General features: G+C 41.9%; 1 protein-coding gene across 1 annotated transcript; it reads left to right on the top strand.

Moving 5' to 3' along the window:
* Positions 1-16,397: 16,397 nt before the first annotated feature.
* Positions 16,398-90,254, top strand: TPO (thyroid peroxidase). The gene is made up of 13 exons (XM_014577489.3): positions 16,398-16,546; positions 19,921-20,005; positions 40,569-40,726; positions 45,014-45,146; positions 53,160-53,289; positions 57,342-57,548; positions 67,260-67,775; positions 79,485-79,743; positions 80,202-80,372; positions 81,456-81,693; positions 87,081-87,289; positions 87,760-87,930; positions 90,097-90,254. Exons 1-13 carry the CDS (start codon positions 16,435-16,437, stop codon positions 90,252-90,254), a joined length of 2,547 nt encoding a protein of 848 aa, XP_014432975.3. The 5' UTR covers positions 16,398-16,434.
* Positions 90,255-137,294: the final 47,040 nt, after the last annotated feature.

The raw sequence follows: 137,294 nt of genomic DNA, 5'->3' as shown, positions 1-137,294 counted from the left end.
AGAATTATTTGGTTTTTACAATTAGAAAGAGTCAAGTATTCAGCTGGGGCTGATACTAATGTGTTAAGATTAAATATGTTTCCTTATATCCTATACATAATTATACATTTTTCACATCACTGTTTCATCAGCTGGTAGAGGAGAGGCTAACTTCTCTATCTTTAAACATAGAAGAAGCCACCCACATTGTGATAGCTTTTCTTCATTAAGACTATCTATTAAATAGCATTTAGTTTGGGGGCTCTATTCTCCAAACGGATAAAGGTTTTTTCTCCTAAGTAAAGGAAGGGTAAATGATACCATCAACATCAATTTAAATTTTACTCCTGTAATAAGCTGGGTATGGATGAACCCCTTAGCCAGCCTGAAACTCACAGCACAGTCTGGGTTGCAATCAGCATACTTCCTAATGGTATCCCTGTTTAGGGTCCTTTCCATCCTAACATTTTCTTCTGGAGCTTACCCACAGTAAGCATCTGAGCCTTTTGGTTTTACTGCATTATCCTGTCCAGATGCCTCATTGTCTGAGGTTGTAATCTGAGTTTCAGAAGTTGCTAAGCCCATTCCTTACCTAGGTGTGTAGCACTAAACATGGCAATCTGGTGTAGATTCCAAGCCCGAGGGCTGTGTCCAGACTCAGGGTTTTTTTCGAAAAAAGTAGCCTTTTTTCGAAAAAACCTCACCTGCGTCTAGACTGCAGCTGCGTTCTTTCGAAATTAAATCGAAAGAACGCGGCTTTTCTTTCGATGGCGGTAAACCTCATTTCATGAGGAAGAACGCCTTCTTTCGAAAGTTCCTCTTTCAAAAAAAGGCGTTCTTCAATGTAAATAGGGCTTCTTCGAAAGAGAGCATCCAGACTCACTGGATGCTTTCTTTCGAAAAAGCAAGCCGCTTTTTCGAAAGTTCAACGTGCAGTCTAGACGCTCTCTTTCGAAAGAGGCTCTTTCGAAAGTATCTTTCGAAAGAGCCTTGCAGTCTAGACATAGCCTAAGATAACTTTATGTGAATCTTCTCTGGGTATTGATTAGCTAGCCAGCTAGGGATAAAACCTTAAGCAGGCAGGCTGTCTTTGTGGCTTAAAGTTGAAAATGTCCTAGCTGAAAAGGCCCTCGCTGAAAAGTATAAAAATGATCTCTCATTTACATGCATGCTAAATTATATTTTTTAAAGACATATTTAACTTTTTCCCCTTCCCAGAAGTAGCAAGTTGTACTCTTCCAGTCAACAGGAATAATTGCTATACCCAAAATAAAATTAACTGAGATATTTCCATGTTTGGAATTGCAGGTCTGAAGCATTACCTATGAATCTAAATTCAAAAGGAAAGAAAAATCCCTACTGATTGTAAAAAAAAAAAAAAATGCTTTATGTTTTTTAATGCAGGAGGGTGCTTCAATAAGGATTGTTTCTGAAATGATAAAAATATGTGTTCTTATTCACTTTTATATTGGTTGCTATCAGTTGTAAATTTTTCTGACATTTACCTAGCAAAGGACCTTAATAAATGTCACAATTCATCTATAAGCAAATAAACTACACTCTCCTGTCATTGCAGTAACTCAGGATTGATAGTTTTTTAAATGAGAGAAGCATTTGCAAAGTTGGTTTTATGCTACTTTAAGGTAAAATGCAACCTCCCTTTTTGTTCACATGCAGCTAACATCAGAACACCATCCAAAGACATTTCTATAAGTATAAAGGTAAAAGCTGATCTTTCTCCTGAACTACTCAGGTATGTTCCTAAATCTGGGAGAAATTCCATCTTCATTTATGGCTGTGTAGTCCTATTTAAGCTTATGGAATTGCACTGCGGCACTAAAGAGAGGATTTTGCCTGGAGTAGATAAAAAGAGGTGAAATGCTTATGAAATGAGTGTGCAAAAATTCACACCTAAAAGGGGATGTCCACAAAAATGGTCAGACTAGTCAGAGAGATGGTCCTTCTAGTCCAGAGCCACTGGTGTTTTAGAAGCTTTAAAGATGTGGGAAGAAAGCTTTCACTCTAGACAGACAATGTTGACAACACTGACCCCTGGTCTACACTAGGGCATTATTTCAAAATAACCCCTCTTTGGTCGAAAATGGTTGCTTATTTTGAAATATGCACTCCTACTTTTCTTGGAGAATAATGCTAATTTCAAAATAGTTATTTTGAAATAGTGTTAGTGCAGACACTCAGGTGCTACTAATTTGAAATAATTGGCCTCTGGAGGCCTCTCGCAGCAGCAGCTCTGACTGCTGTGGCCACGCCTGGCATCTCTACTGCTCCCCTCCTCCAGTGGAGCTTAAAAGTCCTGGAAGCAGGAGAAGATCTTGTCCCACGTGGTGAAAGTCCCATGCAAAACAGTAGCACCTGAGGCAGCCACAAGCAACCCCAATGCTTCCTCAGACCCTCCCGTGGCTGCCAGCACTCCTGCTGCTCTCTCGGCTGCCATTGGCCAGGGGTGCAAGAGTGCTTTGGCCTGGTGCTGAGATCCTGGACCTCATCAAGGTCTGGGGTGAGGAGAGCAACCTCCAAGATCTTGGTACTAGGAAGAGGAAAGCTGAAGTCTATGGATGGATCGCCGACAAAGGGCACACCTGGACACTTGATCAGTGCTGGATGAAAATAAAAGAGTTCCAGCAGGCCTACCACAAACCAAGGAGCAGAGTAGAAGCTTCAGGGTGGCACCACACAGCTGCTAGTACTATGACCAACTGAATGCCATCCTGGGAAGGGGACCAGTCATGTCCCCCACCATCACTTGCAAGTCTGGACAGGACACACCCGGTGTGTCACTCTCCACGAGGGCAAGGTGGTGGAGGACATGGAGAAGTAGGAGGAGGCCAGCCAGGCAACCATGCCTGCCAGCCAGGACCTGTTCCTCACTTTGGAATCAGTCCCCCACGCCCAGGATGTCTCCCAGGCTTCAAAGGAACCTGAGAAGGGCACTTCAGGTGAGTTCTATAACTTTCTCTCGCTACACGCAGGGGCAGATGACTTGCTTGGGGGGGTCGCATAACACAACCAGTCCGGAGCACTCAGCCCATGATGCTCTTAAACAGGAACCCATCAGTCCTTCTCACAAGGTTCATGGAGAGGCAAGCTTTACTACAGACTCCATGATAGGACACCTTCCCGTGACAAGCCACCACTAAGGAGGCTGGGCTCATGGAAACACACAGGCATGCCACACATGGTGCAGATTCATGCCCACATTCAGGCAGCATTGGGTCCCAGTCAAGCACATTGATGCGGAGGAGACTCATCCCAGGCATGGGAACCTGCTGGGGGGAGGAAGAGGAGGGTAACCCAGCACGCAGCAGCACTCTGGCAAGCAGTGTCTGCTGCTCACACACACCTTCCCCAACACTATTGTACTTAAAAAAACTGCAGGGAGAGAAGGCAAAATGCCACATATATATATTTACTGTATCATATGCATATGATATTTTATACTCTTGCACACATACATACACACACACACCATCTTGTTGTTTAGTTACCAACTTGCAGGAGTAGGTGTAGGGGTGAAAAGAGAGGGATGGGCAAGATGGGGAGGGGGGGTTAGGGAGGATGGATGGGTGTAGGAATGGAGGGAGGGGTGAGCATAAAGATGGAAGGAGGGGAAGAGGTTAGGGAGGATGGTGGGTGTAGGAATGGAGGCGGGGAAGAGGGGTATAGGGGCGGAGGTGAGGGTAGAGATGGGAGGGGAGGAGTGAGCTGTGGGCCATGGAGCTACAAGCCCTGACTCTTCCCTCCATCCTTATCCTCCCCTCCCCACAGCAGCACATGCACTTCCCTGCAAGCCAAATCCAGTGTGGAGCCTTGGCTTTCCTCCTCTTCCCTCTCCCCAATAGGAAGTAAGTGAGAACAGGGGTCACTGCCCCAGTAAGAATATAAAAACATAATACAGTACTAAGTTTCTTTATTATGAAAAGACTTAATACAAAGTTAAAAAGATTTGAGACATCATAAAACAACTAATACAAAGTTTATCCACATAACACTCCCCTCCCCTCCCCCCACAGCAGGCAGGGATAGAAGCAGGATGCTGCCACTGTGGGACCAAGTATGTGGGAGACATAGTAGGAAGCCAAGCCACCCTCTCCTGCTCACAGGCTCCTGGCCTGCCCAGCACCTTTCCATGCCTGTTTGTTTCTGGGCCATGGGTGTTATGATGCTCCCCTTGGATGTCTGTGCTCATGCTGGAAAGTGTCTGCTGTATACGTAACAGATGGCTTTGCTCGAAGCACATTGCCATTGCCTAAACTCAGACTTTTGATGTTGGCTCAGGGATTAGGACTACGATTCATACACAGTTTCTCCTGTGATGACCGCCATTGTAACTTTTCTTCGCAGCTGGGCCAGCTGTGAGCTTGGCATGTCCCCCACCTCCCACGCCATCTACCTGTTACCATGGTTGGGCTATAACAATTACTGTATACAAAATGGAGTTTGGTTGGATTCCATTTTGTAGTTGTAGCTCACAAGATCCTTTCCCGCCAAAATCAGTTAGTCTCTACACGCCTCCCTACCAAAGGTACACACTATACTACCCTCTGCACTCAGCCCTCTTTGCTATCCATGAAGTCAATCTATGCACTCTGCCCTACCATCTACTGCACACGTCCCCAAATGTTGCTGTCATGATTTTCCTGCTTTGGAGAGCTTAAAACTCTTGTTCTGATGGGAGCTCGGGTTCATCACTGTCTGTCTGTAGTCTTGTCAGCATGTTTGTTTGTTTGTTTGTTGCCCCATAACATTTCATTCCCTTATATTCATGGATACTGGATTGGGATTAGAAAGCCCAGGCTTTGGTGTATCAACCATTGTGGATGTGGGAACACCTCATCCATTGGTTTATTGGCTGGCAACATATGGAGTAGGACTTTTTTATTCACCTTCCTCCTCACCTACTTTGGTGTCGCAGGACTGGTGAAAACCATATCCAGAAGGACCACTCCATGTGAGGTGAGACTCCATCCGCTCGAGGGTCTGTTACAGTTGGTTGGTTCATCTCTGCAAGGGATCTCCCTGCTGTCCTCCCCCAAGGCTTTCAATTAGCCAGAGGGTGGTAGGTCACAGGCCTCAATTGCCGCCGCCTCCCATTGTAAAGTATTACCTTTTGTATCAGGGATCTGTCTATCTTCTCTCTCTTCTAGGGATAGGATAGGATAGTTAATGTTGTTTGTTGCTGTTTTGCTTTTACCTTTCAAATATATGGTTTGGCCCTAAACCAGTGTATTTGTCTGATTTGTGACAATCAATCCAGCAGTGATAGAGATATGTAACACCAGGCTGGATTTGTTCTTCTGTGCAGGGACACCCTAATACCATTAAGTTCCCTAATTGGCTGTAAATTAATTGGATTATCTGAGTCTCTAAGGTAACATACCCAACTTCATGGGGTCTGCAGGAAGAAATGTACCCAGGAGGACTTAATGAGGGAGCAGATGGCCTGCCTGCAGCCCCTTGTCCTGAGGCTTGAAGAAAAGCACCAGAATCAGGCTGCCAATCGGGAGGAGTGCCAAAGCAACCAGGAGGAGCATCAGGCCAACCATGAGCAAAGGAAGGTTGCCTGGGACCAGCTGACATACCAGCACGATGCCATGTGTTCCTCCTTCACCTCAGTGATAGAGCGCATGGTGTTGTGCCTGGAGCAGGCCGCCAGCCACCTCCCCATGACTTTCCCTCTGATCTCTCCAGGCCCCAGAACACAGAGCAATGGGACTTCTCAGGCAGCCAAAGCCTCCCTACCACCCGGACTCAGGCATCACTCCCAGCCGCACCTCCGAGCTCCCCTCCCTCTTGATCACCCCTCCCCTTTTCTAAGTTCTTTGCCTAGTACCTCCCCTGTTCTATGTCCCACCAATAAACAGTCCTATTTGTGCAGCAAACATGTCTTTATAATTTACTCTGCAGGGGAGGGAGGAAGATGGGATGGGAGGGCAGGAGAAGATGGGGGTGCAGGAGGGAAGTCACACAGAGGGAATGCAGGGGCTCCTTGTGGAGAGGCACATGGGAGAGTTTCACATCTGGCCTTGCATGAAATTCTCCTCAAAGCCTTCCTGGTGAGCATAGTCCCTTGATGTGCTTTCCAGATGGGGCTGGTGTCCAGGTCCTTGAATTCCCTGGCCAGCCCTTCAGCCTCTGCCCCCCTTGCAAGAGGAATAATGGTAGTTCGAATTAGGAGCTTTAATTCGAACTACCTAGTCCATGCCGCGTGTAGCCTTGGGCAGGTAGTTCGAACTACAGGGCATTTAAAAATGGCAGCGCCCAGGAACATGCAAATGAAGCCCAGGATATTTAAATCCCGGGCTTCATTTGCAAATTTGTCTGCCTACATTAGCCACCCTAGTTTGAACTAAGGTGGCAGTGTAGACATACCCTCGCAGAGAAGTCTCCCTCTTGTTCTCACAAAAGTTGTGGAGCACACCACTGGATGCTACCAAAAAGGGGAAGCACATGGCAGCAAAGCCTTCCAATGATGTTCTCCATGTTCCTCAGAGTGACAACCATCAGTAGAAGCATGTGGATGATGGCCTTCGCTACTTGTATGAGCATGGCCCCAACTGTGAGTTTCCCCATGCTGAAATGGTTCCCTATGAAGTGATAGCTGTCCAGTGTGGTGAGCTTCTACAGGGTGATGGCCATGTGTTTCTTCAGGGGGATAACAGGTAGCAGTTGAGTGTCCTGTAACCTGAGGGCATGGGCAAGCCACTCACTGTCCTCAAGGAAGGTGGCCTTCTGCATGCTGAAGTTCTCCAACCACTACTGATCGTCCCATACCTGCAGGACGATGCAGTCCCATCAGTTTGAGCTCATCTCCTAGCATCAGAAGTGGAGTGCCGTGGTGCCTAGGGAATTGAGGGGCATGCACAGCAGCAGAAGTGTCATGAATAGGGCTTTCAGTCCATGCTGGGGTTTCTCCTGCAGGTCCTGGTCCTTGTCATGCTCGAGCAACATGCGGGCAGTCTGGGAGTACTGCGCCATGAGATGCAGCACGAGACCCGTGAGTGTGGCACTACCTTCCAGCTGCTCTGGCTCCATGCTGTGAGTGCTGTGGCATCCACAAGGGCAACCAGAGCACAAGAAGGTGCATGCCCACTCTTTTTCTTTTGTATCCCACAAGGGGGGAAGCAATGGAGGAGCGGCTTGTGAGACACAGCCGTAGAGCGGAGCCCCTGTAAACACGTGTTGCAGCTTGCCTGACCAAGCAGCCACAGGAAGTCCGTGCCCACCTGGTGCTCTCCCCAGAGTGCTTCCAGGGGACCTAAGTTTGAAGCAGGCTCCAATAAATATGGATGCACTATTTTGGAACAATTCTAACTAATTTTGATGCTTCCCTGTAGTGGGGACATGCAATTTCGATTTTGTTAAATCAGGAGTTACTAAATCAATTTTAGTAATTTCAAAATCATTTCCTAGTGTAGACATCCCCTGAAAGTGGTTCAGCATTAAAACAAAAATATCTGTGAAGGTGAGCTTGTCTGACATACGGTTAATTCCAAGGTTGTGGAACGTGTTGTGTATTTGTTACATAAAATTAAAGAATAATGAGTAAAAGTAGGTGTGAGGCTAGGAGGTTACTGATGAGATACTAGCCAAAAAAGGTGAACTTGTATCATGAAATTGAAGGACAGGAATGTGGAAGGACAGTGAAGGAGGCAGTACCGAGCATTAAAAAAAAAATCCAGAGATTAAAGGTTCTGCAAGTGATCTGAATATTCATAACTTGGAGCACATTTTAATTCAATCAAGATCCAGAAGTATGAAAAGGGAGAGGGAGGTGAAAACCAAGTTGTTGGAGTTGGTGGTACTTAGTGTTCAAAGCGAGACTAACGAATTCAAACTTTCCAAGGAACTAGACACTCAGGGTACGTCTACATTAGCCCCCTAGTTCGAACTAGGGAGGCTAACGAGGGCGACCAAAATTGCTAACGAAGCACGGGATTTAAATATCCCGCACTTGATTAGCGTATTCCTGGCCGGTTGCCATTTTGGAAACTGATGAAGTAACTGCCCACGTCTACATGGGGCAGAGAAGCGGGATTCCGAGATAAACCCCTTAATTTGAATTAACTGTTACTCCTCGTGGAATGAGGTTTAACAGTTAATTCGAACTAAGGGGTTTATCTCAGAATCCCGCTTCTCTGCCACGTGTAGACGTGGCAGTTACTTCTGGCTAGTCAGTTTCCAAAATGGTGACCAGCCGGGAATATGCTAATCAAGTGCAGGATATTTAAATCGGTCACCCTCATTAGCCTCCCTAGTTCAAACTAGGGGTTAGTGTAGATGTACCCAAAGAATCTATGGAGGGATTTAAGAATATAAGTGACATGTTCAGAATGGTAGAGGAACTTTACCTGCACTATAGTGAATGGACCAGAGCAGAAGATAGGCAATAGATGTGGAATCTGGAGACAATATATTGACTCATAAACAAGCTGTCATTGGAGAGGCGGAATGGGAAATTCATTTGCCCTGAGAGGAGATGCAGTATAGAAATCTTTAAACCAGAAAATTTCAGATGATGTATCCAGGGGAGCCATACATTCCTGAATGCCTGGAATTCAATCTCTTTAGTCTGAAGGAGCCCATAGATACCTAGTTTGATCATTCTGTAATGTTTGCTGCTAAGTCCACTGATTGGTGCAGCTCTAACCTTAATTCATCTTAAGCAGAGATCCTGTCATTGTACATACATATACGCCAGTATTGATTTCACCTCTGAAAATCTATGGCACTTTATTCACCAGGGGTTGTAAGCTCTTGAGTGCTCTGTGTCATTACACTCTCATCTGCCCCAGGCTCCCCCTTTTTCTTCCTGCACACTAAAACCCATGCCTGATTGCCAACTGGGCTTTTAGCAGCAACGATGAGCTCCTCTTTGGCCTGCAAATCCAGAAGAGAAGAGACTCCCTGCCGCCAAACAAAATGTCTGAGTGTGCTGATGGTAAAAGTGTGCTGCCTGCTCCAGACAGGAGGCTGCAGAGACCCTCGCAATAAAGTTACACTTACCACTCTCCTAACTACAGGGTCCGACTGAATCCTCCTTGCTGCTTCTATCAGGTAGGATGTCAGGGGCAGAGGGAAGTAATCTTTTTCAGTAAAGAATCAAATACAGGCCATTGCTGCTGAAACTGAGAAACACCTCACACATTTAAAACTAATTACACCTGAATTGAATGATTTGGAAGGCAGATCACATAGAAAAAAAAATCTTAGAATCACTAGAGTCCTGGGAGGTTGTTTTTTTTTTGGGGGGGGGGGGGGGGGGGGGATGGAATCTTTAGAATTTAACCTCAGACTGTTAATGGAAATACTTGATCTATCTAAGAACTTTCTAGCTGCTATTGGAAAAGGCCCACAGGCTTCTCCCTGGAGCTAAATCCAGAGCCTTGATCATGAGATTCTTTAGCCAAAGAAAATAATCTGTACAAGGTAAGAAAACAGGCTTTTGCTTGGGCAGTCACCCACATCAATTATTCAGTTTTCAAAACTTAGCTAGGGAGTTGTGGAGCAGGGGCTGGCTTTTGGCCAGCTGCCAAAGTGGAAGGGGATACAGTATCATAGGAGGTTTTCTCCACTATTTGGTGAAATGACCCATTCATTCCAGAAGTCTCAGAAGTGTCATCATTATCAATTACTTTTGATGTGTTTTGTTTCTGATTACTCCAGTTGGATATAGATAGCCCCCATTTTAGGGTGTGTCTAGACTATACCTCTCTGTTGACAGAGAGATGTAGATTATGCACATCAAAATTGCTAATAAAGCTGGGATTTAAATATCCCTGCCTCATTGGTTGAAAATAAAGCCTTTTTTGACAGATCCTGTAAACTTCAGTTTTTGAGGAATACAGAATCTGTTGAAAAAGGATTTATTTTCAACAGATCCGTGTCTAGACTGCTGTTTTTTTAAAAGCTTCATTTCGAAAAAGAGCGGCAGACATGTTTATGCTAATGAAGCACGGGATATTTCAATCCCCGTTTCATTAGCAATTTTGATGTGCCTAATCTCCATCTCTCTGTTGACAGAGGGATGCAGTCTAGACATTTTGGAATGTCCTCCTTTTAAATATCTGGGAATAGTTGCCACTGTATGACAATACTTTGAGGGCAATAGCAATCAAACTGAAAACAACCAATAAGAATATTTGCCTCTGAATTTTGGTTTCTTACCAACTCAGCATTTATAGCTTCTGAGGGCAGCCATGACCATAACATGAATGATTTCACAGAAGTGGAAAAGTAAACCAATGCATAGAACAGTAGTATTCTGTTCACTCTGATCCAGTGATCAAAGCAAAGGGATCAGCTACACAAATTTGAAGATATCTGGGCTCTATTTTTAGAAACAGTGAATTCAGGAAACATCAGATCTCAATAGCAATACAGATACCTCCCACCTTCTTCCCTTCACATTGAGCCTTGACTGGGATGTTCCTACAGTTAGTTGTAAAGTATTGAATTGTTTGATTTTATAGTTAAATATAAGGGTTGTTAAAATGTTATTGCATACATATGTTTACACTCAACTGTATGTTACAAATGGCCACTCTAAGATTTATTTTAATTTTTTATTGCAATTTGTGCATTGAAAACTAAGTTAATAAAAACAGGGGGGTTTTTTCAGTTTAAATAAGATCAGTGAAACACATAAATCTATGTAATCAGTAAAAAAATAAAAACTTCCCTCCATAAAGGATAAGTTACTTCTCCATATTGTATCATCAGGTATTTAATAATTTTTTAATGGAAAATTTAAGAACTTTTTTATGTTGCACCCAGCTGTATGCATTAAAAACATAAAAAATCCCTCTGTCTTGTTTCCTCATCTATTTCATATTCCCAGTTTAAACTTTTACTAAGTGTTTGTTCTCATGTATATTCCTTTACATATGAATTTGTTATTAATTATTGTTTTACTATTATTTTTGGCAATATTCTATTTAATGCTAATATTGGGCATAGATTGAAAAGCCATGAAACCCTGCCTTGTTCAGTTTGAGAACCTACTCAAAACCACTTTATACTAGCTAAAGAATACTTCAAACTCAGCAGAGCATTAAAATGGCAACTCTGTTTTTCAAGACTTTGATATGACGTCAAGTGTCTAAGATGTATTTATTTCTCTGCCAAAAGGTCTACTAGAATGTCAGATGTTCCAGAGATTGACTGAAATGTAACCTCTTAATATCTGTGCTTTTGAAGAACGTTGTATTTAATTTTAGTTGACATTTATTCTCCTGATTTCTGACCAACTAATAAAAATGTGGATACTATATTAATTCAAGAACACACACATTTGTGATTATAACTTTGCATGACTTTAGATCAATAGTATTCCCTTAGATCTGAAATGTGTTTTTTCAATTCACAAAATATGTTTATAATGTAAAAGTTTTAGTGTCTAATTGAATAGTTTCTCTAATTAATCTCTCGGGGTACGGCCGTTTTTCCGAAAAAGCTTCAGTTACGTCCACACTGCAATCACATTCTTTCAAAAAAAAAATTGAAAGAACAGAGGGTTTTTTCCGACATTGGTAAACTTCTTTCTACGAGGAAGAAGCCTTTTTCCAAAAGAGCTCTTTCAGAAAAAAGGTGTGTGTGGATGGGGAAGAGGGAGTTCTTTTGAAAGAAGAGGAAAAAGGAAAAAGCACAGGTCACTCCATCCATAGTAATCACAGCTTAAATGTGAGATAGCATCCATTCAGTGTGGACGCTATCTTTCGAAAAAGTAGATCGGTTTTTTGATGTGCTTTTGCTGCGTAGATGCTCTCTTTCGGAAGAGGTTTTTTTGAATGATATCTTCCGGAAAAGCTTCTTCTGAAAGAAGTCTGCAGTCTAGACATAACCTCAGTGTGTCTGCCAGGATGCCTTACTGGAGTTCATGGTCCATTGGCTTTTTTGCCTTATCTTCTATCTCAATGGTTCTCAAACTGTGTGTTGGGACCCAAAAGTGGATCACGACCCCATTAAAATGGGGTTGCCACTCCTAGGGCTTATGTTATAATTGATGGGGCCTGGGATTGAATCCTGAAGCCTGAGCTCTACCTTCATCCAGCCCTGGGTCCCTGGGCTCAGGCTTGGGCTTCAGATCTGGGCAGTGGGGCTAAAAGCCCTTGGGCTTTGCCTTTGCTCCCAATCTGAGGGTGATGGGGCTTGGGCTTGGGCTTTGATCCCTCTTTTGGGGTCATGGAGTAATTTTGATTGTCAGAAGAGGGTTGCAATGCAATGAAGTTTGAGAACCCCTATGCTATCTCTTTCTTTAGCAATGTTCAAAAACTTCAGCTATTTATTACTCACTATGCGAATATCTACTGCCATTGCTGTAATGTTTAAATTTACAGTACCCTTAATTGAATTTGAAAGAATAATTTGTAACGCAAACACATCTAATAAAATTCTGTTTAAGACAACACACAGCCTAATAATCAATTAAGTTAGAAGAATGGAATACATGTAAATATGTGTAAGAACACAGTCACTACCACACAATAAGTAGCTTTCAAAAATAACTTTTCATAATTGTATTACATTGTCATGTAGGGGTTTTTTTGTTTTCTTTCCTACCACTTCTAATTATAACAGGTCAAATCTTTTGGTCTTTTATCAGTTTCTGGTTAATTTTTACTAGATACATTTCCATTGCCTTCTGCAACAAGGCCAAGCCCTTAGTAGGCCAGGGACTTTCTTACTCTAAACATGGTTAATCTAGAAACATACCCTGGTATATGTTAGCAGTGCTGTGAGGAGATGCTTGCACTGCACTGCTCATGTATAACCTGGTCTATAGTGTGTTACTAAGCTGAGAGAGAATGTGTTTTTTTCTTCTCCCAATTTATAAGTATTTATTAGATTTTGTGATTGGTGAAAATGCACAATTCTGTGGATATAGCCTTATCATTGATTTCGTTAATCTCTTTACCCCAAATCTAAGTTCTCATTTTGGCCATGTCTTCACTAGGAAAATATTTCAAAATTCATAAATTTGACTTAATAACTCCTGATTTAAGGTGCCACAGGACTCCTCGTCGCTTTTCCTGAATAAAACAGTGTGTTATTACACCATGTTTACAGATAGGGTGGGAGGGTGATAACCCAGGCAGAGCATTGATGCACAAAGCACCAGAAGAAAGGGTATTTTCACCGTAACATCTTATCCAAAGGTTTATACACAGCTAACTTCTTAAATCCATCTCTTTAGCAAGTCTCTATTCATGCTGCCAAGATTTGAATCTGTTGACCCAGGAAGTCTATGTATTTTACAAGTCATTCTCAGGACACTAAATTTTGTTCAGTATAGGAGTCGTTAAAATAAAATATATTGCAAAACATTATTTGTGTAAATGATTCCCCAATAATCAATACATCCTATGGTTTGTAACTGAAACCTAGAGCTAAGCATTAATGGAGAGTTGTGTTTAAAATTAGCAAAGAAAAGCAGCAAAATAATAAATTAACCAGCATAGATTAATGGTACATTTAAGATCATTTGAGTTAATAAACAAAGGGTGCATTTACACAGCACCCTAAACTTGAAATAAGATACGCAATTTGTGCTATGCAAATTGCATATCCTATTTCAAATCTATTTCAAAATAGCTTATTATGAAAATTGGCATATCTACACAGTGCCAAATTTCAAATAATGTACTATTTCAAGACATCCTTTAGCTCTCATGGAACAAGGGTTTCAGGGATACTGAAATAGTGCACCCATTATTTCAAAACAGCTTGTTAAGATGTGGGATAGCTATTTCAGAGCCACACAGTGTAGACATACCCAAAGCGAATGAACTGCAGCTTTAAACAGCAAAAGAAGGTTGAGAGTGTTCTAAATGAAAATATTGACATAGGTACATTGTCCTTGAGTACTTAATGATACTATGAATGCAGGGGATTGTAGTAGAGGACCTCTCAAGTTTCCTTCCAGTCCTATGATTCAATTAATTTAATAGAAATGCTTTTATTTCTGCCTATAAGCTTACTGCATATTGAAGCTGTAAAAGTCCCCCATGCCTTTATTAGCTGAGTACAGACTGTACCTCCCTGGTATGGCACCCTTGAGTCCTGATGGATCCCAGAGAAGGGAGTTTGCTGGACCAGGGAAAATAAGAGGTCTTCCAGGATCCCTGGTCTTTCAGCTGGCTCCCCTTCTGGCTCCTGCAGTCTTCCAGCTGCTCCTGGCCTCCAGCGGCTGTCAGCTGGACTGTGCACCCAGCCCAGGGGCTGCAGGGCTGGCCATGCTGCACTCCCACCCTGGGCTGGCCATGCTGCACTCCCACCCTGGGCTGCCAATGTGGTACTCCTGATCCAGAACTGGCTGGATTCTGCTCCCAGTCCCCAGTGGCTGCCAGGCTGGCCATACTGCCCTCCCCTCTTAGTCCCCAGTGGTGCGTAGGCTGTCCTCCCCTCCAGTTGATGGCTGGGCTGTCCTCCCCTCCTGGCCGCAGGCGGGCTGTCCTCTCCTCCTGGCCCCCAGTGGTGGGTGAGCTTCCAGCCCCTAGTGGCTGCTGGCTGGGCTCCACTGGTGGCCCTTGAAGGACTTCCAGCCTGTGTCTAGAGTCAAAGTACATCCCTCTATCAACAGAAGGATGTAAATTAGACACTTCGAAATTGCAATTTAAATATCCTGTGCTTCATTTGCATAATTGCATCATGGTGCTCCTTTGAAAAAGCGCCATTTCAAAAGTAAAACTGTGGTCTAGATGTGGTTCTTTCGAAAATGGCAAGTTTTTTCGAAAGATCCTGTAAACCTCATTTTTTGAGGAGTACAGGATCTTTCAAAAAAGCCTGCCATTTTCGAAAGAACCACATCTAGACCACGGATTTACTTTTGAAATGGCACTTTTTCGAAACAGCACCATGATGCAATTGTTCAAATGAAGCGCAGGATAGTTAAATCCCCAATTCGTTTGCAATTTTGAAGTGTCTAATTTACATCTTCTGTTGACAGAGGAATTTAATCTAGATACAGCCCCATTGAACAGCTGCTCAGGTCCTGCTGGATACATGTTGTCAGACCAGAGAGGTTCAACCTGTAATATAAGATGAAATACTGGATATAAAGGAAACAGTAGAGCAAGGTTGTTATTATTAAAGAAAAAATGTAGCATCAAAAGGTAAGAATTAGTCAAGAGAAGAGGACAAAAACTAGCTCTCTGTGGACTGATGGACCACAATTCAGAAAGAATGGACAAGAATGCATTTCTGTGAGGTAGTGATGGTAAAACACATAGTGGTACATGATACAGAGGTGCTATCTCAGATTCAATTTGCTTGAGAACTTTTGAAACAAATCTCTGTTTAGCAAGGGAATGTCAACATTCTTATTTTAGCTGAATAGGTTGGTTTGCCCAACCCTAGTTTACATTATCTAAAAGATTGACATCTGCAACATAAAACCTACTAAACAGGTAGTACCTGGTGTCATGAGCATAACAGAAAGAAGCATATCTAACATTGAGGTGAATTACTACATTTATATAAACAAGTTTTGGTCAACACCACTTCATTTCTTAAAGCTTCAATGAGTATTGGCACATAGCTCCAGTTTATACTGTCTGCCTGTCTCTAGGAAGCACTTTACTTTCTCATTTCAGAAGAGTTACTGCCACGGATAGAGTACAAAAGTGTAGAAGATAATCTCAACAGGAAACAAAAGGTCAGATTTTAAAAGTATTGCTTTCAATTTTCTATCTGAAATTAATCATTTTAACTTCTGAAATGTAACACAAAGGGTGGATGTCAGGTTTATATGAGTAATATTATTTCCCTGATTTTTCACATCTGATTTGTTTATGATTTTAGGTTTATAAAATATAGAACTTATGTTTTTAAAGCCTTTCAACTTTTCAACTCAGGTCATTCCACAATATTTGAAAAATGACACCACTAGTGTAGTGTAAATGAATTTGCATTTCCGCAAAATCAGTAGAGAATTTAGTCCCCTTTGCTATATGAACTTCCGATACCAGGATGACACTTAACTCTATAGAAAGATCAGATAGACATGATTTCTGTAAGAACCTGATTCGTGACCTAGAGTGGAATAACAAGGACAGCAAAATTACAATCTCGGGAAACTGTGTTATTGGTGTGAGAAGTAGAAATGGGTGTAAAATATTAAATTTTTATTCTATTACCCCTAGGTCATCCGATTTCTGGGTTAAATGTGGATACTGTTACAATATCATATTGTACTGTCAAACAGGGGTATGCATTTCATTTTACTAGAAGTTTCCCAGGAGGTTTTCAGTGACACTATGAAAGAAAAAGTGAATAAATTAATGAAACAAGTTTTGTCAAAACTTTGAAGTAATATCCAAATGTGTGACAACATATTTAATGAAAAGAGATCAGACATTACTGGGCAAAGGAAATTATCTATCCAGTGTTCTGAATATTTCTTCTAAGAGTTGTGATCTCCTTTTTTCATGCACCATAATGTTTTTATTCTTTCAGATGAGAGTGTTCATTGTCTTGGGAATTTCCATAACAATGGCCTGCACGGCTCTTTTCTTTGCTTTTCTTCAGAAACGCAAAGATGTCTTCTTTGGTAAGAAACAAATAAAATGTTCTTTATTTCCTTTCTCAGCCTTTGTTTGTACTGTTGGTGAAACTGAAAACATACAGGCAGCGCTTGGTAGGTTAGCTTATAATACTTTTTATATGAAGCAAAGAAACTATTTTGACATCAATAAACATTTTCCCACCGTTATTTTCCTTTTAAAAAAATGAAGTTATGGATTTGCAAATTCACCACAGGGAATACTTTTTGCACCTGTGATGGATGCGTCTGATTCATATATCTTGTGATTAGAAATGATTGGTTGTATTTTCTTAGTTGCATTCACAAATCACATATAGTATTTACATGCTTAGCTCTGTCTTCTTTCCTAGAATCACAATCAGTAAATTTAGACTGAATTACTATGAACTTCAGAATTTACAGAGAATTTTAAGTGAATTCTGAGCCAGTAAGGTTTCTCCATGGGTGGAGAAACCAAGATCTCAATAATATAGTATGAAGAACACTTCTGCCATAGTGGAGACTAGGTGTTTTTTATATCTGTATTCTATTATTTTATATCTTATTCTGTAAGATTGTGATGAGAGCAATCTTACAAAGTTTTGTAATTCAAAGTAATAGATAAACATTTTTTCAAAAAAGTTTGCCAAATTGTTATATGGACTTTCAGTCTGATGACATTATATGAATTGTTCAGAATGTCTTGGCCTGGAACTGATTAATAAAACAGTTGGGTAGTTCATCCATTATAGCTTAACAATGTTAGCACTGCCGAAAAGCAGCTATTTATGGCAAAACATTGTATGGAAATTAAAACCACTAAAAAGTGACAGACAGAAATTCAGTTACATCATGTGTTTCAGAACAGAATCTTTTTTGGGGCTATGTGATTAACAATGTTCAAGAAAATGAGGCAGGGACAGTATTTTGGTGGAAAACACCCATAAAATGATTGAAAATAGTTGTACCAAAGCCACAAAAAGACACGCTGATGTGTGGCTTGAAAATTCAATCTTACTTTTATGTAGTCATTAAAATATTTTCAGATACTATTGCTAGAATTCATGAAGAGCTGTCCTTCCTCTGTTGATATACATTTATCAAACTTGTTTCATACAAAGTAGACATTTGAGTGTTAGCAATAGATCACTCATGGGGGTAGTTCACAATATGCAGAGGGGAAAAAAGGCTTCTCTATCCTTAGCCCCTAACATTTTTGATAACCTAGAATGGCATTTTCTCAAAACACTAGTATCAGAGATGGATTTTGGAGGCATTATGAAGACTTGGATATTTTACAGCTTTCCATCCGCTAACATAAAAAATTAACAGGGTATGTGCCACAGAATTTCAACTGCAAAGAGGAGCCAAAGTTATTCCTTCCCCCTTTGTGTTCCCAGTTTATTGAACACCTGACACTAAAAACCAAAGAAGAATAGCATAACAACACATACAATTAATGAAACAGAACATACAATTGCACTATTTGCAAATGTTATGATACTTATGATACCAATTCAGTACAATCAACGACTTCCATTCTGAAAAAAAAATCAATTCTGTGATATATCAGACCAGAAAATTAATTATACTATATCTGAAATATTCAGTATAAGGCTGAAATAAACTGTAATTAAAAAGCTGTAAGGTAAATTGAAGTTTGTATGTTCCAAACAAATATACTTAAGAATTAATATTTTTCTTAACTGCAAAATTATTTTTTCTCAGAACATTTCAAAATTGTTTTGTTGAATTGGAAAAAAATTACATTTGGCTTGGATTGGTTGTATAGCTTAAATAAAATTAAATAATTGCCAAAGCTTAATTTCCTATTCTAGGCCCTGCAAACGTATGTACCAAAAAGAACTCCAGAGCAAACCCAGACAAGAATTATTAAATTTGTATGGGACAAAAAGTTCCCATGAGTAAGTAAGAACTCCCTTTATGGACCACTGCAGATGGGGTATTGGCAGTACCAAATTTACTAAACTATTACTGGCTCATTCAATTAATATCACTAGCACACTGATACCATGGATTCTCAATAAACAAGAGTATAAATTTAACAACAGGGTTTCAAACATATATTTAGCATACTTTTCTTGTTATTTTAACCTACCTGTAGAATATTTAGATTAGTGCAGAAGATAATGTAGGGAATATTCAATATCACATCATCCTTTCACAAGGACACTTTGCCCTGGTCTACACTGGGGAGTTATTTCGAAATAACTCCTCTTATCTCAAAATAACAAGTAGAATATCCACATTACCAAACCCATTATTTAAAAATAAGGGACTGGTTATTTCAAAATAATAACACCTGCTTTTGTTGGGGAATAAGCTTATTTTGAAATAATTATTTCAGGAATTATTGTTAAAAAATAAGTTATTTTAAAATAATTTCTTAGTGTAGACATACCCTCAGGATATAAAATGTGATTATCCCTTTCCCATTGTCACGAGCTCATCAGAGACAATCCAGAATTTTAAATGGATTCATCTAATATAAAATGCATGTGAGGAAAACAGTGTACAACAATTTACCATTATATAAAATAATGAAAATTAATGCCATTTACTTATGGATAATATTAATGTGCCAGTTCTGGTTTATTGGCAACTAAAATAATACAGTATATCAAATCCCATTCAAGAAGCCCAATTTTTAGGAGACCATGAGCAATCATAGATACGGTAATTATAGGAAAGTCACGTCAAAGATTCTGATCTATGCATGATATAACCAACATCAGAGATTTGACCTTTATAAAAAAAAATAGAAAAAAAATTCTAAAAACAGCTATCCCTTTGCAAAAATGAGAAAAATATCTAGCTCTTGGTTGAAACAAGTTTTAAAATATTTGGAAGAAGGCTGCAACCTTGTCAGTTGTGTAACTAGTATTATTACAAACCACTTTATCAGTGTTACCACAGTCCATTTAAACTATACAAATATATAAAAAGGGATTCACATGCAGAAGAGAACATTGAGGAACAGGGATCTTTGAATATGTATGGCGGGACTGCCCTGAAATAATATTTTGGAGGAAAATAAACAGAATTTTCAAGATAACTAAGATTAAGATACCCATAATCCCAAGTTGGTTCTATTAAGTTACAGCCCAAAAGGAAGTTATTGACTCAGAGAAGGATCCGTTTATAACGTAATTACTACTAGACAGCTATTTGTGGTGATAGCTCCTTTTTCTGGAAAAGAATAACTCCTTCAACATTAGTCACATGAGAAAATATGGGAAATCCTTTCAATGGAAAAATTATGGACAGCCTTATATCAATATCAAGTGGATTTTATGAAGGAAAGTATATCAATAAATATATCAATGATATCTGTGGATAACTATTGCCACCAATTTAACTTTTAATTGTTTAATGTGTAGGAGAAATCGAAGATACCAATATTAACAGTGCTATCCAAGAATTGGCTAACATGGCAGATGATCCTACGTATCATTTTCTGAAAAGGTAAAAATCGTCTGTGTGTCTGTTTTTCCATAAGGATATCTCTTTAAGGGAGCATAGAATCATAGAACACTAGAACTGGAAAGGACCTTGAGAGGTCATGGATTCCAGTCCCCTGCACTCATGGCAGGACACAGTACCATCTGGACCATCCCTATTAGATGTCTGTCTAACCTGCTCTTAAATATCTCCAGAGATGGAGATTCCACAACCTCCCTAGGCAATTTATTCCAGTATTTAACTACCCTGACAGGAAGTTTTTCCAAATGTCCAACCTAAACCTCCCTTGCTGCAGTTTAAGCCCATTGCTTCTTCTCCTATCCTCAGAGGCTAAGGAGAACAATTTTTCTCCATTCTCCTTGTGACACCCTTTTAGATACCTGAAAAATGCTCTCTCTCAGTCTTCTCCTTTCCAAACTAAACAAGCCGAATTCTTTCAGTCTTCCTTCATAGGATATGTTCTCTGGACCTTTAATCATTCTTGTTCCTCTTTTCTGGACCTTCTCTAGTTTCTCCACATCTTTCTTGAAATATGGTGCCCAGAACTGGACACAATACTTCAACTGAGACCTGATCAGCAGAGAGTAGAGCAGAAGAATGACTTGTGTCTTGCTCACAACACTCCTGTTAATGCATCCCAGAATCATGTTTGCTTTTTGTGCAACAGTGTCACACTGTTGACTCGTATTTAGCTTGTGGTCCACTATGACCCATAGATTCCTTTCTACAGTATTCCTTCATAGACAGTCGCTTCTCAGTCTGTATGTGTGAAACAGATTGTTCCTTCCTAAGTGGAGTACTTAGCATTTGTCCTTATTAAACTTCATCCTATTTACCTCAGACCATTTCTCCAGTTAGTCCAGATCATTTTGAATTATGACCCTGTCCTCCAAAGCAGTTGCAACACCTCTCAGCTTGGCATCATCTGCAAACATAATAAACGTACTCTCTATACCAATATCTATATCGTTGATGAAGATATTGAACTGAACTGGTCCCAAAACAGACCCTTATGGAAAACCACTTGTTATGCCCTTCCAGCAGGATTGTGAACCATTAATAACTACTCTCTGAGAACGGTTATCCAGTCAGTTATGCACCCACCTTATAGTAGCCCCATCTAAGTTTTAATTGCCTAATTTATTGATAAGATCATGCAAGACCATATCAAATTCCTTACTAAAGTCTAGGTATACCGTGTCCATTGCTTCTCCCTTATCCACAAGACTCGTTACCCTATCAGAGAAAGCTATCAGATTGGTCTGACATGATGTGTTCTTTAAAAATTCATGCTGGCTGTTACATATCACCGTATTATTTTCTAGGTGTTTGCAGATGAATTTCTTAATTACTTTCTCCATTATCTTTCCTGGCACAGAAGTTAAACTGACTCATCGATAGTTTCCTGGGTTGTTCTTATTTCTCTTTTTATAGATGGGCACAATATTTGCCCTTTTCCAGTTGTCTGGAATCTCTCCATGATTTTTCAAAGATGATAGCTAAAGGCTCAGAAACCTCCTTTATCAGCTCTTTGAGTATTCTAGGAAACATTACATCAGGCCCTGGTAACTTGCAGACATCTAACTTTTCCAAGTGATTTTTAACTTGTTTTTTTTTTAGTTTATCTTCTAAACCTACCCCATTCCCACTAGTATTCACTGTATTAGGCATTCCTTCATCATCAGACTTCTTGATGAAGACCAAAACAAAGAAGTCATTAAGCACCTCTGCTATTTCCAAATGTCCAGTGACTGTTTCTCCCTCCCACTGAGTAATGGGCCTACCATGTCCTTGGTCTTCCTCTTGCTTCTAATATATTTATAGAAAGTCTTCTTGTTACCCTTTATGTCTGTAGCTAGTTTGAGCTCGTTTTGTGCCTTTGCCTTTCTAATCTTGCTCTTGCATACTTGTATAGTTTGCTTATATTCATCCTTTGTAATTTGTCCTAGTTTCCACTTTTTGTATGACTCCTTTTTTATTTTTAGACCATGCAAGATCTCCTGGTTAAGCCAAGGTGGTCTTTTTCCATACTTTCTCTCTTTCCTATGCAGCATAATAGCTTGGTTTTTCGCCCTTAATAATGTCCCTTTGAAAAATTGCCAACTCTCTTCAGTTGTTTTCCCCCTTAGTCTTGCTTCCCATGGGATCTTACCTACCAGCTGTCTGAGCTTACCAAAATCTGCCTTCCTGAAATCCATTGTCTCTATTTTTCTATTCTCCCTTCTACCATTCCCTAGAATCATGAACTCTATGATTTCATGATCACTTTCACCCAAGCTGCCTTCCACTTTCAAATTCTCAACCAGCTCCTCCCTATTTGTTAAGGTCAAATCTAGAATAGCTTTCCCCCTAGTAGCTTTTTCAACCCTCTGAAATAAAAAGTTGTCTTCAATGCAGTCCAAGAACTTATTGGATAGTCTGTGCACCGCTGTGTTATTTTCCGAACATATTTCTTGATAGTTGAAGTTTCCCAGCACCACCAGATCCTGCACTTTGGATGATTTTTTTAGTTGTTTAAAAAAAGCCTTATCTACCTCTTCTACTTGGGTAGGTGGTCTGTAGTAGACCCCTAGTATGACATCACTCTTGTTTTTTACCCCTTTTAACCTAATCCAGAGACTCTCAACACATCTGGTTCCCACGTCCGTCTCCACCTCAGTCCAAGTGTGTACATTTTTAATATTTACAGCAACACCTCTCCCTTTTTTTCCCCCACCTATCCTTCCTGAGTAAGCTGTACCCTTCTATACCAATATTCTAATCATATGTCTTATCTCACTAAGTCTCTGTGATACCAACAATGTCATAGTTGTGGTTTTTTATTAGCACTTCCAGTTCTTCCTGCTTATTACCCATGCTTCTTGCATTTGTATATAGGAATTTAAGATACTGATTTCACCTGGCCTCCCAGTTCTGCCTTGTCCCTCCTTTTTCTCTGCTATTATAGTCCATGCTCCCTCCCATTTCTGACCCATCTCCCATGTCTCCAAGTTCTTCACTTACCTGTGAGCTTCAGTCACCTGCCCCTGTTGAACCTAGTATAAATCCCTGCTCACTAGATAGCCAGTCTGCCTCCAAATACGGTATTCTCCTTCCTCAAAAGGTGAACTCCCTCCCTGCTTAGCAGTCCTTCCTGGAACAGCATTCCCTGGTCAAGGAAACCAAAGCCCTCCTAGTGACATCGTCTTTGCAGCCAGGCATTCACCTCCAGGATTCACTTGTCTCTGCCTGAGCCCCTACCTTTGACAGGAAGGACAGTGGACAAATAGCTCTACATATCTAAATGTTTGTATTACCCAAAATTTGTTTCTTTCTCATACCTTCTAATGATTTTATGTGTAGATATCTCTGAGGTCATTCTGTGAACAGGATTTATCTGGTGATAGTGACTTGAGCTTCTTAGATCCCTGGAAAGCTTCTTGCAGCTCTTTGAGTAGATTAAATATAATAGGAGGTCATTTGTATGCAGTTGCCTAAATATGGATTTTGTGGCCTACAGCTATGTTACCACATTTGAAAACACTGAGCTTAACGTATTGATGTCTCAATTTCTTCATGTATAAAATGGAGCTGATAATATTTACCACCCTCACAGGGATGTTCTGAAGGTTACTTGATTAACATTTGTGTAGTGCCTTACAGATGATAAATGTCAAGTATTATTAGTACTGCCAGTTGTTGCAATCCATTACAAACAACATTGAAATCCAGCTCACTTCAAATACAGCACCATGCTGTTTAAATTCCTTCAAAATGTTTACAAAGTAATAAATATACAAAATATAAAGTGTTCCAATAGTCTTAGTTCATTGTTCAATGGTTTTCTTAATAGAGATTTTTTTAGGGAATTTTAATAATGAATCATAGTGGGAAAAAACAATTAGTAGGTCCTATTTTCTGCACCATTATATGAAGAACATAGTGATTGAAAATCAGATGACAAATTGTATCAGATTAAATGAATATTTAGTTGACCCACAGAACCTTCTAAGGCCAGGTGTTATTGGTGAAAATAGCTTAGAGTAAAAATTTAGTAGGCATTTTACATGTCGGGCATGATCATGTAAGCTGCTGAGTCTCAAGCTATCACCTCTAAGCCCATGCTTAAGTGCTTTGCTATTTCAGAGTCAGACTGCTCAGTACCTGCCAGCCTTATAATAGTATTTGTCATTATATTAACAAGTATAAAATAGCAGGGCTGTGAATTGTCATGGTTCAGGGCATAGAATAATTATTATTTGAATTACATAAGCAATATGCCTTATCTTATGTATTGCATAATTTGGTGCATTAGAGGCCAATTCAGTAATGAGTCCCATGAAAGTTAAAATAGAAGATTTGTTATTGATTTAATTTGGCCCTGGGATGTTTCCTATATCTTTCTCTTAAACATCAGACCCTAGCCTTTGTCAGGCAGAGTATTGAACTGAGGGTCTGTTGGTCTGTTTGGATAGGCTGATGACACTATCTTTAAACATTTCTGTATTTTTAAGTAATTTAAAGGTATGTGTAATTTAATAACTAAAACTATTTTCTTTATATGTAAAACATATGGTGTCCTTCAATTAAAACTTTAGTGAGCACAAAGCCTAAAAACTTTGAGAAATGAATCTTCCTGCATATTTGAACTTCTGGAAATTATCGAGTTCACAGTACTGCAAACACTCAAATCATCTCATTGTAGCTCATAAATAACTGAAGGCCACAATACAATACAAATAAGTTCAACTCTTAAGAATGAAAATCATTTATAGAATGAAAGGTAGTTTCCTGTTCAGTTTGGGAGTGGGAAACTTTGGGAGTGGGAAACTCCATGTACATGATTATGTTTGTTGAATTCATAAATTAGGTTTCTAAACTGCAAGTTCACTGAGTGAACAAAACCAGATTTTATTTATTACTTCAACTTGAACTTGTACTGTGATAATAATGGACAACTGTATTTCCTCAGGTAGGTATTTAAAATCACCACTTGCACTTTTGTATGATTTTAGATCCTTCCCTTATACTTACAAATGTTGTAACTACTGAATAGCACCACTGACTACAGTTATCTATAATGCTGCTGGTGGTTGAACCTCTCTAATCTGGCCACATCCATGGTCTGGCATGATTTCAGTTAGCCTGATGTCCATTTATCATGAGCGTGGCCAAGTTTCCCATTCTCCCATAACATTTGTTTACAACCACCAGTCCTGCCTCTCAGCACAGTCTGTGCTGTAATTAAGCTCTAATTTGCCCTTAAATGATTTCTAAGAGCACAGCAAGCAATGGAAGTGTTTGTAATGCAAATTCTCTGATTCAGCACTGGTCAGATCCTTAGGGTGCCAGACCAGAGAGGTTCAACCTGTATTTGTGGCCTGCGGCTTAAATCTTCCTTGTATCTGTCCTCATTCACATGAATATCCTGATCAATGAACTTCCTACAGATTTCAATAGTTTTTAGGGCCTGATAAAACTCCCACTCTTTGTATTGCAGTTTATAATTGTCTCATTAGTATTTAGTGCTCCACATGCCTGTTGGTTGTACCCAACTGTTGTGTCCCACCATGCACTTATATTGTCAGTTCTTTAAGGCAGCAGCTATTGTCAGTATCTGTCATGATCATAATTAAAAAAAAAGCAATTGAGGTCACTTTGGTTCTAAACAAAGACAATACAGGTTAGTGATCTAAGGGTCTCTGCACTTTGACCAAAATATGGTGTTCTCTAGTCAACATGTAAACCTAACTAGAGTATAATTCAGCAATAATTTCTGGCTGCATATCATAAAGGATTCTTGGAGTTCCTTACCTTTAAGTCATCTGGCTTTGAATGTGCATTTCTTGCAATAATAATGATATTTGTCACTTATGTATATATGAAAAATATATACAAATATATATTGAGGGCAATAAGGCTTACCTAAAACACAGATTTTTGTGGTGCTTGATGACTTAATGATTTCAAATGCTTTCAGCTATTTGGATATGCACCTTATTGCCCTCAATTTACAGATAGTATAAACTGAAGTGTAGTTAGTTTTAGTGTTTTTCTCTTAAATAGGACATTGGCATAACCAAGCCTAGAACGCCAAAATCCAGGCTCTCAAATCCAAACATTAACCACTAGAATGTATTACATACCCAGTGAAAATACAAAGTCAGTCACAAAACATAATTTTATTTTAAATTTATTTTTCTAAAATATACACATGTATTTGATTAGCTTACTCTAATACACACTGCAATGTAGATTTAAAGAGTAATTAATGTACACAGATTATAGTGTAATTAATGTACACTATGGCCTGCAAAGGGAAACCATGAAGTTCCTCTGGACCTAACTGAAACATTAGAAATACAAGTTGTGGAACACACCATGTCTTTAATTAGAGCATTCCCAATCCACTTTCAGGGACATTGATACTATTCCCTTTCATGAGACAAGTATGCTTCCATAGTGAAGGGAAGGGAATTGTGACGTTTAACTAAAGGACCACCCAAAGTCAGCAAAAGCTAGCTCTGCTCAAGCCCAAAGAACTCTTCAGAGTGGCATGGTATCTGAGGATATGTCTTCACTTCAGAGTTTTTTTTGGAAAAAAATGGCAGTTTTTCCAAAAAACTTCAATTATGTCCACACTGAAATTGCGTTCTCTCAAAAGAAAAGTGAAAGAACAGAGGGGGGTTTTCAGCATTGGTAATCCTTTTTCTATGAGGAATAAGCCTTTTTCTAAAAGAGCTCTTTCAGAAAAAGGCATGTTTGGATGGGGAAGAGGGAGTTCTTTCGAAAGAAGAGGAAAGAAGAAAAAGCACAGGTGCCCTGGCGGCCACTCCATCCATAGTAATCAAAGTTTAAATGCAAGATAGGGTCCACACTGATTAGACACTATCTTTTGAAAAAGCAGATTGCTTTTTTGATGTGCTTTAGTAGCGTGGAAATGCTCTTTCGTGGAGAGGCATAAGGATCTTGCGCAAAAAGTGGGTTTTGTGCAAAAAGTAAATCTTCAAACTGCTTGTTTTTGCTCAAAAACCTCTTGCGCAAAAACGGACCGGAAGAGATTATGCAAATGAAATGTGAGAAAATGTTCATCTGTGCTTCATTTGCATTGCCTCTTCTGGCAAAAGCCATAGTGTAGATGTAGCCAATTATTTTACTGTATTTGCCATTGAAAGTAATCTTATCAATAAATTGGGTTTCAGAGATAATCATCAATAAGTTTGCATCAGAATAATCAAAAAAGAAGCATGTGTGGTTTCCATTTAATTAGTGAATACAACGACATGTTCAAAAGTTAAGCCAAATAGTATTTTTGGTGTAAAGAGAAACTAATGATTAGGTGTAATGGCCAAAGAGACCTTAAAGTAGCCCTGTCAGAAATCTTCTTCCCATGAGATTTCCAGACCCATTTGCTATAAACTCCAGAGCTGTGTCTAGACTGGCCAGTTTTTCCAGAAAATCAGCCGCTTTTCTGGAAAAACTTGCCAGCTGTCTACACTGGCCGCTTGAATTTCTGCAAAAGCACTGACTTCCTACTGTAAGAAATCAATGCTTCTTGCAGAAATGCTATTCTGCTTCCGTTCAGGCAAAAGTCCCTTTTGCGCAAAACTTTTGCGCAAAAGGGCCAGTGTAGACAGCAGAGAGTTGTTTTCCGAAAAAAAGCCCCGATCGCGAAAATGGCGATCAGGGCTTTTTTCTGGAAAAGCACGTCTAGATTGGCACAAACGCTTTTCCGCAAAAAGTGCTTTTGCGGAAAAGCATCCGTGCCAATCTAGATGCTCTGTACTGAAAATGCTTTTAACGGAAAACTTTTCCGTTAAAAGCATTTCCGGAAAATCATGCCAATCTAGATTCAGCCCAGATGTTTAGCTTGGAAAAACTTTAGACGAGCCCTAAACTCCATCATGCTTATCTAAACTGAACTTAAATGCTGAAAATTTTGAGGCTGGCCTATTTCTACTGAAATTAGAGATAGAAATGACTAAAACTAGGCCTTTCAAGCTGAAGCTATATCTCAAGGAAGCAGAGTAAATTTTATCTATGGAAAAAAAAGACAAATGACCACTCTGGAAGTATTTGAGTTTTAATGACACATTAAAGATTGCTCAGAGTCCTTGGTCAGAAATAAATACTCCTATGTGCTGCACCGAAGCTATACCAGTTTCATAGTTCTAACCAAGTGGGAAAATAACTCCTTTTCAAAGCCTATACCAAGTACCACCACTTCAGATGCTGTCTGCTGCTGGTACCTCTCTATACCCCGATGAGTGAACAAAAGGGACCATCTGTATATGCTGGGAACTGGAAAATCAATTTCTATGACCCAATTAGGAAACTACTGTTGTGGAAGATCACTAAATATTACAGGTTATTCACTGACACTCAAGTCCTAATGAGGTTGTCCAAAAGTAAAATGAGTTTAATTTAATATTCTGTAAAACTTCACTGATCTGGTATATCTCTTGAGGTATGTCAAGGTAACTCAGGCTTAAAAAGCAGGTTTGGAATTTCTGAACACTGCTTTCAATAAATATTAGTTCAAAGCAAAAGGAAGATACAATATCTAAAGTTGAAGGAATATAGGCAATACAGATGAGAATTTTTTTTTTAAAAAATTTGTCCATCTGTACCTAAATATTACCTTATAAGAAGATTAAGGTTATTGGAAACTGATATTTGAGAATTAGAAAAAGAAGTATAACCTGTGTGAGTTGCTGGCTTTCCATATACCTCTTACACTTTAGTATTTAGTCAACTATGTTCACATCTACACACGTGAAGCCTGAATTTTTTTCTCTGGTACAACTGGTTTTTATACTTATGTAATTCTTTTTACTCATGTGGTGGTGTCCCTGCATTACACAGTGGGAAGTGAGAATGTTGACTTCATGCTCAGACTAGAACTTGTCAAATAGCTGTTTTTGGTAAATTGGTCATTTTTAAAAATCAGGAAATCTAGAAGCCTCTGTAAATTGGCTGAGCTTCAGTCAGGGGGAGGGGCTACCAGAGCTATATAAGCCTGTGACTCAGCGACCAGGAACAGCTAACAGGAGAGTTTGGAGAGGGAGTTTGGAGGGCACTAGTGACTTCTGACCTTCTTTAAAACATAACTCTTAGAATAATCTATACTCCAGCTGTGTCTACACTGGGTCACTTATTCCGGAAAATCAGCCGCTTTTCCGGAATAAGCTGCTAGCTGTCTACACTGGCCCCTTGAATTTCCAGAAAAGCAACGACGCTCTACTGTACAAAATCAGCTGCTATTCCGGAAACCCTACGCTGTTCCCGCTTGGGCATAAGTCCTTATTCCGGAAAAGGGCCAGTGTAGACAGCTTTTCCGGAAAAGCAGAAGACACGGAAAAAAGCGCTTTGGACGCCGCGAGACCCCGTAGGAGCCATGGACTTCCTGGTAACCCAAGCTCTTAAAGAGCTCGGAGGCTGTTGGGCGCCCGTGGCAGGAGCCTGCCGGAGAGTGTGCAGCTTGAGCTCTGCCACATAGTGCTGTGCTGCCCAACAGCCACCTCTGAGCCCAGCATGGCAGCTCCGGGTGGTGAACCACCTGCACCCGCAAGGGAGGAAGCCCCCAGGGGCCGAAAATGCCGGGCCCCATCCTGGACCCCCAGGGAGCTGGAGACCCTCCTGGACCTCTGGCAAGAGGAGGAGGGTCTCCACGACCTGCAGTCCCGCCACCGCAATACAGACCTCTATACGCGGCTGGCACAGAACCTGGCGCAGCAGGGACACCCCGGCCGCAACTGCGAGCAGGTGCTGTCCAAAGTCAAAGAGCTGCGGCTGGGGTATGTGCGGGCCACCGACGGAAGGGGGGCAGGACCCGATGCCTGCCCCTATTACGACCGGCTCCATGCATTTCTGGGCCTGCCAGCCCCGGACGCCCCAGCTGTCCCTGTGGACATCTGCCAGCGCCCCCCCATCAACCGTCCCACCGAGCCAGGGGAGGGAGAAGACAGAACCAGCGCGTCTGGCGGTGAGGAGGCCAGCGTTGCCACCGCCCAGCAGGCCCCCTCCAGCAGCTCCTCCGAGGCCGAGGCCGGGGAGGAACCCACTGGTGAGTCTTTGCAGTTTGCACTCCCAACAGGCGGGGGGCGGAGGATGGGGGGGGCCAGGTACCCAGAGGCAGGAGGGGGAGAGCATGTCACTCAGGCCACGTGAGCTGCACGCTGCATAGCATGAGGCAGCAAGCAGCACATGCAACCACGTGCAGCCTGGTGACCGAGCAGCACGTGGCCGTGGCAGGCAGCTGCAGGGCACGCCTGGGACCGTGCTGCTCACACACATTCGGCAGGACCAGGGGAAAGGGTGGATGCTGGCTGGAACCGGCCAGGGCCCCAGGGACTCAGCCCAGAGCCCGCAGCTCCGCCAAGGGTGCAGCATGGAGAACGGCACACTGTCCCATGCCTCGCTGTGAGGCACAGCCAGCTGCTATTGGGTACACCGCAGCGTCATGGTCCTGTGACCGTGGACCCCCACCGAGCCCCTCGCCTGCTCCCGGTGCCTTGGCTGCCTCCCCGAGGGAAGTCCCCACTGTGGCCACACATGTCCCTGGGCTACCAGGCTTGCGGGAGGGATAGTGGGAGGGGGAAGGGCCCCTGACTGTTGCTGCAAGGATGGAACATCCCCCCACCCAGTCACCCTTCTGGTTCCATCCAGGAGATATCCCACGCGAGGGGATCTGAGAGCCCAGACCGCCTCTGCCAGATGTGCTCCCAGGCACTGCGTGGGGATGCATCTCGCTCCCTGTCTAACACCAGTGATTATCCCAAAGCTTTTCACAGTCTCCACCGGCAGGGAGTTCCACAAGTGAACGCAGCACATGCACCCTCCCGCCCTCCACGGGGCCAGGATACAGACCGGTGCTTACAGTACTGGAGGGGGGACCCTACTCCAGGGGCGGTCGTCCTTGCAAACATACAACACGGGGGCAGGAGGGAAACCAAGTGGGCCCAAGCCACACAACTGTGGGGTCACCTGGGCTCAGGGGTGGAGGGCATGCGGTGTGGGGCCAGTGGATGGCCTGCCTGACTGACCCATCCTTTCTTCTCTTCCCTGCAGCGGGACCCAGTACCAGACCCTCCACTGCGGCAGCAGCGGCACCCCTAGCAGGCCTACCCCGGAGGCACAGGCTCCGGCAGAGGGACCAGCTGCTTCGCCGGCACGTCAACGCCGTGGAGGCAATCCAGGCCTCCATCGCGGAGCGGGTGCAGGGGGACCGGCAGTGGCGGCAGGATGGCTGGGCTGCCTTCCTGGACGAATGCCGAGGGATGCGCACCACAATGGACACGCTGACGGCACATATTGTACATGCGATTCACTATGGCATGGGCAGAGCCCAGGCCCTCGCCATCCCTCCCGTAGCACAGCTCATGCCCCCTCCCATCCCAGCTCCTGCCCCTGTTCCTGCCCCTCCTCCTATCCCAGCTCCTGCCCCTGCCCCTGCCCCTGTTCCTGTTCCTGCTCCTGCCCCTGCCCCTGCCCCTGGCCACCTCCGCGTGCAGCCTGCCCCGACACGGTCTGCCCAGTGTGGGCAGGCTGGCCCCCGGAGGAGCGCTCGCAGGGGCCGCCCGTCCCAGTAACTGCCCCCCCTTCCTGTCCCAGTTGAAGGTCTCCCCCCCCCCCCTTGTAAATAAACAGTTCTCTATTTTGCTGTTCATTCCTGTGTTGGGTATTGTGTAACTCTAGGTAGTGTACGAAATGATATGAGATGCCAAGTAGCCACTTAAATTTAACGTGGTGGCAAACTGTGGAGAACGAAATCTGTACTCTATCACTGGGGGGCCCTTCGTAAGTGGTCAGTGGTTTGTAGTGCAGAAATAAATGCTGACACTTTTCAGTTTCCACAAACTATATTTACATAGATAACAAACTAGCAAGAACGGTTACAAGATGCACACAACAGATAATTAAACATAGTCTAGGCGCAGGGAGGACGATTGGTGGTGTTGCTGGCCACCTCAATCCTTAGGTCCTTCCGGGCCTCAGGAGAGGAACAGCCAGGAGATCCCTCAACGGAAGATGACTGGAATCAGGTACTCTGACTTCAGCCTTCTTCACGAACCTTGCATCCTCGTGGCTGTTCTTCGGGACAGGCGATGGTGGCCTAAACCCTAACCTAGGCTAAAAAGAAAAACCCTAACTAAGCCCGACACACCCAACAAACAGACTTGATGACGGCCGACGTGCTTTGACCCGGCGCTTTACAATTGGTAGGGAGGTAAGGGGAGGTGCTGGGGAAGGGTAGGGGACGGGCGGGAGTAGTCTGGGGAGACCCAGGCGACCCTACTATGGGGCTTGGGCAAACATGTCCACCAGGGCCTCTCTGATGCGCACCGCATCCTGGCGCGCCTGGCGGACGGCAGCTGTGTCAGGCTGTTCCAAGGTCTGTGCCTCGGCTGCTATCCATGCAGGGAGGAAGGCCTCCCCACTGCGCTCCACAATGTTGTGGAGCACGCAGCACGCGTCCAGGACCTCCGTTGCATTCTGCTCACCCATCTCGAGATGGGTGAGCAAGCAATGGAAGAGGGCCTTTAAATGTCCAAAGGCCAGCTCCACTGGGTTTCGGGCCCGGTTGAGGCGGTCGTTGAACCGGGCCCAGTTCTGGTCTGGCTGCCCTGTGTAGGGCCGCATTAGCCAGGGCATCAGGGGGTAGGCCACGTCCCCGACGATGCAGATGGGCATGGGCACATCTCCGACAGTCAAGTCCCGCCGGGGGAAGTAGGTGCCTGCCTCCAACCTGCGATACAGTCCAGAGTTCCGGAGGATGCTGGCGTCGTGTGCCCGGCTGGACCAGCCCCTGTAAATGTCCACAAAGCGGCCCCAGTGGTCCACGAGGGTCTGCAGAACGATGGAGCAGTACCCCTTTCGGTTCATGAAATGGCCCACTCGATGCTCCAGGGCCTGGATGGGGATGTGGGTGGCGTCCAGGGCTCCCCCGCAGTTGGGGAATCTGAGGGCAGCAAAGCCGGCCATGATATCATCCACGTCACACAGGCGGATGATTCGCGGGAGCAGGACGTCGTTGATGGCGTGGACGACCTGCAGAAGGGTGCAGAGAAACACAAGGGAACACATCACATATGGCAGAGATGAGTGTGCGCTCCCTTGGGCCCCCCCCCTTGATTCCCTCTGTCCTCTCTCACACACACACACACACACACACACACACACACACACACCCCAGAGCCCCCCTCGCCACATGCCCCCTCCACCGGGCCTGTGCAAGGGAGGGGCAGCCCAAACCCCTGGATGACTCAGCCGGGAGTCTTGGCTGTCCCTGGGCCTGGAGTGCAGCACCCTCCCCCCATTCCACTCCCCCTGGGACTTACCTCCACAACGATCACTCCGACGGTTGATCTTCCCACCCCGAACTGCTGGGCCACCGAGCGGTAGCTGTCTGGTGTGGCCAGCTTCCAGAGTGCGATGGTGACCTTCTTCTTCACGGGGATGAGTGCCCGCAGCTGGGTGGTGGCTCTCTGCAGAGCGGGGGTGATCCAGGTGCACAGCTGCAGGAAGGTCTGCTTTCTCATTCGGAAATTCCAGATCCACTGGTGGTCGTTCCATCGTCTGAGGACCACCCGGTCCCACCAGTCGGTGCTGCTCTCCAAACTCCAGACGAGCCGGTCTACGGTCAGGTGCTGATGCCACACGGTTGCCATGGCCTCTCTGGTGAGGGAGTCCAAGGCGATCTCTGCCTCCTGGTCCATGAACAGCATGGCACCGGCCTGCAGCACAAGCTGCAGCCACCTGAACAGCCCCAACAGGGGCCCGACCAGGCACATGGCCACCCGTGGCTCCATAGCAGACAGAGCAGGGCAGAAAAAAAACCCTGCAGGCAAAAGCAGTTGGGGGCCAAAGGGTGGTGTCCCCAAAAGTCAGAGGGCAACCACAGACCCTGTGAAGGGTGTCAGTCTCTGGCAGAGGCCTAAAGGCACGGGAGCAGGAGACCAACGGCTGCCCGGCGAGACCCCCTTAAGCATGTGTCTGAACGGCGCTCTGGCCCTGCCCCCAGAAAGGTCTGGTGGCCTTTGCCCTCTTCAAAATGGCTCCGGGCTTCTGCTTTTCCGGAAAATCGCGCCGCCAATGTAGATGCGCTTTTCCGGAAAAGCGCTTCGTTACAACAATAACTCCGGGGCCAATGTAGACGCTCTTTTTCCGGAAAAACTTATAACAAAAACTATTCCGTTTTAAGCATTTCCGGAAAAAGGTGCCAGTGTAGACGTAGCCTAGAGGTTTAAAAACAATTCCAGTTTATACTTAAACTTATTCATTAGAAAAATGGAGGCAGAAGCCCAGCAGCAGAGTGGGGGCTATCCTGTTTATTGTGTCAAGTGTAACATGTATGATTACCTGCCCTGTGGGCGGGTGGCATATGTGTGCACCCGTTGCAAGGAGCTCCTGACCCTCAGAGACCGAGTTCGGGTTTTGGAGGCCAGGGTGGCTGAACTGGAGGAGCTAAGGGAGGTAGAGAGCTACGTTGATGAGACTTTCTGGGACACTGTAGTACAGTCTCACCTCCAGGCTGAGAGCCCTAGTGCTCTTAAGGAGGATGAAACTCTCAAGGGTACAGAGCATTCAATGGGAGCAGAGGGAAACCATCCCGTAGTTGGGACCCTCCTCCCAGAGGATGTTGCGGTATTCTCTCGCACTGAGGATACCTCTGAGGGGGAGGGAATGCCAGTTAGGAGGAGGCAGGTGTTAGTAGTGGGTGATTCGATCGTTAGAAACATAGATAGTTGGGTTTGTGATGACCGGGAGAACCGTATGGTCACTTGCCTGCCTGGTGCGAAGGTTGCGGATCTCTCGAGACATCTAGATAGACTTATGTGTAGTGCTGGGGAGGAGCCGGTGGTCGTGGTACATGTAGGTACCAATGACGTAGGGAAGGGTAGGAGAGATGTCTTGGAGGCCAAATTTAGGCTGCTAGGAAAGAGACTGAAATCCAGGACCTCAATGGTGGCATTCTTGGAAATGCTTCCAGTTCCACGCGCAGGGCCAGGTAGGCAGGCAGAGCTTCAGAGTCTCAATGCGTGGATGAGACGATGGTGTAGGGAAGAGGGGTTTAGATTTATTAGGAACTGGAGACACTTTTGGGAGAGGGGGAGCCTATACAGGAAGGATGGGCTCCACCTAAACCACGGTGGAACCAGACTGCTGGCACTAAACATTAAAAGGGCCATAGAGCAGTTTTTAAACTAAGAGATGGGGGAAAGCCGATTGGTGCGGAGATGCACGTAAATCGGAGGGAGACTTCTCTTAGAGGAGAATCCACTGATAGAGATTCTCTAAGCTGTAGTCAGAAAGAGAGGAGGGAAGAGGGTGAACCATAGGCCAGGGCAGACAAACAACCGCATACAAAGGAATCCAATGCATCAGGGAAGGGCAGACAAATAAGCAGTGGCAAATTTTTAAAGTGCTTGTACACAAATGCTAGGAGTCTGACTAATAAGATGGGTGAACTAGAGTACCTCGTATTAAATGAGGAGACTGACATAATAGGCATCACTGAAACCTGGTGGAATGAGGAAAATCTGTGGGACACAATCATACCGGGATATAAAATATATAGAAAGGATAGAGCAGGCTGGCTGGGTGGCGGAGTGGCACTGTATGTGAAAGATAATGTAGAATCAAATGAAATAAAAATATTAAGTGAATCAACATGTTCAATAGAATCGCTATGGATAGTAATTCCATGCTCCAATAATAAGAAATTAGCAGTCGGGATATATTACCGACCACCTGACCAGGACAGCGATACTGACATTGAAATGCTAACGGAGATTAGAGAGGCTACCAAAATAAAGAACTCTATAATAATGGGGGATTTTAATTACCCCCATATTGACTGGATACATGTCACCTCAGGAAGAGAAGCAGAGATAAAATTTCTCAATGGCTTAAATGACTGCGTCTTGGAGCAGCTGGTGCAGGAACCCACAAGGAGAGAGGCAATTCTCGATTTAGTCCTGAGTAGAGTGCAGGATCAGGTCCAGGATATAACCGTTACAGGACCACTTGGGAATAGTGACCATAATATAATAACATTCAACATTCCTGTGGTGGGAAGAACACCTCAGCAGTCCAGCACCCTGGCATTTAATTTCAAAAAGGGGAATTACACAAAAATGAGGAGGTTAGTTAAACGGAAATTAAAAGGCACAGAGACTAGAGCCAAATACCTGAAAGCTGCATGGAAACTTTTTAAAGACACCATAATAGAGGCCCAACTTAAATGTATACCCCAAATTTAAAAACCTAGCAAGAGACCTAAAAAAGAGTCACCGTGGCTTAACCCCATGTTAAAGAAGCAGTGAGGGACAAAAAGGTATCTTTTAAGAAGTGGAAGTCCAATCCTAGTGAGATAAATAGAAGAGAACATAAACACTGTCAAATCAAGTGTAAAAATGTAATAAGAAAAGCGAAAAAAGATTTTGAGGAACAGCTAGCCAAAAACTCAAAAAGAAATAACAAAATGTTTTTTAAGTACATTAGAAGCAGGATGCCTGCTAAAAAACCTGTGGGTCCCCTAGATCATTGAGCTATAAAAGGACCAATCAATGATGATAAAGCCATTGCAGAGAAACTAAATGATTTCTTTGCTTCAGTCTTCATGGCTGAGGACGTTGGGGAGATTCCCAAATCTGCACCGTCCTTTGTGGGTGATGAATTTGAGGAACTGTCCCGGATTGAAGTGTCATTAGAGGAGGTTTTGGAACAAATAGAAAAATTTAATGTTAACAAATCTCTGGGACCGGGTGTCATTCATCCAAGGGTTCTAAAAGAACTCAAATGGGAAATTGCTGAGCTATTATCTGTGGTTTGTAACCTATCCTTTAAATCGGCTTCCATACCTAATGACTGGAAGGTAGCCAACGTGACACCAATATTTAAAAAGGAATCTAGAGGCGATCCTGGCAATTACAGACCGGTAAGTCTAACTTCAGTACCGGGCAAGTTAGTAGAAACAATAGTAAAGAATAAAATTGTGAAGCATGTAGAAGAACATAATTTGTTGGATAAAAGTCAACATGGCTTCTGTAAAGGGAAATCCTGTCTTACTAATCTGTTCGAGTTCTTTGAAGGGGTTAACAAACATGCGGACAAGGGTGATCCAGTAGATATAGTATACTTGGATTTTCAGAAAGCCTTTGACAAGGTCCCTCACCAAAGGCTCTTGTGTAAATTACATGGCCATGGGATAAGAGGGAAGGTCCTTTCTTGGATTGAGAACTGGTTAAAAGGAATAAATGGTAAATTTTCAGATTGGAGAGGGGTAACTAGTGGTGTACCCCAAGGGTCAGTCCTGGGACCAATCCTTTTCAACTTATTCATAAATGATCTGGAGAAAGGGATAAGCAGTGAGGTAGTAAAGTTTGCAGATGATACAAAACTGTTTAGGATAGTCAAGACAGAAGCAGACTGTGAGGGACTCCAAGAAGATCTCACCAAACTGAGTGATTGGGCAACAAAATGGCAAATGAAATTTAATGTGGATAAGTGTAAAGTAATGCACATCGGGAGAAATAACCCCAACTATACGTACAGTAAGATGGGGGTTAATTTGGCTACGACAAATCAGGAAAGAGATCTTGGAGTTATCGTGGACAGTTCTCTGAAAACTTCCACGCAGTGTGCAGCGGCGGTCAAAAAGGCAAATAGGATGCTAGGAATTATTAGGAAAAGGATAGAAAATAAGACCCAGAATATCTTACTGCCCCTGTATACAACTATGGTACGCCCACATCTTGAATACTGTGTACAGATGTGGTCTTCTCTCCTCAAAAAAGATATTTTGGCCTAGGAAAGGGTTCAGAAAAGGGCAACTAAAATGATTAGGGATTTGGAACAGGTCCCATATGAGGAGAGGTTAAAGCGACTGGGACTTTTCAGTTTAGAAAAGAGGAGACTGAGGGGGGATATGATGGAGGTATATAAAATCATGAGAGGTGTGGAGAGGGCCGATAAAGAAAAGTTATTTATTAGTTCCCTAAATAGAAGAACTAGAGGACACCAAATGAAATTAAAACTAATAAAAGAAAGTTCTTCTTCACACAGCATGTAGTCAACCTGTGGAACTCCTTGCCAGAGGAGGCTGTGAAGGCTAGGACTATAATAGAGTTTAAAGAGAAGCTAGATAATTTCATGGAGGTTAGGTCCATAAAAGGCTATTAGCCAGGGGTAAAATGGTGTCCTTGGCCTCTGTCTGTCAGAGGCTGGAGAGGGATGGCAGGAGACAAATCACTTGATCATTGGCTTCAGTCCACCTTCTCTGGGGCACCTGGTGCTGGCCACTGTTGGTAGACAGGATACTGGACTAGATGGACCTTTGGTCTGACCCAGTATGGCCATTCTTATGTTCTTATGTTATGTAGGAAAATAATTTTGGATCAGACCAAAACCAATTTTTTTTAATCTGTTGTTAAAAGAAAAGTTTGTGAAAACTGTTTGTAATTGAATATATTCCATTTTTATTTTAAGCAATTCTCCATGTTTTGTAATTTTAAAATAAAATTAAAGGAAATTTTAAAATGAAAAGTTGTTTTGAACCATAAAAAACCAAATCATTTAATTTTTAAAATGTAAATACAAAACATTTTGATTTTTTCCAGATTGCTCATGTTTGGTTGGTACTGCTTTTTTGTTGTTTGTTTGTTTGTTTGTTTCTTGAAACAAACAATTCATGAAACACATTGATGTTACCAATTCTACATTTTTCACCAAAAAATTTTTATTAACATTTTTTGCCTGTTTGCAGTCAGGACCCAATTCTCCTAACCATTCACATGCAGAGCCCAGCTGCCGTGGAGCTCAAGGAATATAAGGTTGTGAAGACTAGGCATTTTTCTCTGTGTGAAATAAAGATTTCCATCCAAATGATATATAAAGCATGAGCCTATAGAACACATCTCCAAACTGAACTTGGCATGCCTGGGTGGGTTTTTCACATTCTAGGTATCTGATTCTGGATGCATGGAAGTCATTGGGAACCTATTCAGGTGGCTTTGGAACAAATTCTAAATGGCTGAATATTTGTGGGAGCTCCTGTAATAGCATTTGCTGCATTTCACTGATAGAATATGGGCATGTGCACAGTGCATTGGAACTCAGACAGCTGCATGTTCTGTGGAGCTTTTTTTCTTACTGTAGATACTTGTCTGGGGTCACAAGCTTGACTGAGTGATCTGTTTCTTGACTGAGCACTCAACTATGTATTTTATTCTTACGTTGTCTGTGATGGTAATTGTGACCTTTAAAACAAACCTACTGTTTGGATACACTGTTCAGTTAATGCTACATTACAACTGTTCCCTCTAATTTTTACATCCATGCGTGGAAGGAATTTTGTTATGTGCACCAATATGTAGTTGAAGTGTGGCAGGGGTGGGGCAAAAGGATACAGGAGAGGGCTCAGGGCTGGTACAGAGACTTGATATGCTGGGGTATGAGTGCTCCAAGTGGGAGTAAAGGCTCTGAGGTTGGACTGGACTGCAGGAGGAGGCTAAAGCCTGGGGAAGAGGTTTGGGTGAGGGAGTGTGAGGGCTCCAGCTGGAGGTGTGAGCTCTGGGATAGGGCCAGGTATAAGGAGTTTGGAGCAGGCCGCCTCAGGCCATGTCAGGGAGAGAGGACTCCCTCTAGCCCTCTCTCACCACAGCAGCTCTGGACCAGATGAAGGTGCCCCTCTCTCGGCCCAGCACCACCAGACCTGACTTTCATTAGTATTTAGTCCACAAGGTATCCCTTTCTATCTCTCATACAAATTTTGCTTCCGGGCATCATCAGCTCACCACAAACATATATTTCTTCTGTCCTTGGTAACTATTTACCACTTGAATGCTAAATGTCCTCTGGCCGTCAGCATTATTTCTGATGCAGCCATAGAAAGGTCAGAATATTATTGCAGTGGTATTTTCCACTAAATATCTTAAGCATTTTCTTCAATCCCAAGTGATGGTGTTTCCAACTAAGATGAAAAAATGAGTCATAGACCTGAATGCAATAGTTAGAATGCAGTTTTACCAGAGGGATTTGCACCTTCTTGTTACAATTTAGCACCTTTGAAATTTCATGGGCCTGCTTTGTTGTCATATGGCTTTGTAAAGTCATATTTAATTTGTTGTCTGTTAGCAAACTAAAGTCTCTTTTGCCATGATAATTTTCCTTGTTTCTCCCATTCATGGAGGAACTCCACAACTACATAGATATTTGGAAAACTTCTGTCAGGCTTCAAGGAACCTTAGCATATATGTTGGATTCTTTCCTAAAATATAGTATTTCTAAGTCTAATCTTTAACTATTAACCATATGTGTACTCTCATTATTATTAGTTGTATTGTAGTTTCCGACCATGAGTATTTTCCTTTTTGTCTAGGCAGACTTCTAGATATAATTATTAATATTTCACACAAAGGGGACACTGAAGAGAATCAATTTTCCCTTGTTAATATGAACACACAAGTTTGAAAATATCAAAAGATGATAAAAAGGTTCAATCTTTCCCACTTACTCCCTATTTACAAATGTCAGGATATTTAAATGCTACACTTTAAAAATACCTGTTTTATCTGTGTTATAGACATCTCCGAACAAGGGGAATAATAGCTCCTGACCTGCTGCTGGCTTTCTCAATATTTCCTGAACAAGAAATTCAAGCAGTTGAAAGAAGGGGAAATTCAACACAAGTTCTGAGAAAAAATGTTCATCAGAAGCAGAAACGCTCACTGCATCCAAGAGGTAAATACAACACGCAGGCAGAAATCCCTGTTGATTGCTTGAGGGTTATCTCTTAGATTGAAGCTCTGTTGACTTCATATTTATTTTATTCTACTGCAGGCAGGAGCACTATTCATGCCCATACCTTAGAGATAGTGTGCATGTTGTTCAGTTCTTAAAAGCATCTTACAAAATAATTACACTCTATTGTGTTTTCCTTCTAACTACTGCTATGGTGCTTGAGGATGTAAACAGCAGTTTTAGCCATTTAGCCATTAGCATTCTATGCAATCATAGAATGCACTTGTATTATCTACAAATCTCAAAAATATACTGAATATCCTATGCATTTTGTTGGGCTGCTTCTTTTTCGGTCTTTCTGGAGCCTGAGGTTGGCAGAGACAGAAGACTATATTCTGTATCTTTTCCTCTGGGTCACTGGGTTCCTGAAATATATTTCCTCCAGAAATGGAAGGAATTCTTACTTTCCCCTTTCATTAAAATACTTTTTCACTTCCAAAAGTCATCTTCATGGTGCATTGATTTTATGCATTGTATGCTATTATCCTTGTTGCTATTTTTACTGTTTTATGGAAAGGTCAAAGTTGGATAGTTAAATATTTATTTTATTTTATTTTATTTTAAGATACACCAAACCAAACCCCTTGCCTTTTGGGATGTTTGAAATTCACATCTACATCCAAATGTCATGGTTTAATACCACATCTACATCAAAATGTCATAGTTTAATACAATACCGAGATGTTGCTTAATCTCAGTATGATTGCCAATATCTATAAATAATAACATTATAATAATATCTATTTTCTTTCTTAGTGTTGGAAAGGCGCCATTTTTTAATGTTCAAGAGATGGAAGCCATGAATTATTGAAAACAAATATCAAACACTGCAGTTATTTCTCACAGCATTTTCTTAGGAAATTCATGCCTTCCACATAAATTAAGGGCTTATCTATGATGTCAGACATTGGGGGTGTGAATAGCTGTGGAGTGCGAAGTTCTGTGCTATAATGCCTTCTTATGGACACTGTTGCTTATGCACAAGCCCACCTGCTGACTTGTTTGGCTTTGAGATTTGGCTGGAAGTTCATGATCTCAATGTCCACATTTGAGGCATTCTAGCTAAAGTCCTGCTAGTTTGAGTCTATATGGCTATGTCTACACTACAGCGCTAATTCGAACTAACTTAGTTTGAATTAGTTAATTCGAACTAACGGATCCAGACTAAAAAACTAGTTCGAATTAGCATTTTGCTAATTCGAACTAGCATGTCCACACAGAGTGGACCCTGAACCGGGGTTAAGGATGGCCGGAAGCAGTGCCGGCAGGGCATCAGATGAGGACTTAGAGCATGGAGCTGCTGCCTCAGGCTAGCCGAGGGCTGTGCTTAAAGGAACCCGACCCCCACCCCGGACAGACAGTTCTCAGGGGTGCCCCGCTTGCAAAGCATTCCTGGCTTGGAGTGCCCTGAGTGCCCACACTGGGCGCATCACAGCACTCGGCCATCAGACCGGCTGCACTTGCTGCAGGCTGCCATCTGGAGAGAGGGGGCAATTGGGGGGCTGCAGGAGAGCTTCCATCCCCAGAAGCCCGCAGAGCCAGCCCAGTCCTCCCCATCGGGGGCTTGTACCCCATTCCTCCCTCACCTCCTTCCACTTACCCTTCCCTAGCCCCCCTTCCTGATGTACAAAATAAAGAAAACGTGTGTTCAAAAATAGAATCTCTCTTTATTGAACAAAACTGGGGGAGACTGGGAAAAGGAGGTGGGAGAGGGGAAGAGAGAGGGTGGGAGAGGGGAGGGCAACTACAATGATCAGAGGTTTGGAACAGGTCCCATATGAAGAGAGGCTAAAGAGACTGGGACTTTTCAGTTTAGAAAAGAGGAGACTGAGGGGGGATAGGATAGAGGTCTATAAAAGCATGAGTGGGGTGGAGAGGGTGCATCAAGAAAAGTTCTTAATTAGTTCCCATAATAGAAGGCCTAGAGGAAACCAAAGGAAAGGAATGGGTTGCAGGCTTCAAACTAGTAACAGAAAGTTGTTCTTCACAAAACAAAGAGTCAACCTGTGGAACTCCTTGCTGCAGGAGGCTGTGAAGGCTAGAACTGGAACAGAGTTTAAAGAGAAGTGAGATCAAGTCATGGACGTTGGGTCCATGGAGTGGTATTAGCCAGGGGGTAGGAGTGGTGTCCCTGCCCAAAGTTTGTGGAAGGCTGGAGAGGGATGGCACGAGACAAATGGCTTGGTCACTGTCTTCGGTCCATCCCCTCCAGGGTCCCTAGGGTTGGCCGCTGTCGGCAGACAGGCTACTGGGCTAGATGGACCTTTGGTCTGACTCAGTACGGCCATTGTAAGCTCAGGGCTCAGGTTCGGGGGTCTCAGTGGATCACCTTGATTTTCATGGACACCTGCTCCTGGGTGGCCAGGCTGGCAGCTCTCCTGCCCTAGACGGCCACTTTCCTGTGCCTAGTGTGGAGGTCGTGGACACGGTCCACGATGTCCGCACTAGACCAGGCGGGTGCCCGCCTTTTGCGGTCCCGGGCAAGCTCCCGGGAGCCGCCAGCCTGGTCCCGGGAAGAGGGGGAGGGCTGGGGGCCATCGGGTGGCTGGCTCTAGCCGTGCCAGATGCAGGGTCTGCTAGCTGGGTGCTGGCAGGCTTGCACCTGGCACGGGCATCGTAGCCAGCCCGTGCCCCTTTAAGGGGTCCGGGGCCGGGAGTGGGGCAATAGAATTTCCCTCGTGTTGACCAGAGTGGCCACCAGGGAAAGCTGGGGAGGGCTAGCCTCCCACTAGTTCGAATTAAGGGGCTACACACCCCTTAATTCGAACTAGTAAGTTCGAACTAGGCTTAGTCTTCGTAGAATGAGGTTTACCTAGTTCGAACTAAGCGCTCCGCTAGTTCGAATTAAGTTCGAACTAGCGGAGCGCTAGTGTAGCGCCTATCAAAGTTAATTCGAACCAACATCCGTTAGTTCGAATTAACTTTGTAGTGTAGACATAGCCTATCTGTCTATGCTGAGAGGCTCCTGAATGCAGTGCACACATACTCACTCAGGCTCCGACAAGGAGGGCTGTGAAGAACCCAAACTTGTAGGAAGAGTTTACAGGCCAGGGAGGCCAGGACTGAGAAGCAGACAACTGCTTCCTATAGCAGCTCTGATTGGCTGCCTTCTCTTTCCCCACCTCTTATGGAAGAGTAGCCAGTCTTCAGCATGTCTGAAATTAGTATGAAGGCTGGATTGTCTTGCTTTACTGAGGGCTTGAATTTTCTTGTGGAGGCTGGCTGCAGCAGGGTCTGAAATCATGTGACTCACAGTGAACAATGAAGCTCCCTGGTCTCCATCTACTGTCTGTAGCTCCCTGAGTGCAGAGGACTGGTTCTAGTGACATATGAATGTGGGTGTGGCTGCAGAGACCACATGTCATCCTCCACCTGAGAGGGTGAGGCTCTAGGATTAGGGACCTGCAGGCTGAAGACAACACCAGGCTGAAGTCAATGTTGTGTTGGGATGGTTGTTATGTTTCAGAAAAGGAACACAGTTGTTAATGACAAGCTTTCTGTGCCTTCATAAAGAGAGTAATGAACCCTAAAAGTACAATGTTAGCTCCTTTCTGTAGTCAGGTCACCTTGGCCCTAATTTTACACCAACTTTTTGGATCTCTTCCCTTTTGCTGTATATTTTATTCCTTAGATCCTGGAAACTGCTGAAAATTTTAATGAATTCAATTAATAATTTAACCAGTTCTAATAAAAAGTATTAGGGATAGTGTCTAATAAATTCTATATATCCTTTGGAGCTAGCCAGAAAGTAGAAATAATTCTATGTATCTTAAGGTCCATCTAGACTGCGGCGCTATTTTGGGATACCAGAAATATACCAAAATATCAATGCCGCATCTTTAAATGGTCCTGCTATTTCCCAAAATAGTGGGCATGCTATTCCAGGTTCCCTGGTTAAGGGATTTGTAGGAATAGTGCCTTATTTTGAAATTTGGCTCTGTCTACACAGCGCCAAATTTCAAAATAAGCTCTTTCCCAGCTTAGTCAGACCGAAGGGTGCTGTCTAGATGCACCCACAGATGTTCAGGGATGTATTAGGGAGGATGAAAAGCTAACATGACCTTGTTCTCATAAACTATGTGATGAAATGCTCGTGAATAATGAATACATTAGCAGAAATAACATAGGTAACAGCTGACTAATGCTGAAGTTTGTTATGATAAAACATTATTACATAATAAATATAATACACAAACTGGTCATATTGGGTGGACTTTTATTTTTCAGATCTCTTAACCACTGATCTTCTCAGTATGATTGCCAATATTTCTGGATGCCTGTCTTACATGCTGCCACCAAAATGTCCAAATAATTGCCTAGCCAATAAATACCGCCTCATCACTGGTGCTTGCAATAACAGGTATGTAACTTGTGCTGTTTTAGGACACAGTTCTCTTCCTATCAGAAGGGTAGCTCTGTTAGTCTGGATCTGCAAAAGCGACAAGGAGTCCTGTGGCACCTTATCGACTAACCGATGTATTGGAGCATAAGCTTTCGTGGGCCAAAGACCCACTTCATCAGATGCATGCAGTGAAAATTTCCAGAGGCAAGTATAAATATGCAGGCCAGAATAAGACTAGAGATAACGAGGTTAATTCAGTTTGGGAGGGTGAGGCCCGCTTCTAGCAGCTGATGTGGAGGTATGACCACCAAGAGAGGAGAAACTGCTTTATAGTTGGCTAGCCATTCACAGTCTTTGTTTAATCTTAAACTGATGGTGTCAAATTTGCAGATGAACTGTATGTAGCTCAGCAGTTTCTCTTTGAAGTCGACGTTTTTTGCAGCAGGATGGCTACTATTAAATCTGCTACTGTGTGTTCAGGGAGATTGAAGTGTTCTCCTACAGGTTTTTGTATATTGCCATTCCTAATATATGATTTGTGTCCATTTATTCTTTTACGTAGGGACTATGCAGTTTGGCCAATGTATATAGCAGAGGAGCATTGCTGGCACATGATGGTGTAACTGCCACCAAGGCAGATTTGAACCTGGAACCTCGGGAGCTGACTATAGGAGCCTCTACCCTCTGAGCTAAAAGCCAGCTGGCTCCCAACCCCTGTTGTAGAGGTCTCTTGATCTTAACTGTTGCAGTGGTCTAGATGCCACTTGCATTACTCAGTAACCACACTAGGTGTGTGGGTTACAATGGCTCATATTATATTGGTAGATGTGCAGGTGAATGAACCAGTGATGGTATGGCTGCTCTGGTTAGGTCCTGAGATGGTGTCACTGGTGTAGATATGTGGGCAGAATTGGCACCGAGGTTTGCTGCATGGATTGGTTCCTGAGTTAGAGTTACTACGGTGTGGTGTATAGTTTCTAGTGAGAATTTGCTTCAGGTTGGCGGGTTGTCTGCAGGTGAGAACTGGCCTGCCTCCCAAGGCCTGTGAAAGTGAGGGATCATTGTCCAGGATGGGTTGTAGATCACTGATGATGCATTGTCTAGAAGCATTACCAACACTTCCACTGCTTACTGGGCTCTTAAAAGACAGCTATGGGTAAATAAGAGTTACAGAACAGCACAGAACTCCGAGAGCCAAAACTAGTAGCTCAAATTTTATGAGACTGTAAGAAACTTGGTGACACTCAGGACATCTGGCTAACTAAAATCATGACAGACCACAGAAGTTGCTGAACCAGATAGTTCTGATCTAGAGAGGTTCAACCTAAACAATGATGTAAGACAGTGGCGAGTAAGACCTTTAAAATCATTGGGTGTCATGAGGTGTAAGTCAGTGTGTCTACACTGAAATATGTTGTGTTAAGTTCATGTATGGCAGCTGAGGATCAAGTCCATAGCATTACTATGTAAACCAGCTTTGAAAGTCTCAACACAGAAGTTAAAATAAAAAAATGTGACTTTTATACAGATATCAGCAATTTTTTCTAGAACCACGGCTTCCACTTTTAGGTTGATGAAGTAGCAAACTCCATGTCAGTCAAGTCAATCCAATCATCCATTAATAGAATCCAATTCAGTTTAGGTCAGTAAGTCAGAACAGCATTGCATGGATATTATTTAAAGCTAATGGCACAGCTGTTTACTAAGAGGAATCTAGTTAAGATGTACTTAAGTAATCAGCACATTTCTTTGATTTAGCTGTGCTTTTGATTAATTAGTCTGAAATATGTATGCATATTTGGGGCAAGTAACTTGATTTATGGATTGATTACTGAGCAGCATTGAAATAATTTTACTTCACTATGAAATCCTTCAAGCAAATGCATCATGTAATAGGATTGAATGTAAGCTTGTGTAGAGAATGGCTTTGGCCATTCACAGTTGTAGAATTTTCCACTTAAATAGAGATTAACAGATGTACTGTCCTTGACTTTGGTGACCCAGGCCAGTGTATGTGATGGTGTAACATTCAAAAGCATGTGCAGACTTATTTTTTAATGTATGGGGTTTGGTGGGTAGGCATGTCCAAGCAAAAGCTTTATCTTGGTCCTAAGGTATGTGGCACTGATCTGAGTACTTTGTATTGTTTAGGGAAATGGAAGGGATTTTGAAGATTAAGGAGTTCTAGTCATATGAAAGATAGGAAGGATGGATTTGTTAAGGCTTCATGGGACAGATCTGCACCTTTATAATAGTTTAGCTCTGTTAATTTTAGTGGAGCTACATCTATCTTAGAATTTGACTTCTGTTCTGAAAGCCCTGTACTCCATGAGCTCTTGATTCAAAACATATCGCACTGTGTTTAGCTCTTTCCTTGTCTAGAGCAGACACACAAATACTGTACCAGGGAGTTTACCCTCTTGAATGAGATCTCATATTCCATGCTTTCACTGGATTCTTCAGAGATCCTTTGCACTTTTTATATGAACAGTGTTTTGCCAAAGTGCTTTTGGCTTGCACCTCCACTTTTCCCACTTTTATGCAGTGCGCTGGTTGGTAACAGAGAGTGTTGCATCATGGGAAGAAGTCACGTGAAAGAAATGGTTTTTAAAAGAGATATTAGAATTTTCAGAGGCATCTAAGAGTTATAAGCTCTAGTCAAAGTCGAATCTCAATTGGGTGAATAATGCAAATAAACTGTTTAGAAAACTATTCTTTTTGAGCACCTTAAGATCCCTAATGCTTTTATTTCCTAGCTGAAAAGATGTCTTTAACTCCCCTGTATGTGTTGGGAAATGCGAGAATATCTCAGTCACATTTTTATTCTGCTTTAAGGAGATTTTTAACTTTTTACTCACGTGTAACTAAAACAGGAAATTCAGAATTTTTGTTTCAAATGTTTAAAAATATCAGCTGTGGAATTGTATTGGCAGTGGATGCATGTGGAGTGAAAAGGCTGGGCACTCTCAAGTGCATCCTGAGTAAATTTGATAAAATAATCTGTTTTCAATCTCTAAAATCTAGTTATTACAAAAAATTAATTTTCCAGTTAGTTAGGTTATTCTCTTTAGCTAATGAAGGACTTTCATTGTATTATTCTCATTTTTTAATTTTTCTGGCCATTTGTTCAAGTGCCTTTCATGTGAGATCTTAAGTGTAATCCCAAAGGATCTATGCTTGCTTCTATTTCTTTATTCATTCTCCTGAGCTGAGTCTCTGACAGCTCAGAAAGATATAAAACATTGTGTCCTCCAGTTTAAATTATTATAGAGTCATAGGTCATACCATGTTAATTCATATATTCCAAAATCAGGCAGGCACATTTAATGGGTATAAATTAAAGGGGTATAAATCCATGTAATAAACTGCTTCTTAAAACTTGGCACAACAAAGCAAACTTTGAGCTTTCCAAAAATATGTAATGCCAGCATAAGTGAGTGAAAAATCCCCACTTGTAATGGAAGGAATCGTATTTGATTATATCACAGGGATCTGTGAAACAATAATCCTCTATTTCAACTGCCTGGGCTAAGATGTGCTCACTTGATTCATGCAAAACTCCACTGACTCTGAGAGAGTTTTGTTTGAATAATATAAACTAGATTAATCTCTGGATCTTTTTCAGTCCTTTCTTTCTACAGTTAGAGTAGACCATACATTGCCTTATAGGGAACTTTTTAAAGTGCTCAGTTTATACTATTAAAATAAGTATAATATGTGAATACAGAGAACAGAGGAGGAATCCATAAATACAGAATCAAGTATATTTGTTAAACTGTGCAGGTTTGAAATATTGTTTAATATGACATTAATTCCATCTTTACATAATAATAAAAAGCAACTGAAAGGGATTTTACTTCTGTAACATTATAGTGAACTGCTATAATATAAAGGGTAATCAGGAGAAAAATCACTGGTTAAGCAGTTAAATTAACATTTCATTATTTTTAATTGAGTGGAATAGCACTACACTATGTGCAATATTTTATGCAATTTCAATAAAGACAAATCAACTGTAACTAATTTGAATGCTTTATTAAGGCACATTTCAACCTTCCAATGTGAATTATTATGGTTAATTAAGTGTATTACTGTCCCATATAGCTTTGCAAATTGAGCTACTTTGGTATGCTGAAGATCAGTGAAGTATTAACAAAATAATTGTTCCCTGTTTATTGTCACCATGGTCATATAAATGTATGTGTAGCACCCTGTAATTCCATTTTCTGTGTCTGAACATTCCTTGTTCTTTCTGGCTCAGCCTTAGAATATCAGAGTAAGCCTAATATGCATATAGTATTTTATCTCTGCTTTTGAGTGTTTTGTGTGTGTTTAGCAAATTAGGAGATGTTCTAGATTGAGCATCCAAGAGACCTACTTTCATACTGCCTTTGGTTACAGAACTACACCAACTTTCTCACAGTGCCCCACCAGTTTGCCTCAACCCTCTGAGATTACCAGATGGTAATACAGAACCAGGCAAATTCATTTTTAATGCCTGTTTTAGGATGCCAGTGCTTATTATCTGAATTGACAGTGTTCAGCTAATTTAATAGGGGTCATTACAGCATCATGAGGTGGTCTGATGCTGCAAAATGTGAATCTGAATTTTAAACATCATAGATACGGGGTATGGGGAGATGAGAGGATTTTAGTTTGGTTTATTATAAAAATAGGGAATTAACATCCAAAACTTCAGACTCTTTGGTTGGGGTCTCTCTGTACTTCTGATCTACTTGTTTTGAGCTCAGTTGCCAATTTATTGATCCCCCCAGTATCACATCCTTCTCCAATGTAAAGTACAGGCAGTCCCCGAGTTACGTGGACTTACGTCTTTACGTCCGACTTACGACTTACGACTTTAGCTATGATCTTTGAAAAATCATGGCAGACGGGAGATTCCAGAAGACTGGAAAAGGGCAAATATTGTGCCCATCTATAAAAAGGGGAATAAGAAGAACCCAGGAAACTACAGACCGGTCAGTTTAACGTCTGTCCCAGGGAAGATAATGGAGCAGGTAATTAAGGAAATCATATGCAAACACTTGGAAGGTAATAAAGTGATAGGGAATAGCCAGCATGGGTTTGTGAAGAACAAGTCATGCCAAACTAATCTGATAGCTTTCTTTGATAAGATAACGAGCCTTGTGGATAAGGGAGAAGCGGTGGATGTCATATACCTAGACTTTAGTAAGGCATTTGATACGGTCTCGCATGATATTCTTATTGATAAACTAGGCAAATATAACTTAGATAGGGCCACGATAAGGTGGGTGCATAATTGGCTGGATAACCGTAGTCAGAGAGTTGTTGTTAACGGTTCTAAATCCTGCTGGAAAGGGATAACAAGTGGAGTTCCTCAAGGGTCTGTTTTGGGACCCGTACTGTTCAATATCTTCACCAATGATGTAGATATTGGGATAGAGAGTACGCTTATTAAGTTTGCAGATGATACCAAACTGGGTGGGGTTGCAACTTCTTTGGAGGATAGGGACATAATTCAAAATGACCTAAGCAAATTAGAGAAATGTTCAGAGGTAAACAGGATGAGGTTTAATAAAGAGAAATGCAAAGTGCTCCACTTAGGAAGGATCAATCAGTTCCATACATACAAGATGGGAAGCGACTGTCTAGGAAGGAGCATGGCGGAAAGAGATCTAGGGGTCATAGTGGACCACAAGTTGAATATGAGTCAACAGTGTGATGCTGTTGCAAAAAAAGCAAATATGATTCTAGGTTGTATCAACAGGTGTGTTGTAAGCAAAACTCGTGAAGTCATTCTGCCGCTCTACTCTGCACTAGTTAGGCCTCAGCTGGAGTACTGTGTCCAGTTCTGGGCACCACATTTCAAGAAAGAAATTGGAAAGGGTACAGAGAAGAGCGACAAGAATGATTAAAGGTCTAGAGAACATGACCTATGAAGCCAGGCTTCATGAACTGGGCTTGTTTAGTTTGGAAAAAAGAAGATTAAGGGGGGACATGATAGCAGTTTTCAAATATCTAAAAGAGTGTCACAAGGAGGAAGGAGAAAATTTGTTCCTCTTGGTTTCTGAGGACAGGACAAGGAGTAATGGGCTTAAAGTGCAGCAGGGGAGGTTTAGATTGGACATTAGGAAAAAATTCCTAACTGTCAGGGTGGTCAAATATTGGAATAAATTGCCAAGAGGGGTGGTGGAATCTCCCTCTCTGGAGATATTTAAGAACAGGTTAGATAGACATCTGTCAGTGATGGTGTAGATGGAGCTTGATCCTGCCTTGTGGGCGGGGGGCTGGACTCGATGACCTCTCGAGGTCCCTTCCAGTCCTATTATTCTATGATTCTATGGATCCGCAGTTACAAACGGGGCCCTTCCTCTCCCTGGTCTCCAGCAGAGCAGGGAAAGGAAGCAAAGCGGCGGAACACGCGGCCAGCTGACAGCCCAGACGCGTCTGGGCTGTCAGCTGGCCGCGCGTTCCGCTGCTCTGCTCTGCTCTGCTCTGCTCTGCTCTGCTCTGCTCTGCTCTGCTCCCCCTCCCCCTGGTCTGCAGACCAGGGGGAGGGGGAGCAGAGCAGAGCAAAGCCGCGGAGCCCGAGGGCAGCAGGATTGCCACGGTGCGTCTGGGCTGTCCCGCTGCCCGCGTGTTCCGCCGCTTTGCTCCGGACGCCTGTGGTACAGCAGCTGGGGCACTGCCGGTTGGTCCCGTAGCGCTGCTCTGGGCGCCACTGGACCAACCCAGCAGCACCCCAGCTGCTCTGCCCCAGGTGTCCCCAAGTCAGCAGCTGCTGAAAATGACCAGTGGCTGACTACAGGAAGCCCCTACCCTGGGCTTCCTGGAATCAGCCGCTGATCAGTTTCAGCAGCAGCTGACTTGGGGATGCCTGGGGTTCTTAAGTTGAATCTGTATGTAAGTCAGAACTGGCGTCCAGATTCAGCCACTGTTGAAACTGATCAGTTTCAGCAGCGGCTGAATCTGGACGCCAGTTCCGACTTACATACAGATTCAACTTAAGAACAAACCTACAGTCCCTATCTTGTACGTAACCCGGGGACTGCCTGTATTTTAAAAGGTATGTAGATCTGTTCATGTTAGAAGGATAATTACCTGGGGCTGGACCAGGCCCCACTGGGAGTTCTGTCATTGACTTGGTTGGTGCCAGAATTTCACCTAAGGTTTTTTCACTCCTAGTCAATATCTATACTAGGAAACTATTTTGAAATTCCTAAAGTGGACTTAAGAATTCCTGATTTAACAAATTTTGAACTAATGTGTCCTCACTATGGGGAAGCATCAAAATTAGTCAGAGGCAGGCTCCATTAATTTGTATGGAGTACCTCGGACTTATAACCCCTGGAAGCACTCTTGGGAGCTGTGGGAGGCCTCCTGGAAGCCAATAAGTTTGAATTAGCAGCACCAGAGCACCCACACTTCCATTATTTCAAAATTACTATTTCAGAATTAGTGTTACTCTTTGTGAAAAGCAGGAGTACAGAATCCAGATTCCATGGTCCATTATTTCGAAATAACGGATTTGGTAGCGTGGATGCACTGCTTATACATTCAAAGTGGAGGGAGGGGTTATTTCAGAATAAGAGCCTAGTGTAGACCAGGGTCAAATGATGTTGCCTCTCTACTTCCTCACAAATCCACTGATTATTCCTTTTTTCCTCCAGCCTTACTCTTCCCTGTTCTATCTCCCAATTTCCAGCTCTAAGTAAGAGCATGTGAGAAAGGGTGGCAGGAGTTTTAATGTTTATTTCCCTTTTTTTCTAAGGAATGAGTCTCAAAACATTTACGTGGGCAAAGCACCCATACTTTTTAAAAGGATAGTAGACTAATTAGGAACAAAAGTTCAGACCCTAAAAATATTTATTTTAGCAAATAATGATTTTTTAGTCCTTCCTTTGGGTCCAGTTGGCTTTGGGGTACCTTGGTATCTTTGCAGAGATCCTTTTAATAAGTAGCCCAATATGGGGAAATGCACCCATATCTGATGAATAATTTAAAATCAAAACTGTTGCAAAAACATATTCTTGTCTTTTATTTCCCCAGGGAAAATCCTAGATGGGGAGCTTCCAACACTGCTCTGGCTAGATGGCTTCCTCCAGTATATGAAGATGGAATCAGCCAGCCCAAAGGATGGAATTCCAGCTTCTTTTTTAATGGATTTCAACTGCCATTGGTAAAAACACCAACAGATCATTTGAAACACTTGCACTGGGTTACATTTTGAAACACTTGCATGCCTGGGATTGTACAATCCCTTTTAAATCAGTGAAGTCAAACTGCAGATGAATATCAGAATGGTAGCCGTGTTAGTCTGAGTCTGAATCTGCAAAAGCAGCGAGGAGTTCTGTGGCACCTTATAGACTAACTGAAGTGTAGGGGCATAAGCTTTCGTGGGCAAAGACCCACTTCGTCAGATGCATGTAGTGGACATTTCCAGAGGCAGGTATAAATATGCAGGCCAGAATCAGGCTGGAGATGACGAGGTGGATCCAATCAAGGAGGATGAGGCCCACTTCTAGTAGCTGATCTGGAGGTGTGAAATCCAAGAGAGGAGAAACTGCTTTTGTAGTTAGCAAGCCATTCACAGTCTTTGTTTAATCCAGAGTTGATTGTGTCAAACTTGAAGATGAACTGTAGCTCAGACTTCAAAGAGAAACTGCTGAGCTACTGTTCATCTTCAAGTTTGACACAATCAACTCTGGATTAAACAAAGACTGTGAATGGCTTGCTAACTACAAAAGCAGCTTCTCCTCTCTTGGAATTCACACCTCCAGATCAGCTACTAGAAGTGGGCCTCATCCTCCCTGATGGGATCCACCTCGTCATCTTTAGCCTGATTCTGGCCTGCATATTTATACCTGCCTCTGGAAATTTCCACTACATGCATCTGACGAAGTGGGTCTTTGCCCATGAAAGCTTATGCCCCTACACTTCAGTTAGTCTATAAGGTGCCACAGGATTCCTCGCCGCTTTTGCAGATGAATATGGTTCCTTAGCACTTATACTGACAAAATCTTTCTGAACCCCCTCCCCCTCTCCCCTGATGGATATAAGGCTTGCTGGCAAGATCACTCATGTGCACAGTTACATGTCAGTGGAAGACACTCTCCTGCCAACATAGCTACCCACCATTCATTGAGCTGGCAGTATTATGTTGGCAGGAGAGCTTGTTCCTATTATCAGCATAACATGGGCATATGAATGTTCTTACAGTGGTGCTATTGTAAGCTTGCCAGTGTAGACATGGCCTAAGTTTTGGATTGCTGTGTTTTAATTAAGTATCTATTTAGGGGTCCAACCACTGAGATCCTCACTTTTTACTCAAACCTTACTGAGACATGACTTCAGTTGAAGTTTCTCTGAGGAAGGATTTAGGCCATTATTAGATATTTAAGTAGTACCTGAATTATAGGCATGGATTTGACATTTAAGAAAGAAGGCAAAACCTTACCAATGAAAACTTTAATACATATTCTTATAGCTGCATCACAGTAGTGCATTCAGTGGTTTATAACACCAACACTTTGTCTGAAAATAGATTGGTAATGGTCCAAATTGACTAACTACTGAGTTGAAATTTGCTCTGAGGGATTAGCAAATCAGATATTCATACCAAGCTTGCTTTATAAAAGTATTTTCTAGAGAGTTGTGGAGAGAGTTATACCCATAAAGTGGCCAATGGAAAATCCTGCTTTATGTACATTGACAATTATGTGGTCTTTTAATGAACTTATTGGCTGAGGTAACCAAGAACCATTACTCTGTAACTGTGATAGGAACCTTTGAAAAAGAAATCATTAGTTCACCATAAGAATATTATTATATGCACAATAGTTACATAGGATAGCTTCTAAGTGGCAACATAAATGGGAAATGTACTGCAAAATATATTGTTAATTCACACATCAGTACAATGTCTTTAAACACGAATAAAACATAATTGCACAAATATTACCAATATAACAAAATTGTATCTCTCATGTAATTCAAAGCGGTATAGCAAGGAACCACTGTGTAGCCGGCCAGAGTAAGTCTAAGGTCCAACACTGGGTTCCCAAAGTACAAAATACACCACGCAAGTATCTGTCAAACACAAGTAGTTTATTTCCTGACAGCTAACAGCTGTGCCCCATAACTGGAAGATCAACATAACAAAGAAGCGGCATATCTTACGTCCCTTTCTGCAAGCCTGGGCCCCTGGGTAGGCTATGGACGAAGTGGGTTGTCTCAGCTTCCGAGGCACCGGTACCCAAAGCCCATGGGTGAAGTCTGATTTGCTAGGCTCTGAGGCAGCCTTAAATACAGTTTTCCCTGCCTTGTTTGGCAGTTTGGAAATTTTCAGAGATTACTCATTACATGCTGATGTAGAACTTAGCTGTTAGTTATCAATCTGGTTCTGATCTGGATCTTCTTGTTCTTTGGCCCTGTTTACGTGATCAGTACATTAGGGTAAACAGAATTGTTTATGCGTTCTTGCCCTTTACCCTTATCTTATACTTGTTCTTGCTATACTGGCAACAATGCTTATCTTAAGTGGTGTATGTTCCCAAAGACTTGCTTCTGGCTCATCAGATAGAGGGAAAAGGGAAAGGGGGGAAAGAATGGAGGCCTCACCATCCCTAAACTAACATGTACAAAGTTCTTCTGCAACTGACCACTACACACTGCAATAGCATGTGATGGCTTTTGGCACAGCAAATTGTTATAATACCGCAGAGATGGCAATATTGAGGTCTGAACTGAAGCATTTATGTCTGAAATGGAAACAAACTTCCCCATGTTCAGTGAAGAAGGTTGTATCTGGTGTTTCTAGTTTAGCCCATATCAAATGTTCAGGTTTATTCTTTACTGCATTGAATCAGAAAACATAGTCTTTTGTTGTATTCACACTGTCTTGTCATGTTACCCTTCACATATTTAATAACGATGGGAGACAGAATGTAGTGTTAATGTCACTTTCAACTCCTTTTATAAAATAAATTACATCATAATTTTAAACAGTACAGTGTGGGGCTTATAAATGAAAAACTGACATTTGAATGAAAAATTTTACAGTAGATGTTATCAATTACTCATATTTTCAGTTTCGTTAAGTCTTAAGCTAATGGAGTAAAACACATTAAAACAAAGCTAGTACTATTGCTAGTATATAGCTGATCATACATTTAGCATAACACCAACAAACTACCCCTCCTCCTTATGTTAAGCTACACTTTAAAATACCATTCAGTATTCAAAAATGAAATGAGTGCCTTAATGTCATGTGTGTGTGAGAGTGTGTGTGTGTGTACACACACACACACACACACACACACACACGGCATTGTATATATTTTGATGCTGTTTTTCCCCTCTGTTGCAGATTTCATTAATTTGTGATCTTTACCTCTGCTAACATAGCACTTCATTAAACAAACTAGAGAACAGAACAAGTAGAATGAAAACTTTAAGCACTGAAAAAGAAAACTTGTAAGATTCAGAAAAGAATCTGAGCAGAGATGTGCTACTCATTTGGTAACTACACTTAGGGTATGTCTACACTACCCTCCCAGTTGGAACTAGGAGGGTAATGTAGGCATACCGCACTTGCAAATAAAGCCCGGGATTTGAATTTCCTGGGCTTCATTTGCATAAGCGGGGTGCCGCCATTTTTAAAACCCCGCTGGTTCGAACCCCGTGCAGCGCGGCTACACGGGGCACGAACTAGGTAGTTCGAACTAGGCTTCCTAGTTCGAACTACCGTTACTCCTCGTGGAATGAGGAGTAACAGTAGTTTGAACTAGGAAGCCTAGTTCGAACTACCTAGTTCGTGCCCCGTGTAGCCGTGCTGCACGGGGTTCGAACCAGCGGGGTTTTAAAAATGGCAGCGCCCTGCTCATGCAAATGAAGCCCGGGAAATTCAAATCCCGGGCTTCATTTGCAAGTGCGGTATGCCTACATTACCCCGCTAGTTCGAACTAGCGGGGTAGTGTAGACATACCCAGAGAAACTCAACTGAAATATCTTTGAACCCGCTTTGTGATACTGACATCTCAGGTTCTGAACAGAAATGCCAGCCTGTCAGTGTCTTTTTAAAACAAGCCATTAGACGTACTCCACAACATAAAATATCCTAGAAAAAGTGATAGCTTTTATCACTACTTCCTCTGCTTTTTAGTGTTTTATTTATATGTGAAAAGTAAATAATATTTGGCATACCAGGTAAATTAGCTCTTTCTTTCCTAGGTTCGTGAAGTGACAAGAAGAATTATTCATGCATCTAATCAGGCTGTTACGGAAGATAATCTATATTCTGATGCTATTATGGTGTGGGGACAATACATAAGTCATGACATGTCATTCACCCCTCAGAGCACAAATGGAGCTGCTTTTCTAAAAGGAGTAGAATGCCAACTGACATGTGAAAACCAAAAACAATGTTTTCCAATAAAGGTATTGTGCTAAATGTATTTGTTCAATAGAAGCATAGTTGGCAAAGAGGTAAAGTAGATTGTGAGACTAACTAAGGGACTTGATAGCTCATTCAGAAATAACAAAACAAAAAGTAATGTTTTTGTTCCATCCAACTTAATTCATTTATAATATAGGAAGGCAGATATATAAATAAATAGAGAGAGAGAGAGAGAGAGCCTGTCTTCTCTTCCACATATAAATAGGGAGATAAAATTAGGGTGGCAAAGATATTTAGTACAAACATAATGATTTTTGGCATTTGGGGTACATGATTCAGAGAGCTCTTCTTATTAGACAAGAAAAATGTTACTGTTCTCATGTATCAAGGTTTGAATTCCAGAGAGGAAGGTAGGAAAATAGCCATAAATAATTCTCTTTTTAAATTGTCACTCAGATAAAGTGCAGTAACTTTAGCCTGTAAAGGGAAGGGTATTTCAACCAGCTAATACAAACTTTTGAAAGGAGATGTGGCTAAAATGATCTTCAGAGTTTTTCAGAAACATACAGTCATTGGATCATTACTTTTGAGAAAATGGAAAAAGTTGGAATTCAGTAGCTAGTTATTTCCTAGTAGGAAAAGAAATGAGTTGGCATTGATTCAAGATTCTGTACCATGTCTGATTAATTTATCAGTGAGATCATTCTTTCACACAGATGCTTGGTGGCAAACTCAAAATACAGTTTAAAACTCACAGATGTATTGTCACGGAGCCTTACAATTCAACATGCTGTCCTGAAAGATTGTTTCTATTCCCACCCACCCTATGTTCAGAATAATGCTGAGTTGTCCCTCCCACACACCAGAGCTTCAGTGAAGAATTTCATGTTCAAAATCATAAAAATGGACTTCAGTCCCGTGACTGTCTCTACTCTGAAGGCACTGATTCCGCTCCTGTATAGAGCTTTCCAGAGAACAATTATGGATTCCCCTAACATACAAGACTTGATTCTCTATTTCCCTGCACCTTATGCAGTTGTTATGCTATTGAGCAGTGAGTGCACAATAGGCGTAAATTCCTAGTAATTCAGACTAGTAGCCCACTTTTCATTCATCTTGCAACTTGTATAAATGACTGTACATGGGCAAGGCGATGGAGGATCAGGTCCATAACTTCTGAGTAGCAAGTGAGACTGTTGGGGAAATCATGGAGAAAGTTTCAAACTGTTTAGATGTTTAAAATAAGCTTTGGATGAATAGCCTAACTTTTGGATCCTTTTCTCATCTAAGCTGTCATCTGAACCTTGAAATATGTTGAGGTTTGCCCACCTCTATTGTTTATTGTTTCTTTGATGATTCCAAGCCAAAGAAAGTGACATTTATTGTGCTGATATCTGGAAGAAGTTGGAATATTTTACTCATTCATTTCGCTAGTTAAGCCTCTTAATTATGATATGCTTCTTGTCTGGCAGTTCCTTTCCGATAGCATGATGTAGTTACAGAAGAGTCTCCTAGCACACTCCCCCCTCCCCCAATTTTCTTCTTTTAATTTCTCAGGTAAGAGGCTCCTAAGAGATGTGTCCTTATCTTCTTGCATCTGTTTCTTCTTGTTAATCATACTCCTCATCATTACTTGACATTTTTACCTGCCAAGACATATCAAACATGCCATGATATGTGCATTTTGAGAATATCAAATGAAGATGGTTCATTTTTCTAATGGGCCCTGTTACGTGCAGAGTGTTTTTAATCTGAGTTTTACTTTCTTACAAAGTTTTAGAGACTTTGAGGACAGTAGCTGACATTTCCTTGGAACAAAAAAGCACATTAATTAAGCAATTTTGGAGTGTTCCTTTTGTAACAAATGGTATTACATTGAATATTTGTTAAATTGTGAAAAATACTTTTAGCATGCTGTACATCCATATCCATTAGAGTTCTTAAATCTAATACTAGTTTAAGTAGGTGCAGATGAAGATGGATGTACTTCTACTTCTTCTGAGTTATATGCCAAGCACTTCACATGCACTTTTAGAAAGGCAATGGGAAACATTACATGAATCAGTTCTTTATTGTGAAGCATTTTTTCTAACTTTGAAATAAGGAGCTAATAAAATTTTCCTCAACTACAGTAGTTTCTTTTTTCATTTTTAAAAACAAAAAAGTCCATATTACAAACCTTCAGTTTCAGAGGTGCAATCCAGACCAGTGGTGGTTTGTGTGTCTGTCTGTTCAATACTTGGATACTTCATAATGCTTCACTGTTGTAACACCCACCCTGGGCTGCTCACAATGAGCCTAACAGCATGTATGTCACACCCTCATTTTCTAGGCACCAGACATCCCTGGCTCAGCAGCTCTGACCCCAGCCACTGGTCTGCAGCTCCACCACCCCGTGGGTTTCTGGCAGCTTTTGTTACTAAGGGCAGTGAGCCCAACATGCCAAAATTTTTCCAAACTCTGTGTTCTGCAATGTCCAGCCCTCTCCTAAACAGTTCTGGGAATTAGCATGGTTTGTTTGTTCCTTTAAAGACCCAAACCACATCCCAGTTTCTTAATTTAACTGAAGATAAATATAAAATACAGCACTGAGTTGGTTAATGGTAAAATTGAATACATTTATTAACAAATACAATATACATAGGATGAATGAAATGAAAACAGATGGGCTACATCTAAACTGGCATCTTATTGCGCAAGAACTGTTTTGTGGAAGAGCTCTTGTGCAAAAAGTCTTCCACAAGAGCGTCTACACTGGCATGTGCTTTTGTTCAAGAGATGTGCTTTTGCCCAAGAGCGTCTATGGCAGTGTGGACACTCTCTTGAGCAAGAAAGCTCTGATGGCCACATTAGCCATAAGGGATTCTTGCGCAAGAAATTCATGTTGCCTGTCTACACTGCCCTCTTGCACAAACGCTCTTGTGCAAGAGGGCTTATTCCTCGTGGGGAGAGGAATAACTCTTCTGGAAGAAGCCATATTTTCCGACACTAGACTGTAAATTTACTTGTGCAAGAACGAGCGTGCAGTGTAGACACCCGGCAAGTTTTTGCTCAAGAACAGCTGTTCTTGTGCAAGAAGCCACTAGTATAGATGTAGCCAAACCAAAATGCAGTTCTAAGGGTCTAAAAATGAATGTAGTAAGATACAGGCTTTGTTCAAGATGTTTCTCTCATATGTCATTTTTCTTCCCAGCCATGGCTAACTTCCCCTCAATTGGGACTTTCCAAAAGTACAAAGTTCTGGTTTCCTTTCTCATCCTAGGTGGCAGATAATAATAGGTATAAGAAGGTATTATACCCCCTTAACTGAAGGACCATCTTTCTCAGCTTGCAAGGGCTCTGTTCTCTAGTGAGGGATGCCAAGGATGCGTTTTCTCCTCACCTCTGTCTTCCACAGTTCAATAAACTTGTTCCAGGAGGCAGGTTGACTTCATACTGTTTCTCCTTTCCTGTGGGCTTCCCATTATCCATCCATTTTTATGTAAATAGGTTTTCCATGGTTTCTGATTCCAAAATAGTTAATTAATGTGGGAGATAGGAAAGTACCTGTGACATCTGCTCTTGTCTAAGGAGATTGTACAACTTAATATCATTGAGTATTCCTAATTCCTTACAGAATGTTAATATGTAAAGTTCACAGTGATATTAATAACCAGTGTTTCTTTAGCTTTCATTAGAGAGTTCACTCTATAGGCTTTTATTCTACAGTAATATTACACACAATTGATTCAATTTCTTATCACTTGAGGTTCAGCCATACACAGAGACACACACAGAGTCTTTATAGACCAGTAAACCTTTGCAGTACATTTTTCTGAAAAATAAAATCCAGACCAAGCTTCTGTCTCCTGGTGGGTGCAGATGGCATGCTATCCTCTCTCCCACATTAATTAACTATTAGACTATGCAACATATAGACTATGCAAGAATATTAATGATCAGTAAGTTATTAGTTTTCAAGTGAGACCCTTAAAAGGCATACTTAGTCATAGCAATCCTAGCCCTTCTGAGTCCTATCTAGGCTTTATGTCTCATTTCTTTTAATTAATCTCTTCTGATCTGAGGGCAAGGTATATGGAATCTTTTTTAAAGCACTAGAATGCTTCAAAACAGAGGAAACCTGTTCAGTATGACCCCTTCATGGGGCCCCTTCACAATAAATGACAAAACTCACCAGCATGATTTATATCTATAAAATAGCTGTATAATACTTAAATAGATGAGGAGATAGAGATGCTTTTTCACCCTACAGTGGTCACTTCAGGTCAGAGTCAAGGCACAAAGAAGCATTGGAAGGGTTCCTGTAGTGTACTGGTTCTACCCTGACTTACTATTTATTGTATTACTGTCATTTCTAGCGCTTCCAACTGATATCGGTGTCCCCCTGTACAGACACATAGAAAGGAGACAGTCCTGAAAAACTTACAACCAAAACTGATAAGACACAAAAGACGCAACAGGAAACTGAGTTGCACACTGAGGTGAGATGACTGAAATCTAGAATACCTAGCCCCTCTGAATCTCCTATACAGAAACAGAGGTTTGGCATTCACTTGCTATCAAGATAGCAAACATCCACAAAACCTGAATTCCTTAAAAAATCTCCAACAAGCCCCTCTTAGGCTACGTCTATACTGCAAGCCTCTTTCGAAAGAGGCTTTTACGAAAGATATATTCAAAAAAGCCTCTTTCGAAAAAGAGCATCTAGACTGCAACCAGTACTTTCGAAAAAGCAAGCCGCTTTTTCGAAAGAGAGAACCCAGGCAGTCTGGATGCTCTCTTTCGAAAAAGCAGTTTGCATTACATAGTGCCTTTTTTTGAAAGAGCACTTTCGAAAAAAGGCGTTATTCCTCGTGAAATGAGGAGTACCACCATTGAAAGAAAAGCCGCGTTCTTTCGATTTAATTTAGAAAGAACGCGGCTGGAGTCTAGACGCAGGTGAAGTTTTTTCAAAAAAAGGCTACTTTTTTCGAAAAAATCCTGCAGTCTAGACACAGCCTTACTGTGTGGTCATTTCCCACAGAACCAATTTGCTATTGGCATTAGTTCACTGATGGGAAAGCTAGGCTAGTGAATGGGCTACATAAGTGGCCCTCCTTCATTTGAGTGGGCTGCAAAATTATTGCAACCAAGATGGTCTCCCTGGGTAGGATAGTTTTGCTAATTGCACTTGCATACCTAGAATTTGTTGTGTGTGCCAACTGAACCATAGCAGCGCTTTGCTTGAGTGCAGCGCTTTGGTTGAGTGCATTGCTCCTGCAGTCAGTATTGTGTACAATCAGCATGCACCTCATTTAGCATGCCCTTGCTTTACATGCGTGTCACTTTAATAATACCAATAGGAAAAAAATTATATGGCCAGAAACCAGAGGAATCTGGCAACTCTGTGCATGGGCAACAGTAAACAAAATATCTTGAAGGGCAAACAGAATCTAGATGAGATGCATGTTGCCCATCATTGTGTCAGACAATGCAGTACATTGAAACAATTAGTGACTTTCATTCTGCTGCACTTCAATGGAATTTCACCATCAGCAAGTTCCTTTGTGCATTTATAATACTGGTTGGACCTCCCTGATCTGGAATCCTTGGGACCAGGAGGGAGTTTGCTGGACCAGGGAAAGCCAATTCTCCTGTTAGCAGACCCAGTAGAGCTCCCCTGTACCCAGACTACCAGCTCCTGTCTCCGCTGACCAGTCCTGGCTGTCATTGATCTGCTGCCCCAATGTCACTAGGACTGATTGGCTCTGCTCCCTGGAGCACTGGGGCTGCTGCAGCTTGATTGCCATGGGACCACCGGGATTCCACTGTTCTGGGGCCACTGTGGCTTTTCAATGGCGGGCTTCTGGGGCTGGCATGGCTCTGAGGTTACGAGGCACCACTCCCCAGGGCCACTGGAGCTTCCCAGGTCCAGGGCCACTGAGGGTGCCCTTCTTGGGGCATCAGGACTACCAAAGCTCTGCAGGTCCAAGGCTGCTGGGACTGCTGCAAATCCACTGCCCCAGGGCTGCTGGGAGTCCACTGTCCTGGGGCTGCATGATCTGCTGTGGCTTTGCTGCCCCAGAGCCATTGGAGTCCATTACCAAGAGCTAATGGGGCAGCTATGGCTCTAGTCCCCGGGGCTGCTTTGACTCTGTTGTCCTGAGGCCACTGGGACTTCTGGGGCTCTGCTGCTAGCCCCATGGCCACCCATCTCTCTAGTCCAGAGGCATTCTGGTCTAGCAATATCCCTGGACCTTTCAGACCATGGATATTGCTAGCCCAGAGAGTCCTGGATGAGATAGGTTCAACCTCTATAAACAAGGAAGGCTAGAATAGCCATGATGGATTTTTTTTACCTTCTACGTTATTATTTGCAAAGAAATGCCTTCATAGGAATATTCATTGATTTTAGAGAGAAGTGCAATGTTATATTGACTTCAATAAAAGAAATATTTTTTTTGCAGGTCATATTTGATGTCTTTGAAAAACTAACTTAGGAAATGTTCATTTGCACATTCAACTAGGACTGCACACTACTTAGGCCATGAAAAAGAAAAGGGCTTCATTATGCAGTTCTGCCAGTCCCTTAATGTTCATTAATGCTGCTTTTCTCCACTGGGTTACAGTATGATCTGAATTAAAATTGCAGAGGCAGTTAATCATAGAATATTCACTGTGAACTCCATAAACTCTTGGTCTGTTTTGTTGCAGACCTCTCCATTTATTAAGCTAAAGGCCAAACATACATTTCTTTCAATTATAGCCAAACTCTTCGAACCCTTTTCTGATAACTAGAAGCAAGAGGCAGTCAAATCCACACAAAACTCTGTTGCTGTCAGTCTAAGGAGCAGAGGCTGACAGACTTGCAGGGAAAGGAGGGCTGGCTCTGCACGCTTGGAAGGGATGGGGACTCAGGTGGAAGGAGCAGAGGTGGGGCGGCCAGTCTTTAGCACTGCCCAGAGCACACTGCACTGCACTCTAGCAGTACTTTAAAAGGTCTTGTGTTTCAGCTGCTGCTGCTGCTGCAGTAGTGGTGGCAGCTAGGAACCCCAGGCCCTTATGACTCGCAGGGCAGTGGGGTAACTGCCCCCTTTACCACTTTTTCCACTCCCATCAGTGGGGCTGCTAGGAAGAAACTGTGACTATGTCTAGACTACAGACTTTTTGTGTAAGAAGCTTTCGTTGGAAGAGATCTTCTGCAAAAACTTCTTGTGCAAGAGCATGTCCACACTGCAAAAGCGCATCAAAAAAGTGATGCGTTTTTGCAAAAGAGAGTGTCCAGACTGCATGGACTCTCTCGAAAGTAAGCACTGATTGGTATGCACAGAATGGCCACCAAGGCACCTGTGCTTTTTCCTCTTTCTTCTTTTTGTGCAAAAACACCCTCTTCCCTGTCCACACATACCTTTTTGCAAAATAACTCTTTCGCAAAAAGGCATTCTTCCTTGTAGAATGAGGATTACTAATTGCGCAAAAACCCCTCTGTTTTTTCCATTCTCTTGCACAAAAATGCTCGAGGTATGGACGCTCTGCAAGTTTTTGTGGAAAAATGGCTGTTTTTCCTCAAAAACTCTGTATTGTAGACACAGTCTGTATCTGGAATAGCATCCCAACCTTTTGCCCACTCTACCAGCTGAAGGGAAGTAGAGACCACCATAGTATCAAGAGACTTAATAATGGGGAGAAACTCTAGACAAGAAACCCTAGGGAAAATAAATAATTGATTTTAATAATTGAAGGAACAAACAGCAAAACAAACAAAATATATGTGTTTACTCACAAAATATAACAACATGCCATTGAAATTATCCTTCTTAGCTAATAGGGAAAGAAGTGAGATGATTTCTTAAGCAAACTTTTAATAAGCTTAGAAAATAAACAAGTATTGCTTTAACATGATGATAGCATTCCCTACAGTGATGAGCTTTCACTAGTTAGAAAAACCCTTTCACAAATGAGATAAAAATATCACCATGTAAAGTTAAGCTCCATTCCAAAGTTCCCTTTAGCCTTTTTCATTCCCCTATAACTCAGAATCTGTTTCCATACCCCCAAAGAAACTTCTATGCTGTTGCTCCAGGCCCTCCACACCTCTTTGATCTTTCCACAGGATATTCCAGTTGTCTCTATTTTGTGCCCATGTCAACACTGGGTTAGAAGTCTGCTAAACTAACTTGTTTAAATAACAAAAACCTAAACACAACAATGAAAAAAATTGAAAGTTAATTGTATCACCTTGTAGGATGTCTGCAACATTAATATATCTATTCATGCTTTTTTGCTGCTATAGTATTTGTAAAAAATGGAACAGCAAACAAATAGGAGGGAATAAAAGCAGATTAGGTCAGGTGTCTCCTCTAAGCCGATGTGTTTTACTTTATCAAATGTCTGCAGATGATTCCCCTCTGGGGAATATTTCAGTAAGCGGTACCTGTATTTGCTTAACAGTGCTAAAAAACTAGTGAGTAAAAAAGTATATATTTTCCTCAAAGTTCATAACTGAATATTCTTTAAAACTCAAAATCATGTTTTAATAGCATTTTTTCATTGAAGGTGTATCATTTTGGGTCTCCTAAAGTGGAAATAGATCCTGTGTTCCTTTGGCTGCTAATTTAAGGAGACAAGTCTCAGATGGGTAGCTGTATTCATCTGTATCTGCAAAAACAATGAGGAGTCCTATCTGATTAAGAGGTTTTGACCCATGAAAGCTTCTGCCCAAATAAATCTATGAGGGTATGTCTACACTGCCACCCTAGTTCGAACGAGGGTGGCTAATGTAGGCATTCGAACTTGCAAATGAAGCTTGGGATTTAAATATCCCGGGCTTTATTTGCATGTTCCTGGGCGCCGCCATTTTTAAATGCCTCGTAGTTCGAACTACCTGCCCACGGCTACATGCGGCACGAACTAGGTAGTTCGAATTAAAGCTCCTAATTCGAACTACCTAGTCCATGACGTGTGTAGCCATGGGCAGGTAGTTTGAGCTACGGGGCATTTAAAAATGGTGGTGCCCGGGAACATGCAAATAAAGCCCGGGATATTTAAATCCCGGGCTTCATTTGCAAGTTCAAATGCCTACATTAGCCTCCCTCGTTCGAACTAGGGTGTCAGTGTAGACATACCCTGAGTCTTTATGGTGCCAAAGGACTTCTTGTCGATTTAAGAACAGTTATAGGAGAGAAGCTCTGTAACTCCTCACCTTAAGAGGTTCAGAGGAGATGCCTCTATGGTGTGCACCTTCTAATCAAATGCCCACTTAGGGCACAATCCCAAACTCATTGAAGAAAATGGGATATTGATTTCCTTTGACATCACAGCTTCTCTATATATCTCATTGATTTCAATGGGCTTTGGATCAGATCTTTACTGAGGCAAAGTCTCTCTCCATCCATGTGCCTCTACAAAAAGCAATGGACCACTGGTACCTTTATTCCATATGGAACCTTGTTTCATATGAGTTTCATGAGTTCCATTCAGTCACAGAAGAGTTCAGAAAACATAGCAGCAACTTTGTGTTTTTAATGGAGAAACTGTATTTTTCACTCAGCCTTTTCTCAAAAACTATTTTTGCTCAGATCTCAAAAAGCAAGTGAATATTTAGATCAATAAATAACACAGATTTCAGTCTGGAAGACAGGTATTTTAAAAAGATATAAGCAACTGAAAAGTAGAACTTAAATTGGAAACTTTTATTGACCTCTTAGTTCAGTAGTCACTTCCAGTGCATTTACATTATTTTCATTGAAGAAAATATTTATTTTATTACCCAGGTATTTGCCAATGATACACTATCCACAGGAAGAGGGTGCATGCCTTTTCGTCGTTCATTTCCTGTATGTGGCACTGGAGACCACAGCATTCTCTTTGGAAATCTATCAACATTAAATCCAAGAGAACAGATCAATGGTTTAACCTCCTTTCTAGATGCTTCCACTGTCTATGGCAGCACACCTGCTGTGGAAAAGAAACTGAGAAATTTTACAAGCAAAGAAGGCCTCCTTGGAGTTAATGTGCAATATGATGACAATGGTCGGGAATACTTGCCTTTTGTAGACCAGGTGCCATCTTCCTGTGCACAAGACCCCAACTCAGATGAATCTGAGAGGATTGAATGCTTTATGGCTGGGGACAGCAGATCTAGTGAAGTAATCTCATTGACAGCTATGCACACCTTATGGCTGCGAGAACACAACCGCCTGGCTAAAACACTGAAAAAACTGAACATGCACTGGAGCTCAGAAACAGTTTACCAAGAAGCTCGCAAAATTGTTGGTGCTCAACATCAGGTTGGCTGACTACTTAATTGTCCATTCATTGCTGTGACTGTTAGGATTTAATTCAGGGAAAAATGAAAATGTGTTTTCATGACCTGAAGGACTTTTGGGAATCACGTTGTCTTCCTATTTTGCAACTTCAGATTTTGGGTGTCAGATTTTCAATCTTTTCTCAAACTTCTTAATATTTAGAGTCCTTCACTTGTTTAAATCCCATCCCATTTTTTTCTGGTGTCTTTTACTGTACTTTCTAGCTATATTTTCTATTAGACTTTTCTTTCTATTTATTTTATTGAAGTCTCTTCACTGTTTCTGGGTCCCATTTTATAGTACTTTTGAAAAAAGAAACAAATAAAAAGGTAAGTTTCCTGCATTTACACAGTGCACAAAAGTTTGTCTTGTTTCTAATGCAAAATCTATAAACAAATATTCTTCTTCCATAAAAAAAAAGACTATAAGCTTCACACTGCCAAACTGATACATAACCCCCAAAGGACATAAGCCTGGGGCACTAAAACTTGGATAGGAGAAATCAATATGGAAAATAACAAAGGAGATAAGAAAATAGAGACACATAGTTTCATATTAAATCAATGAGTAGAAACCTTCATTATTAAACCAAAAGTTTACTTTCAAATATAATGTCTCTCCCAACCATTCTATTGGGGTTTGAAAAGAATCTATCCTTAGATTACAGAATGTACTTATAGATTGAGAGGGAAGTAGGGCAAATATCCCATGCAGGTATCTAAATCAAGTTAACTTTCTTTACATTACCAGCTCACTCTAAACTATGAATTTGGACATGAAAATAATAGGTAGGTCATAAACAGGGCTCGACAAATAATACAATCTACTCACCCGTGGCGAGTAGATTGTTGTAACCTGGAAGAGCCGGGTTTGAGAGATCTGCGCGTGCGCAGACCGATCTGCGCATGCGCAGATTGCCAGACAGCGTGGCTGGCGAGTAGGGCTCACCACGGTTCGACGAGCCCTGGAAAACTATCTTATCTATAGTTGTTTTTTAATGGAGAAAATGGATATTTTTCCTTGTTCACACTGGTCCAGTCTCTGTGGGTATGTGTACACTGCAACACTATTTCAAAATAACTAGCATTACTCCAAAATAGCATAGTCCACATCTACACAGCAGGCAGTTATTTTGAAATAGTGTCAAAATACTGTCTACCTGGAGGACTTCTTACTCCGACTACAGTAACCCTCGTTGTACGAGGAATAAGAGAAGTCAGAGAAAGAGTGCTCTATTTCGAAATACGTACTGTATAGACAGTCCCAATTTCAAAATAAACTATTTCAAAATAAGATACGCAATTGATGTAGCTCAATTTCCGTAGCTTATTCCAACATAAGCCCTGCAGTGTAGATGCACGCTGTGTTATAACCCATAGCACTGGATCAGAAATATCAGGTTTAGAACACTTTGGAGACCACAGGCCTTTCATGTAATTGCTAGAAGTAGCTGAAATATTTGTGACATCAGTTTGGGTTTTTTTCTGAAGAGTACAGGCAGTCCCCGGGTTACGTACAAGATAGGGACTGTAGGTTTGTTCTTAAGTTGAATCTGTATGTAAGTTGGAACTGGCGTCAACCGCTGCTGAAACTGATCAGTTTCAACTGCGGCTGAATCCGGACGCCAGTTCTGACTTACATACAGATACAACTTAAGAAACCCAGGCGTCCCCAAGTCAGCTGCTGCTGAAACTGATCAGCGGCTGATTCCAGGAAGCCTGGGGCAGAGCAACTCTGCCTCGGGCTTCCTGTAGTCAGCCGCTGGTCAGTTTCAGCAGCAGCTGACTTGGGGACGCCTGGGGCAGAGCAGCTGCGGTGCTGCTGGGTTGCTCGAGTAGCGCGGCTCCTCGGCGCTACTGGAACAACCCAGCAGCACCCCAGCTGCTCTGCCCCAGGCGTCCTGATTCAGCCGCTGCTGAAACTGACCAGCAGCAGCTGAATCAGGACGCCTGAGCAGCTGGGGTGCTGCTGGGTTGGTCCGGAGCGGCGCTGTGGGACTAACCCGGCAGCCCCCAGCTGCTCTACCCCAGGGGTAGGCAAGAAAAGCCTGGTCTGCTGGGGGGGGCACTAGCTGCACCCCCCTCCCCAGCAGACCAGGGAGACGGGGGTGGCGGGGCCACCCAAGTCTTCCACGGCTTTGCTGTCTCCCTGGTCTGCTGACCTGGGAGACGCGGAGCAAAGCTGCAGAGCACACGGGCAGCGGGACAGTCCAGGCGCGCCACGGCTGTCCCACTGCGGGCGTGCGCCGAGGCTTTGCTCCCCGTCTCCCTTCAGACCAGGGAGATGGGAAGCAGCTTTTCTCGCCCCGGAGGACGGGGGCGGCGGACTACGGCGCATCTGGGCGTCCCGCCGCTCCCATCCTCCGGGGCGAGAAAAGCCCCGTTCATAACTGCGGATCCGACATAAGTCAGATCCGCGTAACTCGGGGACTGCCTGTAATTGGGAGGAAAACAGACTTTAATGATCATGAAAAAATATCACTCTTCTTCCACGTGATCTCCCTGTTTGCAGTTAGCATAGAATGAGTCTTTCAAGAAATCTGTGCATCTGATGTAGGACTATTGGTTTCTCTAAAAAAACTACATGTGGAAAAATGACCCCTTTGTTTAGAATCAGAATGTAATCAATCCAGCTTCTTTACATTAACCAAGTCAGTTCCTCTTTCTTAAGTGTGCTTTTTGTTTTAAAATGGTTATAGTAACAAGCTCGAATGGTTCTTGTTACTAGTTAGCAGAAAAGTGCAAATCAGAAATCCAAAACTAGGTCTCTGTGCACTCTGATTTTAGTGGATGGGAATATGAAAGATTATGCCCTTAAACATCATAGTTTGCACAGTGTTTTGCTCTATGTGATTCTGGGCTACTCATTAGCTCTACCAGTATCACAGATGAATGAGATCAGCCTGTGACATATGAGTAATATATTTAAGCTGATCTAGTCCATTTAGGGACACTAATTCAGTGGATGTAATTGTAGTATCTTTATTAGAGTATTATTGTAACTAGTGCACAGGTAAAAGCTGTGGTTGAAGTTGTCTGAAACTTCCATTCCAGGATTCTGTATTCAATTGCTATAACTTTCTAAGATTTTCATCTTTTGATCTGAGTATGTCCAGGTCCGGTATATGCCTGAAGATGAATATTTATGGGGAACCAGTTCATCCTTTAAAAATAATAGCTTTTTTTAAAAGCTCTATTACCATTCAATTTTTTTTATATTGCTTTTTAAACAGATCTACTGACAAGCAAACAGGAATAGAAACTTGATATTAACAGAACCCTTGGAAAAGAGTTGTGCCTTTCAAGTTTCTGGGAATTGATTTGGTTTAGTTATGGAGATTTAGCAAATACGTACCACACAATTGTAATGGATTGTTTAAATCATGGCAACACTTGAACTATGTTACAATGTTCTAAATGATGAGGACTGTGTGGTTCAAGCTTGTACAACTAATTCCATGTGGAAGTACAATGTATTGGGCCCAAACCATTCAGTGTGCCACCAAGTTCCTGCTCATTGAATGCAACAATTTCAATGTTGTGGCAGATTTATTTTGGGGTGTTTACTTTAAATCCCTTTTTTCTGCTCATAAAGATTAGTGTAACTCTTGACTTGTGCAAGGTTACTCTTTATTTGTCCTAGTGCAAAAACATGAGAGGAAAATTGGTCCTGCAGTCTAAGGAGACAGTGAAAGTACATTTATGTTCCTTTAATGTGATTAAAATTCTACAAAATTTCATGTACAGGTTAAATCTCTCTAGTCCAGCACTCTTAAGTTCAGCAACATTTGTGTTCCGACATGATTTTAGTTAGCCCGATATCCACTTATTATGGTTGTGGCCAAGTTTCCCATAGTCCCTTAAAATCTGTTTATAGCTGCCAGTCTTGGGTCTCAGTGTTCTGTGCTGTTATTTAGCTCTAATTTACTCTTACATGTATTCTAAGGGTATGTCTACACTACAGTGTTATTCAACATATCTCATTTCAAAATGGTTAATTGGAAATATGCTATTTTGAAATAAGGCGTCTACACACAAAATGCATTTTGAAATAGTGTTTTGCTATTTCGAAATAGCACGTCCACACTGAGTGGATGCTGAATCACATTTAAGGTCAGCCAGAACCAGGTCCGGCAGGGCATTAGGTCAGGAGTTACTTTGCCTGAGGCTATCTGAGGTCTGTGCTTAAAGGGACCCCCCATGGACAGCTGGTTCTCAGCTTTCCCTGCTTGCTTGCTTGCCTACTGCAATGAGAGACAGCAAAGCATTTTGTCTCTGTGTGCTCTGGTTGCCCTCACTCGGGACACCACAGCACTCTGAAACATGGAGCCAGAGCTGCCCCTGGGCACTCTGGTGCTTCTCTTGGATGCGTTGCTGTGAGCCTGGCTGCACTTTCTGCAGGCTGCTATCCGGGAGGTCCATTGGGGGGTTGTCAGTATCCTGAAGGCCCTTCAGGAGAGCTTCCACTTTGAGGAGCACTAAGAGCCTCTCTGGTCTGCCCCACTGGGGCCTTGTGCCTCATTCCTCCCTCACGTCCTTCCACTTACCCCTCCCTAACCCCCCTTCCTGATGTCAAATAAAATACATGTATTTTCATGAACACAAATTCTCTTTATTTAACAAAACGGGGGGGGGGGGGGGAAGGGTATGAAACTTTGGTGAGACTGGGGAAAGGAAGCGGGAGAGGGGAGAAGAGAGGGTGGGAGTGGGGAGGGGGAAACCTGGGAGGAGGAATCTGGAAGGGGGAAGCGAGGGGAAGAAGTGGGAGGGGAAGCTCAAGGCTCAGGATTGGGGGGGGTCTCCCCGAACCAAAATGATTGTCATGCAAACCTGCTCCTGGATTCGCATGTGGCCTTTGATGGCCCGGCTAGCAGCTATCCTGCCATAGACGGTTGTGTTCCTCCATCTAGTGTGGAGATCATTAACATTGGGGGCATCCCCCCCAAACTTGAATAAGGTCCATGATCTCCACTCTGGACCAGGAAGGCACCCACCTTCTCTGGACCCTGGCAGGCTCCTGGGAGCTGGCAGACTGCTCCTGGGGAGCGGTGGAGGGGTGGCTGCTAGTGGCTTGCTGGCTCCTGTTTTGGGGCCACTGGCTCAGGGACAGTGACTGCTGGCTCTGAGCTGGCAGGCTTGGAGCTGGCACAGGCACTGTGGCCAGAGTCAACTCCTTTAAGGGCTCCGGGGAGGGGGGAGGGAGAGGAGTGTTCTTGGTTGAGGCTGGAGTGGCCACCAGGGCACCCTGGGAAGGCTGGAGGCCCCATTTTTCAATATAAGTGTCTAAACAGCACTTATTTCAAAATAGCTATTTCGAATTTGGTGTTATGCCTTGTGGCATGAGGTTACAAAATTCAAAATAAGTGTGACGCTATTTTGAATTAATTTCAAAATAGCAGTTTGGCTGTGTAGACACTAGTAAAGTTATTTTGAGATAACAGCTGTTATTTCAAAATAACTTTGCTGTGTAGACATACCCTTTGAGCCCTGTAAGCAATGAAAGTGTTGGTAATGCTTCTAGACAATATTGACCTCCCATGGTTCAGCAAGTTCTCTAGTTCAGCACTGGTCATAAGGGTGCCAGATTAGAGAGGTTCAACCTGTAATAAAACAATGTAGGAATGTTCAGGTTGCAAAGTTAAGTACGCCAATGCCAGTAAATGCTACTAGCAACATTAACTCTGCCTTCTTGTATGTATAAGCAGTACTGATTAAAATTGTCTGGTCATATGCTATTGACTTTAATTGTATGGTCATATGCTATAATTATTATGTGTGTGTTTGCCTCATTCACTGTTTCTTTGGGACTGTGCACTGAGAATGATATGGGAGTCTTTGATGAATGTGGCAGGGGTCTTTCAGATCACTTTCAGTCTAGACCAGATTTCTTTAGATGTACAATTTCTTCAGTTCAAGATAACATTATTGAAGTCAGTGGAATTACTCTGGGTTCACACCAGTATAACTAACACCAACATCTGGGGCTCAATGGACATGGGATGGTCAATGGGGCAGAGATCCCCACTGAATGAGGATCTCATTCAGTCTAGTCCTTACATGGGTGAGCAGTAAAAGAAATGGAGTTATAAGAGTTCCCTTTTTCCTAGTCTGAGAAAAGGCAAGAGAGAACTGCAGTATGTGTGTTTGGGGGAGCAGAGGAACTGCACTCTTCTTAATCTCCTGTGACCCCAAGAAAGACGGGCAGAGAAAAGTGAGAGGCAGCAACCATGGGCAGTGCTGGCTGTATGCATCCATAAAGGGATGTTGTGCCTGAGGTGCAGCCTCAGAGCAGCCAGAGGCTCTGGGAGCCCTTTGTTTTGCAACCTTAATACTCTCTTACTGGATGGGCTGGAGACTCCCAGCATGCATTTCAAAAAGGTCTAAGAGGAGGTACAATAATCAGTGCAGATACTCACCATGCCATGCACTAGCATTTTAATCCTGGGACAGAAAGAAAGGTTGGGTTTGTTAAAGTAGATGGAGAAAGAACTGGTTAAATCTGGTAACAGGCTATAGGATTATGTGAAAAAGATTAGGTAATTCCTTGTAAATATGTGGAGGTCTGTGCCTTTACATTCATGTCCAGAAAGCATGCCTTGCTGATTTTGATACAGGACTGAATGGCAAGAAATCTGGAATTTATTCATCGTAGATTCTGCTGGAGACACACCCTGTGTGATTTTGCACAAATCATTTAATCTTTGCCTCTATTTTTGCCATTTTAAAATGTGAATAATACTTTCTTATTTCACAGGTGTGTTTGAAGGATACATTCACTAATGGATCACATTTTATATTAAGGATCCATTTATAAGTGGTGTGTAAAGGGTTAGAAAATATGTAGTAGATGTTATACATATGTAATAGATGTGCAATTTGCATTATGGTCTTTTGTCCTGTTGTTCTGTATTACAAGCTATAACAATGGATTCATAATTTATTAATACATCTCCTACTCATCTATTAACTCTTTATAAATCAATTATAAATAGAACTTTTATATACATTGTGACCTATTTGTATTTACAGGGCATGTTGAAAGCCTCTGACCAAAAATGCTGTAGAACTTTAGAGTATTATATTTTATAGGTGTTGTTACTATAATTAGTTATTTTCTATGATTTCTAAAGGAGATCTTTCTAAAATTCGGCAGATTCTACTTACTTGGCTCACAAGCATTTTTATAATTATAAGGAATTCATATAGCCTCTGCAGTGCTTGCAGTTAATTAGTACAGTTTACCCCATATTGGTCTTTGCTCACCGGAGGCCACCTATGCCAACTACAGTATATAAGAGGTCGGTGAGTACCAATCTTTACTCAGTGCAATAGCTGTCCTCCTCTTTACCCACTAGGGGCTACATTGTGTTCTCAGAATGAAGCCTGATATTATATCATCTGGACTGGAGTCTGTTGTGAGTGTTCTGTGACAATAATGGGCATTATTTCTTTGTAGGCAAGTAATTTCTATTTCAGCCTTTTATTTATTCTGGATAATCCAGTCCGATACATATCTGGCTTGTAAGGTGGTACTTTTTTATTCTTCCCTAGCAGGACTGAATGTCTCTAAGGCACAATAACAATCCCTTTCTTGCTGCAGTGGCAGTCTGACTCAGAGTGTTCTTTTTGTATTTGCACTCAGCATAGTGCCTGAAGCCCTGTTGCAAGCCAGACTCTAAGGGTACATCTAGACTACCGCGTTTTGTCGACGGAAGTTTTGTCGACAGATACTGTCGACAAAACTTCCGTCGACAAAGAGCGTCCAGACACATTGAGTTCTGTCGACAAAGCAAGCTGCTTTGTCGACAGAACTCCATAGTCTGGACACAGTGTTACAGGCAATAACACCTTCTGTCGACAGAGTTCTGTCGACAGAAGGTGTTATGCCTCGTAAAATGAGGTATACCAGCGTCGACAAAACTGCTGAGTTCTCTCGACGTTATGTCGACAGAACTCAGCGGTAGTGTAGACGCTGGTATAGTTTTGTCGACAAAAGTCCACTTTTGTCGACAAAACTAGGTAGTCTAGACACACCCTAAGGGTGCATCTAGACTGGCCTCTTGAATTTGCACAAGAGCACTGACTTTGTAATGTACAAAATCAGTGCTTCTTGCACAAATACTTTCACGCTCCCACTCGGGAAAAAGCCCTCTTGTGCAAGAGGGCCAGTGTAGACAGGGAAGAACTGTTTTGCACAAAAAAGCCCCAATGGCTTAAATGGCGATCAGGGCTTTCTTGCGCAAAATCGCATCTAGACTGGCCACGGATGCTTTTGCACAAAAGCACTTTTTGCGCAAAAGCATCCGTGCCAATCTAGACGTGCTTTTGCGGAAATACTTTTAACGGAAAAACTTTTTCCACAAAATCATGCCAGTCTGGATGCAGCCTAAGGGTAACATCCTGCATCTGAGGAGTAAGAAAAAATGAATGATTAGATCATGGGTAGTGTACACTTGCAGTTAAAAATATGCTGCTTAAACAGAATTATATACACTTTTCTGTAGGAGTACACAAATGGAAGCATAAATCCCCTTTCCCATGTAGAGACCAGCATCAAGGCTTTGTGTCTCACATTGTTGAGAAAAATAACAGAGACGTAGCCATGTTAGTCTGATCTTGGTAAAACAAAAAAAGCAGTCATGTAGCACTTAAAAGACTAGCAAGATGGTTTATTAGGTGATGAGCTTTTGTGGGGCAGAAGTGGGTCTGCCCCACGAAAGCTCATCACCTAATAAACCATCTTGTTAATCTTTAAAGTGCCACATGTCTGCTTTTATTGTTGAGAAAATGTGACTTTTCCTCATATGGAACTGAGTATGTTTTATTTCACATGAATTAGTCTGTTATCTAATTCTCTGGTGTCCAACACACTAGTCACTAGTCACATGTGGCTATTTGGCCAGTTGAGTGTGGCTAGTTGCCTTAAATAAGTGGCAACTATAGTCGCTACTGCTTCAGAACGGATTGGACACCACGGGTCTAGTTACTCTATTAACAAGTAATTCAACTATTGGATTAATAGAACATTACATGACAATAACACTTGTATTTTATGAAGTTGGCCACTGTTGCAGCAATGCCATTCTTTAGAAGAGGTAGATATTGATATCACTGATTAAAATATACTTCTTTAGGAGGTTTTTATGGAGCTTGGAGTTGATGTTATGAGGTGCTGGCTGCCTTGGGAGAGGAGCTAAATTGATCTCCAATCCCATAAATATATTTGGGCTTAGAGGACTCCCAGCACTCTGCAGGCTCTTATCCTCTCTGCCCTACATTTCAGAAACACTACATGCAGTTACAAACATTAATTTATCACTCAAAGACAGTCTCAAAGTAAATGATAAATTCCAGGGAAAGTCAGCAACTATGAGTTTCTCCCTCCTGTAAAGCTACAGTTCTTTGGTGCTGATTGTGTTGAAGTGTTTTGAGGTAAGGCTGTTCTGTCACGTACGTAAAAGAAACTGAATATGTAAGGAATACTGTATGAAAGCAACTATGAGGATTATTGCATAGAAAATATGAAAATAAAGTTTTATTTAAAATCATTCCCCCGATTAGGTTGCACACTTTCCTTCTGTGGCAGATATACTGCTTTGCATATCAAATGCACAGAAAAATCATTCTCAATCTCTGCAGGGCACTGAAACTTCTTTTTTTTTTAACTTTCGCAAGATGGTAACTTTGGCAAGATGGTAAACTTTGTCAAAACATGATAAATGTTACTGTTTCTCACCACCTTTCGAGACAAGTTGAAGGTAATAAGGTTGTGAGTTGGTTCCTTGGATTAGATGTCAGAGATTCTGATATGCTATTCTTGTAGTTTTATGTCAGGTTCCAGGTTTTTTTTCTCCAGTATCCACAGTTTTCACCTTGATTTCACATAAAATACTTCTGCCTGGCACACCATCACCATCCCTCCAGCCTAAGCACTATCAAAGCCATGCATCTTCCAACATAAGAGCAAATAAACAATACTCCATTCCATTATTAGCCTTATCATTTTAATGACTTTATTCAATGGTAGAGCCCCTAATTTCTGGAATACGTGGAGGACCTTGAAAGTGAACTGTCTTTTTCCTTTTAGACTTAGGCATGGAGCTGGAGATTTGGCCTTTAGTTGCTGCCTAATTGAATCTATTATTTCAACTGGAGAGCAAAGGAAAGCAAAGGCAGTCCATGAGTGTTGAGTCTATATGGCCGAGATTCCTGATGTACTTGTGCTTATTGCTGACCGTATCACATTTATATCATTGTTCTGCTCCACTTTGGCCAGTTTGACTTGCCTGATCATAAAACAAAGTACTCTCACTTTCCTTTACCCCTGATTCATTTTGATCATGGAGATGTAAGTATTGCATCTACAGTGTCTCCAACCAATGCATGCCTGGAGAGTGAGGCTCCAAACTTGAAAAGTCCATACTCCAACCCTTTGTGTCCCAGCACAATGTGCAACTCTGAGGCTGCAAAACTAAAAATTACAACTGGAGCTAACAATATCTTTGTGTATGTGTAATAAGTGTTGGAAAATGTTAAATTTTTAAATAACAACCATACTACTAATTTACATCAATTAAAATATGTTTGACAGACAGGCTGCAATTTAATCAAGCAGCTGTGCAAAATCTTGAGAGAGTTTCTTTCCTACATGAATAGAACTAATTTAGAAAAGTGAATGAGAGGAAGCTGAAAAAGAAAGAGCAACAGCTGCCTATATTGCTCTGTGTAGAGTGAATTCTGGCAAATATGTGGCATCATATCTTGTAGATTTCACTGGAGCTTGTTTTTCTGTGTGACATACCCAGGATAATAAATCCCAATATCTGAGGAGACTGTATTATCCCTGCTAGATTTTCAATATGCATTATATCAAGCTTCGAATGTATTTCTCTGGTCAGTTTACTGCATATTCTGTCAAACTTGAAATGTGTTTTACTGAGTTCATTGCACTTCATATTCATCCAATTATGCTTTAATAAATCCAATGTAATCTTTAATCTGCAATGCATGGTATTCAGTGCAATATATCATTTCTTCTTTTTTTGTCAGTATTACTAATAAGCCTTTTGTATATGCTTTAATAACTCTATTATACTATAAAAGCACTCAATAGGAGATTTTATCAGCATTTCCATTATAAAATCCAATTTACAAGGGTCTATGTATTCATTGGCTGCAGTTTCTTATCAAATGTCAATCAAAGGATTCTGGGAGTGAACATTTAACCATGTGACTGAAAACAGAATCTGTTCATGGTCTATGCTGGTCTAATTGAAAGGCTCAGTAGTTTATGCTGTCCAAATCAATCTTTTAGGATTCAAATCAATACCTGACACCCGCGAGCTCTCAGCCTCATTAAAGAAAGCTAGTACAGACAGCTCTGGTAATCTGTCCATGCCAGGCTTTGATCTAATAGTTGCACCTGGGGATTTAGGAGCCTGGATGGCTGGGTTCTGTTCCTAGCCCTGCCCCTGATTCAGTGCATGAACTTGGGTAAATGATTTAAACTTCTTGACCTCCATATGTAAAATACGGAGAATGCTACTTGCAGTCCTCACAGACTTGTTGAAAATGTTAATTAATTAACGCTTGTAAAAGAGCTTAGAGATCACTGGATGGAAATGCACTATACTAGTGTGAAGTATTGTTACATTATGTAAATATTAATGGAGACATTTTTTTATTTTTTCAGATTATTACTTTAAGAGATTATATTCCAAAAATCATTGGTCCAGATGCTTTTAATGAGTATCTTGGTCTGTATAAAGGCTATGATCACACAGTAGATCCCACCATTTCAAATGTATTTTCTACAGCTGCTTTTCGATTTGGTCATGCAACAATACACCCAATCATAAAGAGACTTAATGCTCAGTATCAAGATGACCCAGACCTCCCAAGTCTTCATATGCATGAAGTTTTCTTTAGTCCCTGGAGACTCATTAAAGGAGGTATGTTTTTACGTGGACTACATCTTTTCACATTATTGCAGCATTTTTCAAACCTTTTCCTAATTGAATTTCAAAGTCAGGAACATTCATTTAATTGCATCATTGGTTCAGGATGTTGAACAATGCCCAAAGAATTAATATCAACTGGGACAATTTATTTATGTTATCTAGTCTTTTGAAGTACACAAATATCATTCATTAGAAACCTCTTATTCATCTCATAAAAGCAGTCTGATAGCAAGGTTTCTACTGTCTTAAGACCTGGCCAGAGCCTCTTAACTTTATTGTTTTCTTTTCAAAACAGAGCATGTCATTGTTTTGCTGTAATTTAAAGACATTTAAAAGACAGAAGATTTAAAAAATGTAGAAGAAAAACTGCATGTAGAAATATTAAGAAAATATCTAATGATTTTGATTCCACATGAACTTTGACACGGTATTGGTTTTATGTTTTAAAGGAGGTTTGGACCCTTTACTAAGAGGTATTCTAGCAAGGTCAGCAAAACTACTGATACAAGATCAAATGATGAATGAAGAATTAACAGAAAAGCTCATTGTATTATCTGATAATGAGTCATTGGACTTAGCATCATTAAATTTACAGCGTGGACGTGACCATGGACTCCCAGGTCTGTTACATATTTCTAGATTTTTTTTTATGTGAATGATTAAGAAGTCACTACTTGTATTTGAAACATTCTGAAGATGTACCAACATGGTTATTAAGTGATAGTTAAAAAGACTCTTTTTTAGGAATACACAGCAAAAATAAATAGTAGCTATGATAAAGACAATCAGTGTCTATTGTGGATCCCCAGACCAGCACTAAGGCTGCTGGTCAGGTGTACTTGGTCATCATTACCACTGTATCATGGAGGCTTCTGATACCATCAAAGAACCCCCATGGGCCTGGGTTTGATTCTGGTTTCCTGACATGGTCACAGTTAAAAATGATACCATTACCCTTCCTGATAAGTATAATTAAACGCCATTGATTCATCTCAGCATGAGCTGTTAGAATCCTGTCACCAATGTGGGTTTAATGTTTTTCCAGACAAAGAAAGGGAGAATGGACTTTTGTATTATGAAGCGATTCTCATCCTCTCTCTTTTTTCCTCTTTCTGGTAGCAGCATGACCCATGATAACCTTCACTACTTGCACTGGCTCAACCACATGTGTGTCCCAAATTTGTTTTTCAGTCACTCATTTCATTAATTTTAAGAGGCAACGTTGCAGCTGCCAGGCAAACATAGTAAGACTTTCACAGAACAGGATCATCCATAGTTATTTTGAGGTGGTCTATTTTTCTTTCTCCTTTTCTTTAATTAAAAATTAGACTCAAGATACAAATGTATCAGCTAAGTCTTTTTATTCCAATTTGTATGCACCCCAAACTTTTGGATTTTCCTTTTGCTCTACCATCGGACTTCAGAATTTTTAGAAACAGAAATGTTATTTTATACCTAACTTTGCCTTCATTATCATAATGTAGCTCCACTATCTCGGAAAGGCCAGATGTTGCCACCCTTACTCACCATAAGTATAGGCCCATTGATTTCTACCAGTTCTACTAAGTCTATTTTGAGAGCAAAGTGCTACTTGGTGTGAGTAATGGTATTAGAATCTGGATCCTATAAATGAGATAATTTTGAGTGCTGTGTTAACCAGTCACATTTCATGACTAATCACTTTCTAAACCCAATATGTTTAGGTTACAATGACTGGCGACAATTCTGCGGTTTACCAAGACTGGAAACTCAAATTGACCTTAACACAGTAATAGCTAATAGGAAGGTAGTTGAAAAAATAATGGAATTGTACAACAATCCAAACAATATTGATGTTTGGCTTGGTGGCCTCGCAGAAAACTTCCTTCCAGGTGCTAGAACTGGTCCACTGTTTGCATGTATAATTGGAAAGCAAATGAAAGCCCTAAGGGATGGTGACCGGTAAGTGAATTTATATTGTTTATTTGTATATAGTAACTCTATACTTTAATATCTTAACCTATTGCCCTCTCCTCCCCATGCCTCCGCATCTGTTTTTTTCCTATTAAGCACAGTTTACCACTGTTTCACTCTTCTCCCACTTGTAATCGTCTCTCTAGTCTCCCTTTTGTTTATATGTGGGAATGATTCCTACAAGGAAGAAGACAATTCCTGTGGTGCATTGTGAATGGCACAGCAATTCCATGCTGCTATTCCGGCAGATGCTTCCTGCACAGCTGTTATATGAGACTTAAGTGGTGCAAGAAATCTTGTGCAAGTGTGAAACTTCATCCTGGAGAAACAGAGTTTTACCTGCATAATAAAAACAGCAGAATCAGTCTCTGGTTAAACTTAAGATTCAGACATAGTAGCTGTGTTCAATATATAAAAACAGTCTGTTACTAATGGATTTTAAAAACTGTCAATTTTTTTTTATAAATAAATGTAACTTGTAACATGAGAAATAGGAAAAAGGGTCCGTGTGATATAATAGAGTTAGGAGTAAGTCCTGCCAGCCCTTAGAGGACTAATCATGATTCACTTGAGAAGAGACCCATTTTATATTATTTGGGTCTTTAGGGCAAGTCTCATTTAGATTAAGTTCCTTTTCACACCCACGTTAAAACCCCTTTACAGTGCCAGAGTGATGTAAAATCTCTGACATACATAAAAATTACACATAAAGGAGTTTTAAAATTTTCATTTAACTCAAAAAATGAAATATTTTTACTATACAAATAGCACAGCATTTCACACAACAAACAGTTCACACAGACTTGCTTTAAATACCATTTAAAATTTTTTCTCTTCTGAATAATTTATAATGTTACTAGTATTAAATATGGGTGTGTCTAAACTACACTCCTCTACCAAAAGAGGGATGTAGATTAGGCACATTGCTATTGCAAATGAAGTGGGGATTTAAATATCCTGCGCTTCATTTGAATAAAAATGCCCGTCGCTTTTTGCCGACGCGGCACTTTGCCGGCAAAAAGCGACAGTCTAGACGGGAATCAGTCGACAAGAAAATCCTTTCCTGACCGATCCTGTAAACCTCATTGCAAGAGGCATAAGGGATCGGTCAGAAAAGGCTTTCCTTGTCAACCGATCCCTGTCTAGACTGCTGCTTTTTGCTGGCAAAATGCCACGTCGGCAAAAAGCAGGGGGCATTTTTATTCAAATGAAGTGCGGAATATTTAAATCTCTACTTCATTTGAAATAGCGATGTGCCTAATCCACATCCCTCTGTCAGCAGAAGGGTGCATTTTAGACACACCCTATGAGAACATTAGATGTGATAGTTTTATTGTCCCTCATTTTGAGTAAATGAAACATATCTGAATTTAAATAATAACATATATGCTTAATTCTGCCATCTTTCTGATCTTTTGCCCCCTTAAATTGGCTTATTTAACAATTCAACCTCTTAAAACCACAGATCAAATGTAGTAGTTGTTTGCGTGATAATAATAAAAACACTCACTTCCTTCCATGGAGTTTGAAAAATGATTGCACGGTAGACACAATGATTAGTTGTGAGCAGGTGGGATTTAAGAGTGAAAGTTGGTGAGATCAAGGCTATGACAACAGATCAGGAAGGCTCACCATAAAGGAAATTACAGACAGAGAGCTTAGGAGAGTGAAAGAATTTAAATGCCTAGGATAAATGGTTGCTGACAAAGGTGACCTCCTGAGCCTTGTCTGGAGAAAAGAAGCCTGAGGGGCAACATAACCATTTTCAAGTAAGTAAATGTTGTTGTAAAGAGAAGGGTGATAAATTGTTCTCCTTAACCACCAAGGACAGGACAAGAAGTAACAGGCTCAAATTGCAGCAAGGTAGATTTAGGCTAGACATTAGGAAAAAACCTTCTTATCTGTGAGGATATTTAAGCACTAAAACAATTCTAAGGAGGTTTTAGAATCTTTGTTATTTATCCCCATCATTAGAGGTTTTTAAGAACTGGTTAGACAAACACATGTCAGGGATGGTCTAGATTACACTCACTCCTGCTTCAGTGCAGGAAACTGGACTAGATAAGCTGTAACTTTTCAGTCCTGTATTTCTTTGGTTTCTATGCCTGACATTGTACCAAAGCTGATTGTTGCACATGGTATGAGCTAACTCCCATTCTGTCATAAAAAGATGACAATAAAATTTAAAAGGTAGAATACATATGGGTACATCAACATGGAAAAAAAAATCCATGTCAACAAGGTTCAGAACTGAGGTCAACTGATTCAGGCTCACAGGTGTCTGGATCAAAATACAGGACTATGTAGCACTTTAAAGACTAACAAGATGGTTTATTAGATGATGAGCTTTCATGGGCCAGACCCATTTCCTCAGATCAAATAGTGGAAGAAAATAGTCACACCATATATACCAAAGGATACAATTAAAAAAAGAACACATATGAAAAGGACAAATCAAATTTCAGAACAGAAGGGGGATGCGGGGGGGGGGAGGTAAATGTCTGTGAGCTAATGGTATTAGAGGTGATAATTGGGGAAGCTATCTTTGTAATGGGTAAGATAACTGGGGTCTTTGTTGAGACCCTCGCGTAGAGTGTCGAATTTTAGCATGAATGACAGTTCGGAGGATTCCCTTTCAAGTGCAGATTTAAAAGGCTTCTGAAGCAGGATGCAGGTAATTAAGTCGTTGAGACAGTGTCCTTTCTGGTTGAAATGGCAAGAATCTGTTTTTTTCTTTGTGATCCTGTCTAATATCTGTTTTGTGGGCATTGATCCTATGGCGAAGTGTCTGAGACGTTTGTCCAATGTACAAAGCAGACAGACACTTTCGGCACATGATAGCATAAATTATATTTCTGGATGCTCAGGAATATGTATTCTTGATCTTTATAACTCACTTGGTTAGGTCCAATAATGGTATCAGCAGAGTGAATATGTGGACAAAGCTGGCAACGGTGTCTGGATGGGAGACTAAAAATAAAAGTATGGACATTGTTGCTTGGGATGGAGCTTGGGCTCTGAAACCCTGTGAAGGTTTCTGATGAGTCTCAGAACCAAAGCTGCAGTGTCTTCACTGTTACTTTTAGCCCAGTGGTGCTGGCCTCTCAGTTGCTCTAGGCTCTGAACTTACTGCCATGAGGCCTTTTTTCCCCTAGTGTAGACATGTCCTACCTAAAACTATAATTTGACCCACTGAGATCTGACCAGACACAGTAAGAGAAATCCTTATGCTTCCCACTAAGAAAATGAAAATGCTAAGATGGTCAAACAGCTGGACACTCCATGACAGAAAATGAAGGGAGAGTGTGAGGGATCTAATGCTTGTTGGCTCAATTGAAGACCAGTACAGAGAAGCTAGACATTGTTGGAATAGACATTTCCAGCGGAGGTCTGAAATGTACATAGGTACGGTGGCTCTTGTAACAATCATTGAGAACCAATAGAGAAGCCAAAGATTTGTCCGTAGACCAATTGCATAACAGCCAGATGAACAACCATGAGTTTTGGAATAAGGCTATAAAACTTGTGGACCCCAAACAGGGAAGAATCAGGAAAGAACAAGAACATTGTATAGCTAGGCTATGATAATAAGTGAATGATAAATATTAAAGAACTACATAATGTTGTGTTTTGATTGTCACTCTTCTAGGGGAGAGAAAGGAAAAGTCTATTTTTAACGTAATGACTGTGGTGTAATTATACAATGCTCAGGTAATCTGATGCTTCATATATTAATTGACATGCCAGTTAAAAAGGAATTCAAGATATCAATTTCTAGACATTCATTTAAGATCACAAATCAGAATTTCAACAAAATTTCAGACTGATTGAACTCTTATTGCTCACTTACGTAACAAATATTGCAATGATTCCCCTTTGAACAAGCAAAATCACACCCAAACTTTAATCTGGTAGAGTCATTTGGAATACATTGTTTCTGCTCCATCAGGAGTTAATCCTTTTTCCCTGGCCTTTCCTTATTCAGATGTTTCTCCCTGGGGCTACGTCTAGATTGCAGGCTTCTTGCGCAAGAAGCTTTTTGCAGAAGATATCTTCCACAAAAACTTCTTGCTCAAGAGTGCATCCACACTGCAAAAGCACATCAAAAAAGCAATGTGCTTTTGCGAAAGAGAGCATCCAGACTGCATGGACATTCTCTCGAAAGGAAATTCTGATTGCTATTTACAGAATGGCCACCAGGACACCTGTGCTTTTTTTGATTGCCTATTTTTGTGCAAAAAAACCCTGTTCCCCATCCACACATATCTTTTTTCACAAGAGCTCTTGCGCAAAAAGGAGTTATTCATCGTAGAAAGAGGAATACCTATAGCGCAAAAATTCCTGTGCTCTTTCCATTTTTTTGCGCAAAAACGCACTTGAGGTGTGGATGCTCCACAAGTTTTTGTGGAAAAACAGCCATTTTTCTGCAAAAACTCTGTAGTGTAGACAGAGCCTGGGTTGAGAGTCAGAAAGAGGCAAGCACTCTGCAGCTGAACTTCTGGCTGACTGATTGTTGACTATATTATGGCTTGTCATGTCTGAATTGACTGTTACCTCAAGGATGAATAGTTCTCTTTCCAGCTCATTTTTATATATATATATATATATATATATTTGGTAATATATCCTGTAATATCTGTTTAACAAATACTATATTGTGCAGACAAGAGAGTTACAAATGTATAATCTGATTGTTGGCGCATGTAACTCTGAGTATGAGGTGTCTGAATATGTGATTACTGATTAAACTTGTGCTGAAAATATCTCCATTCTTTATGGCTTGGAGAGTTTCTGATTTCCTAGTGGGAGAAGATTGATAGTGAAGAAGGGAAGAATTCGAGAGCAGTGTCACATTGTTCTTTGTCCTTAAGCTTCTGAACACTCCCACCTACCTTCACCTCCAGTTCATTATTGTAATGGGTAACTTCCTCTTCTGATGTCAGAATCACCTCTTTTTAGACTCCACTAGGTGATTTCACCCTCTTGATCTTGCTACTTTTAAGGGATGGTTCTTAAGGTTCCCCTGTCAAGAAATAAAAGTAAATAGACCTTGGTCTTGCCAGATGCTGAGCTCTCCTGTAAAATACTAAATACTCTCAACTACCATTGACTTCCATAGGAACATGGGGTGTTTAGCATGTTGCAGGAGAACTAAGCACTTTGCAGGATTGAATCCATATCAGATTTTATGGTAGGAATATAAATCTTTAACCAATGTAGTTGCTGTTGTTTTCCCATTGGTATAGTGCATGTTCCTTAACTATGTTTTGATGAAATGCTAATTTTTTTTCTCATAATAGTAGTGCACTTTGCAAACAGAAATGATTAACACCTGGAATATAATACTTTTAACAAGGACCTGCAAATCTTTACAGATTTTGGTGGGAAAACATTCATGTTTTCACAGAAGCTCAAAGGCACGAACTAAGAAAACATTCTTTGTCCCGTGTAATCTGCGATAACACGGGGCTTTCTGAAGTGCCACTTGATGTCTTTCGACTTGGGAAGTTTCCTCAAGACTTTGAGTCATGTGATAATGTACCTGGAATAAATTTAGAAGCATGGCAGGAAACCAATCAGCAAGGTAATCTGATAATTAAGCATGTTCATTACACAGGTAGGAAGGATGGTTCTTTGGCTATAAAGTCACCCAGAACTTGGGAGACCTGCCTTCAAGTCACTGCATTACCACAGATTTCCTGTGATCTTGGGCAAGTCACTTGGTCTCACTATAACTCTGCTCCTCATTTGGAAAATAATTGTACTTTCCTATTACACTGTTTTGAACATATATGCATTAGTGATTGTGAGTAACAGTAGTAATAAAGGCCACATAAGTACCAAAGATAGTTAATAGTAGGTAATAATTGTACAATACTTGCCATTAAAAAGTCAACATTTAATATGTGTTACCACCTACTGATATCATAAATACTGCAGTTAGCCCTTAAAAGCTCCTGTTTAAGTGGACATATAATAGAAACAGGGTGGTGTATGAGTGAGAAAACTAAAAAGTATCTTAATTCATAATGTGTCTTTTTAAACTATATCTAGAGGAAACATGTGGATTCCCAAAACAAGTAGCAAATGGAAACTTTGTACATTGTTCAGAATTTGGAAAATCTATGGTGATTTACTCATGTCAAAAGGGGTACCAACTCCAAGGAGAAGAGCAATTAACCTGCACAAACAGAGGATGGAATTTTTTACCACCGGTTTGTATAGGTATCTGTATTTACACATTTCTGACTTTGCAATGACCAAGATGAATATGATTCACCAAAAAAGCCTTTTTATTCCATGTTAAAAAGTGAATTATTTCAAAACTCATTTCACTGTCCATGTTCTGGCAGCCACAAGAATCTCAGACTCTTCTCATCCTGATCCAGCGGTTGGGCTTATGGAAAGGATGCTAAGGGGACAACTAACTACTAAAACATTAACTATAATCTAGCATGTAGCTCCCAGTGGGAATCATATAAAGGGAAATGAGTGAGAGGTGTATTTCTCATTTTCTTACAACCAGAATCATAGGAGTAGTTAGAGACTGTTCCAGGCATTAACTGGTGCTATTTCAGTGGACTTTCTCCCCTGCATTACTAGCGCACCACCAGCAGGCTATATATCCAACAAGTAAGTGAGGCAAGAACTACACAATTAGAAATTTTGATCTTAGAACAAAAAGGGAATAATAATAATAATAATCTCCCATCCTAGAAAATGCAAAATCCTAAAGCATTATAGCTATTGTAACTTGAACTGCACAGATGATTGAAATATGGTAATGAATTTTTTCTTGTTCTTTCAACAATTTTAATGAATATTTATTAAAATTCTCAGGAGCTAGATTTTGTTTATCTTCCCCTTTCCTTTTATCCTTTTTCCTTCTCCCTCCTTTTTTTTTCACCCTTTGCCACTGAAAAGGGGAAAGCATCACAAATATTACATTAAGGGGGGATAGCTCAGTGGTTTGAGTATTAACCTGCTAAACCCAGGATAGTGAGTTCAACTGTTGAGGAGGCCATTTAGGGATCTGGGGCAAATCTGTCAGGGATGGTACTTGATCCTGCTGCAAGAGCAGGGAACTGGACTCAATGACTTCTCAAGGTCCCTTCCAGTTCTATGATTCTATTTAAATTAATGGAATTTCACTGTATATGAGTACACTTTATGCAGCATTCAGTACTCTGTGTGCATTCATCATGAGTTTACATAGACTCAGAGTGTTCAGACTTTATGAGAACACTCAAGAAAATGAGCTCTGAAAAGGCCATATTTAGGAATACTTCATGGATGGTGGCAAATTAATGTGAATGAAAGTGCTACAGCTGATCCTCTATAAGTCTGTTTATCAGCATGTGTATGGGAGTGGAATAAAAAGCTTTTTACATTAATTCTATGCCATATATAGAAAAATCAAATAAAATGTGCAGCTTTCTCCTTAATTCAAATCCTACTTATCCATGGACTTCCACCCACATAAATACCATATAAAGAAGAAAAGCTGTATAATGAATTATAATTCTTTTTCAATAAATTAATGTTCTGGCAGCAAACTGAATAAGTAAGTGATATGAATGAGTCACTTCTCATCCTAGTTTTTGTTGCTATGTTAAGTAATATCAACAAAAGCCTGTATATTTGTTATAGGAAAACAAGCAGTATAATAAACACTGCATTTATTAAAAGAAACTCATCAAAACTGACTTAATGCAGATGCTATTTGAGCTTTTCAGTATGACATTCTTACTTTTTTGCATGCCTGTCTTTGCAGTGTGTGCCCAATCTTTAAATACAGTATAGTAAGATAAGACTAATTCACTTAATTAAATCAAAAGGCTACCCTTGGCATTTCTGAAGATGGTTTCAAAATTATACAAGTTTCTGGAAGAAAGGGGGGTCTAAGGGCAACAGTATGGGCCTGGCAGCACTGCACAACAGAAAAATTAATGGGAAAATTAAAAGCATCAAGAGGTTTCATGGTGTGTGTGTGTGTGTGTGTGTGTATAACATGATCTAATGTTATGCACAACTTGAAGTTAATAACTTGAAAAGGTTCCCTAAGTGAACCATCACAAAATTATTTGATGGCTGCACTAATTATTCTCCTCTTTCTTTCTTTTTTGGGGGGAGAGTGTCGTTTCCACATAATTTCTTAGCAATTTTACCCACATAAAATAAAGGAGTAATAGTGACAGTATTTATATATAATAGTGATAGAGATGTAGCCGTGTTAGTCTGTTGTTAGTCTTTAAAGTGCTACATAGTCCAGTATTTATATATATTTTACTTTTAGAACACAAGTATCCTTTTCTTTGGAATTCCTATTGCAGATAGTGTGAACAAGATCCTAGTTTCTGACTCTCTGTTATCATTCTTTCTACTTTCTAGACATCAATGAATGTGAAAACCTAATTAATCCACCATGCCATCTATCTGCTAAATGTATTAACACCAGAGGCAGCTACCAGTGTCTCTGCATGGATCCTTACGAACTAGCAAAAGATGGAAGAACATGCATAGGTAATCCATTAAATCTGTTCCACTGATATGGGTGTGCAAATTGTAAACCTGGAGTAAAAAATAATTGATTATATAAAATACGTTGTTAATAGACACACACAATTTAGACAATCAGCCCTATAAAATACAGTCATATTTTGTCTGGCATAGTCAGGATACTGAACATTTACACACTGTGATTACCATTCAAATCTACAGACTTAACCTCATCATTTGCACTATTCCTTAGCAAAAGCACCATTTAGAGAAGGCAAGTGAGAGCTGAAGCCCCAGAATTTTGTACAGCTAACTGGTAGCAACACTGCTACTCCTCTGCCTCCTACCCTCACCAGCTGGGAGCAAGGGCCACTCACGCTGCTCAGCCAATAGGAATGCACAGGTGTATCTGGCAGAGGAATGGCAGAGCTGGGAGCTTCTGTGGCATTTTTTTTTCAGATTCATTTTCCTGAAACCAACAGACTGAGGGGGAGTGTTGGGGAAAGAAAGCTCTGGGATTGCACCAGAAGATACTTGTCACAGATTACACCATGAACTGCCCTTCATGTTCACATGGTGACATATTACAAAAGCAGGAGCAAGCCCTTTATAACACCAGTAGACACAGGGCTGCTCAGATAGGAGAGGGAGATGGCTGACCCAGGGGATAATTACCCCACAGACAGCTCAGCTTCAGAAGTCTCAAGCTGCAAGAGCAGTTTTGCAGGATTACCACCTGAGATCTTTCTCTGCTGTCAAGAAACAAGCATATGGTATCACCAGCAGAGCCAACACCCATTGTGAGCCCTGGAGCAAGGTGTGATAGGCTGAATAAGGATATATATAAATTGCTACCCCTATTCCAGTGAGTAGGTTTCCACCTCCATCGTTGCATTGCCATCTTCCCCTAGAGCTTCTGCTGGGGAAGGTAGATTTAATTTGAAGCTGGAATTCCATATAATCCCTGCTAGCAAAGTGAGCTCCAGGACTGCACAGAATTAGCATATCCTGCTGCATGTAAGCCAGAGCTATTCACTTTTGGAGCTGCACAGGCTAGCTAAGTGCCCCTGAACAGATGACTTGTACTTCCACAACTGCTCCACCCTTCTGGCAGACTCTACAACTGTGACACTTTCTACCTGATTTCATTGGCAATCTCACAAATTATCCAACTCTGGACACACTGTATTTTATATTTACTGTGCTAGGGTTTAAAAACAGAGTAAATTCCCTGTTTACTACTGATGTCCCTTGCCTTCCCCTTCCCCTACACACACACATTTTGCCTTCTGATCTTTCCATTTCTTTATCCTCTTCTGTTTCATGCCCCTTGATTTTTTTTTAGAAATGTCTATTTATATAGTTTTGTGGCTTGCCCACCTTTAGAGCTTGTAGATCATAATAAAAAAGTCTGTGGTGTGGGTGAAAGCAGAAGGATGAGCTCCCCAATGTGCCCGCACAACTCCAGGTTGGAGGCATAGGCAGGTGACAGGGTTAATTCACATTTAAAAAACGAAACTCAGGAATTGGTTATGCTGATTCATTATGAACCTCCTTAAAAAAGGACATTCAGACTTTTTTGTTGAAGGTAAATGTAATGGGATGTATTTTTCAGAACCTCATTTTCTCCCTCTCTTTAGCACTCTAGCTTCTTTTTAAAATGTTTCTTTTAAAGCAATGGTGTACTTTATAACATTGTTGATGAGCTGTGAATCTCATTGACCATACAGTTTTAGGCTCTCATTTCATTGCAACCCTCAGTTATGGAACCCTGAAGTTAGCTAGACATTACTCTGAACAGCATAATGAAAATGTGAGCTGGTAATATTGCAGAAGAGTCATAACATATATTATTTTCTTGCAAACAGCAAACCACTTCTAGATACTTGTGAAACTGTGGTTTCTATGTTTAAATTAAAAAAAAAAGGCTGATTCTTTTCCTGAAGTCTGAGAACAATTAATTTACCAATAATCACTGGAATCCAGGGTTACAGACTCCTGTCGTGTGACACATAGCCCTGATTCCAATGATTACTAAGGTTCAAGTTAAAAGCTGTAGAAGAAAACCTCATTTGATAATTAAGGGTATGTCTACACTACAAAGTTAGTTTGAACTAACGTCCGTTAGTTCGAACTAACTTTCCTAGGCGCTACACTAGCGCTCCGTTAGTTCAAACTTAATTCGAACTAACGGAGCGCTTAGTTCGAACTAGGTAAACCTCATTTTACGAGGATTAAGCCTAGTTCAAACTAGCTAGTTCAAATTAAGGGCTGTGTAGACCCTTAATTCGAACTAGTGGGAGGCTAGCCCTTCCCAGGTTTCCCTGGTGGCCACTCTGGCCAACACCAGGGAAACTCTATTGCCCCCCTCCAGGCCCCGGAGCCCTTAAAGGGCCACGGGCTGGCTACACAGTTTGTGCCAGTTGCAAGGCTGCCAGCACCCAGCCAGCAGACCCTGCACATGAGCTAGCCACCTGAGGACACCCAGCCCTCCACTGCTCCGCAGTACCAGCCTGGCGGCTCCCAGGACCCTGCCCAGGGACGCAAGAGGCGGGCACCCGCATGGTCAAGTGCGGAGATGGTGGACCTCATCAAGGTTTGGGGGGAGGCCTCCAATGTCCACGATCTCCACACTGGCCAAAGGAACGCGGCCGTCTACGGCCGCATGGCTGCCAGCCTGGCCGCCAGGGGCCACCAGTGCAGCCGGGAGCAGGTGCGCTGCAAGGTCAAAGACCTGTGGCAGTCCTACTCCCGGGCCTGCCAGCCAGGGGCTGACCCGGAGGCCTGCCCCCACTTCCATGCCCTGGACCGCCTCCTGGGGGCTCATGCCATCCCTGCCCCCCGGGACGTGATAGACCCCGGGGCAGAAGGACCCGAGGAGGAGGAGGAGGAGAAGGGCTCTGAGAGCCAGGAGCCTGCCGGCAGCCTGCCCAGGACCTGGGACCCCCGAGGCACCCCACAGAGCTGCTCGCCTGTGTCGTCTGAGGCCAGGGAGGCGTCCACCTGTGAGTACCATCGTCCTCCCTTTAAGTGTACAGGGGGCTGGGGCGAGAGGGAGCCCCAGAACCGTGCGCCTGGGCCTTGCCCACCACGGAGCAGCAGCTGGGGAGCCTGCAGGGCCCTGGCCTTGCAGAGGAGAGCTGGGTTTCACACACCTGGGCCCCTGGGGTAATTGACCGCTGGTCTTGTTGCACCACAGCTGCAGCACCTGGGCCTGCAGGGCGCACCACACCGCCTGCTGCAGCTGCCCGTGCCCGGGCAAGCAGGACAGCCAGGAACCAGGAGGACTACCAGAGGCGGCACCTCCGGTTCATGGATCACCAGCTCCGCACCCAGGACCTCTGGGTCCAGGAGGACCTGAGGCTGCGCCGGAGGAGTTTGGAGGCCCTGGAGGAGCAGGGCCGTGCCCTGTGAGGCCACCTCCAGAGCCTGCTCGACCGCTTCCCAATTCCTCCTGCTCCCCCTGCTGCTCCCCCTGCTCCTCCTGCTCCCCCTGCTGCTCCCCCTCCTGCCCCCGCTCCTGCTTCCTCCACACCCCCCGTCACTCCTGCCCCCCCCTCCACAACCATTGCCCACTGACGCCCCCAGACCCACAGTGTGATGAGACGGGAGAGGCAGCCGGACTCCCACCCCTGAGCTTTCCTTTCCCTTTCTCCCTTCCCGCCCCTTCCAGCTCCCTCGTCCCAGGTTTCCCCCTCCCCTCTCCCACCCTCATTCCTCCCTTTCTCCCACCCCAGTTATGTGAAATAAACACACATTTTTGTTTGAAAAACAGGTGTCTTTATTTTACAGTAGGTAGGGAGGGGAAAGGGGAAGGGGGGTAGGGTGGAAGAAGGCCCCAGTGGGGCATGCAAGGGAGAGGTCAGTCCTTCTCCTCCACCAGGAAGCTCTCCCGCAGGGCTTCCCGGATCCAGACGGCCCCCTGCTGGGCTTCCCGGATGGCGGCGGTGCGGGGCTGACCGTAGTGTCCAGCCATGCGGTCAGCCTCAGCCATCCAGGCTGACAGGAAAGCCTCCCCCTTTCGCTCACACAAATTGTGGAGCACACAACATGCTGCCACCACAGGAGGGATGTGCTCAGCCAGGTCCAGACGGGTGAGGAGGCATCGAAAGCAGGCTTTCAGTCGCCCGAAGGCCCCCTCCACCACGATGCGGGCCCTGGTCAGCCTGGCATTGAAGGCCTGGCGGGAGGGATTGAGGTACCCCATGTACGGCTTCATCAGCCACGGCTGCAGTGGGTAGGCGGCATCCCCCACCAGGCACATGGGCATGTCCACGTCCCCGACGCTGATGTGGCGGTCAGGGAAGAAGGTCCCGTCCTGCAGCCACTGGCACATGGAGGAGTTGCGGTACACCCGGGCGTCGTGTGCTTTGCCGGACCAGCCCACATTAATGTCCGTGAACTGGCCCCGGTGGTCACACACAGCCTGCAGGATCACGGAGAAGTACCCCTTGCGGTTGATGTACCGGGAAGCCTGGTGTTCCGGGGCACGGATGGGGATGTGCGTCCCATCGATGGCCCCCCCCCCGCAGTTGGGGAAGCCGAGGGCGCCGAGGTCCGGGTCGGCGAGGCGGACCACCCTGCGGAGCAGCACCCGGTTGATGGCCTTGACCACCTGCGGAGAGAGACACAGCAAAGCGCCAATCAGTGGCCGGCGAGTGCCATACCTGCATGAGCACCGCTCCGACGGTGGATCTCCCCACGCCGAATTGGGTCCCGATGGATCGGTAGCTGTCCGGCGTGGAGAGCTTCCAGAGGGCGATGGCCACCCGCTTCTGGAGGGGGATGGCGGGCCTCATGCGAGTGTCCCTTCTGCGCAGGGCAGGGGCGAGCCACTTGCAGAGCTCCAGGAAGGTGTCCCTCCTCATCCTGAAGTTCTGGGTCCACTGTCGGTCCCCCCAGCGCTCCAGGACGATGCGGTCCCACCAGTCGGTGCTGGTGTCCAGACGCCAGATGCGGCGGGGCACGCCGGTGCCGGGGCGCTGCCACGGCTCCTCCATGGCCCCCAGGGCGGACAGGCGGAGAGGCAGGGGGCTGACGTTCCTCCGGTGGTGCCAGGCAGCCTCAAGCCATTGGTGGCAGGATTGCAGCAGCAAGTCCAGAAAGTGCACCAGAAGGTGCAGGGCGAGCTCTGGCTCCATGTTGCCACCTGCAACGGCGTCCCCGAAGGGAAGCACTGACACAGACGGGCACAGAGACCAACGCTTTGCTGTCCCTCGGTGAGGTTGGCAAGGAAGCAGGAAAAGCTGAGAACCGGCTGTCCGGGGGGGGCCCCTTTAAGCACGAGCCTCAGATAGCCTCAGACAGCAGCCACACAAAGCAACTACTGACCTGATGCCCTGCCGGAACCGGTTTCAGCCGCCCTTAAATGTGCCCCTGCGTCCAATCAGTGTGGACGCGCTAGTTCGAATTAGCAAAACGCTAATTCGAACTAGTTTTTAGTTCTAGATGCGTTAGTTCGAATTAGCTTAGTTCGAATTAACTAATTCGAACTAAGTTCGAATTAGCGCTGTAGTGTAGACGTACCCTAAGTGCTTGGGTCACTAGGCTCATGTCCTTCTCCCTTCCTCCTTATCTTGTTGAATAATTCCAATTGCTTTATTTATAGTATAACTACCATGAATGCTTTTGAGACTGATTAATTTCTCAGCTTCACTTTGGATAATCAATCAGCAGCTATTTAGTCCTGTTTACTAAAAATCAACAGAAATTACCCTTTACAGTTAATCTTTATTGACAGATTCTTTAAGAAGAACACGACCCTTCTCTCTCTAGATCCAAGGATTAAACTGCAGACATTCCACACTGGGGTTGTGATCTCATCAGATCTCATTAGCTAATTATTGTGTCATCAAGTCAATAGCTGACAAGGAAACCTGATACCTTCTCCAGCTCTGGGAAAGCTGGAGAAAATGGTGGCACACTTCCATACAAATTTGTGCTGATCCCATCTTCCAACACTATTTTTGGAGGTGCTACCTTTTGGCATCCATGTAAAATTGTTATCTTGATCCCTTGCAGTAATTAAAGATTCTTTGCCACTTTTCACAATGATAATGGATTTTAGTTATAGGGCTATGTCTTCATTAGAGAGTTTTTTGGAAAAACAGTCGTTTTACAGAAAATTTTTTATTTACATCCACACTGAAATCCCATTCTTTCAAAAGAAAATTGAAAGAACAGAGGGGGATTTTCTGACAGCGGTAATCCTCTTTCTATGAGGAAGAAGACTTTTTCCAAAAGAACTCTTTCAGAAAAAGGCATGTATGGACGGGGAAGAGGAGGTTTTTTTTTTTTTTTTTTTTGAAAGATGAGGCCTCCAGGAAATAACACAAGTGCCCTGGTGGCCACTCCATCCAAAGTAATCACAACTCTATAGTCCCTGTCTCCTGGCACCTCTTAAAGCTGCAGGCACCCTGGACAAGTCTTGTGGCAGGAAGCCAGCATTGGAGCAACACCCTGACCACGTGGCTCTCCCTGCTACAGGCCTGTTCAATGATAGTGCAGCCACAAGCCCCCTGAGACCCACCTGGCCCTCACAGGGAGCAAGAGCAAGGCTCCCAAGATACACCATGGGGTACCAAGAACTGGTCACCCTTGTGGTCTGGAGTGGATATCCTGTCCCTCCTCGAGTTGTGAGGTGAGGAGGAGACACTCCAGGATTTCCGCTCTAAGAACTGCAATGCGGACATTTATGGCTGGATGACTGAGTCACTGGCAGAGCACGGACACCCATCCCGGACCATGAAACCGGTCCAGTGTAAGGTGAAATAGCTCCATCAGGGATACGTCAGGGCCAGAGAGTGCAGCTCACACTCCAGGGCAGGACCCCACACCTGCTGCTACTATGCAGAGCTCCACCAAATCCTGGGAGGTGGGGAAGCCATTTCCCCACTCGTCATAGTGGACTCCCGGCTCGACACACTCATCGTCGCCCGGCAGGACATCATGGTGGAGGAGGAGGGACAGCAGCAGAAGGAGGAGGACAAAATGTCCACCATCACATTGTGCTTGGAGCTGGTTGCCATGAGCCAGGATGTCTCCCAGGCATCGCCTGCTGCCAGGCGGGATCTTCAGATGAGTGCTCTCAGTTTGTCAAACACACAGGGCGGGGGGAGGCGGATGCAGAGCGGGAGGGGTGCAAGCGTCACTCGACCTGCTTGGGCTGGACATTGTGCTGCAGACCCTGAGTACGCTTGGGATCCTGCTCCCAGGATCAGGGGAAGCCACACACATGTCTGGCCCCGGGGGATGGGGACACTTTCCCACCATGTGCCATGGCTGGAAGCAAGCTAGCCACAAGGGCGCAAGCACAACCCTAGTCACACAGAAGAGTGCCGCACATAACACACTGGAATGCCTCCACGTGTGAGACACCATCCACTCCCGCCAGCTGTACTGTGAGTTGCAGGAGTGTGCGCAGGCTCCAGGGAAGACCAGGCTGGTCCCGGCTCCTCTGCCGCCCATGGGGAGATCCCACTGTGGCCAGACACTTCCCTTGCCTGATTGTCTGTGGGCTGAGGGGGTGAGAAGCGGGCAGCATGGTCCCTTGGTACCTCAGGGCCCCTGTGAGGCAGGGCCTGCTATGCAGGCCACACATGGCCTTGTTCCTGGGACATCCCCCTCCTCTGGCTTGAGGACTGTTGGTCACTGCTCACAGAAGAGGGCATGGTCTCAGGAACAGTGTCTGCATGGATGACTGACTGCCTCTCCCTCTGTATTCTCCACAGCCGGAGCAGTTGGACTGTGAAGAGCTTTAAAAAGATCTCACCAAACTAAGTGATTGAGTAACAAAATGGCAAATGAAATTTAACGTTGATAAATTTAAAGTGATGCACATTAGAAAACATAATCCCAAATACAGCCAGTCCCCGAGTTACGAACGCATCAATTTACGACCGTTCGTATTTACAACCAACCTCCTATACAACTGGTCCCTGAGTTACAAACGAAATCTGCACTTATGAACAGTGCGGTCGTACATAAGTGAATGTAATCTGACCTACAAACAGATCGAGTTATGACCAAGTGCTTGGAACATAACTCGTTTGTAAGTCAGGGACCAGCTGTGTGTATATATATATATATATACACAATATGATGGGGACTAATTTGGATACAACTACTCCAGAGAAAGATCTTGGAGTCATTGTGGATAGTTCTCTGAAAACATCCACTCTGTGCAGCGGCAGTGAAAAAAGCAAACAGAATGTTAGGAATCATTTTAAAAGGGATAGAGAATAATACAGAAAACATCTTATTGCCTCTATTTAAAACCATGGTATGCCCACATCTTGAATATTGTATACAGATGTGGTCACCTCATCTCAGAAAAGATATATTAGCATTGGAAAAGGTTCAGAAAAGGGCAACAAAAATGATCAGGGATTTGGAAAGGGTCCCATATAAAGAGAGATTAAAAAGACTTGGACTTTTCAGCTTAGAAAAGAGGAGAAAAGGGGGTGTTACCTGTCTGTCGAACAGAATCAGGAAGGTCAAAGATGTCTAAAGACACTTCCCAGAGAGTTATTAGATAACCCGACTCATCCGCTTAGGGATGGTGTTTCAGGTTGGGACCCCTATTCCGTATCTGATCACCGGCAGAGTGTCAGCGCTTAGATTGAGATGGCGCGTGAAATAAAAACTTAAGACTTGGGTTTTCAGTGATAACCACAAGACTATATTAAGTGAATTAAATTTAACAAACAGTAAAAATTTGTAAAAGATGGTATACCTCTAATTAACAAATAAGGGGGCAGTCCCCTATTAGATTACATGGACAAGAAGGGGAAGTCCCTTCAGGTCCCTATTCCTACTTACAGAGTCTACGGCGATGGGAGGATGATTGAGGTGGTGCTGGCGACCTTCAATCCCTTGGCTATTTGAAAGCCTCAGGAGAGGAACGACCAGGCGTCCCTTGCCTGCTGTCTCAGGGTCGAAGCTGGCGACCTCAATCCGTCGGTCCTTCCAGACCTCAAGAGAGGAACAGCCAGGAGTCCCACGAAGAGCTGGGCAGAATTGCGGGCTTCACCTTCCATGAAGAGTGATTCTTCAGGCCCTTCGGCGCCTCTGGAACCGGCGATGGAAGCTAGACTCCGTCTCTACCTATCCTAACCTTAACCTAAAATAAAACCCTAAGCTAACACGCGACGCGCCCGACGTACAGACTCGACGACGGCCGAAATGCTTTGACCCGACTTAGCCTGACGAACAAACACGACGACGTGAACTAACCTACCTAAGTACTAAACTAACTAGCCTAACCTAAAAGAGAGAGAAGAGGACCTTCTGTCCAATTCTCAAAAGACAAGATCTTTACAGGACCTTTTTCATACTGACATTCACTCTTAGCCTATTGCCTAAGCCTAAGCCCGACGCGAACGACGCCCTGATCTCAGGATAAGCCCGAGGACCAGAACGAACCATCGTTCGGTCAGACCTTTTATAACCTGGCCTCATGAATATGCATAGGCCGCAATGGTTTAAAATGATTGGTTGTCAAATGATGCACCTGGAGCGTGGTACAAACTGATAGGTTGGTTTTGGAATGCTCATGCATATTCATAACCTATGCAAATCATACCCAACAGGTAAGTGAGTGTTTAAAATCTAACAGTCACCTGTGGATGTGTCAGAATGTAGCTCTTAAATGGATGACATTAGAGAGAATGTTCAGATACAAAATGGAGTTTTAGGCTCCATTTTGTAGACTTGCAGAATTTCCTCATCTTTAAGTTTACGGGTTCAAACAAAACAAATTAACCTTGACATTTAAAAGATTATCAGTCCCAAACACTACATAGAGGTTCCCATGGTCCAATTCATATTATCCAGATATTATACATTTGCATTCCTGCCTTACAGGGGGATATGATAGAGATCTATAAAATAATGACTGGTGTGGAAAAAATGAATAAGGAAAAGTTATTTACTTATTCCCACAATATAAGAGCTAGGGGTCACCAAATGAAATTAATAGGCAGCAGGTTTAAAACAAACAAAAGAAACTTTTTCTTCACTCAGCACACAGTCAACCTGTGGAACTCCTTGCCAGAGGATGTGGTGAAGGCTAGGACTTCAACAGGGTTCAAAAAAGAGCTAGATAGATTCATGGAGGTTAGATTCATCAATGGCTATTAGCCAGGATGGGTAGGAATGGTATACCTAGCCTCTGTTTCTCTGGAGTTGGGTGACAGGGGAGGGATCACGTGAGGATTACCTGTTGTGTTCCCTCCCTCTGGGGCATCTAGTATTGGCCGCTGTCTGCAGACAGGCTACTGGGCTAGATGGCCCTTTGGTCTGACCCAGTATGGCCATTCTTATGTTCTTATGACCAACAGGTAAGCCACACCATCCAAGCCAGCCGTCAGAGCCCAGGGGACCTGAAAGCATGCCAGGGTCCATGAAAACCTGATACAACAGCTTGTCAGTGTCCTGCACAACATGCAGCAGACTCTGGCACAGATGATCCGGGAGGATGCAGAGTGGCGGAACCGCGTGTGGGACCAGCTTATTCAGTGGAGTGATAGCATGTGTGCCATCATGAGTAACAGGATGGCACACCTGGCTGCTGTCGCCGTTCCTGCCTACCACCTCCTGCCCCCTCTGCTATGTCCATTCCTCCTCCCCCTGCTACCCAAGTGATGCCTCTACTCCTGTCCCAAGCAATGCCCATGCCCCCTCCCCATTTCCCCCTGACATCCCTGATCCCGCTCCAACCTCCCTTTTTGTCCTCCTTCCTGTGATCCCAGGACCCACCCAACCTCAAGTCTGATGAGGTCCCTGCACCCAAGGTGGCACATCCAGCCACCCCCCACACCACTCCGAGTCCCCTTCACCCTCCAGGTTAGGACCCCCCCTTCCTCCTCCAGGATAGGAGCCTCCCCCCCCCCAACTTTTTTAATGAAAGATCAATACAGAGTTTGTTTTGTTCACAACCAACCAGGTGTCTTTACTGAGAGGTCAGGGAAGGGAGAATGGGAGGGGTTGTGGTGTGAAAGGGGTAATGCAGCAAGCCAGATGCCCATAGGGGGGAGGCCCTGGGGAGACTGCTACTGGGGTCCTTGAGAGAAACTCTCCCTCAGGGCCTACGAGATGCGCACCCCGGCCTGATGGGCCTGGCAGATGGGCCTGGCTCAAACAGTCTCCCCTCACGGCCGGCCTCTGCCCCCTATCCTGGGAGGAAGGCCTCCTCCTTCTTCTCCACAATATTGTGGAGGACACAACATGCCAACACCTCCTCAGGGATGTTGTGCTCCCGCACATCCAGGCACAGCAGGAGGCAACTGAAACGTGCCTTGAGGCAGCTGAAGGCACAATCAACCTGAATCCTGGCCTGGTTGAGGTGGGCATTAAATTGGTTCCTGCTGGGGTCTGTGGCTGGTATAAGGCCTCATAAGCCATGGCATGAGGGGATAGCCTGTGTTCTCCACAATTCACAATGGCATCTTCACGTCCCCAACCTCAAAGTCACAGCGGGAGAAGAATGTACCCGCCTCCAGCTTCCCATGGAGGCTGGAGTTCCGAAAAATGCAGGCATCATGTGCTCTGCCCGACCACCTGACATAAATGTCCATGAACTGTCCACAGTGGTCGACCAGGCCTGCAGCACCATTGAGAAGTAGCCCTTGCAGTTGATATACTGGGCCGCTCAATATTGAGGTGTGTGGATCAGGATATGGATCCCATCAATCACTCCACTGCAGTTTGGGAACCCCAGGTCAGCAAATCCAGCCACAATAGGGTCCAGGGCTCCCAGGTGCATAACACTCCACAGCAGGCTGGAGTTGATGGTCTTCACAAACACACAAATCAGAGATTGAGAAGCCTGAGTTCTCCCAACCCTCACTCCACCACCCCCCCATACACTCATCTTCCTTTTCCCAAGGGTTCCCCTTTTACAGGATTCAATCTCCTCCTCCTCCCCCTCATGCAGGGACTGCAGCCCCAGAGTGCTTTACCTCCATGAGAAGGGCCCCAACTGTGGACTTCCCAACACTGAACTGGTTGCCCACCAACTGGTAACTGTCTGGGGTGGTAAGCTTCCATATGGTGATGGCGACCCACTTCTCCAGGGGGATGATGGGCCGCAGGTAGGTGTCATGTCTTTGGAGGGCAGGGGCGAGCCAGGCACACAGCTCCAAAAAGGTGGATTTCCACATGCAGAAGTTTTTGAGCTATTGCTGGTCATCCTACCGCTCCATAAGCAGCTGGTCCCACCAATAGGAACTGGTGTCCAGGCTCCAGAAACATCTCTCCACAGTGGGTTGCAGCTGCAGGGTGTTGCTCCCGCATACAGGGAGAGGGACCCAAGAATGAGCTCTGAATTGAACTCATGCAGGACCAGGAAGGCAACCTGCACAAAAGTGCTGCAGAAACTGCAGCCTGGCGATGTGGGGCTATCACATGCCCAGAGGCAGATCCGGCTCCCTGGCACAGAGACAAAAGCTGTGGCTGTGTGCATGCTGTGGCAGGGCAACAACAGCATGCACTGCAAAAGCTTTGCTGCATCTCGAAGAGGTAGGCAAGCACACAGCAGAAGCAGAGAAACAGCTGTCCCTTTAAGCACGTGTCTCAGCTGGGCTTTGGCACCGGCACTTGGAAGCAACTGGTGACCTAAAGCCCTGCCTAAAGTGGTTCTGGGTGGCCTTAAATGTGAGATAGTGTCCAATCAATGTTTATGCTATCTTTTGGAAAAGCAGATCTCTTTTTCAATGCACATGACCTTTGTGGATGCGCTCTTTCGGAAGAAGTTTTTTCAGAAGATCTCGTCTGGAAAAGCTTCTTCTGAAAGAAGCCTGCAGTCTAAACATAGCCTAAGTTCTTAGCCAAACTCCTGCTTAGGTAATTATGCTCTGCCTACCTACCATGTCTCATGCAGTTTCAACTGTGTGAAAGGTATATAGTATTCTTGTTTGCTGGAAAAACAGCTCCCTCATTCCAAAGCTTAGTCAAATTTGTGAAGTGCTTTAAGATTATTTTTAATAAAAGGTAAATCTACGTTTGAGCCATTATCCTTAATTGATAACAGATTACTATCCTCTGCAGCCAACTGCCATCAGAAATGATCCAGTTTTTATCCGGTATGCAAAAGTATCAGACTCAACATGTGATTTTTTTTGTAATTGTTTTTAAGTGTTAACCAGGTTGTTGTGGCAGTTATTTTCAGGGTTGTGGGTTGTTGGGGTTTTTTTTCTTGGTGCTGTAGATTTAATAATTTTTGTTAAAATAGAATATTTTTAAATTTCAAGTGATTTCCTTATACATTTGTAGTGAGTTTGTGAACCTGCCTGCAAATGCAATGCATCTCCTCTCTAAATCCACAGGATGATTATTGTAAATAAGCAAGTGGAATAAGAAAGTGATTGGAATTTGGGCCTTGTGCCATTTAGAATGATTTAAAATTGTGAGAACACTTTACATTATTATGAGGATTTCAATCCTCTTTAAAAATTAAAGAGCTTTAGTAACGTTAACTCCTTTATTCTACATATTCATATAACACTTTCACTCCCTTTTTATCATTAGGCACAAGAATTTCTTTTCTAAAGTTGGAAACATTTCTCACTTAATCACAAATCCTTACCAGGAAACTTGATTTGGGAAATTAAATTGTTGAAATGTTCAGCTCACATGTCTCCTATTCAGAACAATGATAAATATTGTAACACAGATTTGTTGCTAATCTTTGGTTTATGAATTCTGCTTTCTCCATGCTCATAGCTTCAAATTAAGGAAGTGATTCAATGGTATTCAGCCATCCTCCAGAAAAATGTTGGCTGGAAAAGGTGATAAATTATACAAATCGTAGGAAGAAACCTCTTTTTGAACCAAGAAACTAGAAGGTATTTAGTTAGCCCATGGGTAAGTCATTAGAAGGAGATTTTCTAAGTATGAAAGTAAGTTCGAACTAGCGGGGTAATGTATGCATACCGAACGTGCAAATGAAGTCCAGGATTTGAATTTTCCGGGCTTCATTTGCATAAGCCGGGTGCCGCCATTGTTAAATGCCGGCTTGTTCGAACCCCGTGCCACGTGGCTACACGCGGCACGGGCTAGATAGTTCGGAATGGCTTGCTAGTTCGAACTATCTAGCCCGTGCCGCATGTAGCCGTGCGGCACGGGGTTCGAACAAGCCGGCATTTAAAAATGGTGCCGGCCGGCTTATGCAAATGAAGCCCGGGAAATTCAAATCCCGGGCTTCATTTGCACGTTCGGTATGCATACATTACCCCGCTAGTTCGAACTAGCAGGGTAGTGTAGACATACCGAAAGGGATATGTAACTCCTAAACCTCCTAGGTGCTTTTGAAAATCTCTCCTTAAATTTTCACTGTCACAGTGAGTGATATAATATGGATTATTTTAAAAATATAAATATATAATAACGTAATGAAAACGCTTCTTTCAGCCATTCCCTTATAAAAATCATATAATGGAAAATATGAGGAACATTTTAGAAGATGAAGAGTGTAATGAGATGAAGAGATTGCCATCCAATGACCAAAACATACAGAAATGAGGGGCTTCATTTTGTTTAGGATAAGATTTTACCTGTTTTTTCTCTTATCCAAATACTATCTATCTGAATTAGGGATCTATCCTAAAGATATATCTTTAATGGACCCACAGCTAGACAAGTAACATTTTTTCCAGTGTTGTGATGCTTTATACTGATCTGAAGGTGCCAATTTTTTAATGAATTTCCTATGAATGTATATAAACTAATAATGCATTTCTATATACAGGCAGTCCCCGACTTACGTGGATCCGACTTATGTCGGATCCGCAGTTACGAACAGGGCTGCCCCAGAGTACACAGACTGCGGGACCTCGCGGTCCTGCCGCCCGTGTACTCTGGGGCTTTCTCTGAGTCTCCCTGGTCTGCAGACCAGGAAGACGCAGAGCAAAGCCGCAGAGGGGCTCGGGCAGTGGGGTGCCCCGCTGCCCGAGCCCCCCCCCCCCCCCCCCGCGGCTTTGCAAAGCCGCGGGGAAGCCGGCAGAGGAGCAGTCCAGGCGCGCCTGGGCTGCCTCGCTGCCCGAGCCCCCCTCCCCCCCCGCGGCCAGTTCCGACTTACATACGGATTCAACTTAAGAACAAACCTACAGTCCCTATCTTGTACGTAACCCGGGGACTGCCTGTAGTATTTTTATTTTTCAGAGAGGTGGTAATAAAGTTAATTTTTTAAAAGAACCTCTGTGTTGTCATCTAGTCCACTACACTTAGCTACTCCTATAATCCATTCAGTGAATTTCTGAAGGGTCTATAACCAAGTAAGGTGATAACCTAAAGGGCTGGGTAATTTTAATGCTTAGAAAAAGAGACACGGGTTGTTCGTATCTAATACTACAGGGCTTGTCTACACTATGGAGAAAATAGAAGCTGCTGCAGTCAGTCTTCTGGGGTTCAAATTAGCGGGTCTAGCAAAGACATACTAATTTAAACTGAGCGGGTGCTCCTGTCGGTGTTGGTAGTCCTGCTCTACACAAGGAGTACGGAAAGTCAATAGGAGGATATGCTCCTATCAACCTCCTGCTATGTGAATTGTGCCAAAACAAGATTTAAGATACTTTGACTCCAGCTACATAATTAACAAAGCAGGAGTTGAGTATCTTAAGTTAACTTTCCTCTTTACTATTGACCAGGCCTAAGAGAATTACTTTTGGAATTACTCCTAATAAACAAAATATTCTATTTTGAAGAAGGTTTATGTAATATGCTACCAAATTTCTAAGTAGATAAATGGTCTTACCAGTCTCTTTGTAGATGTTATCAGCTAACCATTGATATGTGCCAAAAGCTGTAAACCTGAAGGAATTCTGAAGTTTTGCAGTAATACTGCTATGCTCACCTGCACTGAATCCTCTTGCAAACTTCCATGCAGTCTAGTACTATCCTAGGATGAGCTCTGGGGACAAGATTTTAGGATATCATTTTTGCAAATAGTTCTTTTCTTTATGCTTGGCAAGTAACTGTCATCATGGAAGACTTTTTCTTATAGGACAAATTATACCCACACTTACTAATGAAAGTAAACTGGTCGGCTTATGGAGTAATACTATTCACTGTGAGTAAACAAGGCCCAAAGTGTTCATCTCATTGATTTTAATAGGTCTATTTCTGGAAATAGGATCTACTCAAGTTAAGTAAGAGTGGAATAATCTGACTCTTAGGATATATCTACAATGCAGTATCAACCTGGGGTTAGTAGAACTTGACTGAGCAGACCCTGGATTTGTTAATCTAGGTATTAAGCATCTATATTCATTTATAATCCCAGGTTAGGTATTGTTGAGCCCTGGGTCCTAAACTGGGGCTCCAGCATTTACAATGCATTATGCAGACTCAAGTCCCACAGCCTATGTCCCATACTTCCTAAAGCCCTTCAAAATATAGTGCTTTAGCCCTTTGTTCATGGTACAGGGTTGAAAAAACTTGGCTGTCCACCAAACAAGCCTGTCCAGAGGACAAAGGAAACAGGTCCATGAGATTGTGGGATACTTTTCGCAGAGTCCCAGAGTATGAGTTCAGTAGGCTGCACCTACACCGCAAAGCAATAGGATTTGAACTCTGGGTTCTGGCTTGACTGTGGCTCAGATCCTCCATCTCCATGTAGCCTTGGGATCCAGGGCCTACCCCTGGATTAGTGCAATGTGTGTGTAGATGGAAGAGGGTTAGGCATGAGCTTGCATTTGAACTCTAGGTTTACATTTCAATTAAAAAACACATGGCTGGCCCAGACCAGCTGAATTGGGATCACAGAACTTGGGCTAACAGGCTGTTTTATTGTGGTGTAGCTGTTCTGACTCAGGCTGCAGGCCCCTGCAAGATGGAAAAGTCCCAGAGCTTGGGCTTCAGATTGAGCCTGAATGTCAACATTGCAATTAAATGGCTGCTTGGTGCTAGTCCCATGAGCTCGAGCATGGACGTGGGTAGGGCAAGTTCTCAATAATACTCAATGGATAAGTCTCAAATGTGCTCTGAATGGATTACGTCCAGCACTGAGAAGACAGTTTATCTCAATTATTGAAACCAGGGCTGACTAGATAATAACCATTCTGTTTCACAAAAAAATGTGAGATTTCAAAAATTGTTTTCATTCCAATGCAGAATGAAAATGAAACTTTTAGAAATTATTTGTGAAAAACCATGAGTGAGTGAGCCATTTGCTTGATGGTTTTTGCTCTTATCTGGGAAATAGAAACCATAGGTTCAAGTCATTGCTCTAAATCAGGCCATGCTAGGGGTTGCACCTTGGTGTCCTATATCCATGAGAAGTACCTTGACCACCAGGTGATTAGTTATTGTGAGATGAGACTCATTGCACCCATATTTTGGTTTCCAGGAACCAGCATTTGTCAATGGCATATTTCACTAATTTCAACCAACTCTAACTGAAGTCATCAACAAAGGTGACATTTATCTCAGCAGTAATGGTTTCTTTTATGAATATAGAATCTTAATTTAAGCTGCCAATGTATACAGTGGCCATGCAGCCATGTTAGTCTTAGGATATTAGATAAAAATGGTAAGTGAGGTAATACCTTTTATTGTACCAGTTTCTGCTGGTGAGAGAGGCAAACTGTTGAGTCAGATGGAGTTCATCTCTGGATCTCCATCTAGCTTGGAAATTGGTATCTTCTACTAACAGAAGGTGGTTCATTGAAAGATATCACCTCAGTCACCTTGTCTCAGCTAATAAATTTCAGACTAATGAATAACCATAGGATGGTAATGATTTTCTTCCCGCAAAGACAAATAATTTAAAGTTTGAATTCCTTTCTCGGGAGGAATTTTACCTAATTTTGCCTGAGTAAAATCTGAGTAAGGATTTTAGGAACTGACTCATCTGTTTCTCCAGCTTCTCCCTGTCTGCTTTATGGTGCTGGAATAGAGAGGAAGCAGTCCTTGTGTTCCATTGAATGCAGGGAACCACCATTGTGACTTTCCTAGTTGTAAGCTGTGTAAGAAATAATGGCAAGCTCCTTATGCCTTTCCTTCCATTTAAGCATCTCTGAAGAGTGAGGTGCAGAATCTGGCACTATATTGGTTATATAAGTCTGATTCCTTATGCATAAATGTATTTGTATTACAAAAGACGCAACAACATTGGTCATGCAAGAAACACATAACAAAAAGATGGTTCCGACCACAAAAGAAGATGAGAGATAACAGATGGATACAACATACAGGATGGGAGGAATCACAAAGTAAGAATGAGACAGTTATGAGCTAACCTTTATTAAGTGTAGCATCAGAGGGTATGTTTACACTACAACCCTAGTTCGAAGTAGGTTGGTAATGTAGGCAACCGGAGTTGCAAATGAAGCCCGGGATTTGAATTTCCCGGGCTTCATTTGCATATAGCCGGGCGCCGCCATTTTTAAATGTCCACTAGTGCGGACTCCGTGCCGCGCAGCTACACACGGCACGGACTAGGTAGTTAGGAGTAGGCTTCCTATTCCGAATTACCGTTACTCCTCGTTTAGGAAGCCTAGTCCGAACTACCTAGCCCATGCCGCGTGTAGCCGCACGGCAAGGAATCCGCACTAGCGGACATTTAAAAATGGCGGCGCCCGGCTATATGCAAATGAAGCCCGGGAAAGTCAAATCCCGGGCTTCATTTGCAACTCCGGTTGCCTACATTACCACCCTAGTTCGAACAAGGGTGGTAGTATAAACATACCCAGAGATTTAAGGCCTAAAGAGACCACAGTAATCATCCAGTCTGGCCATCTGTATTATACAGACTGTTGAACTTTCCCAAAATAATACCTAGGACAATTTTTTTTAAATCCATTCTCAATTTTAAAATTAACAGTGATAGAGAATCCACCATGACCCTAAGTATGTTTTTTCAATGATAATTGACCCTCACTATTAAAAATATCTATGTTATTTCCAGTCTGAATTTGTTCAGATTCAACTTCCTGTATATTATAGTCAACAGTGGAGAGACTGAGAGATTTGAAAGAGAACACTCTAGTGGCCTTGTAATTCTTCCTCTGCATGGCAAAAAATATGATGTTGTTTGCTGGAAAACTATCATGAATGACACATTAATAACATTTGTTGGTTTTGCTGATGCAAATAAAACATTGTTTTTTTTACATTTCAGACTCTGGAAGGATTCCTAAAGGCTCTTTAGTCTCCATCATTTTAGGAGTGACTATGATCAGTGGTTTGGCAACATTAAGCTGGATAATAATTTGCTGGTGGTATGTTTTACTTATTTTTTTTCTCTTATTTTATTTGGAAAAGCAGTGATATTTTTCTCTCCTCTTGAAACTCCTTACTTCAATCTGTTTCCTTTCCAAATAGCCAACATGTGACAGGAAGATTTCTATCTGTAATTCTCTGTACTGTGTAACTCTGTCTAATGTAGCTAGTGCAGATATTCTCATCTCTTTATTATCTCTCTCCATATATAAAAATGTTTTTCCTGCCAGGCAACAAAATGACATCATCATGCTCTCTGGCTGTGAAAGTGAAAGCAGCCAGGTAGGGAGTTGCCAAGCATTGTGAGCATGGGGCACAGCCTGCTATTATTTATATAATGAAAATATGGATAAGCATTATCCCACCTTTGGGTGCTCAAAAACTTCAGATGGTATGCCAGTGATACCTAACGTGTTAATTTAATTCAGTTGAAATACTATACTTTAGAGATAAAAGTGCACTGAAAGACTATGAAATATAAAGAGTATATTTGCATGTTGAATACTTGTTTTTTAAAAAAGTTGAATCTACCCTCTTGCTGCTGTTTTCAGTTCTTTGCCGGTGCTTTACTGTGCCCTTGCTTCAGCCCTGACGTAGATTAGGCCCAAAAGTAACCTTTTAAGATTCTGGGTTTCTAAAAGGAATCCTGCTTTCTGGGGAAATGAGGCTGTTAGAACCCAATAACAACACTAGGGCTGTGTCTACATTGGCATACCTTTCCAGAAAAGGGATGCTAATGAGACACTTCGGAATTGCAAATCCGCGGGGGATTTAAATATCCCCCGCAGCATTTGCATTTACATGGCTGCCGCTTTTTTCCGCCTCGGGGTTTTTGCCGGAGAAAAGCGCCAGTCTAGATGCGATTCTCCGGAAAATAAGTAGGAATAAGGGATCTTCCGGAGAAGGGCTTATTTTCCGGAGAATTGCGTCTAGACTGGCGCTTTTCTCCGGCAAAAACCCCGAGCCGGAAAAAAGCGGCAGCAATGTAAATGCAAATGCCACGGGGGATATTTAAATCCCCCGCGGATTTGCAATTCCGAAGTGTCTCATTAGCATCCCTTTTCTGGAAAGGGATGCCAATGTAGACACAGCCCTAGTAGGAGAAATAGTAGCAGTAGTAACCTAAAGCTTTAGGATGCTGAGCCTACTACCACTGAAATATGGGTTAAGTTCTCTTTAATTTCAGTGGTGCATGGCACAAACATTGTCTTATTACTTTTTCCAAAACCTCTGTAAAATACTCATTATCATCCACATTTTCTCCATGGGAAATTGATATGCTAATGTCCTTATTTTTACAGCTGGCCTCCTGGCATAAAATTGTGCCCACATTTAATTGTGGATTTGAACACTATTATTTAGACATAGTTCAGTTAGGAACTAGTCTGCCAAAGTCCCTTTTTTCAGTTGTCTTCATATAAACAGAACTTTTTTTTTTTTTTGGCTCACTCACTTGCATTCTAGTCTCTATTTATTGTGCATTCTTTAGAAGTTCTGAATAAGAATATAAGAACGGCCATACTAGGTCAGACCACTATCCTATCTACCGACAGTGGCCAGTACCGGATGTCCCGTAGGAAAGGATCACAACAGGTAATCCTCATGTGATCCCACCTCTGTCACCCACCTCCAGAGAAAAAGAGGCTACGGGTATCATTTCTACCTCTTCTGGGAAATAGCCATTGATGGACCTAACCTCCATGAATCTATCTAGCTCTTTTTTGAACCCTGTTACAGTTCTAGCCTTCACCCATCCTCTGGCAAGGAGTTCCAAAGGTTGACTGTGCACTGAGTGAAGAAAAACTTCCTTTTGTTTGTTTTAAACCTGCTGTTTATTAATTTCATTTGGGCTACGTCTACACTGCAGGCTTCTTGCACAAGAAGGTTTCTGTGGAAGAGATCTTCTGCAAAAACTTCTTGCGCAAGAGCGTTTCCACACTACAAAAGCACATTGGAAAAGCTATGTGCTTTTGTGAAAGAGAGTGTCCAGAGTGCATGGACACTCTCTTGAAAGAAAGTTCTGATTGCTATTCACAGAATAGGCACCAGAGTACCTGTGCTTTTTTCAATTGGCTCTTTTTGCTCAAAAAAACCCAGTTGCTTCTCCACATACACATTTTTGCGTCAGAACTCTGGCACAAAATGAAATTATTCCTTATAGAAATAGGATTACTTACACTGCAAAACCCTCTCTGTTCTTTTGATTTACTGTACATTTTCTTGCACAAAAACGCTCTTGAGCTGTGGATGCTCCATAGGATTTTGTGCAAAAATGGCTGGTTTTGCGCAAAAACCCTGCAGTGTAGATGTAGCCTTGGTGACCCATAGTTCTTATATTGTGAGAATAAGTAACTAACTTTTCCTTATTCACTTTTTCCACACCAGTCATGTTTTTATAGACCTCTGTCATATCTCCCCTTAGTTTCCTCTTTTCTAAACTGAAAAGTCCAAGTCTTTTTAATCTCTCTTTAGATGGGACCCATTCCAAATCCCTAATCATTTGTTGCCCTTTTCTGAACCTTTTCCAATGCCAACATATCTTTTTTGAGATCAGGCGACCACATCTGTATGCAGTTTTCAAAAGGTGGGCATACCATGCTTTTAAACAGAGGCAATAAGATATTTTCTGTCTTATTCTCTATCCCTTTTTTTTTATACCTAACATTCTATTTGCTTTTTTCACTGCTGCTGCACAGAGTGAATGTTTTCAGAGAGCTATCCACAATGACTCTAAGATCTCTCTCTTGAGTAGCTGTAGACAAATTAATCCCCAATATATATTGTATATATAGTTGGGATTATTTTTCCAATGTACATTACTTTACATTTATCAACATTAAATTTCATTTGCCATTTTGTTACCCAATCACGTTGTTTGGTGAGATCTTTTTGAAGCTCATCACAGTCTGCTTTGGAATTAATTATTTTGAATAATTTGGTATCATCTGCAAATTTGCCACCTCATTGTATTCCCCTTATTCTAGATCATTTATAAATAAGTTGAATGGGATGGTTCCCAGGACAGACCCTAGGGGGACCCCACTAGTTAACTCTCTCCATTCAGAAAACTTATCATTTATTCCTACTCTTTGTTTCCTGTCTTTTAATCAGTTATCAGTCCATGAAAGCACCTTCCTTCTTATCTCATGACAACTTACTTCGCTTAAGAGCCTTTGGTAAGGGACACTGTCAAAAGCATTCTGGAAAACTAAGTATAGTATTTCTGGGTATGTCTACACTACAGAGTTAGTTCGAACTAACTTAGTTCGAATTAGTTAATTCGAACTAAGCTAATTCGAACTAACGCGTCTAGAATTAAAAACTAGTTCGAATTAGCGTTTTGCTAATTTCGAACTAGCATGTCCACATTGAGTGGACCCTGAACAGGGCTTAAGGATGGCCGGAAGCAGTGCCGGCAGGGCATCAGAGGAGGACTTAGAGCGTGGAGATGCTGTCTCAGGCTAGCCGAGGGCTGCGCTTAAGGGGACCCGACCCCCATCCCGGACAGACAGTTCTCAGGGGTGCCCCGCTTGAAAACCAGTCCTGGCTTGGAGTGCCCAGAGTGCCAACACTGGGCACATCACAGCACTCGGCCATCAGCCCGGCTGCACTTGCCGCAGGCTGCCATCTGGGGAGAGAGGGCAATTGGGGGGCTGCAGGAGAGCTTCCATCCCCAGAAGCCCGCAGAGCCAGCCCAGTCCTCCCCATCGGGGGCTCGTACCCCATTCCCCCCTCACCTCCTTCCACTTACCCTTCCCTAGCCCCTTTTCTTGATGTACAAAATAAAGGACAATTGTGGTCAAAAATGGAATCTGTCTTTATTGAACAAAACTGGGGGAGACTGAGAAAAGGAGGTGGGAGAGGGGAAGAGAAAGGCTGGGAGAGGGGAGGGCAACTAACATGATCAGGGGTTGGGAACAGGTCCCATATGAAGAGAGGCTACAGAGACTGGGACTTCTCAGCTTAGAAAAGAGGAGACGGAGGGGGGACAGGATAGAGGTCTCTAAAAGCAGGGGTTGGGTGGAGAGGGTGCATTCAGAAAAGTTCTTCATGCGTTCCCATAAAGAAGGACTAGAGGACACCAAAGGAAAGGAATGGGTAGCAGACTTCAAACTAGTAAGAGAAAGTTGTTCTTCAGAAAGCAAATAGTTAACCTGTGGAACTCCTTGCTGCAGGAGGCTATGAAGGCTACAACTAGAACAGAGTTGAAAGGGAAGTGAGATCAAGTCATGGAGGTTGGGTCCATGGAGTAGTCTTAGCCAGGGGGTAGGAGTGGTGTCCCTGCCCAAGTTTGTGGAAGGCTGGAGAGGGATGGCACGAGACAAATGGCTTGGTCACTGTCTTCGGTCCATCCCCTCCAGGGTCCCTAGGGTTGGCCGCTGTTGGCAGACAGGCTACTGAGCTAGATGGACCTTTGGTCTGACCCAGTATGGCCATTGTAAGCTCAGGGCTCAGGGTCGAAGGTCTCAGTGGACCACCTTGATTTTCATGCCAACCTGCTCCTGGGTGGCCAGGCTGGCAGCTCTCCTGCCCTAGACGGCCACTTTCCTGTCTGCACTAGCCCAGGAAGGTGCCCGCTTCTTGCGGTCCCGGGCAAGCTCCCGGGAGCTGCCAGCCTGGTCCCAGGAAGAGGGGGTGGGCTGGGGAACATCGGGTGGGTGGCTCTGTGCCGTGCCAGGTGCAGGGTCTGCTGGCTGGGTGCTGGCAGGCTTGCACCTGACACGGGCACCGTAGCCAGCCCATGCCCCTTTAAGGGGTCCGGGGCCAGGAGGGGGGCAATAGAGTTTCCCTGGTGTTGGCCAGAGTGGCCACCAGGGAAACCTGGGGAGGGCTAGCCTCCCACTAGTTCGCATTAAGGGGCTACACAGCCCTTAATTCGAACTAGTAAGTTCGAACTAGGCTTAATCCTCGTAAAATGAGGTTTTCCTAGTTCGAACTAAGCGCTCCGCTAGTTCGATTTAAATTCGAACTAGCGGAGCGCTAGTGTAGCGCCTATGAATGTTAGTTCGAACTAACGTCTGTTAGTTTGAACTAACATTGTAGTGTAGACATACCCTCTCAGATTTGTCACCTAAAAAGAATGGCTCAGGTTTGGAAATCTCCCCAGTATCCTCAGCCATGAAAACTGAAGCAAAGCATTCATTTAGCTTCTCCACTATGACTTTATCATCTTTGAGTACTCTTTTAGCATCTCAAACGTCCAAGGGCCCCACTGGTTGTATAGCCGACTTCCTGCTTCTGATGTACTTAAAAACTCTTTTACTATTACTTTTTTAGTTTTTGTCTAGCTATTCTTCAAACTCCTTTTTGGCTTTTCTTATTATATTTTTACACTTAATTTGACAAAGGTTATGCTCCTTTCTATTTTCCTCAGTAGGATTTGACTTCCACTTTTTAAAAGATACCTTTTTATCTGTCACTGCTTCTTTTACTACTTGTTAAGCCAAAGTGGCACTTTTTTGGTTCTCTTACTGTGTTAATTTGGCATATACATTTAAGTTGAGCCTCTATTATGGTGTCTTTGAAAAGTTTCCATGTGGCTTGCAGAGATTTTACTTTTGTCACTGTGCCTTTTAATTTCTGTTTAACTAACTTCCTTATTTTTGTGTAGTTCCCCTTTCTGAAATCAAATGCCACAGTGTTGGGCTGCTGAGGTGTTTTTCCCACCAAAGGGATGTTAAATTTTATTACATTATGGTCACTATTTCCAAGTGGTCCCAGTTCTATTTACCTCTTGAACCAGATCCTGCACTCCACTTAGGACTAAATCAGGAATAGCCTCTCGCCTTGTGGGTTCTAGAACCAGTTGCTCCAAGAAGCTGTAATTTAACGTATCAAGAAATTTTATCTCTGCTTCTCTTCCTGAGGTGACGTGTACCCCATCAATATGGGGATAGTTGAAATCCCCCATTATTATTGAGTTTTTTAATTTGATAGCCTCTCTAATCTCCTTTAGCATCACTATCACTGTCCTGATCAGGTGGTCAATAATATATTCCTACTGCTATATTCTTACTAGTGGAGCATGGATAGAGTCTATGGAACATTTTGGCTCATTTAAGATTTTTACTTCATTTGATTCTATATTTTCTTTCACATATAGTGCCGCTCCCCCACCATGACCTGTTCTGTCCTTCCAATATATTTTGTACCCTGGTATGACTGTCTCATTGATTGTCCTCATTTCACCAAGTTTCCGTGATGCCTATTATATTAATATCCTCCTTTAAAACTAGCACTCTAGGTTCACCCATTTTACTATTTAGACTTCTAGCATTTCATAGAATCATAGGACTGGAAGGGACCTCGAGAGGTCATCGAGTCCAGCCCCCCGCCCTCAGGGCAGGACCAAGCGCCGTCTACACCATCCCTGACAGATGTCAATCTAACTTGTTCTTAAATATCTCCAGAGAGGGAGATTCCACCACCTCCCTTGGCAATTTATTCCAATATTTGACCACTCTGACAGTTAGGAATTTTTTCCTAATGTCCAATCTAAACCTCCCTTGCTGCACTTTAAGCCCATTACTCCTTGTCCTGTCCTCAGAAACCAAGAGGAACAAATTTTCTCCTTCCTCCTTGTGACACCCTTTTAGATATTTGAAAACCGCTATCATGTCCCCCCTTAATCTTCTTTTTTCCAAAACTAAACAAGCCCAGTTCATGAAGCCTGGCTTCATAGGTCATGTTCTCTAGACCTTTAATCATTCTTGTCGCTCTTCTCTGTACCCTTTCCAATTTCTCCACATCTTTCTTGAAATGTGGTGCCCAGAACTGGACACAGTACTCCAGCTGAGGCCTAACTAGTGCAGAGTAGAGTGGCAGAATGACTTCATGAGTTTTGCTTATAACACACCTGTTGATACAACCTAGAATCATATTAGCTTTTTTTGCAACAGCATCACACTGTTGACTCATATTCAACTTGTGGTCCACTATGACCCCTAGATCCCTTTCCGCCATGCTCCTTCCTAGACAGTCGCTTCCCATCTTGTATGTATGGAACTGATTGTTCCTTCCTAAGTGGAGCACTTTGTGTATAAGCACTTTAACAATTTGTCACTATTCATCTGTCGGCTTTCCCCCAATCCTTAGTTTAAAAACTGCTCTACAACCTTTTTGTTGATGCATCTTAGCTAGACACATGTATTTGTCACAGAAAATTTTGCTCATACTTTGGAGCTCAGACTGAGGACCATTCATTCTAAAAAAACTATCAGAGGGCACTCATGGCTTTAATTGGCCTCATTTTTAATCTGGGTTTTAGGGCAAGGATGGACCAGTGTATTTGGTGTAATCTTGTTACTGTTCTGCATCTCTTGTAATGTTATGTCAAAGGCACCTGGAGCCTATACTGCTATACTGCTATATATAAAGGGGAAAAAAACAGAATGAACTTTCCTCACTACGCTGCAATAGGTATGATTCTGAAATCACTGTGTAATCACAGTAGGCTCTTCAGTTGATCAGCATTCTGACACTGCTCCCTGTAGGCATAGTAAACTCAGCTGACTAGGGATGACAAGAAACATGACATTTGACACGTTTATCAAATCCATGACAAAAATGCTGTCTTTGTTTAAGTTAGAAGTTTTGCTAAAGGTGTTGTGGGAGCCCTAGACACTGTTATTTTCAGGTTTTTGATAGATAAAACTTCATTTCTTTTGAAATTTTAGGATTTTTCAAGTGGGTTGGTTGATGTTCATGTAAATAGATTAAATCATTTCAATGCGGAGTCCGCACTAGCGGACATTTAAAAATGTCGGCGCCCGGCTTTATGCAAATGAAGCCCGGGAAATTCAAATCCTGGGCTTCATTTGCAACTCCAGTTGCCTACATTACCACCCTAGTTCGAACTAGGGTGGTAGTGTAGACATACCCTGAGTGAACTGTATTTACATGCACATGCCCAGAATCTCATTCTTTAAACTGAGAGTTTGTGCCAGGTTATTTCTTTTGCATTCCCTGAATAATTACAGACATTGCAATTAGTATAAACACAATTTGTGACCCAATACCAGTCATGTTAAGAAAAAAACACTGTAACAGCCAAATATATAACCCATCTAAGCAAAGTAGAGGCAAACTGTATTTTCATAAACACACCCAGGATTCCTTTCCCATTCCAGCTAGCTGTAATGGAAGTATTTATTCAGACTCTGCTTACATAGATAATTATTATTTATTTAGTTTATTATATGTGTATAGAGTGCCTAACACAATGGGGCACTGACTCCAGTCAGGGTTTCTCAGTAGTACCATCTTAAAGTTTTAACAAGTAATATGATCATTTTGCTGATTTTTGATTGCTGAATCAAAATTAGGCTGCAAGGAAAAGGGGGCATTAACAGTTTAGAGACCCTGATAATATTAGTAATTGATGGACCCAATCAAAGTAGCATTAAGGATAGCAGCTGGCCTACAATATGAATAGCAATGGGTGAGAATCACTTTCTTCATTATTTCTTGCTAGGATTTATCCTTGTCTTAGTTTAGAGAAACAATCTCTTGAATAATTTAAGATCTAGATTGATTAATAACTTGACTGAAAGCAAATTATTTTATTTATTTGTCTGTCTCTAGAAGTCCATAGAATAAAGTACACTGTCACTCTCACTGTATCAAAATGTTAGAAAAGGCAAATAAGCTATGAGTGAAAGCACTGTTCAACTGCAGGAGACTTAAAACAAAGGTTCTGACCCTTTGTGCTAATTAACATCCCATGGCTGCCTATGTAAATGAGAGACTGAGAGCTACAGCTGGACATGTACATGCTCCTTGAAGCTTTAGGGAATTTTTGACATTTCCAAGATGATAACCTCCTCTGTCAACTTGGAAGAATTTAAATTACCATATATGCTCGAACTAAGCCCATTCATCTATAAGCTGACCCCCAGAACTTACAGAGAAAAAATGGTAAAAAGTCAGTGACCCGTTTATAAGCTGAATTCAGAGTATAGATGTATAGTTACAGCTCCTCAGGATCAGGGTCAGCACAAAGTCTCTCAGCTTAGCTTTTAGCACTTTGCACTTTAACACTGAGCTATAAAACTTCCAGAGCCACTGGAAGCAAAGTGTGTGTGTGGGGGGGTGGCTCAAGGATTTGCTGGCTGCAGGGAAGTGTTAAAAACTCATTGTTAAAGTATTAAGTGTTATCAGTGTTATCTGTTAAGAGTTTCTCAGCTGAAAGATTCCGTGCTAACAGCTAGCAAGTCCTTCAGCCTAGCTCCCTGAAGCTCAGGAAGAACCCATTCATAAGCCAAGCCTCACTCTTCACAGTGGGATTTTTTTTGAAAAAAAGGTTGGCTTATGAACGAGTATATAGGTAAACTAACTTTTTATAACCATCCAGAATATTATATTTTAATATTATATTATATTATATTATATTTAAGAATTGTTAACTGGTTCCTCATTTTCTTTTTCTGTGCTGATATATTTCAGGATTTTTAGCCATCTTGTGTTACTGTCTTTAAAATCCAAAGTGCTCAGCTGCTTCAGGGGCATTTTTACAGTGAGAATAGTTCTGAATGCATCTTTCTTTTTTTCCCTAGCCCAGCTAACTGTCATTAAAATTTTTGTCAGGGCTTGTGATCAGTTGCAAATGTAGCAGCTAAATACTGTATTGATATAAACATATGAGCCACTGACCCCTTAAAAATTGTGGAAGTGCTTGTTGCCACAGAGTATTGAGTACTAAGACTTTTTAAAATAGTTAAATTGTGCCAGGCTACAGAAGCTGTTCTGAATAATAGCTTGAATTAAGTTCCTGAACCCACTTCTGTATTTCTCTAAATTCAAATGTAAATGTTAAGTTTCAACTAAATTATTAAAAATATGTGCCTATGATTTTATCAGATTCACGGTTACTTTTTAGAGTTATTCTGGTCACAGTGAGCTTGGACCTTTTAAGATGATTTCGGAGTGAACTATCCTATTATATCCTTCTCCCATATTCTTTAAATAAAAGCAAAGTTCCTTAAGCAGAGCTACTTAACATGGAATGAACGCTAACACTTTAGGTCTATGTTTAGACTTCATCCCTTTTTCGTAAAAGGAATGTAAATTAGACGTATCGCAATTGCTAATGAAGCGGGGATTTACATCTCCCCCGATTCATTAGCATAAAAATAGCTGCCGCTTTTTGTCCGCATGGAGCTTTGTCGGAAAAAAGTGCCAGTCTAGATGCTGATCTTGCGGAAAATAAAGTCTTTTCCAAAAGATCCCTTATCCCTTATCTCTAAAGGATAAATTTTTTCCATTAAAAGTATTTTCGCAAAAGCGCATCTAGATTGACAAGTGCATTTGAGCAAAAGATTTGCTTTTACGCAAAAGCATCCATGGCCAGTCTAGACGTGATTTTGCGCAAGAAAACCCCGATCGCCATTTTAGCCATCGGGGCTTTTTTGCGCAAAACAGTTCTTCCCTGTCTAAACTGGCCCTCTTGCTCAAGTATTCTTACGCACGAGGGCTTTTTCCCAAGCGGAAGTGTGAAAGCATTTGTGCAAGAAGCACTAATTTTGTACATTACAAAGTCAGTGCTCTTGTGCAAATTCAAGTGGCCAGTGTAGACAGCTGGCAAGTTTTTGCGCAAAAGCGGGCACTTTTGTGCAAAATCTTGCCAGTCTAGACGCACCCACGGTGTTATTTATATATAGTCAGTGGGGAAACCCAAACAGTAAAAAAAGGAGCAATAAAATAACACATCATCATGAATAAGTAAAGATCACTAAGCCATGAATTATCAAATTAGAAAATATAATAAAAAGTCCACTCTGCAATTTTACCTTGCAGATATTGAACTTGGCATCATAACTGATCTTTTTTGCAAAGTTAAGCTTTTCTACAATACATGCCATGTAGAATATGCTACAGCAGTTTTAATATTTTCTCCTTTTTTAAAAACAAATATATTTCTTGTGGTCATTTCTTAGACTCTTCTATTCCTTTAATGTTAAACGTTAATCTTTCCCTGTTACAATCACAGACAGTATGACATAGTAGCCTTGGAAGAAACCTTCTCTGAAAGTATTTGCCTCTGAAATTAATCCCTGGATACAGTTGGGGAGGACAGGTGGGGAGTCTGATTCAAGATAATTTATTACTAAATCATCTTCCCTAGACACTGACTGGTAATTAATATTATTAAAGAAATAATAATAATATGTTTACACAGTGCTTCTCCTCATGCAAGATTTCAAAACTCTTAGGGCTTGTCTATATGGTAGGGCAATGAGTACTAGAGGACTATGATTTCTAAAGGGCACCAACATGTTCCAGCTAATTGGCCATGTAGCAAAAGTTCTTATTGCTTATGTAAGAATAGAAAACTTTCAGTTCATGCCAGCCGGGTCTATATGGGCCAATTAATGGGTAACACATTAGGCGTACTTTAGAAATTATACCTCTTTAGTGCACATTTCTGCACCATGTAGACAAGCCTGTAGAGACAACAAGTCTAATTCTCATTTACACAAAGGTTCCTTAACTCTCCGGGGTGTACAAGTAATTACAGCAACCATTCTACTCTAGCAAAACTACACAAGAGATATTTTTGAAAGGGAAGTAAAAAAAATCTTCAGTTGAAACTGTGGGAAAAGAGAATTAGACAGGAGAACGTAATCATCCATGTTAGTATTTAGCCAGAAAAATGGGTTTAACACCTTTCAAATCACTGAGAAACTGTTAAGCAGTTCTTGAAAATTTGTAATGAACAAATTGAACATTTAAAAACATTACTCCCAAATTATTTCCTCTTATCATCCCAATTCATCTCATCTTCTCCACTTCTGTTATACAGAACACTAAGGTTTTCAGGGCAAGGTTTTATAACTTGCAGAGGTTAGAGCTTAACTAACTGATACTAATTAAGATTCAATAGGAAAAAATATTGAGGGTAAGGGATATGAATGAAGGATGGATGGAATGCAACTAGTAGTAATATGTGACATGGAAATCTAGAGAGTTTATATTATATATCCCCATACTCTGGAAAAAAATCCAGTATTTTATTATAGTATAGAGCCTTTTTAGAGAGGCACACTAAAAAAAGCTAGAGATCTAAAAATTGGGTTATGCCAAGTCTAGATCTGAATTTTATGGCGGTCCTATAGGAGTCACCCAAATTAAGTCCATGAGAATACTGGTGTATTATAGTTAAGCACATATATAGGTCATGAGAAGGATTAAAGTCTAAATTAGACATAATATAGAGATTAATTAGATGTCCTCATTGTGGGCCTTGGAAAAACCAGGATGCAGAAGTCCTCTAAGAAGGAGAAAAAAACAATAATGTATTTGATAGAAAATAACTGCTTTTAACAGCATTGAAATGCAGAGTCACAGAGTAAATTCCAAAAGCAATGAGGTGTAGAGGGAGAGAGTAAGTACTTCAGAAACATAGAGCACTTTTAAAAACGTTATTTGAAATATCTCCAAAAGCCTTCGATGAAGCATATGACTGGTTATTTTTTCCTTACTAAACATGTGAAATGTAAAAGAAAGAGATAATGTTATTGCACTGAAAAATAGTTATATTAGTAACAGGTTTTATATTCACTTAAGTTTTTTGTGGCTAGGAAAGGTAGTTTTCACACTAGGAAACATACTTTATTCTAGAATAGCATTTTACACAGCATGGGACTGAGATGGGGAACTCCTTGTTACAATCTCAGGTGTTGTATAACTTCAGTCATGCAAGTCACTTGAATGTGTCTACTCTTACATGAAATCCATATGACCTATATCTTTTTTTTATAAAGGCTGGATAGGAGGCTATTTCAGGGGAGCTGAACTACAGAAGAGCTTTCATGGAAATATATTTTTAGGTTTCTCCTTAATTAATCTCTACAGTAATGCAGCTCCAAATCACCTCCAAATCAGATGTTTAAATTCCAAAATTCACTGCCAAGTGTACATGTCTGTTTGGGACTGTATCTTGTAAGTAGAGGTTATTAACTTGGTGGATTGAGAATTGTAAAGGGATAGTGGTGGTGCTTTATAAGACTATTCTCCGTAATGAGACCAAGCCAAGGTCATTGTCACATGGCTAATTCCCACAGCAGGAAGACTGCCAGTTCAATAAGGTAAAACTATCTAAACTAGCATCAGATTACTATTTTCCTCTGGTCCTGAATCAACAGTGTTTGTGCTTGTTTCACCTTTTTGACCTCATTCTCCTGCTGATGTTGTCTAAAGCATCTTTCTCATGTACTGGCTGAATTACTTTAGCACACCAAAGTACTGGTCTGAAAATTGACTTACATTATTCATGGAGCACTAGTAGTGAATAAAGTTTTATCCCTTGCTTTAATTTTCTTACAAAACAGAAATGTATATAGTCCCTTTGAACTATCTGTGCCAATGATTGTGACAGAGGCATTACATTTTAAGTTTTTTCTTTTTCTGGCAACATTTTCAAAAGTAAATGTTGAAATATGTGCTTTAAGAATTTAAGGACTAAGGTCCTTTGGCCTAGATATAGAAAAGTATTTAAACACCTAACATATTGCTTTCAAAGGAAGTTAAGTGCGTAACTGCTTTTTATATCAGTCCCAGAAGCCTAATTTGTGCTCATAAGAGATAGAATTTTACCCTTTTCCTTTTTGGGGAATTGAAGGGATTACCATTCCCTATAAAAATTGCAATGCCAGCACTTTTAATCAAGTATAATAGAAAAAGAGGAAATAAAATATTATTAAATTAACCATGATATCATATGGTTGGTTGGTATTAAATCAGGAGCTGATCTATAATTGAATATACAGAACTTGGGAAATTCCAATATATTGCAACTTGTTTTCTTCTAGAATTAAAAAAAAATCAAATCTTTTCACAGATCAGAAAGTTGAGAAGAATTTGCAGTCACTTACGAAATCCTAAAATATTTTTGACATTTTCAATTAAAATGGAATATTTAATTTCAGAAGCATTTAATTTCAATTTGTTGAGCAGAATTTAAATGTTTTATTTTGGCTCAGTTTGATATTGTAATGAATCTGCCTGATAGGCCACACTGCTTTACAGGCATTAGAGTTGTGTTCCTCATGTGCCCATTATCTTCTATGGATTGGGCTTCTCAGCCAGACTATTTCTCAGACAGATTATTGTCAGACAGATGCATTTCATGCAATGAATCACAGCCACACAACTCTCTGAAGTCTAATTGAGGTTCAACCATACTGGAGACTGTGATACATCATGGGCGATGTAAAGGAGAAGAATGGAGAGAAGATGCTTAGGGAGAAGAATGGGGTCAACTTCTGTGTAGCATCATGACTGCTCCAGGGGACAGAGATTAACTGTAAAATGACCTTAAACAAAAAAAATTCCACTCAATTTGAAAAATCAAAATGTTTAAATTTGGGAAGACCCAGCCCCAAATTACATATTTTGAAGAAGTTTTCCCAACAAAAAGATGAAACTTTTGTGCGGAATCTTTTTATTTTTGTGGAAACTATTTTTTACAGAAAACATTTTTATGGAAAATTTCCATCTAGCTCTAGTTAACTCATTGTTATGTATATCAGATTCACTCACCCTAGCAGCTGTAAAGGGATGTAGCTCTGCAAAAGTCATTGAAGCTATGCCAGATCACACCAACTGAAAATCTGATCTACTCTTTGCCTACACTGAATATTGCAGTGCTACTTGGGGAAGAAGATACCACCTTCCCCAAATACACCTTTGTCCTATGGAAAAGGACATTTTATATGACTCATACATTCAACAACAAATGTAAAAATATTTTTACAGCAAATAGTTTTACTGCAAATACAAGAGGAAAGGAATTAGAATTAAATTGTGCATCAGTTGGGCTTGGTTTTATTTTAAAGAATGCAAAGCATTGAGTATGTACAGATATATAAAGAACATTTCATATATCCATTCCATATATATATATATATATAAAAAGAAAATGCTAATTACAGATATGTAATAAAGATGATAAGAGCAGGGCCAGTGGATCTGCAACTAACTGGACTCAGTCATCTTCCCCAAAGCAAAGACAATACAGCAGTTTTGTGGGCTGGCACAGCTCAGAGCTTTCAGTAGCAGCCACAAAAAAAAATTGCTGCTGGGTCATAACCTATAAGAAATTAATTCATTCCATTCACTTCCTGCAGACCTTTCACACTGTGTACTTGGGCTGTGCAAACTTTACAACCTTCTATCTATCACATTTTTGTTTGCATTGCTCCCTTTCCATTATAAAGAAAGGGTTGAGAGGAAGAGCTTCAGGGTGCTTAGAAGATTAAGTGGCATTTCAGAAACAAAATAATGTATTCATCTTTAGGAAAATCAAAAGTAGAGGCCACAACAGTGCAAAAGTCCTAAAGAAACAATATCATCCAGTCTGTGGGGAATTCACTGCAATAATGACTTGTAATGTCTTCATGGCTTCCCTACGGGAGAAGAGATTACAAAATAGGGTCAGTTTTCCCTGTTGATCAGTGTAACAGGAATTACACTTACAGAAGGGGATTCTGATCCAACACCCATAGAACCTGGATCAGGCCATTAGAGGAGAAGAGATGTGTTTATGTTAGAGTTTTACAGTGTAGTGGCATTTGCCAAACACCTCTGAGATACTAAAATGATCTCAATGACATTGGTCACTTGACCAATACATCTAGGCCTTTGATACCTTTTGCCTGGTGTCATTCTTACACACTAGGGCTATATCTACACTGCTTCCTTCTTGCACAAAAGCCTATGCAAAAGCTTATGCAAATTAACCATGGATTAGCATATTCCTGAAAAAATGAGGAACAACGGCTCTTTTGCAAGAGGGGATTTTTGCGCAAAAACGGCCCCTAATTATTTATGCAAATGAAGTGTGGCAATATGCTAATCTGTGCTTCATTTGTATAGACTTTTGTGCAAGAAGGAAGCAGTATAGATGTAGCCTAAGAGGTGTTTTAGTCATGTAACAGTGTGTGAATGAAAGTGGGGCTGGAGAAATGCACCTTTTACTCTGTTCCTTCAGAACATGATGAGACTATTTCACATGGCACTGTTTTCAAATGTGTCATTCTATTGTTTTCCCATAAGTATCCTTTGCCTTCTTATATTATTCCACCTGTCAAATAATGTGCAATGATGATAAGCAGACACTTCATGGAATTAAATCTTTTCTCTGCCCTGTGGATTATATAATGCATATTTCCATTTTGATGAGTCAGAGGAAGGGAGCCATGTAACTCCTGTACTGAGCTAATTTACATTTGACCCACTTATATGTGTAGCATGCTTAATAGCCAAAATGCAGCCAGAGGATTGTACAGGTGATGAATTAGCAATGCTTCATCAGCATCCTCAAATAGCATTGTTCTAAATCTCACCCCCAAATTCACATTTCATGCAGCTGAGGACACTTACCACCATCAATTTCATAACTTCTCTGTAGATGCAAGTTGTGAACATGCCTTTAGCCAATACATTTTTATGATATGTACTTGGAAGAAATGGATTGCTGAGGAGGCTAATAAGGGGTATCAGCTGCTTTCATTTAAGGTCACTAATTTGAACACCAGCATTGTTTTATAGTCACGTATTATGTCACCAAAAGCTACACATCTATCTATTGTGGCCCTAACTTTGGTGACATAATACGTGACTTTAAAATGTGCCTTCTCTGTAAGACATCCTCAGCTCTGCGTGTATGTGTTTGCTCTTGTAACGGGTTGTCTAGTAACAGGATTTGGAAAAAATGGATGAAATCTCTAAAAGTTGTTTTTCAATGGTTTTGTTTGTTTGTTTGCTTTTTGCCACAGTTAATAAATGCTTTAGGAAAAATTATTACAGAGAGTTGCCTCTTGAAGAGTTAGGGCCCCATCCTGCTAGTTGTGCTGCACTGGTGGTCCCTGCAGCTGTTCAGAAGCCTGGTGAATTCAATAAGGCACCACACAAGAGCAGGGATCCTCTTGTGTAGGACATTGTACAGGACTAGTGGGTAACATTTGGAGACAGTGTTCTCTTACTGAAGTGTGAAACACGTTTTTCTGGCTTCAAATGCAAATCTCATTTTGTTCACTATTGTTGTGTCCATTTATGTATTGCCATAGAATAGAAGTTAAAGAAGTACAAAATGTTTATTACAAAAGAAAAAGGTATTTGGTTGTGGGATAGTTCCTGCCTTTGCAAAACAGAACCAAACTAGTTCTAAAAATATCATGTACCTTCACATTCACAATAAAAATAAGAGCAAACAAATTATACTACACCTACTGCTACTACTGCTATATTTAACCTGATAGACTTTGAAAGTTTTGGACATTCCAAAGTTTTCTGGAAATTTTAGTTGCTCTACTTTACAATTGTAATAAAATTGTCAACAGTTTTCACCTCCTCTATCTTCAATTGCCTATTGTGATTCCTTCTTCCCCAACCAAGAATTGTAATTCAGTCTTTGACAAAAGTTGAACCATAGTATCCCCTAGTTACTATAAACAGTGGTGATAACTGATGCTAATTACTTAGGTACTTATTCAGTGAAACATCCCTATTCAGACAAACATATAAGCACATGCTTAAGTACTTTTCTGAATCAGTATCTTAATACAGAAATAAAAAGTCCACTTTTCCTTTTTAATGTCTTTTATTTTGAAGTTTGGAAGGTATTTGTGCTCAGAGTTTTGCTTGAGTAAGATTTCAAGTTTGACCTCATAGTTATATAAACTATACTTCCCAATAACTATTTATCAGCTTAGGACATATGTTTGGATTTCATGCTGAATTGTGGCAGTTGATAATAACATATTTGTTTTAAACAGTACACGGTCTGCTAATGGATCAGCTGAAGCAAACGTATTAAAAGATACAACAAATTTATCTTCAGAAACAGATGGCAAAAACCAACATGAAATGAAGACTTCATTGCCCAATATTTTAGATGAACCAGCGAATAAGGTATATTGTCTCTCAAAACAGCAAGCAGTTTCTTAGGGTATGTCTACACTACAAAGTTAATTCGAACTAATGGACGTTAGTTCGAATTAACTTTGATAGCGCTACACTAGCGCTCCGCTAGTTCGAACTTAATTCAAACTAGCGGAGCGCTTAGTTCGAACTAGGTAAACCTCATTCTACGAGGACTAAGCCTAGTTCGAACTTACTAGTTCGAATTCAGGGGTGTGTAGCCCCTTAATTCGAACTAGTGGGAGGCTAGCCCTCCCCAGCTTTTCCTGGTGGCCACTCTGGCCAACACCAGGGAAACTCTATTGCCCCCCTCCCAGCCCCGGACCCCTTAAAGGGGCACGGGCTAGCTACGGCGCCCGTGCCAGGTGCAATCCTGCCAGCACCCAGCTAGCATACCCTGCACCTGGCACGGCTCGAGCCAGTCACCTGATGCCCCCCAGCCCTCCCCCTCTTCCCGGGACCAGGCTGGTGGCTCCCAGGAGCTTGCCCGGGACACCAAGAGGCGAGCACGCGCCTGGTCTAGTGCGGACATCGTGGACCTCGTCCATGACCTCTGCACTAGGCACAGGAAAGTGGCCGTCTAGGGCAGGAGAGCTGCCAGCCTGGCCACCCAGGAACAGGTGTGCATGAAAATCAAGGTGGTCCACTGAGACCCCTGACCCAGAGCCCTGAGCTTACAATGGCCATACTGGGTCAGACCAAAGGTCCATTTAGCCCAGTAGCCTGTCTGCCGACAGCGGCCAAGCCTAGGAACCCTGGAGGGCATGGATCGAAGACAGTGACCAAGCCATTTGTCCCGTGCCATCCCTCTCCAGCCTTCCACAAACTTTGGGCAGGGACACCACTCCTACCCCCTGGCTAATACCACTCCATGGACCCAACCTCCATGACTTGATCTCACTTCCCTTTAAACTCTGTTCTAGTTCTAGCCTTCACAGTCTCCTGCGGCAAGGAGTTACACAGGTTGACTCTTTGCTTTGTGAAGGAGAACTTTCTGTTACTAGTTTGAAGCCTGCTACCCATTCCTTTCCTTTGGTGTCCTCTACTCCTTCTATTATGGAAACTCATGAAGAACTTTTCTTGATGCACCCTCTCCACCCCACTCATGCTTTTAGAGACCTCTATCCTATCCCCCCTCAGTCTCCTCTTTTCTAAACTGAAAAGTCCCAGTCTCTTAAGCCTCTCTTTATATGGGACCTGTTCCAAACCCCTGATCATTTTAGTTGCCCTCCCCTCTCCCACCCTCTCTCTTCCCCTCTCCCACTTCCTTTTCCCAGTCTCCCCCAGTTTCTATTTTTGACCACACGTTTTCTTTATTTTGTACATCAGGAAGGGGGGCTAGGGAAGGGTAAGTGGAAGGAGGTGAGGGAGGAATGGGGTACGAGACCCCAATGGGGAGGACTGGGCTGGCTCTGCGGGCTTCTGGGGGTGGAAGCTGTCCTGCAGCCCTCCAATTGCCCCCCTCCCCAAATGGCAGCCTGCAGCAAGTGCAGCCGGTCTAATGGCCAAGTGCTGTGATGTGCCCAGTGTGGGCACTCAGGGCACTCCAAGCCAGGACTGCTTTGCAAGCGGGGCACCCCTTAGAACTGTCTGTCCGGGGTGGGGGTCGGGTCCCTTTAAGCACAGCCCTCGGCTAGCCTAAGGCAGCAGCTCCAGGCTCTAAGTCCTCATCTGATGCCCTGCCGGCACTGCTTCCAGCCATCCTTAACCCCGGTTCAGTGTCCACTTAATGTGGACATGCTAGTTCGAATTAGCAAAACACTAATTCAAACTAGTTTTTTAGTCTGGATCCGTTAGTTCGAATGAGCTTAGTTCGAATTATTCGAACTAAGTTAGTTCGAATTAGCGCTGTAGTGTAGACATACCCTTAGAGTTTAAGTTAAATCCTGCCCAAATTAAGTTGATGGGAGTATCCCACTGAATTCAACAGGTCCAGTGTTTCATCCCCAAAATATAATTTTATACCAGGTTTTCAGTGGGCTTCCAAAATATATCTGTAAAATAAAGTGTACTGTTGCATTGTTTGTTGTTTGACACTTTAAAATGTAAGTAGGATAAGGGCGATAAAAATTGATGCAACGGCAAGTTTTGTAACATATTTAGAAGCATGCAGAAAATGCAAGGCTTTCTTATATTTCATTAGTTTTGGCCCTGCCATTCAGTATTTTAAGCATACTCTTGCCTTCTACTTGTTGAAACTCTCCAGTTTAGCACTTTCTGTTGCAGGAACATCCATGGTCTGGCATGATTTTAGTTAGCAGGATGTCCACTTATCATGGGTGTAGCCAAGTTTCCCATGCTCCCATAAAGCATCTGGCTCTCAGTATTCTGTGCTGTCAATTATCTCTAATTTACATCTAAATGTCTTTTAAGAGCCCCCAGTAAGCAGTAGAAGTGTTTGTAATGCTACCAGACAATATTGACCACACATGGTCCGATAAATTCACTGGTTTGGCACCGGTCAGATCCTGAGGGTGCTCTACTACAGAGATTCAACCTGATGTAGAATAGTAAATGTAAATGAATAGGCAAATAAATTTCTTGACTCCAAAATAGGAATAAATAAACAGATTCAGATAAAAGAAAATGTATCAAAACCTTTCACCCGCTTGAAACCAAACATGAACTGAACTTTTTTCCTTTCCATAGGAAGAGACAGAGGAAGAAGGATTATGTTAGGTACAGACAACCTAGTAATATAAATCCACGAATTCAGAAATAAATGAGAATCCAGTAATTTTTTTCAGATAGAGGATGATACAAATCTATTTTGTTACCTATATTAGATAGCAGGCGGTGTTTCTGTGACTGTACATATATTGGATAACAAGGACTTTAGGCCACCACTCAGAAAGGAATTTTAATAGTTGAGGCAAGAAGAGATAAAGGAATGGGTGAAGTTTACAGCAAATGTGAACAAAAACGATAAATAGACTCTTAACCTGGAGTCAGATCCAGGAAAACGGACACCCTGCCCGTTGTAGATGAGGGCCATCATGTCTAAAGTATGCAATTTTTTGGATGAAATCAGCAATATATTTATATTGTTATCATCATTAATAAGTCATGGTCTTCTATAAAAAGCCAGTTGAGTTCCAGATCAGCAAAACATTTAAGAGTGTGCATGAGTGTTTTGTTGAACCAGGGCTTAGATTAAGATGTGAAATTAATGTGAACTTTTCTCTCTTTTCCTGTTTAGGATTATGCCAATGATCCCCCCATACTACTCTGCATGTAATTATTTTACAACATTTTAGAAGATAATGGACAGCTACAATGAACTTCTTTGTGCTCAAGTTTTTTAAAGAGCTAATTGAGAAACCAGTGAAATGATCCATATATATTTATGCCAGACTGTTCTGCAGTTTTGGTGTAAAGCCCTTCCTCAATTATTACGATACCACATTACACATTTGTTGAGACCCTTGGAAGTACATATTACCATTTAATAATCTTGTTTCAAATTATGTTTCTTTTTAGTCTGCCCCCAGTCTCACAGTGCCATTAAAGCAATTAAGCATGAGGGTAATATCTGTTGCAAAAGTGTATCATCTTTGCTTTTGAAAATCCAAAAAAATCCTTTTCATCTTCTAGTAAAGAGAAAACACAGAATTCAGAAACAGATTTTTTCTTCTGAATTCTAGAATACTATTAAGTGAAATGTAAAGAAAAGAAATAATCCCTCCACTTTATTTATTCATACTTTATCCTATGTATACATTTTGCATTTTAGCCATTAGCACATATATTTAAACATAATTGCTCCTTTCTGTGGTATTCATCTGAATTAATTGTACTTTTACATGCCAATTATTAAATATTTTTCTCTGTCCTAGAATTAAGAATAGGTATATAAAATTAATCTTAAAAAATAAAGATTCAAATAAGACTATTGCACTCAGACTAAGATGTTGCAATATTTCTGATTGTGCTTTCTGCTGTATTCAAAATTAGTGATCCCTGCACTGGCTTTATTTTTAAACAAAGTGTCTTATTGCTGGTTATCTATATATACAATTTTCAAGGTGACTTTGCAGCTTACCAATGTGTACAGCATCTTTTAAAATGTCTATGAATATTTTTCATATCAATGACAACTCTAACTGCATTTTCAGAAAAAAGATGTCTCATTTTTAGTGCTGTCAGGTGATCTAATTTTACCTGTTTCAATATTGGTCTGCAAATCAAACTGTTTCTTTTGCTATTTCTTCTTTCAGATATTCCTCTGTCTTTAAACTAATGTGAGACTATCCCAGGAGGATGAATTTTATACATTATATTCTCATTTGAAAAGGAACACGAGAAAGAAAATACTTTATTTGGAATGTTTTTCATGCTAAACATCAGAACAAGAAATACAGAACAATCAGACAAATATAGCTTATAAAAAACCCCATAGTTTCTCCTTATGATTACAGAAGTTAAAATGATATAATTGTTAAAGTGCATAGGAAAATACCTTTCCTAAGGCTTGAGAACAAATAGAACCATGAAAGCATGCAGGTAGCTGAAAACAAATGACTAGATACAACACAGATTCAGCAAAGACTGAGAATCACAAAGATATTTCATTGACAAACTATTTGTGTCACTGTTGCTGTCACTGCCAGTGGCTAATGCAAAACTGTTTACAGGACTATCAATGAGATTTTCCAGACTAGATTTTCAGAATTTTTGCTTGCTTTCCTTTTCTTCAACATCACAACACTTTTTCAAAGGGATGGGTGAATAATGTTACTGCTGTATAAGGCAGAATCACAATGTACTCTGTAGTAATACAGATTTACTTTAAGACATTACAAGATAACAGGAAATTTCTAATGATCTCCATTTATCACTGTGAAATGATAAACTCGCCTTCATCAGAGGAGAAAAATATCAAACTATTTGCTATAACTATTGCTAGTCTTAAACTCTAGCTTTGAAAGAAAGGAAATTTGAAAGCATATTCTTTAAGGACTTGTGTGGTTTATCAATTTGCTGTAAATTTGAATTATTGACAGCTAATTCATATCACCTACTTTAAGAAGATAGTGGAACTCTCATAAATCAAGAAATGCTATCAAACTGTATAAATTATAGCTGAGGCTGGTGACATTCCTATTATTTAGCTTGCCCAATAATTCCCATTATAAGACCCTGTTTGCAGTTTCTAATAACTTTCCCAAACTTTAATCATTTCAGCTGAAATTTCTATGCCAATTGTCTGCTTCAGGCTCCCCCCCCCCAAAAAATATATATATATATTTCAGCCACTTCAAAGAATGAGGGGCTAGGGAAAATACATTATTGTGCCTATATTAATAAATTATGTAAACCTTTTCTTTGAAAAGTCTAGTGCTCTCATGTTTTGAAATTTGGGAAAGGTGAACTTTGTGTCAGGGATGTGCTTTTTGCAGTCCCCTGTGCAAATCTGCCTAAATGTGGGTAAGTTATAACCCTTTGAAAAATCACAGTTCACACATAAATGACAAAGACTTGCTAGACCCTCACAGTAATGCAACTATACTATATGTTCAGCTTCCAGACAGAAAAAAAAGAAAGGGTGCTATGCATACAAAGGTCATTCCAATTGTCATGAAATACTTCAGGATATTTGTCTTGTTAAACAAAAAAGTTATTTAACTCTTTTTGTTAAAAATGAAGATTTTTGAATGATAAAGATAAATCTTACAATCCAATGACAAAAGCCATTCAAAATATCCGAGTTGTACATAACAACACTTGAAATGTTTCAAGATGTTGTCAAGTTTTGCAGCACTTCAATTTTGGAAGTTGGTCACGTCCTCTCCCACCTATAACTGACAGTATCACACACCCTACATGCTATTGTAGTGGTTTTCAAACTGTGGATGAGGGTTCCAAAATGGGTCACAAGTTAACCCTGTTTTAATGGAGTTGCCAGGCTAGCTTTAGACTTGCTGGTGCTTGAGGCTATAATCTAAAGTAAGCCAAAATCCAAGTTCCATCACCTGGGATTGAACTCCAAGGTCTTAAACCCTGGGTGGTAGGGCTTATTTTACCAGCTCCAGACATGGGTCTGAAGCCCTTGACCTCCCCCAGCAGTGTGGTATGGCTTGGACTTTGCTCCCAGCTTCCCCAGGGCAGTGGGGTGCGGATAAGTAATATGGAAAAAAATACATGTGGTAGCATTATATGTGAAGTTATACACATAAACTGAGATCAAGATTAAAAGTATGTTTTCTAAATAAGTCTTGAGAGTGACCCCAAACCAGTTCCTCAGAGACAGAAGGAAACCTGATGCCTTAGCAAGGCATAAACAAGGTGAACGGGCTATTGCCTGCTAAGTGGCCATTCTTTGGCAAGAAAAAGGACTGGAGCAAAAGAAACAAACGTATCTTTAGTAAAGATAGTTTCCTTCCACAGACTATCACTTGCCTTTCTCCAAGCTGAAAGTGCTTCTGAAAGGGAGAACAGAACTATAAAAAGAAGGGATAGACACCACAAGATATCCAGCTCTCCCTGCCCATTGCATTTACTGCACCTAAAGAGACAAAGGAAGCACTCTGGGGAAGGGGTCGTGACCTCTAAAGGGTTTGGTCGGTAAAACTGCTGAAAGCATGTGGTGAGAAAACTTTGCTTTGAATCTAATGCGGTTTGTTAAGTATTTTATCTTAATTGCTTTTGTAATAATTTTTTACTCTTATGCTTTGTTACTCTCTTTCTATAATCAATAACCTTTTTTTATTGTTTAACAACTCCGTTTTGGGGTAACAAATTGTGAGCATATTCCTTAAAGGAATAATGGACTTATTATATTTGTACTCTCATATGCAATATGAGGCCTGGGCAATATAGAACATAGCTGTGTCTATACTGGGCCACTTATTCCAGAAAATCAGCCGCTTTTCCGGAATAAGCTGCGAGCTGTCTACACTGGCCCTTGAATTTCCGGAAAAGCAACGATGCTCTACTGTACAAAATCAGCCGCTATTCCGGAAAATCTATTCTGCTCCCGCTCGGGCATAAGTCCTTATTCCGGAACACTGTTCCGGAAAAGGGCCAGTGTAGACAGGCCAGTAGTCTTTTCCGGAAAAAAGCCCCGATCACGAAAATGGCGATCGGGGCTCTTTTCCGGAAAAGCGCGTCTACATTGGCCACAGATGCTTTTCCGGAAAAGGGCTTTTCCGGAAAAGCAGCCTGCCAATGTAGACGCTCCTTTTCCGGAAAAACTGAAAATGGAATAGTATTCCGTTTTAAGCATTTCCGGAAATTCATACCAGTGTAGACACAGCCCATATGTTTATGGGAGGAAATCTGAGGCTGGAGTGTGTTTGAGTCAAAGTATATCTGATGGCTACAGCATGCACAGCTTTCCCTGGGAATGTCTTACATGATTGAGGCTGTTTATGAGCAGTCCAGGTTTGAGACTACAGCTGCAAGGCATTGTAAAGGGCACTCCCAGTTATGAGAATGGGGTGACACAGCACTCAGAGACAGAGACAGAGGGGGATCGATGCAAATATAAGTAAAGTAGAGAGTCATCTCTGTTGTAAATCAGTGTTTCTCTCCTGACTTCAGTGGTATTACAGCCTTTTATGATAGATCCTAAGCTAGAACAAAAGGAAGCAAAGTCCAGCTGTACAATCTAGTAAAATCTAAAGATCTGTAGTTTCCCATCTGTACTTTTTTGAGTAACAGCTAGAAGATTTTACTAACTTTCAAAATATTGGCAATATCTATGTTCTTTCAGTTGGCATTTTGGTTTTAAAATTGTAAGGATGCATCTACACAGCACAGTTATTTCAAAATAACGGACATTATTTTGAAATAACAATGTGAGTGTCTACACAATTCTGTTATTTTGAAACAATTTCAAAATAATGTACACCTTATTTCAAAATCTGTAAACCTCATTCCATGAGGAATCATGCTTATTCCAAAATAACAGCAGTAGTGTGGATGCTCCACTGCTGCTATTTCGAAATAGCTCCTCCTCAAGGCTATTCATACTAATTACTCCTCAAAGAAATAGCTCCTTCTAAGGATCTAAATTGAGGTAGCACATCCACATTAGGGAAGCCTGCCTCAGACTAATTTTGAGGCCTCCCTATAGTGTTGAGGTGCTATTTTGAAATAAGCTATTTCAGAAAAAAAATCCGAAATTGCTTATTTTAAAATAAGCATGCTGTGTAGATGTACCTTAACTGAGATAATACGTCTGTTATCTTCACATCAGGGTTCGGTTGGTTACAGTGTCTCCCATATCAACATTAATCTTTAGAATGTACAAATTCTGTTACATAAAAAACATTTATATACCATTTACCCCACACACAGCACAATTTCCTTTTGTGTTTCATGGGAGTTGCTCCAGCTGAACTGACTGTTCATGAAAATATTATTCCTTTCTACTTAAATACAATGTTGCTAAGTTCTCTTTGCAAATATGACTGCACATGACAAGTAAGATGCTGAAGAGATCCCCGGAAGAGAGTTCATTCATATATCCAGCCCTTTCCCATTACAAATTTTAGACTTTGCTTTTGAAATTTCTCTAAACCAAAGAACAAATATGGAACCCTTAATTCTGATCTAACATATATCTGATTTACATTTGACTTCCGTGGTTATTAGGTACAGACTCACAGATCCAAAACTGAAGCCAGAACCATGCTGTTGGGTTATTTTGATTTTCTTTCTGGTTTATTCTAGGGCTGTAGATCAGCTATGTGATGCTACATACACATACTACATAGATAACTTTAAGAGCACAGTTTGCAGCGTGCTTGTAGCCATAGGATTCTGAAATGAAGGCATAAGACCTCCAGGATTTTGGTAGAAAACAGTCCATTTTATATTTTCCCATTAATAGTAGGATGTGTAAGGGAGATTGTATGTAAATTATGATGGAATCTCCCTTACATACCTCACTATATATACAATGTATATAAATAATATTTTAATTGAGTTATGAACATATATATTTTTTTAAAATCAGCCTTAAACTATTCTGGCTTAATAAGTTGTTGGCATATCTTCTCATAAAGATAATTTTCCCAGGTTTATAACTGAGTACACTACATTGCATTTGCACTTGTGTTTAATGCCGCTATGTCATGCTGGCTGTTTAGTTGTTTTAAAGAGAGCACTGCTAGCAGCTGATCATTCCCAAGCTCTACAAAGATTCATGTTTGCAAAAAAATTATTCAAGAGCTTGTACTCATCACTTCCAAAACACTAAAAAATAAAAGTTAATCACTGAAAATGTATGAATAATTGAAAAGAAAGGGTGATGATGTGGGTGTGATTTGCTGATTTAGAGTCAGAATTCCAGTAGCTATGTTTTTGCAGAGCTTTGCACTTTGTTGTATGTTGCAAGAAGTGCATAAATGTGTTGATCACGGCCCTGCTAGATACATTAATATTTTATTATTGAGTTTGCAAAAATAATACACCATTTAAAACTCACAAAACAAAACTGAGATTTGGAGGCAAATTGTGGCTTCAAGGCACTGATTCCCAATGAGGATGGTACAGCACCACAACTTTTCCTGTAGCAACAAGAAGTGCAGAAAATGCATGTAGTGCACTGTTACTTAGATTCCCCCAGCAGCAAGCTCACTAGCCCTGTCCTCATCCAACCCAGTCATAGGCTCTTTCCATTATCACTTCCTCTAAGCAATCACTCTCCCTTTGGGTTGTGATATGAATCTTTCAGCGGTACACACCTAAGTAAGTCTTCCCATGCTGTGGCTCCCAGAATCGTGCAGTGTACTAAGTCATAAGAGCTGCCATATTGTATCACACCAAGGTACATATTGCCAACATCCTGTCCCCAGGATGCACAGACTGGGGAAATTATTGCATGATCCAGCAAGCTCTGCTCTCGGTTTCTTGAAGTCAGTGAATTAGGGTCAGCCTGAGCATGGGGTTACATCCCTAACCAGTTGAGCTAGCTTTCATAAACCTCTCCAGTTCTTTTTTGAACC

Source organism: Pelodiscus sinensis, chromosome 3 (genome assembly GCF_049634645.1).
Source record: "Pelodiscus sinensis isolate JC-2024 chromosome 3, ASM4963464v1, whole genome shotgun sequence".
Lineage (NCBI taxonomy): Eukaryota > Metazoa > Chordata > Testudines > Trionychidae > Pelodiscus > Pelodiscus sinensis.
This window is presented reverse-complemented; position numbering and strand designations above follow the sequence as displayed.

What these genes read in the sequence shown, in the direction of transcription:
- TPO (XM_014577489.3), top strand. Translation starts at nt 16,435, where the DNA reads ATGTTTTTATTCTTTCAGATGAGAGTGTTCATTGTCTTGGGAATTTCC. An exon ending in ACTGGTGCTTGCAATAACAG is followed by an intron (nt 45,147 to 53,159) that starts GTATGTAACTTG and finishes TTATTTCCCCAG; the next exon opens with GGAAAATCCTAGATGGGGAG. An exon ending in GCAGGAAACCAATCAGCAAG is followed by an intron (nt 87,290 to 87,759) that starts GTAATCTGATAA and finishes AACTATATCTAG; the next exon opens with AGGAAACATGTGGATTCCCA.